Source organism: Cydia strobilella, chromosome 4 (assembly GCF_947568885.1).
Source record: "Cydia strobilella chromosome 4, ilCydStro3.1, whole genome shotgun sequence".
NCBI lineage: Eukaryota > Metazoa > Arthropoda > Insecta > Lepidoptera > Tortricidae > Cydia > Cydia strobilella.
Window position 1 is genome coordinate 2417706 of NC_086044.1, and position 140100 is coordinate 2557805.

The following is a 140100-nucleotide window of genomic DNA, read 5'->3' on the forward strand; positions in this document are numbered from 1 at the left end:
AAAAAGTGACGAAGCCCTCCAGTGGTGAAGGCCGGATTCGAACCGGCGTCTTTAGCTATCGCGGCTAACGCCATGAACCCCTAGGCCACCCCGCCACGGCGGTGCCCGTCCGAATTTCTCGACTATATGCCATCTTAGTAAGACTAGGCGTCTTTGACCAGCTCTAAGGGCAAGCAGTGCGCGCTTGCACCTCCTAAACGAACTCCTTACGGATTTACGTTGTAGCGAGAGAGACTGGTGCTGCCATCTATGAACAAGTTTGGGAACAAATCAAATTATTTTATTAAATATTTTTTTGATTTGTGTTTTTTAAGCAGTCACACTACTATATATAAATTAAAAACTGTAATAGATGTCATATATTAAAGAAAAAGTGACGAAGCCCTCCAGTGGTGAAGGCCGGATTCGAACCGGCGTCTTTAGCTATCGCGGCTAACGCCATGAACCCCTAGGCCACCCCGCCACGGCGGTGCCCGTCCGAATTTCTCGACTATATGCCATCTTAGTAAGACTAGGCGTAAAAAACACAAATCAAAAAAATATTTAATAAAATAATTTGATTTGTTCCCAAACTTGTTCATAGATGGCAGCACCAGTCTCTCTCGCTACAACGTAAATCCGTAAGGAGTTCGTTTAGGAGGTGCAAGCGCGCACTGCTTGCCCTTAGAGCTGGTCAAAGACGCCTAGTCTTACTAAGATGGCATATAGTCGAGAAATTCGGACGGGCACCGCCGTGGCGGGGTGGCCTAGGGGTTCATGGCGTTAGCCGCGATAGCTAAAGACGCCGGTTCGAATCCGGCCTTCACCACTGGAGGGCTTCGTCACTTTTTCTTTAATATATGACATCTATTACAGTTTTTAATTTATATATAGTAGTGTGACTGCTTAAAAAACACAAATCAAAAAAATATTTAATAAAATAATTTGATTTGTTCCCAAACTTGTTCATAGATGGCAGCACCAGTCTCTCTCGCTACAACGTAAATCCGTAAGGAGTTCGTTTAGGAGGTGCAAGCGCGCACTGCTTGCCCTTAGAGCTGGTCAAAGACGCCTAGTCTTACTAAGATGGCATATAGTCGAGAAATTCGGACGGGCACCGCCGTGGCGGGGTGGCCTAGGGGTTCATGGCGTTAGCCGCGATAGCTAAAGACGCCGGTTCGAATCCGGCCTTCACCACTGGAGGGCTTCGTCACTTTTTCTTTAATATATGACATCTATTACAGTTTTTAATTTATATATAGTAGTGTGACTGCTTAAAAAACACAAATCAAAAAAATATTTAATAAAATAATTTGATTTGTTCCCAAACTTGTTCATAGATGGCAGCACCAGTCTCTCTCGCTACAACGTAAATCCGTAAGGAGTTCGTTTAGGAGGTGCAAGCGCGCACTGCTTGCCCTTAGAGCTGGTCAAAGACGCCTAGTCTTACTAAGATGGCATATAGTCGAGAAATTCGGACGGGCACCGCCGTGGCGGGGTGGCCTAGGGGTTCATGGCGTTAGCCGCGATAGCTAAAGACGCCGGTTCGAATCCGGCCTTCACCACTGGAGGGCTTCGTCACTTTTTCTTTAATATATGACATCTATTACAGTTTTTAATTTATATATAGTAGTGTGACTGCTTAAAAAACACAAATCAAAAAAAATATTTAATAAAATAATTTGATTTGTTCCCAAACTTGTTCATAGATGGCAGCACCAGTCTCTCTCGCTACAACGTAAATCCGTAAGGAGTTCGTTTAGGAGGTGCAAGCGCGCACTGCTTGCCCTTAGAGCTGGTCAAAGACGCCTAGTCTTACTAAGATGGCATATAGTCGAGAAATTCGGACGGGCACCGCCGTGGCGGGGTGGCCTAGGGGTTCATGGCGTTAGCCGCGATAGCTAAAGACGCCGGTTCGAATCCGGCCTTCACCACTGGAGGGCTTCGTCACTTTTTCTTTAATATATGACATCTATTACAGTTGAAATAAAACTATGAAAACGGATTATATCGCGTATATTGAATTTATAATACATCCCGACGTTTCGAACTCTTTACAGCGTTCGTGGTCAACGGGTGACTGAGGAAAAATTACAAAATGCAAAAATACCCACATACTAAAATAATGAACAATCATAGACTACAAACTTTAAGGCTGGTTGTACATGCAAAATCGGTTCATAAGGCTAGTTATACACTATAATTATTTTTCAAGTAAAGATATATATATATGCGATAAAAATAAACTATGCCGGCTCCAACCCTACACCACGGACCCGAGAAGATTTAATTCACTCCTAAATTGTAGGAGGGTATCCCAATATGGGACCGGCAACAAACTCGGCGGGACACATCTTTTCAAAACATCAGAATGTCCAGCATCATCCAACACTACGGTCTCACAGTCTATGTCTCGCTTGCTCCTTTATCAGGTGGACTACAGGATCCCAAGCTGGTGGTAGAGAAAAGCCATCTTCCCTATTAAAGTTTGGATATTTCTTAATCTCAATGGCCTCGCGCAGCATTCTGGGTATGTAACGCTTCTCCTTGGCAAGAACCAGAGGCTTATCAAACTTGATTGAGTGATTGGCTTTATCCATGACATGCTCACAGACAGCAGACCTAGGTCGACGGTGCTTGACATCAGCTATGTGTTCCTTCACCCGAGTGGAAATGCTCCGTTTCGTCTGCCCGACATATGATAGGCCACACTCACAGTCCAGCCTGTACACTCCTGCAGTCTGTAGAGGGGTATTGCATTTTACAGGCCTCAGGAATTGTGACATCTTCTTCATTGGCTTGAAATATGTTTTTATAGAAGCACGCTTCAAGATGTGGCTGATCCTGTCCGTGACCCCCCTGACAAAAGGCAGAATGGCAGGCCTGCGCTCGACTGTGGGGATCTTAATGTGGGACCTCTGGTTGACCCGCGGTATCCTGAGCTCGTTTGCCTGGAGCGCGCGCCTGGCATGCTGGAGCTCCGCGGCCAGATGCTGGTCATCACATATCCTCTGGGCTCTCTGAAACAAAGATTTGCCTACTGTAACAAGTTGACTGGGATGGTGATGCGATTTGCCATTTAAGTACCTATCAGTATGAGTAGGTTTCCTATACACAGTGCGACCTAGGGTGTTATCTGGATTTCTTTTTACCAATACATCTAAGAAGGGGAGAGAACAGTCTTTTTCCAACTCCATGGTAAATTTTATTTTGCTATGGATGGAATTTAGGTGATCCAAGAAAGTTGAAACACTTTCTTGCCGAGTTTGTTGCCGGTCCCATATTGGGATACCCTCCTACAATTTAGGAGTGAATTAAATCTTCTCGGGTCCGTGGTGTAGGGTTGGAGCCGGCATAGTTTATTTTTATCGCATATATATATATATCTTTACTTGAAAAATAATTATAGTGTATAACTAGCCTTATGAACCGATTTTGCATGTACAACCAGCCTTAAAGTTTGTAGTCTATGATTGTTCATTATTTTAGTATGTGGGTATTTTTGCATTTTGTAATTTTTCCTCAGTCACCCGTTGACCACGAACGCTGTAAAGAGTTCGAAACGTCGGGATGTATTATAAATTCAATATACGCAATATAATCCGTTTTCATAGTTTTATTTCATGAGTAACTATCGCGGTAACCGAAGACAATATTATCTATTACAGTTTTCAAATTTTAATTGTTAAAACAGTAAATCTATACCTATAGTCATACTGCCTGCCGTCCCTCTCGCCTGCCGCTGGATGTTATTTTGGTATGGATGGAATTTAGGTGATCTAAGAAAGTTGAAACACTACTTTTTAGAAGTATAGTAAAAGTGTCATCTGCGTATCTTTTAAATATCTTCGGCTGCACAGGAGCCAATGAGAGTGCTCTCTCCTCGAAGTCCTCCATAAAGATGTCAGCGACTACTGGAGACACCGGGGACCCCATGGCCACGCCGTCAACTTGAAGGTAGAATTCACCGTTCCATAGTAAGTAGGTAGCATGTAAGGCAATATTCCAACAGCTGGAGGGGGGGCTTTATCTCCGAAACTACTAGGTCAATTTTTTTTTAATTACACAAAATCAGTCCTTTACCTATATAATGTGCATATAATGTATATAATGTGCATTAAGATTTATAACAAACTTCCAATAGATATAAAAAAAAGAATAAATTTACAACATATTTAACAAAAAACTTAACTTTAACTTTAAATAAATTTCGTTAACCAAGCAAACCTTTTTTCAACTTCCAACAATCTCAAACCCAAATTTTATAAAAAAACAATTATTTCCCGTTCAACAGTTTAAATTTAAAACAACGCGCGGCTATAAGTGAATTAGAACATCCTTACCCGACCACCGCAACCTCCCTTCTCCCTTACTTTACTTAGTGTCACACTGGCTGTTACGGACAGCGCCTGTGCCTCGCGTGAAAAAAAAAACTACAGTCTCAATCTCCCTTCAGTGCTACCCTGGCTGTAACGCGTAGTGTTTGTGCCTTGCGTGAAAAAAAAAACATTTACGGTTACGGCCAGTGCTCACCCCCCAATTCACCCCCTCAGTGCCAGAGTGCCACACAAGATTCGCTCTCGTGCCTATAAAAAAACATTAACTTCACTGCCGTATCCAAAGAGTATATAACCACTACGTTTGCGGTATCTATATTGCGCAATTTTGAATTACGAAATACGAATTGCTCGCGTTCGAAATTCAAATTAAACTTAAATATGTTGCATTTGTTTTTATTCAAATTTGAACTGTAGCGTCTTTTCAATACAGATACGTTTGTAATAATAAGATTTTTGAGTGTTTTGAAGTGTTGATAGAGAAGGACAGTCGTTTTGAGTTGGTGTTAGAGCGAGAGGCAATAGTTATTGACGGTTCAACAGGTGACCCAGACAACGACCCTGGACATGATTTTATACGACGTAAGTACACTTCATTTTTGGAAAAACATTGTGTTTATTACAGAACAGTTTATTCTTATTTATTTAGATTATTTTCAATTTCTATTGAATCTCACTTTATTATCAACCGATAATGGGCCAATTACTATTTGTTATAACTACGAAATCCCAATTTGGGAAAAAAAATGTATGTAATTGTCCGTTAAAATATAGTTGGTCAAACCAAATTGTCAGTAAATAAGAACAAAAAAAACCAAACATCCTTTTCTTTCGGGTGCTAGTACTAGTGTAAGACAAAGATAGTATGATTCTCTCTGTCTATGTTTGAAATGAGACAGTCCTTTGACTAACAAATATATGATATTTTCTAGAGATGGCACGAATATTCGGCAACTATTCGGTATTCGGCCTATTCGGCCACTTTGCCGAATATTTGATATTCGGCCAAATAATGCGCACTAGGTATTCGGCCGAATACCGAATATCTATTTTACCTACCTAAAAAGGATAATTACACAATGAAAATAATAGTGTCGTATTATGCCGTAGTGTCATTATAAACGTAATATTTTCACGGAAATTTAAGGTTAATGATGACATTTCCACACTTTGTTATTGCAAATGCCATGCATATACCTTGGTCCTACTCTACAATGTCTTTTTCGTTCAGTATTTATCAAAGAGTCCCTCTTAGATAAATACTACTAAGAGGGTAGGTATATTTTAAGCCTCCGTTTTTGTTGCCAAACTATTAATTTAGTACTCATTTCAATTTTTTTAAACTGCCCAAATTATTAATTAGACCGGTTAATAGCAGTTTATCTAGCGGGCGAAATACTGTCGCGACAATCATGTGCTAGCCCGGCTGAGTAGCAGCGTAGCTGTAGCACGGACTACGAATCTGCTACGCGTTTTCGTAGCCGCGTCGCCGCTACGAAGAGTTGTGCTGTGCTTGAAGCCAATGTCCACTTATCTTTACCATACTTTACTCGCATTTACTGTCAGCGAAGAGCTACGCGATACGCGTGTACTGTAATCTCGATCTCGCAATTTAGAGATCTAGCGAGATCTCGCGCGAATTTTCGAGATTCAATCTCATTGACAGGAATGACATGAAATCTCGATTTTTGCAATCTCGGTCGAGATCTCGATTAGTATTTTCGAGATAACGAACGAGATTGAAATATTGATCCATGTGAATTACTTCGTTTTGAGTAATCTTACTATTATGTATCGTTACATCCCTACTCCGTAGTATACAAAATACAAATAAAAATACTAAATTAAACTATAACAAGACAAAACTAAAATTAAAGTTAAACCCAGAAATAAAATTAATCGAAGCAAATTAAGAAGAAAATAGAATACTTCCCTGTAAAAAAAAACTCAATTACGAAAAGATTACTATCCAACAAGTTAGTCTGCCTGCGGCATGGAGATTAATTGAATTACTCTGTAGGCCGTTAAAAATAAAAATATTTCAAGCCTGAATAGGAATATTCCTGTGAACCCTGACCTGACCTTTTCCGTACGATAAAGTCTTGGATTTCAAACACTTCAGAGCAATGAAAACGGATATACTTTTATAGCTCCTACTCGTAATTTTACACAGACTGATAAATAATTTCTAAAAGAGTTTTGAATGATCCATGGTTAGTTTCAATAAACTTATATTGACCGGGATATAGACCGTGATTAGTTGTTTACCTTTTGTATTGTTTTTGAGCTCCCCGATATTTCGACGCAGTTACATGCATCTTGTTCACGGGTGAAACAATACAAAAGGTACTATAATCACGGTCAATATGTCTAATAATAAATTCTCGTTTCTGTAGTCAGATTAACCCTACAGGGCGTATTTTGTATTGTAAGGCCTTAACTACCACCATAACGTCCATAACATACTAATAAAATTATCTTTTTATTTTTTTCGGCAATTATTCTTGAATTATGATTTTTAGGGTTCCGTAACCAAAGGGTAAAAACGGGACCTATTACTAAGACTCCGCTGTCTGTGTCTGTCTGTTCGTCTGTCACCAGGCTGCATCTCATGAACCGTGATAGCTTGACAGTTGAAATTTTTACAGATGATGTATTTCTGTTGCCGCTATAACAACAAATACTAAAAACAGAATAAAATAAACAGTTAAGTGGGGCTCTCATACAACAAACGTGATGTTTTTGCCGTTTTTTACGCAATGGTACGGAATCCTTTGTGCGCGAGTCCGACTCGCACTTGGCCGGTTTTATTTTTAGGCCCGTTAATAGCATACATATAGGAATATTTCAAGCGCCGATAGGAATATTCCTGTAAACCCTGACCTTTTCCGTACGATGCCTTCTTCTCATTTTAGACGTAATTGATGAATGGTTCCAATACTCTCAATCACGCCAGGAACAGGAATTTTGGGAACAATGACCGTCATTGTCTCTTGCTGGCTTAGCACTATTTTTAACAAGCTTTTATTAGGTATGTAACTAACTATGTAATGGAATCTACGGTAACTAATTTAACCATCTTCCAAAGATGTAGCGTCATGAAAATTGGCAGCCGTATGTAGTTCTGATGACAATACAATAATATGGTACTGTCAAACTGATCTGATGATGGAGCCGGAAGATATGAACTGGAACTTCATGATGGAATCAACTAAGTAATGGAATCTAAAGTAACTATTTTAACCATCTTCCCGGTTTCCGATGAAGCTGAAAATTTGCATACGCATGTAAGTCGGGTGACAATGGAATATTATGGTACCATCGAGCTGATCTGATGATGAAGACAGGAGGTGGTCATAGGAATGTGATAAAACAACGCAACCTAATTGTGTTTGGGGTTTTATAATTGTCTCGATCAGTATTAGTTGCCTGTGGAAAAAAGTACAGTCAGCGATAAAAGCTTGTACCAAAAATGAAATTTTTGCCAAAAACTTATTTATAACCATTATTCCCCGCATTGCGTCACGTAACGCTATCGAATGAAATTTACATTAGGGTTGGTACATCCATACTGCCGAGTGTCGACCTCTTCACAAGCGTTTGTCTAGTACCATTATAATTTGAGCCATAGATCAGTTAGAAGTCTGTACTATCGTGGGTCAGACTTAGCTGGTCTTTAAGTGGGGGTAGTGAATGCCTGTAACGTTGTAACGTCGTTTAGTTGTAACGTTGACATTATGTTCTTAATTTTTTTTCTTATTCTGACATGTAACAAATTTAATTATTTTTACCTATTAATTGTTGACATTTTTCTGTATTATTTATAATTGATTAATTCATGTTTATATAATTTTGGAATCTTCCACTTTATTTTATTTTATTTATTTGATTAAGTATTATTAATAATTTTTATTGGTGACTATGATGTTTGTTTTTGTAATGTTTTGTGTGCATGTGCCTAGTTTTAAGATTTCAAACACAATGTAATATTGTTCTTGAATAAACAATGATGATGATGATGATGCTGATGTAGTCAGCCTTTAGGTATGGCGTGGAGCCTTACGGCACGGCCACGACATTTCGCGGCGGCGGCAGCGGCGAGCGGCGGCCATAGGTGGGATTGAAAGGTCCTATCGCTGTGTCTTGCTCCAACCTATGGCCCTATGGCCGCCGCTCGTCGCTGCCGCCGCCGCGCAATGTCGTGGCCGTGCCGTAAGTATCTGTTGCGGCAGAGGGAAAATCAGAAGCGATGAAGTTGTTGAAGCTGGAAATACTTTTTTAAGAAATAAGAGTTTAAACAATTATTTTTTGGTAAATTTGTCTAAGGTTATGTTCTTGACGGGGTCCCTTTGTTTGACATTATTATTGAAAGTCATAATGTAATGATTGTCATATTATCATTAGTCATAATTCTGAAAACGTTAACTTCTTAGGATAGGTTAGGTTAGGTTTGTTTGATGGCAATCCTGAAATGTTACGCGTTTCTGAGAAAAACCAAATTATGACTAATGATAATATGACAATCATTACATTATGACTTTCAATAATTATGTCAAACAATAGAGACCCGTTCTTGACATCTAGAATATTTTATTTAGCATTTTTGTATTTTACAAGCTTTTTATTAACTTGCAATGTACCTATGTATATAGGTATATATAAACGTCAAACTTCTATGATATTATGACATATTAATAACACTTGCACGGTCTGTGCTGTCACAATCGTTGCAGAGTTATTCTGGTCTAACTCTACCTAGTAAAATTGTAGCTACCTATACATACGCCTGAAGCTGAAGACTCGAGACACAATTAAGGATGACTCACGTTAGACCGGGCCGTGACCGGGCCGGAGCTTCCGGTGCTTCGTTTTCTATGGAAAGCATCACGTGATCACCTGTCATGTCATAGAAAAGTAAGCGCCGGAAGTTCCGGCCGGGACACGGCCCGGTCTAACGTGAGTCATCCTTTATACAGCAATAACGCATACTGTAAGTCCATTGACATTTTTAATCGCCTGCATGATGAAATTAAAGATCTGCCTATTAGTTTATTTAAGCGTAAACTTAAGAACTGGCTCATTCAAGAATGTTTTTACTCTGTTGAAGAATATTTCGATTACTTTAGACATCAAACTTGAGATTTTATGATATAATTAGTTATTGAATCTGTATTGTAGTTATGACATATTGGTAATATAATTGTAATTTTGACATTTTAGTAATACGCTAGATTTAAGAGCACTAGAATATTAGTTGTAAGTACTCTAAACGCGTACCGTTGCATGCTTTCTTTTAATATTTAGGTTCTTTATATTTTGCATGCCTGTTTCTGGTGGAATGTGTGTGACCAAGATATATTTTTTATAAAAATAATGTAATTTATGCTATTTAAATTGTTCAACTTATTTTATTTTATTTTATTATTAAGTACTACTTCTTTTGGCGCTTTAACTTTTAAATTGTATCTTGATATGGGTGTACGAATGTACTTTTTGCCTGAAATAAAACTTTATTTATTTATTTATTTATTTATTTTATAACATCTCTTGTACCACATTTTAAGCAAAATAAAAAATATTCTATTCTATTCTATTCTATTCAAGAATATGGACGTATGGTGGAGTTTCCAAACATCTCTAGAAGGGCGTTTTCTAAAATAAATATTGAAAACCTGATTCATTCAAATCTGGACATCCTTGGGCTCATTCTACTCAGAATCGACAGCATTCTCCATCCTGCCATTAAAAAAAAGATGTCCCAAAATGTCCATTACGTCACGTTTAGTGTAAAAAAAATTCACTTGTGCGTGACGTACAATTTTCATACAAATTTTTAGGACACTTTTTTATCATCAGGATTGAATATGCTAGTGATTCTGAGTTGAAAGAACCCAAAAACATCTGTGAGAATCAGGTTTTCAATATTTATTTTAGAAAACGCAAGGAAGCCAACGTTACAAAAATATATTTACACGACACTATTGTCAGTGTCTTAGAGGCGTGTATTTATATTTTTGGACCGTTGGTTTGTAAAGAAGTTTCTGAACTCGATCATAAGATTTCCTCTTCAATACATCTCATACAAAGCTACTGTCATTATCCCTATCTCCAAGATAGCCCAATTGCTTGTGACTTGTATACCCAGTTACAGCAAAGGTCACATCGTGAAGGCTCTATTGAGTCTTATGGCAACGTGGTAAGGTTTAGATTGCAGTGTGTGCTGGAGATAAAAGTGCGCGGAGAAATGCGCGCGCAGGTTTTGTGGCTGGGCTAGGGATGGGCGTTGAGGATGGCGATAACATTAAAAAAATAAGTTACTGAGAAAAAGGGTTAAAAAAAATTTCAAGTTACCTACATTAAAAAGTTAATGTTGAGTTGTTGTTGAGCTTACACATGAAAAGTCTGCAATGATTTTGATAGCCCACGCAGTGCGTTATTTGGAAACGTGAAACTTTTGAAATTATGACGTATAAATGCACTGCACTGCACTGCACTGCGTGTGCTATCAAAATCGTTGCAGACATTTCTAGGTATAACTCTAATTATTTTACTCTCAATTAATTCAATGTTAGTATAACTTACGACCACAGACCTAAAATTTATGCTCTTACGACAGTTTAAATTCGAAATTGTTAATAGGTATAGACATAGGGTAGTAAGTTGTCATCATAACATTTATAACCTAAACTTACAATATTGTAAGAAATAGGAATATTAAGAATAGTGACAGTGTCAGGCAGAGGCTTGAAACATACATGGGAAGGTACACATTTTGAGCTTGATTTGCTTGTCCTACTCAAATAGAGTCTGTGCGGAAAGAGAAAGAGCCGTGGAATGTATGGGGCCCAATATATTCAACGGCTCTTCTCTTTCCGAACAGACTACGCGTTTTATAATTAAAACTGGAATGTTGCTTAATGGATGTAAATTGTTCTAAATTACTGGAAACTTAATTTCATTGGTGACATTCTGACAATCACCAAATTTCCATATTATTTAGGTTGTTGTTGTTCTACCGAAGAAAACAGGAGTTAATGCAATAAATAGATGCACCATATACCTATATGTATAGTATCATCAAACCAATTTGCTCAATTAATTTGTGTAAATAAGCTAGTAATAATTTGTAATTGCAATTTTTTTTATTTTATTTGTATCTAATTATAATTTCTTCTTTGTAATTCTTATTTGTAATTTTACTGTGTAACATACCTATGGACTCTGATTATGTAAATGCTGTAACCTATCCTTGTTTGTTTCGTACAATTTGCTCAAAACAATTACCTATACAACCTTTCACATTAGGCTTAAAACATTTCGCAATAAATTCAAACTGACAAGCCAGAAATCGTTACAAACTAAAATGCAGATCTGAAAGCGAATCCCAACCCTATTCAGTCTTCCTCGGAACAGCCATGGGGCCGCACGCCCGCTGAACGCAAAACAAACCATAGGAAATAACAAAATAAACTAAATATCAGTGAAATGTGTCAGTGAGTGTCTCAAGATGGGAGTAGACAGCTTACCCCCGCCGACCGTATGTATCTTTTATGTTATAAATCTGCATATCTAGCATAAGATCTGCTATTCAGCATTGCAGTTTTTTGTGTCTTCACAGGAAAGCATTAATGATGTAGATGATGCTGTTACTTGTATGTTTAACGTGTAAAACGTATAGTATTTATACATACCTATATAAAGTACATACTCATCTTTTCATCTTACAAATACTGCGACAGTTAATATCTATCTATATTATAATTGCTAAGGGGCCCACTGACTATCAGTCCGCCGGACGATATCGGCCTGTCAGTTGTTCGGAACTGTCAAATTTTTGTTCTAAAGGGGCCCACAGACTATCAGTCCGCCGGACGATATCGGCCTGTCAGTTAGAACAAAAAATTGACAGTTCCGAACAACTGACAGGCCAATATCGTCCGGCGGACTGATAGTCAGTGGGCCCCTTAACTGACAGGCCGATATCGTCCGGCGGACTGATAGTCAGTGGGCCCCTTGAGGCTATTCGTCCTTGTAAAGGTTCAGTGATTTGTAGTAAGATTCCACATCAGAATCACATATATTTACGTGTATCTTAGCGTTTCGTTTCGTTTTCTGCATACGATTGTCTTAGCTGGGCTCCGAGTAATATTAAGGGGCGCACCCATTACTAGTCCGCCGGACGATATCGGCCTGTCTGTTGTTCGGAACTGTAAAATGTTTGGTCTAACTGACAGGCTGATATCGTCCGGCGGACTGGTAATGGGTGGGCCCCTTTATAAAGAGACACGTTAAATACAGTTAGTTGCAGCTGGTTGATTTCGCATAGAAGTTTGTACGCATGCCCCCATGGGGCTCAATTATTCCTAGGCGACATTCTGGTGAAATGCTCTTATTAACCGACTTCAAGATTTCAAAGGAGGTTCTCAATTCGGTTGTTTTTTTTTTTATAATGTTTGTTACTCCATAACTCCGTCATTTCTGGACCGATTTTGAAAATTATTTTTTTTGATTGTAAGTATATACATACAGATTGGTCCCGTTTTTGTCAAAAAGCAGTTCTGATGATGGGATCCATGAGGAATCGAGGGAACTCCTCAAATGTTAATGTTAAAATGTTAAAGGCATACATATAGTGATTTTAGTATTGTCATCAACAAATCAAGCACTTACATTTGAAAAAGTGACATTTGATGAAGTGGAACTGCTGATGATGATCAGAACTAACGGAACTCTTCAATGACGCATAGTTCACGTTTGGCGATTTGTCCTCTTCGTTATGTTTGTTAAGCAAGTTAGGTTTTCAAGAAACATTTTTGTCAAGCTCGAGTTCTGATGATGGGATCCATGAGGAATCGAGGGAACTCCTCAAATGTGAAAGGCATACATATAGTGATTTTTGTATTTTTATCAACAAATTCAGCATTTCCATTTTAAAAAGTGACATTTGATGAAGTGGAACTGCTGATGATGATCAGAATGGACCCGGACCGAACTCTGAGCCAAACTTGGACCCGGACAGCCGGACCGGACCCAGACTCGGACCCGGAAATGCTACTAGAAAAGTAGGTTAGGTTGGTGGGTGGGTTTTGAACTGCGATTCTCACAGAACAGAAATGCTATCAGAAAAGTAGGTTAGGTTAGGTTAGAACTGCGACCCTTACAAAAACGAAATGCTACTAGAAAAGTGGGTTGTTTTACCTCCTTTTCTACATAATTAGGCAAAATATGCTGTCTTTTTCATTTCATTATCTGGAATCTAAGAGTGCACCATCAACAATAAGTGAACTTTCAGCGGCATCCCCCATTGAAGTCGGTTTTTTTTCTTAAAAAATATATTTATAATAATGACATAAGTACAGTCAAGTGTAAAAATATGGGCGCACTCATCATACTCAAAAATATGTCCCATAGCTCTTATGTCAGCGACCTAAGAGTCCCCGGCAAGCTCGGCCGAATTGCACGTTCCCATTCAAACGTAGTTCCGATCTCATTTTAAAACTACGTGTTGAATTGTAATGAAACTTTGCACATACAATAACATGAAATATATCTAGGTCTGACATTAGTTTATAAAGATTCAGTTAATGTAAACAAATGAAATAGAGCAAAAATAAGTTTTGTATGAAACACTTAAATTCGCTGTATTTTTTTAACTATGCTATCTGAAGCTACATAAACTAATTACAGACATAGATATACTTTATCCTATTGTAAGTACAAAGTTTTAGAGCAATCTAGCTAGTCGTTTTAAAATGAGAGCGGAACTACGTTTGTATGGAGAACCGAGCTTTACGGGGACCCTTAAGAATTATGGGACATATTTTTGAGTAGGTAAGTTGTATGCACTCATATACATAGATATACTTTATCCTATTGTAAGTACAAAGTTTTAGAGCAATCTAGCTAGTCGTTTTAAAATGAGAGCGGAACTACGTTTGTATCGAGAACCGAGCTTGCCGGGGACCCTTAAGAACTATGGGACATATTTTTGAGTAGGTAAGTTGTATGCACTCATATTTTTACAATAGACTGTACCTATTTGAAGTGTTAGGATCCACACACGATTTACATTCTTTTAGAAGAGAACAAAAATAATCGACGTAAACCAAACTATGAAAAAACTAAAATGGAAGTGGACCGGCCACATGCTCCGAGACAGAAGAGAAAAATGGTCAAAAAACATCACAACATGGTACCCAAGAGACGGAAAAAGGGATGATGGAAGACAAAAAATGAGATGGGAAGACGAGTTCAGGCAGGTGGCTGGAGCCTTCTGGAGAAGACAGGCTCTGGACAGGGACTCGTGGAGGAATATGGGAGAGGCCTATGCCAAGGGCAACCAGACAAGACGTCTGCGGAGAAAGGCTAGCAGTAAGCAGTAAGTAAGACAGGACATATATGTCCTGTCTTACTTACATACCAACCAGACAAGACGTCTGCGGAGAAAGGCTAGCAGTAAGCAGTAAGTAAGACAGGACATATATGTCCTGTCTTACTTACATACCAACCAGACAAGACGTCTGCGGAGAAAGGCTAGCAGTAAGCAGTAAGTAAGACAGGACATATATGTCCTGTCTTACTTACATACCAACCAGGCAAGACGTCTGCGGAGAAAGGCTAGCAGTAAGCAGTAAGTAAGACAGGACATATATGTCCTGTCTTACTTACATACCAACCAGACAAGACGTCTGCGGAGAAAGGCTAGCAGTAAGCAGTAAGTAAGACGGGACATATATGTCCTGTCCTTCATATATGCAGCAGCATCATAAGCTTTTCAATTAATTATAGTAATGATCGAGCCCAGGGAGCCTATAACCCGGTCGTGTTTTAAAAGTATTTTTAAGTATTTTTAAGTATTTAGTTATTAAGATTCTCTTGCTATACCCTATTCAGGGTCCATGTTGTTACAATTAAAATGATTATAAGACTATATGTAACATGGATTGCAGTCAATAAATGAAAATTCGCCGCTCGTTGAGAATTTCCTATTTTTCGCACTTGTATCGTAAACAACTATTTCTGTTTTTAATTCACAAATATGGCTAAAATGGTTGATAGGTACATTTTTTCATGTAAAGCAGAGAAAAGGTACCCCACGTCCATACTAATTTACAGAACTTTGTGTGCAGGGGGGGGGTGCCTTTTCTCTGCAGCTGACTTGCTTACTGCTGCTGTACTTGCTTATGTAACGAATTACAGCTATGGAAGTGACCGCTTTCAGCTTTAAATAATAGTTCCTAATCTCTCCGGTGGCGCTAGTTAGGCTCTAGGACATGAGTATAACATGAACCATCACAGTGAATCATATAAGGCAACAATTAACCCGACCAAATTACGTAGGTTGTTTTTGGTAGTATTTCGGTGTATGGTGGCGCCGCCTAATTACTGTTTTTTGATGGACACTTTTCATACATAGAGATTTGGCTCCTTTATACAGGATCGGTCGGAGTGGCGAGCCTTGGGGGAGGCCTATGTCCAGCAGTGGACGTCTATCGGCTGACATGATGATGATGATGATGATGATATAGTCTCCATGATCACAGCGACGCCGACGTTCAAATGACATGTAACCACAGAATAAATAATAGTACTAGGTACAGAAGATTCACTCTCTAAAAAAAACGCGTCTATTACGACAGATATGACCGCTAGGTGGCGCAAGCGCGAACAGGTGTCCGTTCCGTAGCAGTGCGCGGCAACTACTATGGCTAAACACCAAATTTGGTGTGGGCCGCATGTACTTGTAGCGACGTGACGAAATCGCGGAGTGAGCCACGCCTGATGTAACGTAATATAAATTATGATTCTCATGAAACCCATCCCTCTCGATGAACGCATTAAATAGTAACTGCATTTAAAATTCAGTCCATAACTGACACTTGGATCCGGATCCGGCTGTCACATGTACTGGCAGCAACACTTTTAACTGATCTTGAGCCTTACGGCGTTGTAGTAAGGTTTGCAATAGATCAACTGTGACGATGACGGTACATGACGGGGAAAGTCGTGCGTTCCATTGGCTGTCAATTTTAATATAGTTTCAGCCAGTTTACACCTAGTGATAGACGGAGAGCTGGTAGAAATTTGGAGTAGATCCTTGAGGCAAGCTGAAATTTTCCTGATACTTCTCCTTACCCTACCTCAGCACTGCAAGTCGGTATTTTGTCTAGAAGTCTTCTAGAAATCGATTTTCGCTCATGTCATCTCAGATATGGGTACCTGTATTTGGTATCAATGCATTCGGTATGATGCTCTAAACACAGATATATGAGATGACAAGCGCGAAAATGGTGGGGGTAAGAACTGTGACGTCATAAAGTCGGCAGTACAAAGTTTTTATCTTTTAAACATACCATGTGGGGTACCAAATGAAAGGGCTTTGTGAGTAGATCACAAATATAATAAACTATAACATTTTCACTTCTTTGGTCTAACAAATTATTAGAAAACGTTAATAAATTTCACAATCCAGAGTTGACTGTGAACTGCTCTAGATTGGAAACTACTGTATAAATTTTTCCAAAATACATACCAAGTGACTGTGAATATCCTCTATGTAATGTTTAAAAATAATTAACCAGATATATCCAAAAATAAGAAAAGTACATCAAATTGAATAACCACTACACGCTGGCCCATCTTAGTGGGCCAGTATGATGGCCCATCGTACGCAATCTTTGAGATCGCTCGAAACTAGCGACGATCGAATTCCATGCAGGCGGAGCCGCGGGCACACACAGCTAGTAGATTCAATATAAACCCCCAGCCCCACGAACGCTGTAAAGGGTTCGAAACGTCGGGATGTAGATAAATTCAATATACGCGATATAATCCGTTTTCATAGTTTTATTTCATATTTATTTATTTATTTAATCACATCGACTTGCCTAATTATGTCTAACTCCGGCTTGACTTCTTATTTGTATGACGTGCCACTGGTAATAATAGAATTCCCTCTGCGCTCAGACTGCGTTCCAATTATAGTCCAGGAAAAAACCCGTTATTTAAGGCTCACCTAATTACTGTTCTCGTAGCCCGTAGATGTGCTACGGCGTAGACCAGCTACGAGAGATGTAGGGAAATAAATTATCAAGAAAATTTCAAATATTTATCAGGCCAATTCGTACATACACTGACATCTGAATGATGTCATTTAGTTATCGTGCGTTTCGCTAGCGCCAATAAATGTACGCGTACGAGCGAAATGCACGTTAACTGAATGACATCATTCAGAATATTTCATATTCAGCGAGGGGCAATTTTACTATGCCATTCCGGCCAGGCCCTTTGACGGAAGCCATTTTTAGGGTTCCGTACCCAAAGGGTAAAAACGGGACCCTATTACCATAGAGTAACTTATACTAGAGCGGTACTGTCATAGTAAATTTTGTAACCCCAGTAAATTCACTGCCATCTGTCGACACACTTTGAAACTAAAAATGAAGATTTATAAAAATACGATAGAATGTATTTAAATATAGATAAATGATTTTTTGTATTTGCATTAATTATTTTTATGATTTTGACCCATGTTCTTTCACTGATATGCGTTAAAATTGTTAAATAACAAACGAAACCGTCAACGCCATCTATACGACTGTAGGCCAAAACTAGTAGCGCCCTCTGAACGAGAATCAAATTTTCTTGATTTTCGAGGCACGTTTTTTCCTTAGACTGTATCCATCTATTACGGAGTTATATCTATCTTTGTTATTACTAAGACTCCGCTGTCCGTCTGTACGTCTGTCTGTCTGACACCAGCTGTATCTCATGAACCGTGATAGCTAGATAGTTTACATTTTCACAGATGATGTATTTCTGTTGCCGCTATAACAACAAATACTAAAGCCAGAATAAGATCAATATTTAAATGGGGCTCCCATACATAAAACGTGATTTTTTTGCTGTTTTTTTCCGTAATGGCACGGAACCCTTCGTGCGCGAGTCCGACTCGCACTTGGCCGGTTTTTTTAAAAGAACGCTATAGTTAGACCAAGCTAAGTTGGCAGCGATATTGTTTAATCCAGACAGTGCAAGATTGCAAGTGTTATTTTAAACGTCAAACTTCTATGCAATAATTACTTTTAAATAACAGTCGATGCACAGTCTGTGCTATAAAAATCGCTGCCAACTAACCTTGGTCTAACTCTGCATGTAGCCCAAAGACAAAACAAACTATCAAACAAACCTAATTCAATCTCGCAAATTGAATTTCTGCTTGGTAACTGTAGAATTGAGACGTAATTCAATAATAAAGTACTTAACTAACCAATAGAGAAATCATTTTTAGGGTTCCGTACCCAAAGGGTAAAAACACCCTAAAGGCACCCTATTATTAAGACTCCACTATCCGTCTGTCTGTCACGAGGCTATATCTCATGAACCGTGACAGCTAGACGGTTGAAATTTTCACAGATGTATTTCTGTTGCCGCTATAACAACAAATACCAAAAAAGTACGGAACCCTCGGTGGGAGAGTCCGATTAACACTTGTCCGGTTTTATAATATTTGTAATAGCACTAACATTATTTTTATTAGCTATGTAAGTTACTAACACATATGGGTGTATTAGGCCTGAAATAAATGACAATTTAATTTAATTTTAATTTATTTAATTTTATTTTATTATAAAAAAATATCAGCAACAAGGCTAAGTAAATAAAACGCATGCGTATTGTGTTCAAATAAATATCTGCTATTTCATTAATACGATATAAGGTAAACGGTAAATAAATTGAGATATAGCAAAGGGCTAAGGTCTTAATAAATGATATTCCTACCAGACCGTATTTCAAACAATGATTTAATATAACTTATGTACGAGTATAACTTATTAATTTTAAAATACCATTGATTCCAAACGCGAACTATCGACATTCTCTTAAAATATGATTTGATTATCATTATTATGTTCGTCCTTTACATAATCTCGGGACCATGGGGTCCCGGACATTTGGAAGGTGTGCGTGGGGCCGAAGCCAACACGCAGAGGCCCCTTGTAAAAAGACAATTTACTCTAAAAGGTGATGTGACACCAACCGACCATTATCCCTGTATGCACTATAGTAGTGCACCCAAAGACAAGCCCCGGTTAGTGCAGGACTAGTGCAATGATAAGAAACAAAATAAACTAGGCTATTGTGTTGAGATGTTAGTGTACTGGCTACCGGGTCTATGGAAATACTATGGCACCTGTCCCAATCTATGTTTAAAAACACGAAAAAAATGGACAGGTGGTGACTCGCCAACTCACAATATAGGTCCCCGAAAACGGCCGCTCGCACGGAGCGACAAGGGGACAACATCGCGTGAGTGGCTCAGGGTGTGGAGAGATGTGCACCGCTTTCTACCCAGTGGCTGTAAACACTCACAGCCACTGTGCCAACTCGCGTCTTATGCATATTATTATAATGTTTACTGAAAATGCGTGGAGTTTTTGATCCAAATAAGCTTCTATTTTGCGTGAGTCGATATTCTCAGTAAACGTTTCAAATACAATGATGATGAATCGAATCTCATTTGTGAGATCTGATTGACGAACGAGATCTCAGAGCTAATTAGAATAAACTTGACTTTGTTACTTTGCGCCGATGTAGGCGATTTCAGCTTAACGAAAATCGTTTGGACTGTGACAATTGTGTAAAAGTTTGAATGATTGGATTTACATTTGGACTTTTGGACGTTTTGTTCTGTGACATAAAAATGGCTGAACGAAATTTAATAAAATTGGCACACAGGTAATCTATAACCTATAAGACATGGAATTTGTCCCTATATACTTATTCTTTGGTGGTCTCATCGGAAGGTCAGCGCTGGAAACCACCAGCAACATGCTGAGATGAGGCCATTTCATGGCACTTTAATCTAATTCTATGTTTTCTTTAAATTATGTAATGTCTCGTTTGTTTGTGTAAATATTATTCTATTTTCTTCTTTATCTCAAAATGGGAATGGATAATAAGTAAGCCGTCTTATTTTCGTCTGTTGATTAAAAAAAGCAGTAACCATGATAAAGCTTAAAATATTCTACCGAAACGAGAGCCTTCATTTAATATTATTCCACTAAATACGGAACAGATATTTACTTATTAAGATTTATGAAATAGTTGTTTATGTGAATACAAAATTAAATCTATGCTACATTATTTACTTGTAAAGCTTTATGAAAAGTTAAAATTGGTTAGGTTATTTGCGCATTCTGTATACCTACTATTATTTAAAACCCAAATCAATTAAGATAACTGATAAATTGCGGTGGGTGGAAAGCGGGCGGTTTGCAAATAGTTAAACCATTCAACGTATGATTTTAGAGGCACTGTCAATACCAATAAATATGTTAATGTGTATAGTACGTAGTGCTAATAATCAGTTGTATGAATATTTAACCCACACTCGGATTTTATTGCCTAATGATGTACGTTACATACACTGTTTTATCTACACATACACACGTTAAGCTCTATTATGATGGGTTCAGGAACCGCATGTTACGACCGGCATTGCAGCATCGTCTTTCAATCAAGTAATATATACGGCTCAGTATGGCTGGCAGGTAAAACGTGCCTTGTGGCATAATTTATAATGTTAACACTAAGTAAATTGATGTTATTAATTGCCTACGTATGTACACGCAGCTGCAAATTGGCATACCCACTTTATGACTGGAATTCATTCATATAACCGATATAATGCACTCTTGTAGCTCGGAGGAGCGTTCAAATATTACGTAACGAAATTTTCGAAGATTTTTGACCCTCCCCCCGTGTAACGCGCCGTTACGTTTTCGTGTACCCCCCCCTCCATCTACCTAAAAGTTACGTAACACCCAAGTTAACATTTTTACCTGAAAGTCACAATTATGATCAGTAAAGTATATTCGAAGGATGCGAGCGGCACAGGATCGGTCGGAGTGGCGAGCCTTGGGGGAGGCCTATGTCCAGCAGTGGACGTCTATCGGCTGACATGATGATGATGATGATGATGAAAGTATAATCATAAAATTGAAGAAATGAGCGAGTGTATGAGGTTATGCGAAAAAGGTATGTCAGGATGACTCAGGATCGTAGCAAGCGGAAATCCGTGGTCTCTGCCTACCCCTCCGGGAAATAGGCGTGATTATGCATGTATTTTATTTTATTAAAAAAAAAACATTGTTACGTAACGCCTTGTTCCAACCCCTTTGCGTTACGTAATATTTGAACGCCCCCTCGCTGTACCTACGCTTGACTTTTTAATATCCTTTCAATTTCTAACGTACGTACGTCAAGATTTTATTAAAACCAGCCTGACCTTTCCACAAGAAAAGCCGTATCCAAATTAACTTTATAATGAGATGACCTTTAACCGCGTACGTTATCATATGTGATAATATAGGTATCTTTTTCTAAATGTCATTAAAGGTTACACAAATCTTCACATGCCCCACCTTCATTTGTAAAGGACAATAAGTACCTAGTTTCAATATCCGTCTGTCAAAGTCAACTCAAAATATTAGGTACGTAACCTTCCATAGGTTACGTACCTAATATTTTTAGTTATTTAATCTTATTTATTTATTATGAAACAAGAAACAAACGGTCATTTACAAAGTGCGTGGTAATTATCTAATAAAATAATTACAAAATAATTACACTAGTTTAGTTAAGTATACAGTGTCTGACAGAAAACACACATAACCGTTAAAGTTGTTATAATCTTAAAAATTAAAACATTATCTAATTATACATTGCATTTTAAAGTTAGACCTACAGTTTACTTAATTAAATATAAAGGTGCTACATTTTATAAATTTTTAAACAATGTTTTTAGGGTTCCGTACCCAAAGGGTAAAAACGGGACCCTATTACTAAGACTCCGCTGTCCGTCTGTCCGTCTGTCTATCACCAGGCTGTTGCCGCTATAACAACAAATACTAAAAACAGAATACTATAAATATTTAAATGGGGCTCCCATACAATAAACGTGATTTTATTGCTGTTTTTTTTCGTAATGGCACGGAACCCTTCGTGCGCGAGTCCGACTCGCACTTGGCCGATTTTTTTATATATTACAATGTTTTATCGCCTAACATTAGGTACATAATTTTTTGTACAGAACTGTTGTAGCCTAAATATATAAAAAGCCTTTTTAAAGAAATAAACCGACTTCAAAACGGGTAAAATAAAATGTTAGGGTGCGTTGGGATAAGATTGAACGGGTTTTTATGAGGGGTAAGACAAATCGTCCGTATGCTGAAGCATTACCGGCGACTGCATGATCCCGCATGAAAAACCCGTTCAATCTTATCCAAACGCACCCTACCCCTTTTCATCATCATCATCATAACTTAAGAGCTTTGCTCTTGTCGGCGGAGTAATTACCAATCCTTTCTTTCCTGAGCCAGTCGATGCTCCTACGATGCATTCTCTTTTACTTGGCTCAGATATGTGATTCTAAGCTTTCCACTGCCTCTCGTTTTTTCAATATACGTTATATAAGCATAAGTCGGTGCCCAAACTGAAACGGAGACCTTCGCTTCGCTCGCTATACATCAGGTCCGCTTATATTGCCCTTTCCTAACTTTAGTACCTATAACAGTATAAGTGTCATCTGTTCTCCCGCTAAGGGTCACCCGATAAGCCCTCATATTGTACCGACGTCACTGTGATACGAAGGGTTGGAGCGGCATTTTGATGATAGAAATATGTTAGAGTTAAACCAACTAAAGTCTGCAACGATTTTGATAGCATACGCAGTGCAAGTGTTATTTATACGTCATAATTTCATAGAAGTTGCAGACTTTTCTTGATCTAACTATTGATTTTACAATATATGCAACGCGCTCGCACCACCAATGTAAAAGCGTGAATGAGTACTCAGAGTAAGTATACTAAGTAGTTACCGTCAAAGGGTAGAGCGGTAACGGTAGATAGCCATATTTTACTATTTATTTTTTAAAAACTGTAATAGATGTCATATATTAAAGAAAAAGTGACGAAGCCCTCCAGTGGTGGTCCAGGTTATTTATTTTTTATTTAATTTTTATTCATAGACCAACTGAGATCATTGTTGTTAGTACACATATGCACACACAGCTTAAATATATGGTTAGTATTATACGCTATATAACGAATGTCAATAAACTTAATAATTAATTAATTAATTAATTAAAAATTGAAAAGAAGTGAAATTAAATCAAACAAAATACAATAAAAACAAAATTCAATAAAATTAATATCAATGTCACTAAAATATGTTTAAAAATTAAAATGTATAATAGGTAATATCATTAATTAGAATTAAATTAAAATTAAAATTTGATAAAATGTCACTTCATACTGTGAACTGATGTAATTAGTTCAAAATATGACCTAAGACAGGTATTTCCTTCCAGATTTAAAGATAAAGAAGACTCGTTCACAAGAGCTGTTCCGCATTCATACATATATTGGATTAGTATCTGTATGTACCCGTATCACGAGTCACTGATACATAGTGTCAATACTCATATATTCGCTAACGTCGACGTAATCTTTTTTTTCTACCATTAGCCTACTTATTATTATACGACATCAATAAATTAAAATAATAACTATTAATAATAAACTGACAAATCAATTCAATTAATCATTTACCAATATAATTATTTATGACGATATATTCTTAGATTTAGTTTTAAGATTTGCGGTCATTTATTTTATTTTAATTTAAATTGATTACAAATAAGTAAATGTAATGTAGAATAATATTACTATTGTGTGCCCTTACAGGGTGTCATGATCTGACTTTATATTATGTAACACCTATTATGTACATGACAATACAATAAATAAATGATAAATGATAATCTACTTTCTATACATCTCGCTCGCACTAATATGCCAGTACGAGTGGGATGCATAGAAAGTAAGTTACGCTAGCTTTTATGTCAGTTCCAAACTGCTGGTTGAGCTGTAAAGTTATAAAAGATGTTTAATGTTACACCATTTGACAGTGCATATTTATGTAAAGGTCAAATCTCTATTCTCGTATTGTGTGTCAAATCATTTAATAAGAATAAATCTTGGAGTCCGGGCAGTGACGAGGGTGAAGCGATGACTGGATACCATGGAGACTGTATAAAGGAGCCAAATCTCTATGTATGAAAAGTGTCCATCAAAAAACAGTAATTAGGCGGCGCCACCATACACCGAAATACTACCAAAAAAACCTACGTAATTTGGTCAGGTTATTTGTTGCCTTATATAGAAATGAAATGAAATTTATTATTCATAACACACAGTTATAGGTCAATACATTATTAGATTATTTCACATTTCACATTTGGTATATTTAAGTACTTATTTTTAATTATATTTCTCAAGCTTCATTCTTCAGATATAAAAACCAGGTAGTCCTTTAACCTACTAGGCAACTCATCGCATGTTTAAAGTAGGTAGCAAAAACTTTAACTCAAATAGGTCTATCCCTACTTTTCACCTAGTCTTTATGGGGCGCGCGGCTTGCCGCCATTGCTCATTCTTTATTCTTGCGAGGCAACGAACGCACGTAAAATCATAATTTTATTTCGAAGTCGTTTAAAATGCCTATACGTAGTGCACTTAGTGCAGTCATTATACAATTTATACGAGAATACGAGATGTAAGCTGTGGGATTATTCGTTTCGTATTCGTTGTGCAATATAAAATATATTTGTTATTAAAATTGTTCATCATCCTGGAGGTTAGTCGAGAACTAACACGAAGGAATAAATCATCCTGGGGGTTGGTCGTGAATCAACACGAAGGAATAAATCATCCTGGGGGTTGGTCGTGAATCAACACGAAGGAAAAAAAAATTCTTGGGGGTTGGTCGTGAACCAACACGATGGAAAGTTTGTTCGTACTTCGAACACCGATTGAGCCCGGGGGTTGGTCGTGAACAAACCAAAGGTTTAATTAAGATCGGACACCGCGCAACGAAACAAAGGGCCCTAAATAATCATATTGTGTTGTGTTAAAGAGACGAGGGAGGCTTTCTCTTTATGTGGTTTTAGATGGCCCAACAGAAGAAACTCAAGCAAAATTGCCGAGTGATAATAGATTCTTCAGATCCTGAAGAAAAATCAGATACTTACTTAAGTGTAACTATTTTAACTATTTTTGTAAAAAACTTACACTTTGTGATCAAATACCTTGCATTTACTTAGTACCGCGCGGGCCGTGAGTCCACGACTGGTAACTATAAACCTGGGGGGTGGCCTAGAGCCGTCACGAAGATAGAACTTGCTTGGGGTTGGCCGTGAGTCAACACGATAGCAATGCATAACACAATTTAATAAATCTATAGCGGTTCTCGATCAAAACCACGCACATTTTAAAACACCGAGTTCAAGTTTTTCTATGTGCAATAAAGAATTATCTTTTAAGTTCAAGTTCAAATATACTTTATTCATGTAGGCCTATTTATGTAATCTAGAACCTTACGGGTTTTATTTTGAAAAACATTCGAAGTCTACCCTCGAATAAAAAATATTTCTTTTAAATTTATTCACCAGCGCTCCGCGGTTCAGTTTTGATTTGTGCGTGTCAAGAGACACGTCGGTCTAGCTGCCGAAATGTTCGGCACAAGACTACATTGCCTTTTAAAATAAATCCTTACATATAAAATATATTTGGATTTTTAATATCCAATTATATGTGACAGAACCTAACCCATAGTACGGTACTTTTATCCGCCCAGAGGTTGAATTTGAATAAACACGAGACTACCTCGTAAATTTATAATTGAAACAATACAATAGTACCTATATTGGTTTTATATTACCCACATAAGTATAACTTGTCTCTAAAAGTGGGAATTGCTAAATAGGTGTACCTAAATCACGTCACGTGATGTGAATCTGAGCGAAATTCCTAAACTTAAGCTGGATAAAATCTCTTTTACCACAAATGAAATGGAATAAACTAAGTGGTAATACCCTGCACAATGCATATATTTTGGTGACCATTTTTGAATGTTTATATATGCATATAACCATACAAATTATCGGGATACGTACGCCAATATTGTTATGGGATACATAAAAATATAAATATATTTATAATACCGTGATCGCTTAAAGGCATAGGAAATGTCAGTATCTAAGTACCTGGTGTCTGTTTAAAAATATGATTTTACTTTTTTAAGTGATATTGAATAATTAAATAATTTGAATCATCCAATTGTAACAAAGACACCTAACTGAATTGAATTACAGGAAAATGGGTTTATTCATCATTATCTATCTAATAAACCCAATGAAACAATTTGTGAGTACTGAATATGAAAGAAAGAAAGAAAGAAAATAACTTTATTTTGCATGAAATATGGTACAAAAGGTGGTCAGACAATATTATACATAAGTAACACATATTTCACCAGCATCTGGCATGCAAAAAACTAAACTTACAACTGAAGCTAAGAAACAAACGAAAACACGTTTCACGCTTATTTCTTCATAAATACAAGTTCATGCCGAAGCCTGACAAAGTGACCATTAGAGTACCATCTAACTGAGTTAATGATAAAGCGGTTTCGGTACAATTTGGCTAAATACACACACGAATATATTTGTTCGCATCTCTCACAGATATTTAATATTTATTTTTATGGTCGTAAATAATGGGTAACTAGGTAAATACCTATTAACCTGTATCAAAACTACAAAACGATTACCTTCCGATTATCTTTTAAAGGATCACCCTCAGATTATGCACATAAAAATATAAATACATAATTAAGAAGCTAATAGAAACCGTAAAAAATCAATAAATGACGAATGCACCTATGGTTCAACTCTCATGTGTCGGTCGCGATACTCTTTCAGCCATCATCAATACGATGGTACCATGCAATACGTTTTTGCCAAGTTTAAAATATATGTACCTTGATATTATAAGTTTAGTAACTGTAGTTGGTGGGGACCCACCACTTGCAATACCGCTATGTCATTAATATAGCACATTCATGACATAAGTCATGGATTAAAATATTAAGATGAATCCACTTCATATAATATTTGTTTTCTGAACTCTCAATACAACCATAGTAGCAATACAGCAAAGCCATTTATAAATGTATACTAAATTAATTCCTAATGATGTTTGTTAAACGCTGATTTTACCTACTCAGGTTTAACTGGATATTATTATGCATTTTAATAGCTCGAATATATGTACATTAGGTACGTATATATAATTAAATGATAAATAAATATTCTGTTACCATTAATGGACCTTGGCCCATTCATTATATGTAATATGAGCGCAATAATAAACATTTGAGTTTGAGTAAATTACAATCTTATTTGAAAGATTACTTCGAAAGCTGAGTAGACTGCTAGTTTTATAAATTATTTTTGTTTAGAATACCTTTGGTGATGCCACACATATGACATGCTTTATGCTTAATAACTGAACAGAAAGCATAATTTATGCACGTTCATATATTTTTTAGATTTCAGGAACGTGGTGGATTTTTTAATTTAATAAAAATCAAAATATAATTCTTCTTGGGTAAATCAAAGGACTTAAAAACGACGTTAGATATGTTTCGAGCAAATACATGTTTTTTGTTAAGTTGAAGCTCTCGGAAACGCGCTAGGCCGCGTGAGTCTTTGTCCATTGCACGCCGTGTCACTATTCGTTGATCAGGAGCTGCTGTAAGCCGATTTGCGCGTGCACACGCCTAATAACTGAATTTTCTCATTGTCGTCGTCTGCTAAGAGATCATCGTAAACAGGATGAGTCGTCGTGAGACAGACATCACACGGCCTACGCGTCATAAGCGTCAAGACGCGGGGAAAGACATCACAGCCACAGCGTATCCCACCCTGTATGGAGGTAACGCTGGGTTGTATCGTTAGCCTAAATTACGTCTTATCTTCGTAGATAATTACACTTAGACGAGCCTGAATCTTGTCATCAATAGTGTACTGTTCTGAGCCTTCAAAAATTCCGTATCGCGGACAAGCACTGCTAGTGAATTTTAATACATTTCACAAAAGGACATATGTCTTATGAGTTTACTCGTATTAAACTTTTTTAGCTCGAATTAAACTTAATGCAAAGTTGACCACAAATTGTATGGAATCTTAGTCAATTAGGTTTTATGAAGAACAAATTAGATTTTGTTTAAATATCCTAATACGTAAAAGTATATATATATATATATATATATATATACAACCTGGCTATACCTAATATATGTATACCTTTTTGAACCTGCATTGCTAAACTTTCCCGTGCTTCTTAACAATGCCTTATAACTCAATTGGAACAGTAAACTTGTGTATAACTAGGTAGATAATTATTCCTACAAATATGTTTTCAGAAATAAATATGCTATGATAATATTGATAATGGGAAAGAATGCAGCAAAACTTTCAACTCTTAACATCTACCTGGTTTTTATATCTGAAGAATGAAGCTTGAGAAATATAATACATGATCAAACGAACTTCAAAGTGAAGTTCGATCAGTATTATATGAGTAAGCTTCATTCGAAGATATAACTACCCTCCCTCCCCTATACCCGGAAAGAAAGTTTTGCTTTAGAAAGTAAAGTCTCTAAAAATAATGAGCAATGGCGGCAAGCCGCGCGCCCCATCAAGACTAGGTGAAAAGTAGGGATAGACCTATTTGAGTTAAAGTTTTTGCTACCTACTTTAAACATGCGATGAGTTGCCTAGTAGGTTAAAGGACTACCTGGTTTTTATATCTTCGAATGAAGCTTACTCATATAATACTGATCGAACTTCACTTTGAAGTTCGTTTGATCATGTAGTATTAATTAATTAATTTATTAAAATACATTATCAGGTATATATTTAATTACAAAAAAATTATATTATTTATACTGCAAGAGGCAGATTGAAAAAATCTTGATAATTATAAAAATTATTCTCCTCGAGCCACGACTTCAGTCTACTTTTAAAGCTTTGGGCGGATGCTGCATTTCGTACTGTGCTTGGCAACCGATTATACACGGAAGGTCCTAGGTAGTATACTGATCTTTCCATTTTGGCGAGTTTGTGCGCGATTGTACTTAGCCTATATTCATATTTATTGCTACGCAAGCTGTATCTCGTGGTTCATGTTATACTCATCTCCCAGATCCTAACTAGCGCCACCGGAGAGATTAGGAACTATTATTTAAAGCTTAACGCGGTCACTTTTACAACAATTCTGCCATAAGAGATTGCGATCCTTTCTATACCATCCATACTGGATACGTTTCATTTTTGTGTCAAGGTCGTTCACTTATAGGGGTTCAGCGGCTAATTAGTATTAATTACTCAATGTCAAATAGGATTTATTTATCAAACTTTATCTCGATGGATTAAGGTGAATTATTACCAACAACAACAACCCAACTCTTACCCATATAGGGAAATTTTCGCAAATTTGATCTGGATTTGTTATGGATGATGTACAACAATATAAATAAGTTAATCAATATCTATCCATTACTGTTGTATAAGTGTAAGATAGAACTCACTAAATGGCTGAAACAACTAAGTTATGATGATACAGAGTCATTATTGTACCGCATAAATTATTAACTATACATAAATATATTGGCTGAACACATACGCTAATCCACACACGCGTGCACTCGCACACACACACACACACACACATACATACATACATATGTCCTTCATCACAAGCACAGTATTTAAGTAAGTAATTTAATTAGGCTAGAACATTAATTAATACCATAAATACCTAAACTATAAGTTAAAATTATAAGTAGTTTATAAATAACATCATCATCATGTATACCAACAATATTTCCTAAATAAAAAAAAACTGTTATATTTATAGAAGAGCGGGGCATTCTGATACAGGTACATTCACCTAAAAGGAAGTCCCAACCACTGATGGCAATTTGTAGACTAAGCTTACAAGGAAATAAAACAATTTTCATTTCATTTTTCATTTCATTATGGATATGATCCGACAGTAACAAAAGTGCCGTTCCTGGTTGAAGAAGTCAAATTCATAACTTGTTATTACAATCAGAATACGCATCAATGACTTGTTGTTTCCAACATTGTTGTAACAAATGGAATTTGAATTTGGCCCAATTGTATTAATTTGTACTATACGTGAGCACATGACGACCCAAAGATGGTTAGGAAAAACAACGGTAACGGCTTCTCACGGGTAGTTCAACTAATTTAAATAAAACCTTTACAAATTATACATAAAAACCTTCCTCTTGAATCACTCTATCTATTAAAAAAACCGCATCAAAATCCGTTGCATATATAGTTTTAAAGATCTTAGCATACATAGGGACAGAAATCCATCAAGACAGCAGGAAGCGACTTTGTTTTATAGTTTTTATACTATGTAGTACCTAGTGAAGCCGTTAGAAAAACGTAAACAAATCGGTAAATTTTGTCGACAGAAAAGATGCCGGTTTTACTGAGCGTTTTTGATTTTGACCCGTACATAAATGCATAACTTGTATTGAAACCATATTTTAAAATTCTGAATACGCCTCAAAGGTTATTCTCTCGAATTATAACGTGTCATGTTAATGACACTTTTTTTAGTACAAAGGACCTCGTTAGCCTTTATCACAAAGCTTTGTTTAGGCACAGAATAAGTAATAGTACTACAGTTTAGGCCTCCATTAAACTAATGGCATGTAAAAGGATGCGGGCAGTGTCATGTGCTTTTGTAGGGTTGAGTGTAAAAATATATACCTAGTATATACTATAGTACATTGTGGGGGGGGGGGGAGTGAAATATTGTACAGTCGAAGGCAAAAATATCGATCCGGAGTCGGAGTCGGACAAATGGCTCAAAAATATGTGAACACGACTTTATTGTATAAGGTGTAAGAGCGTACACATATTTTTGGAACTTTGGGAATGTATATATATTTATGCCCTTGACCGAGAGTCTATATACAATTATTATATATTATAAAGACTCGAGTAGCAATATTCTTACCTCCGGAGTTAAACACAATGTTTTTCATCACACTTGCGAAGAAAAAACTAAATTTTTAGAGAAATCATTTATTTAATTTAAAAATTCGTCAATATAGTTGTCGTCGATACAAAGATTATCTAATTGCAGAAGTATCCTTACGAGTTTTAGTATCTATATATAACAATCCTAACGTTTACTGGAAATCCGCCCCCGCATCCATTCCTAATTAAATTGAGTTTCACGGGATTGTGGACATTGTGGTAGATCTTTATAAAACCCACTCGGTCCTGACAATTCGAACATGCACCTGACATCAAAATGATATTTAAATTATGGATGGTAAAGAAAGGATCGCAATCTCTTATGGCAGAATTGTTGTAAAAGTGACCGCTTTTAGCTTTAAATAATAGTTCTAATCTCTCCGGTGGCGCTAGTTAGGCTCTGGGAGATGAGTATAACATGAACCATATAAGGCAACAAATAACCCGACCAAATTACGTAGGATGTTTTTGGTAGTATTTCGGTGTATGGTGGCGCCGCCTAATTACTGTTTTTTGATGGACACTTTTCATACATAGAGATTTGGCTCCTTTATACAGTCTCCATGATTTAAATCATATTGGAATCATATCGCGGGCTTAGCACGGTAGCATTTTTATCGCCTGTCACCATGCCTGTCACGTTCTAAGTTCTAAGCGTAAGTGCGAAAGTGACAGGCATAGTGACAGGTGATAAAAATGCAACCATGCTGACACCGCAGTTAGCTGTCATTCGCGCGTTCATTTCACTCGGACTTGTTTGTACCTAATACTTGTTTAACGGCCTGGCACCGACATTGCGCGACTGGCTTCGGCTAAGGCGACAACCATAGGTAGGAACGAAAGGTTGGAGCGAGACGCGAGACACACCGAGTCAGGCCGTTAGTGCGTGCGAGACTCCCGCGCGAATGACAGCTAACTGATATGATTCCAATATTAATCCAATATTGTTTTGAATGTCAGGTGCACGTTCGAATTGGCCTGTCGGTTCGGACAATGCTGTAGTCTATAAATAGCTTTAAAACCTTATTTAAATAGAAAATATATTTTCATTAAGCGTTTCAGTTGGGTAGGCGGAAATAAAACCACGAACGAGACCACGTTTTTAATATTTAAATAATAAATCTGTTTGCGGTTTAAGTTGGCTTGCATTTCATGAAATTAATTCAAATTTAGTTTTCAGTTTTGCTGCCTCTTATTCAAGTTTGGTTAGGCTTTACTTAGTACACAATTATTTAGAACTTATTCGAATGCAACTTTGTATGTATTATTTTAAAATCGGTCTCATAGTTTCTATATGATCAAAGGGTTTGGCCAGCTGTCTATAGTAAAAAAATAGTTTTTCCCCTCACTAGCTCGGAAAGCCGTCTTTTATCCTTTAAAACAAGCGGGGAGAAACGCATTTTATCCACTAGTGGGGAAAGTAATTTGACCGTGGATGGAGCGTGTTTAAGTAGCTTGACAGATAACAAAACGTGAAACGCTCATAATAATGATTCGTTTGATATTAATTATCATTAAACAAATGGTTTGAGAATCTAATAAAAAATACCAAATTTAGCTTTATTTAATGATTTTATGTCATAAACATTAAAGTTCCATAAGAAACGTTTGTTTTTTAATAATGATGTTAAATATAAGTTGAGTCGATGCAATTTTAAAACGCATCATTGACATTTCATACGTCAGAAATGTCAACATTGTCAACAAAATTTTTACTTAAAAACTTCTTACGTAAAAATACAGAATTTCCAGAGTTTTTTTGTTATAATATCGTAAAAAATGAGTGATTTCAGTGATGAAGATGATCTAACGCCTGTGGATGTTGCACTTTCCTCGCTATAGTGAGGTGAAAAGTTTTGTGTTACACACGTGTGCAAATGTATTTTACTTCTCGTGTGTTGAAACACTTGCTACGCTCAGGATTCTATTTTAGAACCACTCGCTTCGCTCGTGGTTCAACTATAGAATCCTTTCGCTTGCTCGTGTTTCAATTCCACACTCGCGGGTAAAATACAACTTTGCATTCTTGTATAACAAATAACTATTTCCCCTCACTAGCTCGGAAAGCCGTCTTTTATCCTTTAAAACAAGCGGGGAAAACGCATTTTATCCACTAGTGGGGAAAGTAATTTGACCGTGGATGGAGCGTGTTTAACTAGCTTTTGACAGATAACAAAACGTAAAACGCTCATAATAATGGTTCGTTCCATATTAATTATCATTAAATAAATGGTTTGAGAATTTAATAAAAATACCAAATTTAGCTTTATTTAATGATTTTAAGTCAAAATCTTAAATTCCATAAGAAACATTTGTTTTTTTAAATGATGTTGAATGTAATTCTGAACGCACAAGTTGAGTCGATGCAATTTCAAAACGCATCGTCAGAAATGTCAACATTATCAACAACAAAATTCTCACCGACTCCGACACGTAAAAATATACAACATGCAGAGTTTTCTGTTATAATATCGTATTATCGTAAAAAAATTAGTGATTCCAGTGATGAAGATGATCTAACGCTTGTCGATGTTGCACTTTCCTCGCTATAGTGAGGGGAAAAGTTTTGTGTTGCACACGGGTGCAAATGTATTTTACTTCTCGTGTGTTTAAACACTCGCGGGTAAAATACAACTTTGCACCCTTGTATAACAAATAACTATTGATACTGATTGTGATTGTACAAACGTTTAGTCATTAATGTAAACACCAGTGTAAATAAATATGTACCGCTTGACATTGACCTTCTCCGATCCCCTATTTACTGTCTGACATTCTCTTGTTTACGAGCTAATAAATTATTACATATGTGTGTTTATTCCACGCTTTATTAGGCAAATCATATACGAGATGATATTTTTCGGAAATTCAGAGCCTGAATCTCTATGGTCCCGATATAAATTTACTTATAGCCGGTCAAACAAGTTTGTCAGTAGAAAAAGGCGCGAAATTCAAATTTTCTAATAATAAAATTTCTTTATTTAGATAACCACTGAATCACCATATTGTTGTGTGTGTTTAGTAACCCTTGGCGCCTACATTTTTTAAATTTGCCGGTTTTTGCTACTGACGGAAATGGCTTGACAGACTATAGATGATCCGTGACCATAGACATTTTTCCATACAATAAGATAAGTGCCACAGGCAATTAAATTTCTAAACTTATTCCGTGTGTCATGACTTATGTGCCAATGGCAAATCATACCCAAGCATATTTTTTTTGTCAGAAATTCATAGCATTAATCGCTATAAATGTAAGGTCCTGTAATAAATCAAGATGTTTCGTGACCATAGAGATTTTTCATACAAAAAGACAGATGCCATAGACAATATCTTGAATTCATTCCTTACGCCTGAATCTCTTTGTTTTATTTTTATTAGACTAATTAGGTATCCCACTGCTGGGCAAATGCCTTCGACTCGACCTTGTTGTTAGAATTCTCCTATCAATCCGAGTAGAATGCGTCCAAGTCGTTTCGTCATCTCCTTCTCGGTCTGACTGCACTCTGGCCTGCACGATCTATTGTTATCTCAATAATAATCTCTTTGTTATCTTAATAATAATGTCTTTAATATTGTCTTCGGTTACCGCGATAGTTACTCATGAAATAAAACTATGAAAACGGATTATATCGCGTATATTGAATTTATAATACATCCCGACGTTTCGAACTCTTTACAGCGTTCGTGGTCAACGTCGGGATGTATTATAAATTCAATATACGCGATATAATCCGTTTTCATAGTTTTATTTCATGAATAATGTCTTTGTTATCTCAATATCAATAATAATGTCTGTATTATCTTAAATTTAGGTATTTTCTATGACATCTTTTTGTATGAATAAATCTGTATTGTCACGGGAAATTTGAATTTTGTGTCGTTTTTAAAAAAGCTACCACTTTGTCGCTTATTATTAGGAATCTTTATACGAATAACCTGTCAAAGCGTCCTTATGGTAAGCCACAAAGTGGTACCTTTTGCTACTAGAAAACGACACATTTATTAAGTAACCATAGAGATACATGCTCTGAGTTTCGGAAAAAATTCAGCTCGTGTGTAATGTTCCTTAAATACTCTGTTATTTTCTCTTTAATCATTTATTGTGAAGCTGTATTTGTTTACTTGTCCTGCGAGGTAATTATGACTGGTTCGTTTGTTTTCATAAATATTTCAAAGGGTGGGTTGTGTAAATACAAATTCGGTACCTATCCATTTGGTTTTTAACCAATCTTTATTTGCTGTAGTAGGTACGTTTATTTAGGGTTTTTATTTATAGAGTAATTTTACCTAACAAGTTTTAGACATCAAAAAGGAGGAAGTTCTATAGGCTTAAGAAAGGTTGAAAAATTCAGTGTTTAATAAAAATACTGCATTTGAACAAACACCAAGGATTAATAAAGAGGCTTTGCTCGGCTGTTGAGTCGTGTGGAACTGCATCCAATGACATATGATTGATGATATTAGGCGACGACGATTTTTAAACTTACTTTAAAAATAACTTTTATAATGGATAAATTTAATTTTAATTTTTATATTTTTATTTTTATTTCAAGTTCTGCCGGAAGCGTATACATTTTTTCTTTTTTTTCTTTTTAATATAATTTTTTTATATACTTAGATAAATAGGTACTTCAGATTTTCACTGTGACATGTCCTCATGTTATTGCATATGTATTCAGCCGGGCTAGCACATGATTGGCGCGAGAGTATCTCGCCGCGACATAGACTACCCGTCCCCCTTTAATTCATACAGTTAGTAAAACACGGGTAGTCTATCTCGCCTTAAGGCGGTTCCCTGAGCCAGAAGGCGAAAAATCTCCTTATATGATCCTGTTTTTCTAAGAGGCGTTGATATTCGTAGACGTGGAAAAAATATATGTAGTTCTTGACTATATTATCTTTAATATCATAGCTTATCATACACGAATTATGACACTTGGCTCGATACAATTAATTCCCAAAGTAACCTCTAACTCGGACTTTTAATCCAACTTTACTCGGTTATTTATTATGTGATACTATGAATAAAAAAAGAAGAAAAAACAATCTTAACTTAAATAATAATTTCATAGCTTTCGAATTTCGATATTGTAGGGTAACGTTTTTAAAATAAATAAAAATCGACAAAATTCGATCAAAATTGACACTTGGCGCGCATGATTTTTCCCGTTCTTTCTTGCGAAATGTGACAGAGACAGCGGCAAACCGACGGAGCGGCCTTAAGGTTCAGCCATACCAATAAAAAATCCAAAATTTGCCACTGAAATTTGAACCTACAGTGTAGGAAATAGTTGATTTTGCTTTGTTGGAAAATTGAACGAAACAAAGCAAAAGCGACTGTTCCAATTGAATAGGGTTTAAATTCCATCGAACAGAAGAGGTACTATAGGTAGGACCTTGGGCCTTAGGAGGTTAAAATAGCCCTACAACTCGAAAGCTAGGTCATGCGTGTGAAAGCCTTTTTAACTGTCATCCTTAATTGTATTTGTAACCGCACACTGTTCATTGAACTCGTCGCGCCACTAACTTTTAATCTAATAAAGCACTTTAATAACTCCCTAGTGATTGACAATGTTCCAGTGGCTACATTTTGCAACAAATTATTAATTTATCTACTAAAAGTAACGCGAGTCACGATTTTTTTTAAATTAATGGTAAAAGTTTTTGGGTCATTAATCTATGGATAGTTTAAAAGGAACGCTTATCTAGGGATCAATAAAAATTGATCATGAATGTAAATAATAAGTGTTACTACAACCCCTCTGGTGTTGCGGGTGTCCATGGGCGGCGGTAATCGCTTACCATTAGGTGATCCGTCTGCTCGTTTGCCTCCTATTTCATAAAAGAAAACTCGCATTACTGTTTTCGTTAATTGACCCATTCTTCTTATACATATAAATAGGTGTATAGAATGGGTTGTTCCCCATATCTATTGTGGTATATATAAAACACAATATCGGTAAAAAACGATGTGAGATGCCTTTGCTCAGCAGGGGGACACTTATGATATTAATTTGACGTCAAATAGGTATACGTTCGAAGTTCGAATTGGCTTCAAGTAGGAGCGAAATGCACGCGCACGAATGATAACTTATTATACCTACTAGGACGCGGTTCGTGGCTCGCACGCGAATGTAAACCGGTCTTTTTAGCGCCACTTTTTAGGGTTCCGTACCTCAAAAGGAAAAAACGGAACCCTTATAGGATCACTCGTGCGTCTGTCTGTCTGTCTGTCCGTCTGTCACAGCCTATTTTCTCCGAAACTAATGGACCAATTAAGTTGAAATTTGGTACACATATGTAAGTTTGTGACCCAAAGATGGACATGTAACGTAAACATATTAATTTTAAACACGCGGGCCACTTTTGGGGGGTAAATGAGAAAATTAAAAAATAAAGTTTGTCAAACTATATCCTGTTACATATCAAATGAAAGAGCTCGTTGTGAGAATCTCAAATATATTTTTTTTATAATTTTAAAATGAATAGTTTAGACGTGATTCAAGAAAATGACCACTCCCCCCTTATCTCCGAAACTACTAGGTCAAATTAAAAAAAAAAATACACAATAGATCTTTACCTATAGATCACCGGAAAACCTATTAGAAATGTGCAGTCAAGCGTGAGTCGGACTTAATTACTTAGTTTTTGATCCGACCCCTACGGGTTTTTTAAAGACATTTCACATAAAAGATACATTGTTTAAATTGTGTAATGTACGGAACCCTTGGAACGCGAGTCCGACTCGCACTTGGCCGGTTTTTTATTTACCCTTTGGTCACGGAACCCTAAAAACGAAACGACAGAAAAATGTATCTAACTATCGAACCTGCTCACAAAATTTCACGAGATTCTGTTGAAAAATGCGACCTGCAGATAACATCCGGCCGGACATATTTTTGCCCAAGCTCAAACGGAGACCTTCGCTAACGCTCGGTCAAAAAAAGTCTGGTAAACGATAAAATCGTGCCACGATAAAGTATAAACGCAGCCAATAGGTCAGTAAAGGGATAAAAATGCGATATTTGTAGCACTTTTACCTGTGCAAAGAGGCTTTACTGCTTTAGGGGCCGTAAAGTGTGCCCTAATCGGCCAGCGCAGGTTAATTTCTGTGAACGATACTGTGACCTATTTCCAGGGCAGTTATGTTTTGGTTAATCGTGTTACGTCACTGGAGCCTCGGGTAGTTTTAATCGTCAAAATCCTTACAACTTTGCTGAATAATAAGTAGTAGTAGTAGTAGTAAATCACTTTATTGTACAAAACAAAAATTGATAACATGAAATTCATATAAATTTAGGTACAAAGGCGAGCTTATCCCTATAAGGGATTTCTTCCAGCTAACCTTAGAGTAAATAAGTTGTTGTATATTTATAAGCAAAAAGAATAGATAATATAGATAGAGGGTTACTGTCATAGTAAATGTTGTAGTCACAGTTTTACTGCCATCTATCGACACACGATTAATCTCGTTCCAGGTTTAAAATCTGAATGCCAAATTTAATCCATACCATTCAGCCGTTTATGCGACTGGGGGGCAAATATCAAAAAGAAAGTACATATTTTACAAAGGGGGCAGGACATTTTCTGCTATTAATTTAGCTGACGCAGCACAGCGCAGCGATGCCTTTGATACCTATAGAAGTGTCCTACGTGGGCGATCTCGTTGCGAACGCGAACGCCTTGGGCCCGCCGCGCCGCGCCGCTTCGCTTCGCGTTCGCGAGTGTTCGACGTATTTAAGACGCAGCGTAAAGCTGTAGGCTTCTACCACAGATTAAATAATAGTTCTTACGAACAGATACTTATCTCTCAAAGAAAACGCAAATACCTACCGTTTTGATACCTACACAAAAATACAATGGAGTAACCTTCAACGCGCCGCTCCCCGCACCGCGCGCGCCGACACCACGCTAGGGTTGCCGACGCTTCTTTCAAACACTTAGGTGTCTTAGGTAGATATCTAACTATAAATGTGTCGTAAAAAACATTACCTACATCTTTAAAACAACTTAATAGTACCTACGTAGTTTGTAACTATCGTAAAAATAATAACTGTAGGTGTAAGTACCTATATTGAGAATGTCTACTTAGTTTTACTCATCTGTCGAAAGAGGAAAAAACGATATTTTTTATTTGTTTTGTTTTCTGCATCCATCCACACTACAAGCTGTGTTGTTTGTTAGTTACGAAGACATTACTTCGGCATAGCGCGCGATGACGTGCATGCGTGAGCGCGTGTGGCAACCAACTGGCTAGCTTGAGTCCCGCCGGCGGGAAGCGAGTCGTAGGTATAAATCCGAGCTCGCGCGGAGAGTTCCATAGGCCGCTTCTACTTCCTTACTTTTAAACAAGATACGAACAGACAGCCAATAATATTAGCAACGGTGTACGAACGTTAATTACTGTATCGCATGACTATTTCACCTTGAGATTGTGGCGTTTTGAACCTCTTTACAAGTTTCCGCATTATATTTCACATGCGATAAGTCATAATTAATTATGTATTTAAATATTTTTTTTACAAACATTTAGTAGCGCCATCGTATCGTATAAGTCGATCTATGTGCCACCAATATGCAAAAAATATACTTTTGGGTACGCCATCGCCATTATTACGGGTTAAATTCCAATTAGAACATTCACGATTGCATTGCACTCTGTCGGCGACACTGATATCGACATTTTCCACAGCAATGCAGCTGACAGAAATGCTATTAGGTTAAGGTAGGTAATACAATATCTGCGAGCTGTATTACCAAACTGCAGAGGTGATTTTTCGGGCTTAGAACGTAATCTGTTAAACAAAGCCGTTTCTTTCTTGTATGCAGTGCGGTTAGGTATCGAGGCGGATTGCATTATAAGATAAGAAAAAAGAAACTAGCCCGTTGAAAACGCAATTTTACCGGCTTGTTTTAAAGTTCAAATATACTTTTCACATCACCTATTCGAAAAAGGTCTTTATCTTCCCTGCTAGGAGGGATCAAAGTGGCACTTTTCTTCCCTGCTAAGAGGGATTAAAGTGGCATTTGTCTGTTCTAGGACACCATATTTTTTTCTTTTTTGCATACTATTTTTTTGGTTCAATAATATAATTTCCTCATAGGTGATGTGAAAAGCAGTATGTGTCATATGGTAGCAAAATTATTTTCACCTTGGGCGTTAACACTTAAATCCCTCACTACGCTCAGGATTCTATTTTAGAATCCCTCGCTACGCTTAGGATTCAATTATAGAATCCTTCGCTACGTTCAGGATCCAATGTACGCCCTCGCCGTAAATATGTCATTTTGCTCCCTTGTGACACAATCTACTATTATTCATGTAGGCCTAGCAAGAAGCACTTATGAATGGTGAATAATATGTACATATACCTATATATTATCTTAAGCTAATAATCAGAGCAATTTATTGATGTTAATATTATTCCATAATAATATTGAATTATTATACAGATCAATTTTAATACTAAGAATTTCACAAAAAGATCGTAAAGAACATAAAAAAAAATTGTATAAAAAATTCTAGTCTAGAATGTTACTAGAATAAAATCTAAATGTCAATAAAAAAACAACAAAATAAGTACATACATTGGATTATCCATTTCCTCATCATTAATCAAATTATACCTAATAAATAATTAAAATGATTACTCTGGTTTAGTTTTAACAGATTTTTCATCTCTATCGATATATTTATTCATTATATTCTAACAATATATTATCATCAGTTACAGATAGAAGCGGGCGCCGGCGAGGGCCCCGGGCCCCCTTCGAACAACAACACAGAGGCCGTTGCTTCTCCCCCTAGAGACGACAACCACAATGCTGCCCCTACGCCCCGAGCGAGGCCCCTCACACCATCAGGTCAGTAGCTACTGAGGCCCCGAGCCCCTTCCAACAACAACACATAGGCCGCTGCCTCACCCCCTAGAGAAGACAATTACAACTACCCCCACCCCCAAGTGAGGCCCCTTCACGCCATCAGGTCAGTCACTGGATGAGATTGAGTATTGAGACCTAGGTCTTTTTAAAATACGACTCAGGAGCCCTAACCCTTCGGTTTAAATTTTGTAGAGCACACCCAAAAAATTAGGTAGAAGATAAACAAGTGCGAGTCGGACTCGTTCACCGAGGGTTCTGTACTTTTTAGTATTTGTTTGATACTTATAGCGGCAACAGAAATACATCATCTGTGAAAATTTCAACTGTCTCGCTATCACGGTTCATGAGATACAGCCTGGTGACGGACAGACAGACAGACGAACAGTGGAGTTTTAGTAATAGGGTCCCGTTTTTATTTGGGTACGGAACCCTAAAAAAGAAATCGCCTCGAAATCGAAACACTTGTTATTAAACTGGGTTGCGTTGCTTTTTAGTGCGCGCTCACTCGTGCCATGTCTCTCTTTAATATTATATAGAAAATATGCCCAGATTTGCTCCAGAGAAAAACATACCAGCACTGTGCAGCCTCGTAAAGGTTTTTAATGTAAACACTGTTAACTGAATATGTTATACAATATTGGCATTTTGCCTAAAGCAATTTTCTGCCGACTCGCTACAGAAATCTGCAAGCATCATTACATCCATAATCAATTGATAGTCTGAGGCTTGGTTCTCTTGTAAGAAAATGTTGTAAAAAGACCAGACTTGTTCTTTAGTTACTGATGTGAAATGAAACTACGATTCTTTTTCTGTTTTTTATTTATAAATATTTATTATTATAAATAACCTTAGGTTATTTCAGGCTAGGAACTATTTCCAGAGCGACATTTTCAATTAATAGGTGTTTTAACTCAAGATTAAACTTTAAATTTAATATAACTACACGAAAAATATTTTATTTTTCATTACGCTAAAAGTAAATTAGAAAATGCCTTTGTAATGAAATGTTGGAATTCTCTAAGAACAAATTAAATTATTTTCTTTGAAATGATTACATTTTGGTAACTCAAATTACTGTTACTCCTTAATGCATGCATCTTGTTTTCACCTTTGTACCTGTATTTAAATTTATTTTTATGAATATATGTGCAAATTAAGTAGATAGAAAGCGATATTACAGTTTTAATTTGGTGTTTTATAAAAAGAGGGCGACAGGGTTCTCTAGGTTTTGCTTTTCCAATACTATTATGAAGTAAATCTTTCAGAATTCCTCTCACGCTTATTGTTTGTTACATAATAAAAAAAAAATATTGTCAAATAAATTTAACTGGATAAGTCTAATGTAATCCTATTTCTACATGAATAATGACATATTTATAATTGTATGTAAAGTGTGCTAAACAAAAAATGTTAAATGACGTGTAACGCTTGTTATCAATAAACGATTGATTGATTGATTGAATACTAGAGTAAGACCAAGACAAGTCTACAACGGTTTTGATACGACCAGTAAAACCTGTGTCGAATCGTAACGTCGGTAAATAAAGGTAACAAAATGAATTCGCGATAGAACCGATTGTAAATGTGATTTAATATGCGTACAATGCTTATTTCCCATTCATCCACGTTCGTCAAGATCTCCAAGAATCCCGATATTGTGTCGGATACAATTACGTTACTCAGCGGATGTCTACAAGTCGTTTCTTTCTGACAAAACGATGGCCTTCAGCTTTTTCAGAGCTTACGTTATTACACGCTTTTATATACTTTTGAAAGGGAGAAAATGGTGTATAGAAGTTCCTTACAAAATGTATAGATCCCATTATACATTGTCATCCCTCTTGATCAACGAAATTATTTAGTCAATGCTGCCAAATCCGTCTGCCGAAAATTCCGTATACCGTAAAATGGGGTGAGTAGGGTTCGCGGGGAGAGTTGGGTTATGAATGGGGAGAGAAGGTTTGAAAGGGGGGTGAGATGGGTTTTTAGGGCTACTGTTACAAAAATAATGTATTCCAATTTAAAATGGAGCTATAGTAATACACTATGACAATAAGCCTCTATACACTCTATTCTCTTTGGTTAATACTAATAGGCTAACGGACATCTGATATGTATAATAATCTATCAGATATCGGCATCGGCACCCAATTCCAGCAAAATTGTCAATACTATTCTATTCACTCGGTCTTGAAACAGGGTTGTACCGGTTGAACGTTGAACGCGCCGATAATTGGCAACGCGCCTATAATAGGAAGGGTGCCATAACAATATGTAAATTTGTGCACATGCTGCACCGGCCTTCACCTTGCCTCGTGCCTCCCGCCTCGTTGCCTCGTGCTGTCGTCGGCATATCTTCAGCTAAATCAGTTTAAATTTCTTGAAATTTTTATTACTTTACTTTCTTTAAACAGCGAACTAGTTGCATTGCATACGTTTAAGTATAATTGTTATTAAAGAGTTTTTTTGTATATGTACAGTCGAAGGCAAAAATATCGATACAGACAAATGGCTCAAAAATATGTGAACACGACTTTATTGCCTAAGGTGTAAGAGCGTACACATATTTATGAAACAGTCAAGGGCATAAATATATATAGTTCTAGTCTACATACGTAGATATACATATTATGTTATCCGTAACCGTATCTGGTATCCGTATTTTTAAAGTTACTCATAGCTTTTAGGATTCCGTACTAAAAAGGTGAAAAACCCTTATTATTGTGCGATCCATCTGTCTGTTTATAGTCTCGGGTTTTATTTTAGAAAAACGAGAGATTATAAACGATATTCACTTTCTGAATTTATTCAGAAGATAACCGTAGAGTTTCCGATTATTAAGAGTCCCCGGCGAGCTCGGCCGAATTGCACCTTCCCATACAAACGTAGTTCCGCTCTCATTTTAAAACTACGTGTTGGATTGTAATGAAACTTTGGACATATAATAACATGAGGTATATCTATGTCTGTAATTAGTTTATACAGCTCCAACTTTTAAAACAAACTAAATAGAGCAGGTTTTCTATGAAAATTGAAAAACTTAAATACGCTGTATTTATTCAACTTTGGTATCTGAAGCTACCTAAACTAATTACAGGCATAGATCCTACATACCTTATCCTATTGTAAGTACAAAGTTTCAGAGCAATCTAGCTAGTTATTTTAAAATGAGAGCGAAATTACGTTTGCATGGAGAACCGAGCTTGCTGTGGACTCTTAATCTAAAATCGTGGAATGTGTCTTAAGCGAGGTCATATCTCTATGGAAACTATCGCATGAAAATCAGACGCCACGTTTACCCACAATGATGTAATGGCTAGAAAACATTTATTTACGTCCTTTAGAATCCATACAATAAGCCGATCGATCCAACGTGCATGGCTAACGTGACTGCACTGCCGGGGTTTCTGAATTCCGGGTTCTCACGAAGACTTATTGAATAAGATATGGTCAGTATTGCTGTCCTAGTTGCTAGTATAATGTTAGAAGAAGATAAATCATATACAGCGTCATACTTGTGCAGAAATAGTAGGACTATTAATTTTTACTTACCTGTAAATATAAGAGACGAACTCTCCACCAAAAAGCCTCTCTCATACAATCGAAGATAGGGTCTCATTTTTAGGGTTCCGTACCCAAAGGGTAAAAACGGGACCCTATTACTAAGACTCCTCTGTCCGTCTGTCTGTCACCAGGCTGTATCTCATGAACCGTGATGGCTAGACAGTTGAAATTTACACAGATGATGTATTTCTGTTGCCGCTATAACAACAAATACTAAAAAGTACGGAACCCTCGGTGGGCGAGTCCGGCTCGCACTTGTCCGGTTTTTCTTTGCTCAGTTACTTGTTACCAACGCAACATTTCCCTTTCTTTGATAAAAGTCTGTCGCCCATCATCTCATTTATTCGCGTTTCAAAATCTCACGCAAAGCTAACCTAAATATTAACCATTGAAAATTTCTCCTCCTATTATAGCAGTCTTTTTCAGCAAGTTTAGTACTTAGAGTTTTGAATGATTCACGGTTAGTTTCACTAGACTTATATTGACCGGGATATAGACCGTGATTACTTTTTGTATTATTTGTGAGCTCCCGATATTTCGACGCAGTTACATGCATCATGTTCACGGGTGACTGAAGATAGCGGGTGGGTGTCAAAGTTGTGTAGACAGCGCTCTGTCTACCCTCATTCTAGCGCGTCGGCTGCGTTCACTTTCAACGTTACCAACGGTCGCATTCACACTTGTTGCATGTAACTGCGTCGAAATATCGGGAGCTCACAAATAATACAAAAGGTAATCACAGTCTATATCCCGGTCAATATAAGTCTAAGTTTAGTACTTGATTAGATTACCAAGCTTTCACAGTTGAAATGCCCTCAAGCTTGCGGCTAGGCCTTTTATTAAAACCCTAGAATTGCTAAACTGGCTAAAGTTTTCTTAGAATTGAATAAAGCGTTACCTACTTTTGAGTGTTTGCCGCTGGCAATACGAGTATTAATAATATAATCTTGGTCGGAAAAATATAATTCTGTAGAAAATGTGTCAGTAATAATCTAGCTTTTTTAATAACAAAACTTCCGTGAGACATAGACATATTAAATATATTAATAACGGGTCACTCACACACTTACGGGACTTAAAACACGTGAGTGACCCGTTATTAATATATTTAATAATCTAGCTTAATTGAAATTGGAGATTTTTGATGAAATAAAAAGGAGCCGTAACTTGTTGTTTTGGTAGATATACGCGTGATGAGAGATGAGATATGATATACCTAGATGAGATATACGCGTGCGTGCGTGAGGGACAGAACATACGCCATGCGACAATATGATTGGTCGGGTTATTTGTTGCCCACCATAAACCATGCTAAATTTACGATTTGGAACATAGACATAGTATATGTATAGGTAGTTATAGACGCGCCACCGAGCGATCGGTGGTAAGAGTAAGAATATCGCTCCCTGCCGAGGTTTTCCCGAGGGGCTACAGTATGGGGTTCTTCAAAAAAGGAGTGTTGGCAACGCGCGTGTAATATCTCCGGTGTTGCAGGCGTCCATAGGCTACGGTAACTGCTTACCATCAGGTGGGCCGTATGCTTGATTGCCACAAAATATTCATATAAAATTTGGGCAGCATAAGATTTTTTCTCGTTCACTCTTATAAATTTCGGTATTTCGCCATCGCCTCCTACCTATGGTGATAAGGACAAAGTATGGCACTATTTTCTCTTTCCTCTTATATTAGGAATCGCAATAAAACTATCTTTCTCATCAAACAGTGTCAGGCCCTTGGTTTGGAATGAAAAAATGTGAGACTGTGACAAGGACAAACAATAATAGCGCTTTTTCTACTCCTACTGAAAGATACATAAGATCGATCGACTTTATTATTGCAAATGCCATGCAGAGTCAGCTTGGTCCGACTTTATGCTAGTTAAGTAGGTAATTGCAGTATAGTCCGACAAGAAACTGTAGAAAATTATTGAGGGCGCCGCTTCCTACGTAAGTGTCACATTTTTTGACGTAAAATGCTTAAATATGGCAACAATTTAGTATGTTTTTTTTAGTTCCACTTTATTTAATTTCTACCATTTTATGTCGCACTATAGGTAATATATTGGTACTGCTTCATAAAATCAGTACCTATCTATGTTATTTTCTCTCAGGCGACGACACTTGGTATAAGATTGTCCCTCGGGTCAAAATTAGCTATCTACTTATTCCATTTTATATAATTTATACCATTTTATGTCGCACTATAGGTAATATATTGGTACTGCTTCATAAAATCAGTACCTATCTATGTTATTTTCTCTCAGGCGACGACACTTGGTATAAGATTGTCCCTCGGGTCAAAATTAGCTATCTACTTATTCCATTTTATATAATTTATACCATTTTATGTCGCACTATAGGTAATATATTGGTACTGCTTCATAAAATCAGTACCTATCTATGTTATTTTCTCTCAGGCGACGACACTTGGTATAAGATTGTCCCTCGGGTCAAAATTAGCTATCTACTTATTCCATTTTATATAATTTATACCATTTTATGTCGCACTATAGGTAATATATTGGTACTGCTTCATAAAATCACTACCTATCTATGTTATTTTCTCTCAGGCGACGACACTTGGTATAAGATTGTCCCTCGGGTCAAAATTAGCTATCTACTTATTCCATTTTATATAATTTATACCATTTTATGTCGCACTATAGGTAATATATTGGTACTGCTTCATAAAATCAGTACCTATCTGTTATTTTCTCTCAGGCGACGACACTTGGTAAGATTGTCCCTCGGGTCAAAATTAGCCCAAAAAAGGGTGAGAGAAAAGAAAACCGCCATTTAGAAATTCTATCTAATTTTCTAAAGGTCGAGAGATTGAAAAAAATCCTGATGTTTTTGATTCTAAAAAACTGGTTAATATATTTTTAAAAACGATGCAGGAAAGTATAACAAAAATTAAAATATATGTCCATAATCAAAGTGCTGTACAATTAATTTCCACCTCAGCAGCTCGAACAAGCCTACTTTCGTGAAGAAAGTGCTACTTTCCTCACTCCAGGGAGTGAAACAAAGTAGCTTTTTAATTTAGTGAAGGCCATGAACTGCCACTTCATACTTTGAGTACAAATTTTTTTGTTTGTTTCTCTGAATTATTCTGTGTAATTCGAAATACATTTTAGCTTTTAATATGTTCTCACTACTGAGGAGAAAAAATTATGTGTGCAACACGAGAGCAAAGTTATTTTACATCTCGTGTTTTTGAGTTCCTCGCTACGCTCAAGATTCTAACTTAGAATCACTCGCTTCGCTCGTGATTCAATTATAGAATCTTTCGCTATCTCGGGACTTAAAATAAACACTCGCACGAAAAACCAACTTTCCTCTCTTGTTGCACAAATAACTATTCCACCGTGGAAATGTTTAGTATAAGAATGAAAATGACGTAGTTCCTTTTTATAATATTTTTATACATATATTATAATTGTTTGTTATTCAAAAGAAAGCGTTAATGGAACAATAAAAGGATGGGATGAAATAGGGCATTTTCCAGCAGCTGTTTTTCTCCAAAGGTAGTTCAACATTCGATATCGGATTGGACAGTGTGAAAACGCTCTTATACTGGTTTCCGAGGCGAATACTCGGTAAGGGTTGAGGGTAGTAGCCAGAGCCTTGGCAGGCCACTTACCGCTCTCAAGTGATTTCTTATTCGCCGCGTCACTTCCATGGGCCGCCGTGATTCAGCTTTTCTGGAAAGTATGAAAAACACGCTGAAAAGATTGCCGAAAAGAAAAAATGGTCTGGAAATTTGCAAAGGGTACAAACGCAAAAAATAAGTGTTTTTGAAGGTATTTTATTGAGATGACGGAGCATACCTAAATATTTATTTTACCAGTCGCTTACCAACGCTAAATTTTTGATCTTTTTGAGAAGTTTCGATTTGACACTATCAAAATCAAAAATTAGCTGAAGTAAAAAGTTGCGTTCATATGCGCCATTCTTGAGGAATGTTCCCGAAATGAGTGTCTTTTATTGAAGAATCTCGCTCTCTACATCTCTCACGTAATTCTCCGGTTTCAATTCAATTATTTTTATTAAATTCTCGTTGTCGTGTTATAAACATAATTCAACGAGACGTGCCCCGGTTGCATCGCAAAATAATCACCTCAAATGGCATTGCTAATTGAAAACATCAGGCAATATTGGAGGAAACGTTACTGAATAAATAATATCCCAGACAGTGTTGGCCGAACGCTAATGCCATTAACCATTAAAAATTAACAATTAAAAAGGTTAATGGCCATTAACCATTAGCCATTTAATTCGGATTAAAGTTAATTCGGATTAAATTTCTGAGACGTTAATGGCCATTGAAGTTAATTCGGATTAACTTTAATTCGGATTAACTTCAATGGCCATTAAAGTTTCAAAAAATTAATTAGAATTACTCTCAATTGCATTAACGTCTAATAAAATTACATTCGTGATATTTTAAAATGAGACAGCAAAATGACCCTGACTGAACCCTGGCAGTAGTAGCAGTACCTACCTACTACCTAGTAGAATTCTGGTTTGGTGCAACACAGACATACGCGGTTTTGGTCATTTAAATCGTCTTGATGAGCACTTCGGAGAGCCGTACCCATGATAGAGCTGATGCTGAACCCTGGCAGTACCTAATGGATCTAAGGTTTGGTGCAACATAGGCACACGCTGTTTTAGTCATCCGACTCGTCTTGATGAGCACTTCGGAGAGCCATACCCATGATAGAGCTGATGCTGAACCCTGGCAGTACCTAATGGATCTAAGGTTTGGTGCAACATAGGCACACGCTGTTTTAGTCATCCGACTCGTCTTGATGAGCACTTAGGAGAGCAGTACCCATGATAGAGCTGATGCTGAACCCTGGCAGTACCTAGTGGATCTAAGGTTTGGTGCAACATAGGCACACGCTGTTTTAGTCACCCGACTCGTCTTGATGAGCACTTAGGAGAGCAGTACCCATAATGGAGCTGATGCTGAACCCTGGCAGTACCTAGCGGAACTAAGGTTTGGTGCAACATAGGCACACGCTGTTTTAGTCATCCGACTCGTCTTGATGAGCACTTAGGAGAGCAGTACCCATGATAGAGCTGATGCTGAACCCTGGCACTACCTAGTGGATCTAAGGTTTGGTGCAACATAGGCACACGCTGTTTTAGTCACCCGACTCGTCTTGATGAGCACTTAGGAGAGCGGTACCCATGATAGAGCTGATGCTGAACCCTGGCAGTACCTAGTGGATCTAAGGTTTGGTGCAACATAGGCACACGCTGTTTTAGTCACCCGACTCGTCTTGATGAGCACTTAGGAGAGCAGTACCCATAATGGAGCTGATGCTGAACCCTGGCAGTACCTAGTGGATCTAAGGTTTGGTGCAACATAGGCACACGCTGTTTTAGTCACCCGACTCGTCTTGATGAGCACTTAGGAGAGCAGTACCCATGATAGAGCTGATGCTGAACCCTGGCAGTACCTAGTGGATCTAAGGTTTGGTGCAACATAGGCACACGCTGTTTTAGTCACCCGACTCGTCTTGATGAGCACTTAGGAGAGCGGTACCCATGATAGAGCTGATGCTGAACCCTGGCAGTACCTAGTGGATCTAAGGTTTGGTGCAACATAGGCACACGCTGTTTTAGTCACCCGACTCGTCTTGATGAGCACTTAGGAGAGCGGTACCCATGATAGAGCTGATGCTGAACCCTGGCAGTACCTAGTGGATCTAAGGTTTGGTGCAACATAGCCACACGCTGTTTTAGTCACCCGACTCGTCTTGATGAGCACTTAGGAGAGCAGTACCCATGATAGAGCCGATGCTGAACCCTGGCAGTACCTAGTGGATCTAAGGTTTGGTGCAACATAGGCACACGCTGTTTTAGTCACCCGACTCGTCTTGATGAGCACTTAGGAGAGCGGTACCCATGATAGAGCTGATGCTGAACCCTGGCACTACCTAGTGGATCTAAGGTTTGGTGCAACATAGGCACACGCTGTTTTAGTCACCCGACTCGTCTTGATGAGCACTTAGGAGAGCAGTACCCATGATAGAGCTGATGCTGAACCCTGGCAGTACCTAGTGGATCTAAGGTTTGGTGCAACATAGGCACACGCTGTTTTAGTCACCCGACTCGTCTTGATGAGCACTTAGGAGAGCGGTACCCATGATAGAGCTGATGCTGAACCCTGGCAGTACCTAGTGGATCTAAGGTTTGGTGCAACATAGGCACACGCTGTTTTAGTCACCCGACTCGTCTTGATGAGCACTTAGGAGAGCAGTACCCATGATAGAGCCGATGCTGAACCCTGGCAGTACCTAGTGGATCTAAGGTTTGGTGCAACATAGGCACACGCTGTTTTAGTCACCCGACTCGTCTTGATGAGCACTTAGGACAGCAGTACCCATGATAGAGCTGATGCTGAACCCTGGCAGTACCTAGTGGATCTAAGGTTTGGTGCAACATAGACACACGCTGTTTAGGTCATCCGACTCGTCTTGATGAGCACTTAGGAGAGCAGTACCCATGATAGAGCTGATGCTGAACCCTGGCAGTACCTAGTGGATCTAAGGTTTGGTGCAACATAGGCACCCGCTGTTTTAGTCACCCGACTCGTCTTGATGAGCACTTAGGAGAGCGGTACCCACGATAGAGCTGATGCTGAACCCTGGCAGTACCTAGTGGATCTAAGGTTTGGTGCAACATAGGCACGCGCTGTTTTGGTCATCTGACTCGTCTTGATGAGCACTTAGGAGAGCGGTACCCATGATAGAGCTGATGCTGCACCCTGGCAGTACCTAGTGGATCTAAGGTTTGGTGCAACATAGGCACGCGCTGTTTAGGTCATCCGACTCGTCTTGATGAGCACTTAGAAGAGCAGTACCCATGATAGAGCTGATGCTGAACCCTGGCAGTACCTAGTGGGTCTAAGGTTTGGTGCAACATAGGCACACGCTGTTTTAGTCATCCGACTCGTCTTGATGAGCACTTAGGAGAGCGGTACCCATGATAGAGCTGATGCTGAACCCTGGCAGTACCTAGTGGATCTAAGGTTTGGTGCAACATAGGCACACGCTGTTTTAGTCACCCGACTCGTCTTGATGAGCACTTAGGAGAGCAGTACCCATAATGGAGCTGACGCTGAACCCTGGCAGTACCTAGTGGATCTAAGGTTTGGTGCAACATAGGCACACGCTGTTTTAGTCACCCGACTCGTCTTGATGAGCACTTAGGAGAGCAGTACCCATGATAGAGCTGATGCTGAACCCTGGCAGTACCTAGTGGATCTAAGGTTTGGTGCAACATAGGCACACGCTGTTTTAGTCACCCGACTCGTCTTGATGAGCACTTAGGAGAGCGGTACCCATGATAGAGCTGATGCTGAACCCTGGCAGTACCTAGTGGATCTAAGGTTTGGTGCAACATAGGCACACGCTGTTTTAGTCACCCGACTCGTCTTGATGAGCACTTAGTAGAGCGGTACCCATGATAGAGCTGATGCTGAACCCTGGCAGTACCTAGTGGATCTAAGGTTTGGTGCAACATAGGCACGCGCTGTTTAGGTCGTCCGACTCGTCTTGATGAGCACTTAGGAGAGCAGTACCCATGATAGAGCTGATGCTGAACCCTGGCAGTACCTAGTGGATCTAAGGTTTGGTGCAACATAGGCACCCGCTGTTTTAGTCACCCGACTCGTCTTGATGAGCACTTAGGAGAGCGGTACCCACGATAGAGCTGATGCTGAACCCTGGCAGTACCTAGTGGATCTAAGGTTTGGTGCAACATTGGCACGCACTGTTTAGGTCGTCCGACACGTCTTGATGAGCACTTAGGAGAGCGGTACCCATGATAGAGCTGATGCCCAAAACAGCGCGTGCCTATATTGCACCAAACCTTAGATCCACTAGGTACTGCCAGGGTTCAGCATCAGCTCCATTATGGGTACTGCTCTCCTAAGTGCTCATCAAGACGAGTCGGGTGACTAAAACAGCGTGTGCCTATGTTACACCAAACCTTAGATCCTCTAGGTACTGCCAGGGTTCAGCATCAGCTCTATCATGGGTACCGCTCTCCTAAGTGCTCATCAAGACGAGTCGGGTGACTAAAACAGCGTGTGCCTATGTTGCACCAAACCTTAGATCCACTAGGTAGTGCCAGGGTTCAGCATCAGCTCTATCATGGGTACTGCTCTCCTAAGTGCTCATCAAGACGAGTCGGATGACTAAAACAGCGTGTGCCTATGTTGCACCAAACCTTAGTTCCGCTAGGTACTGCCAGGGTTCAGCATCAGCTCCATTATGGGTACTGCTCTCCTAAGTGCTCATCAAGACGAGTCGGGTGACTAAAACAGCGTGTGCCTATGTTGCACCAAACCTTAGATCCACTAGGTACTGCCAGGGTTCAGCATCAGCTCTATCATGGGTACTGCTCTCCTAAGTGCTCATCAAGACGAGTCGGATGACTAAAACAGCGTGTGCCTATGTTGCACCAAACCTTAGATCCATTAGGTACTGCCAGGGTTCAGCATCAGCTCTATCATGGGTATGGCTCTCCGAAGTGCTCATCAAGACGAGTCGGATGACTAAAACAGCGTGTGCCTATGTTGCACCAAACCTTAGATCCATTAGGTACTGCCAGGGTTCAGCATCAGCTCTATCATGGGTACGGCTCTCCGAACTGCTCATCAAGACGATTTAAATGACCAAAACCGCGTATGTCTGTGTTGCACCAAACCAGAATTCTACTAGGTAGTAGGTAGGTACTGCTACTACTGCCAGGGTTCAGTCAGGGTCATTTTGCTGTCTCATTTTAAAATATCACGAATGTAATTTTATTAGACGTTAATGCAATTGAGAGTAATTCTAATTAATTTTTTGAAACTTTAATGGCCATTTAAGTTAATCCGAATTAAAGTTAATCCGAATTAACTTCAATGGCCATTAACGTCTCAAAAATTTAATCCGAATTAACTTTAATCCGAATTAACTTTAATGCAATTGGTTAATGGCGGAACTAATGGTTAATAAAATTGATCAATGGTTAATTAAAATTAACAATTACGGCCAACACTGATCCCAGATATGCAAATACGAGTAGGTCTATTTCAAGTATGAATTCGTTAACAGGCTTGACCCCTATAATAATAAATCGGTAATTCTCAAAAACATGTCCGCGGTCTAATTGCCGCGACCTATAACTAAAAAATGTCTGAAAAGAGTTGTGGCAATTAGACGCAACCGCAGACATATTCTCAGAGAATCACCTAAATATAATATAATATATCATTAACACTCTTAATTTACTTATCAGTTAGTACCAGTAGCCTCTACCGTTTGCATTATAGGTAGATAAAGGAATATCAGGACCCGAAAAGTAGTGTAAAATATTGTAGCCGCAGTTTTGACAGCTAAAGTGGATGGTACGCGGCAGTGGCGGATATCCCCTAAGGCCAAGTAGGCCCGGGCCTAGAGCGGCAGCAAGCAAGATGAGTGCTGAGAAAGGGGCGGCAAGTAGTTACTACAAAGCCTGGGGCCTAGAGTGGTCAGGACTGCAAATCCGCTCCTGGTACGCGGTGTCTCTTGTGGTAACTGGGTTGCTAAACGTTACAGCTAGATTGCATAGTTAACGAATAGGTAATGAATGTATAGTTTGTCAAAGGACTGTCTCATTTCAAACATAGACAGAGAGATCATACTATCTTTGTCTTACACTAGTACTTACTAGGACCCAAAAGAAAAGGATGAGTATAGTTTTTTTTGTTCTTATTTACTGACAATTTAGTTTGACCAACTATACCTACGGGGCCGTCAGCGCCCTTTATTCTAGCAGTCAATATACTCGCAAGGTTTTGCAGTGTACCCGTCTATAAGTATTTATATTTCTATATCTTACCTTTAATCAGCAAAAGTACAGCAAAGTTAAAAGGAAGTATTAAAAAGCGGCCCACTGACCTACTTGTTATGAGCCCAACGTGACGTAAGGTATTAGATCCCTTACATATTGTGCTATTTGTGCTGAAACAGACGGGGAATTTCAGGAGATATTGGCAAATTTTACTGAGTTTTTACTAGACATGCTACCGTAAAAACACGTTTTAGGTGAACATGCGTTTTTCGTAGTTAAAATAAAACTGGTTTACCGTATCCACAGTATATGTCTGTGACCGTATCATGTGACGAGTTTTCACTAATTAAAACTGGTTTTCCAAAACGCCATGGTGAAAACCAGTTTTAACTAAGTCACTTTCAGTCATAAATTAGTTTTCGCAAAGTGCCTTGGTGAAAACTAGTTTTGGACCTCGCTTTAAATATTTTTATTACGCCTGAGCAATAGTCCACCGGGTAGTAAAAATAGTAGGTACCTACTATCATATGAAATCTCACCATGGTTCGGATAAAAGTAATTGTCAGTGGCTATCGGTGTCAAAGTAATCCTTTGGACACTGTAAAGTTATTTTCCCCTCACTAGCTCGGAAAGCCGTCTATTATCCTTTAAAACAAGCGGGGAAAAACGCATTTTATCCACTAGTGGGGAAAGTAATTTGACCTTGGATGGAGCGTGTTTAAGTAGCTTGACAGATAATAAAACGTAAAACGCTCATGATAATGGTTCGTTCGATATTAATTATCATTAAATAAATGGTTTGAGAATCTAATAAAAAATACCAAATTTAGCTTTATTTAATAATTTTAAGTCATAAACTTTAAAATTCCATAAGAAACGTTAGATTTTTTGTAATGATGTTAAATATAATTCGGAACGCACAAGTTGAGTCGATGCAATTTCAAAACGCATCGTTGACATTTCATACGTCAGAACAGAAATGTCAACATTGTCAACAAAATTTTTACTGTTCTTCTCACCGACTCACGTAAAAATCAGAATTTCTAGTGTTTTCTGTTATAATATCGTAAAAAAAATTGTGATTCCAGTGATGAAGATGATCTAACGCCTGTGGATGTTGCACTTTCCTCGCTATAGTGAGGGGAAAAGTTTTGTGTTACACACGGGTGCAAATGTATTTTACTTCTCGTGTGTTGAAACACTCGCTACGCTCAGGATTCTATTTTAGAACCACTCGCTTCGCTCGTGGTTCAACTATAGAATCCTTTCGCTTGCTCATGTTTCAATTCCACACTCGCGGGTAAAATACAACTTTGCACCCTTGTATAACAAATAACTATTTCGCCTACATTGTCTTTAAGGCGCACTTGCACCATCCCACTAACCCGAGGTTAAGCGGTGAAACCGTTAACCCAGTGTCTAATTGTACTGGTAACCATGGTAAATCCAGGTTTAACAGGTTAACTCGTGTTAGTCGAATGGTGGAAGTGGGCCTGAGACTTCTAGAGAACATCTTATGTAAGCCGGTAAGAATCGAGTTTAAAGAACGCCCCATCAGGCCATCATCTATCAGTGATGCTGAGGCCCCATCAGGCCATCACTGATAGATATCCACCCCCTCAGACTCCTACTTTTGGGTCACGGCGCGACCCAACATGGATAATACGGCCTTTTACATTCCTATTCGATACGCATAATAAAGTCATAAAGGAGGGTTGTAAAATTGGGTAAAAAACAGCAATTTTTCCCTTTAGCCCTAAACTTATACAATTAGATACTAGTTGTGAATGTGAACTACACGATTTTGCGTCCAAAGTTTTTAAGATAGAGTTGCCATTATTTTGCGTTGTGAATTTATGATGGAGGCGATTGATTCTATGTGTTTTTATTAGTCTGAGGTAAAACGTGATAACTTTTTTAGATTTAATGTTTCAAAGAAATATATATGTACAATTGTACATTAGGAAATGTGAATGTATAAAAATAATATAACAGCAATCATTTTACCTATAGCTACAAAACGTTTAACGAAATCGACAATATAGGTACATAATATATCAGCATACATGCATGCAGCGCTCATTAACATCCCTTGAGTTGCAGGCGTCCATAGGCTACGGTGATCGCTTACCATCAGGCGGGCCGTGTGCTTGTTTGCCATTGACGTAGTATAAATATAAATAAACTGACCACTCAAAAGACGCGTAGCGAAGCACTTTAGCACTAATTAAGACAGCTTACAAATGAACCACAAAGCACTTATCGTAACTAAGTGCCAAATAACCAAATATAATAACATCGTGGCGCGTTCGCTAAAACAATATGCTCCTAACAGGTCAAGGTCGGTTCGTATCCCAGCCGGGGTCGTTCCCAACCGTTACCTGCCCTTAAAACCAATATAAAAATGAACTTGATGACAGTAACAATTGTACGTTATCATGGATCATCTTATACTAGTTTTGAAAGTTCTCGATAAAGTGGGAATACAGGGTAGGTTTCTATTATAGTTACTGAACTAGCAAAACGTTAGTCTTTTAAGGGGCCCACTGACTATCAGTCCGCCGGACGATATCGGCCTGTCAGTTGTTCGGAACTGTCAAATTTTTGTTCTAACTGACAGGTCGATATCGTCCGGCGGACTGATAGTCAGTGGGTCCCTTTACAAATGTTTTACTAGATTAACTATGCTACGGTTTTCGTATATAAAATATGTGGCAATTTTTTTAAGCATTGTCCCTATCTAAATTAAGAAACAGAAATGCTTTAGAGTCTAAAGTTTAGACTAACTTTGGCTAGTTATTAGTGCCTAGTAAAACTGTTATAAAATATTTTTTTTCTACTGCAACCTACAGGGTAAAATATAATCTCATCATCTTTAGAAGTGTATAAGTACTTTAGTTAATTTTCTAAATAATATAAAACATAAATATAAAATCGTAGCCTAAACTTCTTAAACTACTTAATTTAGGCTATAATAACTATAAAATTAAAGGGTAAAAATCACTTGTCACACAACGTCAACAGGGTAGCTAGTTGACTGACTAGTCAAATCAGTTTTTATTTTCGAATGAAGACATACACGGCGACGCCCAAGCTCGACTACTGCAGTTGGTAATACGAGCTGAAGATAGATCAGGTCGAGGATTCAGACCCTGACATCATTTCGTGTCATTACGGTGAGTGAAGGAGAAAGCTTAGAGAGACAGAGAGAGCAGTCAAAACATTCATATTTCTATGGTCGAAACGATTAGCCACTATGGAATTTATGTGAAAAATAGAACAATGACGTCACGGACAAGTTACCTACTCTTTATATTTTATTCGGATTTATTAAATAGAAATGGTGCCTGAAAAAAATGTATATCTATGTTTTTCTAATATTTTACTGGTGGTTTATTTCGTGCATGATGTGAAATAATTTATTTTAAATACAGTCAACATACCTATTTGGGAAACGCGACAAGGAAAAAATTATGCAGTAAATGTAACAGGAACCGAGGTTGAACCCTGAATCCCAAAAGGGTGCGACCCAATTACCCGGGACCATTTGACTTGGCGAGTTTTTTGCAAATGTTTAATAAAGTTTCGTAACACAGAAGGGGAAATAGGTGTTTATGTAGAAATATGATTTCTTGTATATTGTGTTAAAAATAGGCTAAAAAGGCTCCGTATTTGCTGGAAATGAAATATTACTTTTATGTCCCGATGCTAACATGTGCCTAAATAGATTTAACAAGTGTACTTAGGATCAATCAAAAGTAACAATTTTCATGAAATTTTCTATAAAGTGACTCTTTTTCATTGCTCTAGGAAGGACCAATAAACCTATAGGTACCTATACTCCTTTGTTCTTGCTGTTTTAGTTTTAGTATTTTAAACATTTCGAGTAGTGTCTCTGTAGGCATTTAGAGAATTTAGACTAATACGGCCGGCCCATCATAACCAACTAGATAGCCTTTCCTAACTGGAAAAACAGCGATCACAGTGGACGTGCCTCTAACCCTTTATTCGCAGCTTAGTTTAGCCCCTTTAGCCTCTGCTATTACTCCGACTTACTTATTCCTATTTATGAATTTGTCCACAGACGCCCTCAAAATGTACGGCGACCGGCTCTCAGAATGGGAGCGGACGGAGGTCCGCAAGTACCCCGAGGTCTGGTTCCTTGGTTTGGAAGCCAGTAAGATTCAGGCCAAGTCCAGTCTGCCTAATAACTGCGGGTTTGATGACGAGAACGGGAGCTATAATAAGGTGAGCTCACAGAATAAATGTCGTACATGTAGAACGCGTGGTCACAAGTGTCACAACCTCACAACACTTATCTAGATGTAATTTTGCTTGTAAAGTGAAAAGCCGCCAGAATTACCTACTACTGATTTGCGTTATATAAAATGTAATCTACGATTATAACATACCATGTTCATCATTATAACAAGATGCTTACTTTATATTTACACAATAATAGAAAAATCTCCGAATTAATTTGACAATTTACATTTCCAGCAAATCCACGACCACGTGGCGTACCGCTATGAAATCCTGGAGGTGATCGGCAAGGGGTCGTTCGGGCAAGTGATCCGCGCTCTCGACCACCGGACAGGGGGGCAGGTCGCCATCAAGATCATACGGAACAAGAAAAGGTTCCACCACCAGGTACAATCCTATCTACCCTCATTCTGGAGGTAATCGACAAGGGATCGTTCGGTCAGGTGATCCGGGCGCTCGACCACAGGACAGGCGGGCAGGTCGCCATCAAGATCATACGCAACAAGAAGAATCTTGACATGACAGAAGAGCTCTTGGACAAGTTAGAGCGCTTACAGAATGTCTGTATAAGATTCATTTTCGGCCTACGGAAGTACGATCATGTATCTTACTACCGTCATAAACTCAATTGGCTTCCAATCCGCCGCCGCAGAGATCTTCACACTCTTTCTCTTCTCTTCAATGTTCTTTTTACACCTTCTTCTCCTGTATACCTCTCTCAAAAATTTCAATTTTTGGCTGAAGGCAGTGGCCACCGTCTCCGTTCTAGTGCGAATTTATCACTTGCCATCCCCTCTCACAAATCTCGTGGATACAACAAGTCCTTCGCAGTGCGTTCAGTGAAGCTGTGGAATGAGCTGCCAGTTTCGCTCAGACAGGCGCAATCGCTTGCGTCGTTCAAGGAGAGGTTAAAGAAGCTATGGTTATTCTGATTGATTAATGTGCCTATATTTGTATTGTATGTTGCTTTATATTTTTCTACTTCTTTCCAATTTTTAGTGTATTTTTCCCATTCCTTTTTGTGTAATATATTATATGTTTATCCTATTAATTTTGTATGTATTTATATCCTTTATCTTTCTGGTACCTTGTTGTACATTTTGCTACATTTGTCACCCTCTTTTCACTTTCTCCTCTCATCTACTCAAAGGTTAACTGGAAGAGATCCCTCAAAGGGATAAGTTCGCCTTTGTACATCTTATTATTTGTACCATGTAATTTTTAATGTGTATATTTGTACAATAAAGAGTTTACTACTACTACTACTACTATACTCCAATATTGATAAGTCCAGTTCCGGGCTTAGCACGGTTATTGTCATATTGCGCGTGAAATGGTTATTATCATATTGCGCGTGATAGGACTGCTGTCTTCTAACGTTATCGTAAAAAACTGTCATTTTGCGAGCATGGTACCGGGCTACGATAACAATATCCCGTCGATAATGCAAGTAATCGACAATCTTTTTTTTTTCCTTTTCTTGATGGACTTGAGGGCGGTGTTGCCCGTAGCCAATGTCACGTAAAAGGGTAGGAACAAAATAAATGCTCTTAGAGCACGACGCTGTTCGGTGGTTGTTGTAGTTGTCTCGTAAAACCGATAGCTGGATTTTACGAGAAGCACGTGGACTACCGGCCGTTGACTCCAAAATGGTGGTTAAACACGCTTTGAGATTAATTCTCCATTCACTGCACACTACCACATTAGATTATTGTATAATAAAGCTATCGATATTACACTTTAAACAATATTAATGAGCAAAAAACAAAGGAATTAATCACGAGGCTACTATCAAGATGGCGTTAGAACCGGAAGTCTCTAATCGACAATCATTCGTTAGTGACCACGATTGTCTATGCCTAGAGTTTTTGAAAGATCCATTCAATAGGTGGCCTTATTCAATTGTCGGACATGTGTCAGATGAAGTTTGAACGCGAATAGCTAGATTTATTATTACACTTCGAAATTATAGGCCATAACACACCATCGTACCGCACCGTGACCTTGGAGCAATTCTAGAGGGTCCTTTACGCTCATGCGCGAATCACGGCGCGAAGCCGCGAACGCGAGTGTGGAGTCTAGTTCGCTATTCAGCGAAATCGACTCCACATTCGCGTTCGCGGCTTCGCGCCGCGATTCGCGCACGAGTGTGGAGGGCCCTTAGGAATAGGGACACAAACAGTGTCCCATATTTCCATGTTTTTCTTTTTTTTTCATGGAAATATGGGACACTTGGCAACACTGGCGCACGTGTGCGGCAGTCTGTAAGGTAGGATCGCACCGTTTTGACGGTTCGGTGCGATAGTATGGAAGCCCACGCCAGTACTACCTATTCCTAGAACTGCACCAAGGTCATTGTGCGACGCCCCCATAAGTAAGAGCGAGAAAGAGATATCGCTTTCTCGCTCTTACTTATGGATGCGTCGCACAATGACCTTGGTGCGGTGCGACGGTGTGTTACGACCTGTAAAGGCAAATACGTCAAAACGGTGCGAACCTTACAGACTGCCGCACACGTGCGCCAGTGTTGCCAAGTGTCCCATATTTCCATGAAAAACATTCATTCATTCATACATGACTACGATAACAATATCACGTCGGTAATGAAAAAAGTTATCGACAATCATTCGAAAGTGACCACGATTATCTATGCCTAGAGTGTATGTCAATGGCTGGCCTTATTTAAATTTCGGACGTGTGTCGGACAAAGATTGAACACGAATAGTTAGTTTTATTACTACACTTCCAAATTGAAAAGAGTTTAAATGAGTGACAGTTGAGTGACAGCTTTATACAAATTGACTTGCATTATATAGTTTGTCAAAAGGGCCCTCCACACTCATGCGCGAATCGCGGCGCGAAGCCGCGAACGCGAGTTTGGAGTCTAGTTCGCTAATCAGCGAAATCGAATCCACACTTGCGTTCGCGGCTTCGCGCCGCGTAGTCTGGAGCGGGCTAAACATGAATCTAGTATAACAAGGATCGGTCATGAGGGGTGGGGCGAAATGACCGAACGGGATAGTCTTATGTATCTTTAAGTAGTAGTGACAGAGAGCAATATATTACTTTTTGTCTTTGCCATAGTTTCACTTTTCCACCGCTGCCACAACCGAAATTGTGGCAAACAAATAAGTACGTGACATGTCATGCTTCGTTGCTTGTTTAATTATTGTTGTTTTCTATGAAATTGTGCTTTCTCTTATAAAACATAGTGATGGTTAGCGTTTTGAATTGATAAAATAATGGTGAATTGTTCTGTAATTGGCTGTCATAGCCGCTCTGAGCAAAAATATGAGAACATAACCTTTCACACGTAAGTACGGTATTTTACACCTTCCTCTTAACGCAATATGTGAGAATAACATCGTAAAATTACGTTACACTCAAAGCAATGTAGAATCAAACGATTTCAATAAAAATATCACAATTATTTACGCTAATTAACAAAACATTATTTGTAAAATTATCCGCCCAAATTACGTAGGTTGTTTGTGGTAATCTGTCAGCTACTCAGACGAGTCTGAAGTCAGCCGTTTTTAATCTTCTTCTTAATTTAGCTGCATAACAATCATGTTAGGGATACCAGATGAAGATATCATCATTTTATGGGTAATTTTGACTTAAGTTTTTCGTATTTCTAATTCTAAAAAATAAAATAAACAAATGTTGTGAAGATTAAATGTGGTGTACATTAATTGGTGTGAATAATGTGATTGTGATTTGTGATTTCATAAAATTTTAACTCATAATACATTTTATTTTACGTTTTATTTACTAAACATGTTTAGTTTTGTACCACCTGCGCGAATTATAGGAGGTATTTCATTGTTCATACGCCTAAATAGAACGGCCCATTGACATTTATTCAACAATTTTAATACCGTCAAACTTTGCCTCCAGGGTAATCGCCCCAACGTAATTTTTACCAATATGGTACCCCCACGTTTATGACGTCATCTATGTCTATCCCTTACGGGCGCACGCGGTAGCCCGCATCTATGTAATGCTACTCGTAGAGTCGTAGGTCTATGGGGCTAAAGGACCGTCTCATTTCAAACATAGACATTTCAAACAAGAGAGAGAATCATACTATCTTTGTCTTACACTAGTACTAGCACCCAAAAGAAAAGGATGAGTATAGTTTTTTTTGTTCTTATTTACTGATAAGATTAGCTTGACCAACTATAAGGCCCCATACGCACGAGAGCTTAAAAAGCGTTGCGTGTGGGACGCACCCATAAGTAAGAGCGAGAAAGCGATATCTCTTTCTATAAGCTCTCGTGCGAATGGGTGGGGCCTAACATGCACGGATAATTGTGTTCTCTCAACTTAAAGCACACTCGAGCGCGAATCGCGGCGCGAAGCCGCGAACGCAAGTTAATCTAAAGCGAAATCGACTCACGCTCGCGTTCGCGGCTTCGCACCGCGTAGTCTGTAGCGGGCTTAACGTTTTGACAATTGACAATATTGACATTGACAAGCACGCGTGCGCGTCTGAAGAAAATACAACTGACTAGAAAAAAATATATACTGATTTGATGATAACTAAAGAAAATGCCACCGATAATGTAAGTTTCTCTAAAGAACAATAATTTATTTATAGAAAAAGTTATAGTTCGTGTAGATTGTTTGACCAATAATCAATAACTGACTTTATCATGAATTTGTTTTTCAGTCGATGACGATGCTTAGGCGCAGAAGAAAATGCTAGCGAAATATATATATATATATATATATACTCCCTGTTTAGACACGTGGAAAGAATGAGTGGAAAAAGGCTAACAAAGAGAGTGTATAAGGGAGAGGTAGAAACGGGAGTTGGGAAGGGGCAGACCTCGGCGGACTTTTTCTGATCAGATCGGGGAAATCCTGAAGAAAGACCAGGTAGAGCACCCTAAACCGGCGAGCGTGTATGAGGAACGTTATGAAAGTGAAGGTAGCGAAAGAGGTATGTCAGGATCGTAACAAGTGGAAATCCGTGGTCTCTGCCTACCCCTCCGGGAAATAGGCGTGATTATATGTATGTATGTAAGTTTGTTAAACTATCACTAACTGAACGTGAACTTCCAATATTACTTGGAACTCCGGTGGCCATTTAAGAAGTGTAACACTCTTACGGTAGATATCGCTAGGGTCCCCTAGACCCATATAGTGGGAAGATTTGCTGACTATGGATGAGGTCTTGGTGGCTCAATTGGCAGAGCGCTGGAGTATAGATCCAGAGGCCGTGAGTTCAAGTCTCACCCAAGGCAGTAATTTTTCCACTTTTAAATTTATTCTAAGCTTAATAGCATCGATCGCAGACGTTTCTGCTTGTTAAAAACTACGTAATTATTCATACATTTACTCACACTATAGAAAAAGTGCATAAGGATTCTAACAAATATTAAAAACTTTGAAACCCGTCGACCTCACTCAAAACTTCAAAAACATTTTTTTCTTACCCTGTCTGTACCTATATTCTAGAACCTGGTTTTGTATGCAAGAATCCAAGTTTATTGACAAAAAAGACCACCACACTTTGTGCCATAAATTATGTAGGGCTCCGTGGCTCAGTTGGCAGAAGCGATTGGACCGATGTTCCAATGGTCGCAGGTTCGAGTCCTGCCGGAGGTGTAAATTATTCCATTTTTCCTTTAATTTAAAAATCTGGAGTAACGCTCGCATATGTTTCTGCTTAAAAAAAAAGTTAAGTATGGGTATTAGCACATTGTGTGTGTGTGTGTGTGTGTGTGTTAAGATCATTTCTTACAGGTAGATGTTGCTGAATACTGAGAAACAAAAAAAATCCCCCTGACTTAAAAACGAGAGCTTTCTAAAAGTGACATTATTTTCTCATAATTTGCCAATGAACCGCCATACTAGCCTGCACCACTATACCTATACAACTCATGACCTCATCTAATCTATTTTGTTTCTGTTTCAGTCATAACATATTAGAGGACACTCAAATTATCGAGGACATGGAAGACTTATTTAGAAAAGGGATAGTCATAAAATTTAGCTATCGAACGAAAGAAGAAAAGTTCTTACATTCCGCCTGGAACAAACCTCTCAGCAAGTGGCATGTCCGTGCATTTCGAATAGTCAATAGTCAGTGTTTATTTGTAAAACATATGTAGGTGAATCTATTACAGTGTAAAGGATTTTTTTTTACAAACTTAAGTTGCAACGTTGCAATGTATGTATCAAGTCCTGCAAGATAAATTAGACCACACTTCCCTGTATTCGATTGAGCTAAAACTTCACATACACTCTTTAAGTTGGGTGATAACATAATACATTATATGAGTTGGGTGATAACGCAATATTATGGTACAGTCAGCTGCAGAGAAAAGGCACCCCCTGCATACAAATTTAAATTTGCATGAACGTGGGGTACCTTTTCCCTGCAGTACCATCGAATATCTGATGATGGACGCAGGAAGTGGTCATATAGGAGGTCATAGAAGGAGATAAAATAACGCAACCGAATTTGTGTCTGGATTTGTTAGAATTGTCTTGATAAGTATTAGCATAGAGTTACTTATACTAGAGCGGTACTGTCATATTAAATTTTGTAACCCCAGTAAATTCACTGCCATCTGTCGACATACTTTAAAACTAAAAATGAAGATTTATAAAAATACGATAAAATGTATTTAGGTATATAGATAAATGATTTTTTTTTATTTGCATTAATTATTTTTATGATTTTGACCCATGTTCTTTCACTGATATGCGTTAAAATTGTTAAATAATAAACGAAACCGTCAACGCCATCTATACGACTATAGGCCAAAACTAGTAGCGCCCTCTGAACGAGAATCAAATTGTCTTGATTTTCGAGGCACGTTTTTTCCTTAGACTGTATCCATCTATTGGTATTAGTGAGGGCTAACGCGTATGAATTCGCCGCTAGGGGCGCTAGTGTAGATGGTGGTCTTTTCCATAGTTCGAAATGTCAAATGTCACTTGTCACTTTAATGACTGACAACTGTTCTTTAGTGTTTTGGACCACCATCAACAGAGGCGCCGAGACTTCCGGTTCGAGCGCCATCTTGATAGTTAGCATCGTGATTAATTACTTTGTTTTTTGCTTATTAATATTGTTTAAAGTGTAATATCGATAGTTTATTATACAGTAAACTAATGTGGTAGTGTGCAGTGAATGGAGAATTAATTTTGAAGCGCGTTTAACCACCATCTTGGAGTCAACGGCCGGTAGTCCACGTGCTTCTTGTAAAGACTAGCTATCGATTTACAAGAGCTAACAAATCACCGTACACTGTCTTGTACAACCGTACAATTTTTGTAAACCTCTCAATACCTTGATACTGGCGAAATAGTCCCACTGGGCTGAAGCCATAATTTTAAAAGAAGAAGAAGAAGAAGAAGAACAGAGGCGCCAACTGGTGAGCAAAAAAACGATAGTCCTCTTTGCCTGTTAAAAGAATCGGCAATAAAAACTTGTATCAAAAATATCAGTTTTAACAAAATCCTTATTTCATTTCATTTATTTAACATTAAAAGTCATGTGCATTACAGAAGATGTTAGTAAAATGTAGTCAGTACATTGACACCCGGGTAGGGCACATAATGTTAGTACTTGTGAGGTACCTACAGAGGGCTACAGTTTTTGTGCTCACCAGTTGGCGCCACTGTAGATGTAAATTCTTCTATGCTTATTTTTATAAAATCAATACGACCACACTTCCCTGTATTCGATTGAGCTAAAACTTCACATACATTCTTTAAGTTGGGTGATAACATAATACATTATATAAGTTGGGTGATAACGGAATATTATGGTACAGTCAGCTGCAGAGAAAAGGCACCCCCCTGCATACAAATTTAAATTTGTATGAACGTAGGGTACCTTTTCCCTGCAGTACGATCGAATATCTGATGATGGACGCAGGAAGTGGTCATATAGGAGGTCATAGAAGGAGATAAAATAACGCAACCTAATTTGTGTCTGGATTTGTTAGAATTGTCTTGATAAGTATTAGTGAGGGCTAACGCGTATGAATTCGCCGCTAGGGGCGCTAGTGTAGATGGTGGTCTTTTCCATAGTTCGAAATGTCAAATGTCACTTCAATGACTGACAGCTGTTCTTTAGTGTTTTGGACCACCATCAACAGAGGCGCCGGACTTCCGGTTCGAGCGCCATCTTGATAGTTAGCATCGTGATTAATTACTTTGTTTTTTGCTCATTAATATTGTTTAAAGTGTAATATCGATAGCTTATTATACAGTAAACTAATGTGGTAGTGTGCAGTAAATGGTTTAACCACCATCTTGGAGTCAACGGCCGGTAGTCCACGTGCTTCTTGTAAAGTCTAGCTATCGATTTACAAGAGCTAACAAATCACCGTACACTGTCTTGTACAACCGTACAATTTTTGTCGTTTTTAAACCTCTTAATACCTTGATACTGGCGAAATAGTCCCACTGGGCTGAAGCCATAATTTTAAAAGAAGAAGAAGAACAGAGGCGCCAACTGGTGAGCAAAAAAACGATAGTCCTCCTTGCCTGTTAAAAGAATCGGCAATAAAAACTTGTATCAAAAATATCAGTTTGAACAAAGTCCTTATTTCATTTCATTTATTTAACATTAAAAGTCATGTGCATTACAGAAGATGTTAGTAAAATGTAGTCAGTACATTGACACCCGGGTAGGGCACATAATGTTAGTACTTATGAGGTACCTACAGAGGGCTAAAGTTTTTGTGCTCACCAGTTGGCGCCACTGTAGATGTAAATTCTTCTATGCTTATTTTTATAAAATCAATACGTTCTAATATACACAAAGGTATTTTAACGTCTAAATGTGCCATTTTTTCAACTTGTTTAATTTTGCATATATTTTAGTTGGCAGTTTTTATAAACCACTAACATTTATTGAGCTATATCATGTTTACCATGATTAATCAAAGACGAACAAACATTTACCACAATTATGAATAAGGAAGGAGTTAAGTAAATTCCCGATAAAAAAGCTTGAAGCCCCTAAAACTTCTTTGCATTGGACATTTTGAAAGACCTCCATCTACACTCGCGCCCCTAGCGGCGGAATTAAACGCGGTAGCCCTCATTACCTACACTAGAGCGGTACTGTCATAGTAAATCTTGTAACCACAGTAAATTCACTGCCATCTATCGACACACTTTAAAACTAAAAATGAAGATTTATAAAAATACGATAAAATGTATTTAAATATGGATAAATGAGTTTTTTTATTTGCATTAATTATTATTATGATTTTGACCCATGTTCTTTCACTGATATGAGTTAAAATTGTTTTAATGACAAACGAAACCGTCAACGCCATCTATACGACAGTAGGCCAAAGCTAGTAGCGCCCTCTGAACGAGAATCAAATTTTCTTGATTTTCGAAGCACTTTTTTTCCTTAGACTGTATTCATCTATTACGGAGTTATATCTATCTTTGTTACCTACTTATACTTATATTATAATCTATTGCTTGTACCAATTATAATGCCTGCATATCTAATTTAATTTAACATTTTTATAATATGTCAAGAAGCTAATAATTATAACAATAATTTGGAACCCTTTTCAAACTCAAACATATTTATTGCTCATAGTATTACAAATTACAAGAATACAGACCCTGTAAGGGCACAGCAATTTTGTTTTGCTGCAACGCACACAGCAATCCTACGGGTTTTTTTGTTTTGTTTTTATATTTTTCTTTTGTTTCTTTTATATGTGTGTATTGTGGCAAAAGAATAAATGATTTGTCTATCTATCTACATTTACTTAATAGGTTTGTGTAAATAAACTTCGTTTATTTTCTTGGCAATGGTTGTATTATTTACTCATTTATAATATTCTCTCCAGCAGCACAGAGCCGACAATCCGACATTGTTACATATCTGTATCAGAGTTTACATTAGTAAACATAGAAGACTGACAACGCCGCGAGAATTGTCATTGTTGTAAATGGAATTTAAGTTACTTATAGCAAAGACATAATTATGTAACTCCGTATAAGCAAGATAAATAGTATAAGGAAAAAATGTGCCTCGGAAAGTAAGAAAAAGTTATACTCGAATAGATGGCGCCACACCTTTAGCCTATACTCATCTCATCAAGGGGGGGCAATATTTCTCACTTATAAGAAACTAGTTATAAGAAACATGTACCGTTTGTGCCCAAATAAACATTAAAACATTATGTCCTGTCTTTGTTTGTAACATGTATTTTTCTTTGTAGTGCACAATAAAGAATTTTATTATTATTATTCCACCTACCAGGGTCTCAGCCAGGTATAAGTAAATTTCTGTCTCATTTACAGAGGGTTCCATTTATAGAGATGAGACTTGAGGTTATTTCAGTTATAGAGGCTTGTTTTGTCTCAGCACTAACAGAGATAATTCAGTGCTAAAGTATCGGGACCGCGCTATGAGTCAGCTATAATAGAGGTACTAAGTACCTAACAGTGACAGATTTATTACGTATAAAGCTAAAATAAAAAATAGGAATAAGCGAAACCTATTCACCTATGTCGAGTCCATTAAAGTTGCGGGGAATGCTGTTTTGTATGAAGATTGTCCGTCTTGAATGTTTACTAGTCTCTACTTGTATAGAAACATAGGTAAATAGTTTAGGTAGGTATTCGTGTGATAGTAAAACATAGGCGACATAAGTATGTATTTATTAAGCTCGCTAGCAACTCGCAAGCGCACACTCTTAGTAACAGCCGGTTTTGTGCATGATGCTTAGGAAGTCCTTGAGCGCCATCCTTAATTTCTCCCTTGATCCAAGAGAAGTTTTCTGGAAGAAATAGAAGGAAATAAGTAAAAGTAGGTTCATGTGGCAGCAACGGAGGAAATATTTTCACATGAGAACAGTATATTTGCACCCAAGATATACTAACTAATCGCCGGGAACAATCATTTGTCTTTATGTCTGTAAACAAGGCGCAGATTAGATTAGAACTGGGTGCCTTATTTAAACCTAATATTGCATTCCCAGATTATGTATCTCAGAGGTACCTAACTATCAAATAATAGGTACCTATCTCATTGCACAATACAGCCACACTCATAATTATTCAAAAGAGTAAAAGTTACCTACTAAGACAGACCTAGTGGAGCGATACAGTTTTTTTTATGTCTAGTACTTAATTCGGTACTCAAAAGAACCTACCTTCTATTTACAGCTATTACAAATTGCTTCAATAGCTACTGGCTCACAGTAGTCTGACCAATGGACTAGTTGCCATCAGCTAGCAGGTGTTATTACACCTGTTAGAACCTAAAACAAAAAAGTATCTACCTAGATGTAAGTTTTTCAAGTAGATTTTCTAGACCTGTACCGCTGGCTATATTTTGACCCCTAGGTTATAAAAATATTAAAGTCAATTCTGTTTTCGCTTATGAATACTTTGTTAAGATGTAAATCTTACATTTTGTTTTGTGTCATATATATAATTTGCTTTTCTAGTAATTTGTTATTTTGTGGTAATTATTTTTTATTTTGAATTATTTTGGAGAAAAAAATATTCGAGAGAAAACATGTAACTGTGTTGCACTTAGGATAGTGTTTTTAGTGTGAAAACATAGTTTGTGTCAATTACGTCCACTGCAATCTGATACTATGTCATAATATTCTAAATGACACAAAAAAAAAATTAGAGTTAAAAAAAATTACTTAGGTCGAATTTAATCGTTTAAATAGGTCCATTAAATGATTTTGTGTCTTATTAAGGCATAGCTTCATAAGATATTTGATGATTTTGTTGTAACAGGCTGTCACCGTTACAAAAGAATATTAAAGATATTAGAGTTTACATCTTATTAATTTGAAATGCGGGATAAATAAGATGTATGAATTTGTGTCACTTGCATCCACTGCATAAACAAATATTACAAAAATATTATTTGCGTTCAAACGAAGCTAGCGGGCGGTCTGAATGGGCAACGGAGGCCGTGCAGGGTGGGGCCGCGGCGTGACCTTGCCGTACGTAACGCATGTTTACTTCGCCTGTGCGCCAAATTAACGCAACTTATTCAAAGAAGTTACGCAAACAACACAACAACAAGCAACAAGCAAGCAAAGAATGCGTCGAATTATCTTTTACCTATTTAAAACTTATAGATATTGTACAATGTCACCATTATGCAAAAGAACTGTAAGTACATGTTTGATTTGCGAGCGAGCTGGCAACATTGCGCAGGGAAATCTTAAAAATATCGCGTTTACGTGAACGCCACATACATTTGTGAGAGTGATAGGGAAAAGGTACCACTAAAGTAAAATTTGGTTATTAATACCGTGACTTTCTTTCATTCTTTGATAAAAAAAATTGCTATTTATGCAACAAGTGCGGAAATCATCTTTACGCACGTGTATCATACAATGTTTTACTATGCATTGTGCGCGTAAATAAAAAAACATCATGGCAAATAAGTTTAATTATTAAAAGGAGTGTTTTAAATCGACACGAGTTGCGAATTACCTATTCGCACGTGTATCGTACGTTTTACAGTACATATGGCCCTTTAAACTTTCGACATATGCACCGTAAGTGCTCTTTTCCGCACTAGTGCGAGAAAGTAGCACCATATGTACTGTAAAAAAAAATTGAAAACAAAAAGCACTAGTGCGGAAAAGCAGTACTTTCCGCACGATATGGCTCCGTAGGAAACGCACTTTTCGAGCACATGCATTGTAAAAAAAAATATAGGACTGTATCTCCTAAACCATGCGTCGTAGCGCAAAAATAATAAAATTTACGTTCCCCTTTATGTAACCCAAAAGTAATACATGAAAAATACAATGAAAAAAAGAAACAAAATCTTTATAGGGCTGTATTAGCTGTATCTCCTAAATCGTGCATCGTAGCGCAAAAATAATCAAATTTTCGCTCCCCTTTAAGAAGCCCCTAATTAAGATTTAAAAACGCAAAAAAGAAAAAAAAGAGGAAAAAATCTTTATAGGGCTGTATCTCCTAAACCGTGCGTCGTAGCGCAAAAATAAACGTTTCGGTCTCGTTTATGTAACCATTAATTTATATTTAAAAAAAACGCAATAAAAAAAAAAAACAAAAAAAAACTTTTTAGGGCTGTATCTCCTAAACCGTCGTAGCGCAAAAATAATCAAATTTTCGTTCCCCTTTATGGAACCCCTAACTAATATACAAAAAACACAATGAAAAAAAAAACAAAAAAAAATCTTTATAGGGCTGCATCTCCTAAATCGTGCATCGTAGCGCAAAAATAATGAATTTTTCGTTCCCCTTTAAGAAACCCTTAATTAATACTTAAAAAAAAAAAACAAAAAAAACAGGAAAAAATCTTTATAGAGCTATATCTCCTAAACCGTGCGTGTTAGCGCAAAAATAACAAAATTTTCGTTCCCCTATACGGAACCCCAAAGTAATATACAAAAAACACAATGAAAAAAAAACAACAAAAAAATCTTTATAGGGCTGCATCTCCTAAACCGTGCATCGTAGCACATAAATAATCATATTTTCGTTCCCCTTTAAGAAACCCTTAATTAAAACTTTAAAAAAAACCAGGAAAAAAACTTTATAGAGCTATTATAGCTATATATATATATAGATATAATATCTCCTAAACCGTGCGTGGTGGCGCAAAAATAATAAAAGTTTCGTTCCCCTTTATGCAACTCATAATTTATATTTTAAAAAAACGCAAAAAAAATAAAAAAATCATTATAGGGCTGTATCTCTTAAAGCATGCGTCGTAGCGCAAAAATAATAAAAATTTCGTTTCCCTTTATGAAGCCCCAAAGTAATATACTAAAAACACAATGAAAAAAAAAGAAAAAAAATAACAAAAAAACTTTATAGGGCTGTATCTCCTACACCGTGCATCGTAGCGCAAAAATAATTTAAAAAAAAAAAACCCTTTAAGAAACCCCTAATTAAGATTGAAAAACGCAAAAAAGAAAAAGAGGAAATAAATCATTTTAGGGCTGTATCTCCTAAACCGTGCGTCGTAGCGCAAAAATAAACGTTTCGGTCCCGTTTATGTAACCATTAATTTATATTTAAAAAAAACGCAATAAAAAAAAACAAAAAAAAACTTTTTAGGGCTGTATCTCCTAAACCGTCGTAGCGCAAAAATAATCAAATTTTCGTTCCCCTTTATGGAACCCCTAACTAATATACAAAAAACACAATGAAAAAAAAAACAAAAAAAAAATCTTTATAGGGCTGCATCTCCTAAATCGTGCATCGTAGCGCAAAAATAATCAATTTTGCGTTCCCCTTTAAGAAACCCTTAATTAATACTTAAAAAAAAAAACAAAAAAAACAGGAAAAAATCTTTATAGAGCTATATCTCCTAAACCGTGCGTGGTAGCGCAAAAATAACAAAATTTTCGTTCCCCTATACGGAACCCCAAAGTAATATACAAAAAACACAATGAAAAAAAAACAACAAAAAAATCTTTATAGGGCTGCATCTCCTAAACCGTGCATCGTAGCACATAAATAATCAAATTTTCGTTCCCCTTAAGAAACCCTTAATTAAAACTTTAAAAAAAACCAGGAAAAAAACTTTATAGAGCTATTATAGCTATATATATATATATATATAGATATAATATCTCCTAAATCGTGCGTGGTGGCGCAAAAATAATAAAAGTTTCGTTCCCCTTTATGCAACTCATAATTTATATTTTAAAAAAACGCAAAAAAAAATAAAAAAATCATTATAGGGCTGTATCTCTTAAAGCATGCGTCGTAGCGCAAAAATAATAAAAATTTCGTTTCCCTTTATGAAGCCCCAAAGTAATATACTAAAAACACAATGAAAAAAAAAGAAAAAAAATAACAAAAAAACTTTATAGGGCTGTATCTCCTACACCGTGCATCGTAGCGCAAAAATAATTTAAAAAAAAAAACCCCTTTAAGAAACCCCTAATTAAGATTGAAAAACGCAAAAAAGAAAAAGAGGAAAAAAATCATTTTAGGGCTGTATCTCCTAAACCGTGCATCGTAGCACAAAAATAATCAAATTTTCGTTCCCCTTAAGAAACCCTTAATTAAAACTTTAAAAAAACCAGGAAAAAACTTTATAGAGCTATTATAGCTATATATATATATATATATAGATATAATATCTCCTAAACCGTGCGTGGTGGCGCAAAAATAATAAATTTTTCGTTCCCCTTTAAGAAACCCTTAATTAATACTTAAAAAAAACAAATAAAAACAGGAAAAAATCTTTATAGAGCTATATCTCCTAAACCGTGCGTGGTAGCGCAAAAATAACAAAATTTTCGTTTCCCTATACGGAACCCCAAAGTAATATACAAAAAACACAATGAAAAAAAAAAACAACAAAAAAATCTTTATAGGGCTGCATCTCCTAAACCGTGCATCGTAGCACAAAAATAATCAAATTTTCGTTCCCCTTAAGAAACCCTTAATTAAAACTTTTAAAAAACCAGGAAAAAACTTTATAGAGCTATTATAGCTATATATATATATATATAGATATAATATCTCCTAAACCGTGCGTGGTGGCGCAAAAATAATAAAATTTTCGTTCCCCTTTATGCAACCCATAATTTATATTAAAAAAAAAAACGCAAAATTAAAAAAAAAAATCATTATAGGGCTGTATCTCTTAAACCATGCGTCGTAGCGCAAAAATAATTAAAAAAAAACCCTTTAAGAAACCCGTAATTAATACTTAAAAAAAAAACAAAAAAAACCAGGAAAAAAACTTTGTAGAGCTGTATCTCCTAAACCGTGCGTGGTACCGCAAAAATAATAAAATTTTCGTTCCCCTTTATGCAACCCATAATTTATATTTAAAAAAACGCAAAATTTAAAAAAAAATCTTTATAGGGCTGTATCTCCTAAACCGTGCATCGTAGCGCAAAATAATCAATATCCGTTCCCCTTTAAGAAGCCCCTAATTAAGATTTAAAAACGCAAAAAAGAAAAAGAGAAAAAAAATCATTTTAGGACTGTATCTCCTAAACCGTGTGTCGTAGCGCAAAAATAATAATATTTTCGTTCCCTTTTATGAAACCCCAAAGTAATAACAAAAAACGCAATGACAAAAAAAAGAAAAAAAAACAACAAAAAAAACTTAAGGGATGTATCTCCTAAACCGTGCATGGTAGCGAAAAATATTCAAATTTTCATTCCCCTTAAGAAGCCCTTAATTAAGATTTAAAAACGTAAAAAAGAAAAAGAAAAAAATCTATATAGGGCTGTATCTCCTAAACCGTGCGTCGTAGCGCAAAAATAATCAACTTTTCGGTCCCCTTTATGTTACCATTAATTTATACAAAAAAAACGCAAAAAAAAAGATTTTTTTTTTATAGGGCTTGATCTCCTAAACCATGCGTCGTAGCGCAAAAATAATTAAATTTTCGTTCCCCTTTATGAAACCCCAAAGTAATATACAAAAAACACAATGTAAAAAAGAAAAAAAGAAAAAAAACAATAAAAAAAACTTTATAGACTTTATCTCCTAAACCGTGCGTCGTAGCGCAAAAATAATCAAATTTTCTTTTCTCTTTATTCAACCCTTAATTTATATTTAAAAAAAAAACGCTTTCACTAAACTGCTGTAACTCGGAAACTTAGAATCCACAAAGGGGACTTTACTAAATTATGACACATATTAAAGCCTGACCAGTAATATATGATCATTGTCAAGAGGGCGCTGTTCATTCTCATGTATAGGGTGACAGTTCAGTATAGTATGAAAAAATATTGTATTTAATGAACATCATCATCATTGTAATTAATGTTGCTTGCCACGCTTAAACATAACAAAAATCACAATAAATTGCGTCTTAAAATAAACTTAAAAAGTCTACTAAAAATCGAAACAAAAGTAATTTTTAAGTCGCTGATGTGACATTCTCAATCAAAAGGTAGGTAGCACTGTCGTTTACCATAAAGACGAAATTTGATTATATCTTTATACAAATAACCTGTCAGAGAAAGTGGTACCTTTTGATTAGGAACGTCACAAATGTTGGTCAGTATGAGGAGTGCAGCCTACAGTTTATTTTTAATTATATTTATATACCTACTACGGTAAGATTGATAAGACAATGTAATTATGCCTCCGAATGAAATAAATACACTGTATCGCAAAACTAAGTGGCGAGACAGCTCATAATGCCATCTCTTTCACTCTTGGTTGGTCTTAACAAGGGTAAAGGAGATAGTATTAAGATCTCAGTCGCAAGCTGATATTGCGGCAAGTATAATAAGCACCCCACCCGCGTAGGTACCCTTCCCCGCGCACGCCCTTCTTGCTCAATTGAGTTTTATTTTGCCAGATAGTAAAAAAACCGTGGATCAAAATGACCCAAATTATGAATGATGTCTCAATGTGGTATTATAATACTGTAGACGTAAACTTAATAACATGAATTTTTTTTTGTGGCAGATACAGGGTGTTAATTAGAAAAAAATTTTTTTTAAATAAAAACGGTGGATGAATTTGACACAGATTTGTTTGAATAACATATAACAATGTTCTATAAAGTACAACACTTCACTTACCGACTCTAATATTTTTTTAGGCGTTTTAGGATCAATATTAGGTATTTATTAAATGCCATTATACCCGTGGATGAAAATGACACAAAATGCGTGTGTAGGTCGGAAGCCACTTTGCCTTTACAGGGAAACAAAGAATTTCGTCTCTAATATTTTTTTTACAGAATGCTGATTGAAAAAAGAAATACCTAAATTTCTACCTAAGCAAATACCTAGGATGACACAAAATATTATTTTTAGGTTTAGTATATGGTCTGGAAACTATATATAAAAAATAAGCAACATTAATATTCTTATAACCTCAGAAGTTATTGGTACAGGTCTATTCCCCCTTAGGTTAGGATTTGAATGTTGAGGTAAAAAGTAGCTTAGTAATGTAACCTAACCTAGGTTAATAGCATAAGTAAGAGATTGTGCAACAGATATCTTATCATACTAACTTTTACATTTATAATGTGAGGTAGTATTTAAGAGTTTAGGAGCATTGTTATCGAGAGGTTTGTTTGACAGACATGTAAACTTTACGAGAAACACTGCAATTTTATAGCTTTACCTTTAGGTGTTTTAGTAATCCATCACCGTTTTGACTTTTGAGGCTCGGCGTTAAGTTCGGCACATAACTGTAAATATGCGAAATGCCCGAAATTCTTCGTCTGGCATATCAGACGGGTTGTAAGAGTGTCTTGATAAAGCTATGCACGAGATTTTTAGACGCTCTTTTTCTTTAACAGCATCCGCGAGTAGGAATAATAAAATTTGACTTTCCTGCAAAGAAAAAATTGACAATATATATATACAGCGGAACATTGTAACTAATAACTCAATATCATAGAAAAACTGATATTTACCCGTAATTTATACCTTAAAAGTGGTTTATTCAATAATTTTGCTTTCACGACAAGGCTTATCGTCACCTAAGAAGCACGTAGATAGAATTAACGAAGTTGAACTGTCAAAATGGGACAATGTGTCAAATTATCAACGACGGCAACGACTATGTTATGCAAATTGTCGTCTGTCAAGCTCCTGTCATCTACCGCTGTCATTCTGTCATCTACCGCTGTCATTCTGTCATCTACCGCTGTCATTCTGTCGTCTACCGCTGTCATTCTGTCGTCTAACGCTGTCATTCTGTCATCTACCGCTGTCATTCTGTCATCTACCGCTGTCAGATGTGGATAACTATCACGATTTCGCCCTATCACGGCCTTGTCACGCTACCATGCTAAGCCCGGACGGTTATTACGACGACAACGACTTTAGTTCCTGTTCGCGCATCTCTTATGCCGCTACTTATGTTTATCCCTCAGTAAGATGAAACCCATGATGTTGAAACCAGAAGGTTGCAAACTCTTGATTTATTTACTGCAGTTATACCTAACTATCTATAAAGTAAATGGTAATGCCTATAAATAGACAGTGACATTATTTTACCTTCAGACATATCATGCTATAATATACGTAAGGTACAAGACTCCACCAAAACTGATTTATTATTGGTCTCCCTTCTACCGCTGACTTACAAAATCATCTCTATGTTGTTTCAGGCCCTAGTGGAAGTGAGGGTGCTGGACCACTTGAGGTTGAAAGACAAGGACCAGGCGCACAACGTCATACACATGCTGGACTACTTCTACTTTAGGAACCACTTGTGCATCAGTTTTGAGCTGATGAGGTAAGTGTTGCAGATTTTTAGGAGAAGAATGGTTGACAAAATGGATCACCGGACACTTTCAACTATCTTGCTGCTAAGAGCGACAGGGAAATAACTAATTAACCTATACCTTTCCCTCTCAGCAGTAAGTTTCCGTCGACCGTCTTATAAGTAATCAAGCTATCTAATAACCCATTAAGAATGTGCGATGCCTTTCTTTTCTTTCTTAACGCTAAATGTCGCCATGCCTACGCTACGTAAAATATTTATGTAAAGCAAAATGGGCACTTAGTAAACAAAATCTCGCATTAATATCCTATATAGAAGTTAGTTTACCGTCCAGGTCAAATAAGGACATTTTCAATTTCAATTCTAATTTATTTATTTGTGACACCATAATACAACACAGAAGAAAGACAAACAGATGATAGGTAACTGTAAAACCACCAAATGAACCTTAATAGAGCATGGTACCTACTGCCCTCTTGTCCAGCGCTGATTTTCCGTTAGGTGACGTTTCAGTTTCACGGTATTTAATGATTTTTTCTGGTTGCAGCATCAACCTGTACGAGCTGATAAAGAAGAACAACTACCAAGGCTTCAGCTTGAGCCTGATCCGACGGTTCGCGAGTTCGTTGCTGAGGTGTTTAAGGCTGCTGGAAGCGGAGAACATCATACATTGCGATCTGAAACCGGTAAAAATTCTGCACAACAGTAATTGCTTAAAAACGAAATAAATAACTATTAAAATTAAAAATATTAAAAATCCCCTACCATCCGATCAATCCACTTGGATGCCAAAAATGCCTTACTTCATTTTAGAGAAGAGCTGACACTTCAAACTGCTGGATCGATTTCTATCAAACAAGAACCATCGCATGGAAACTTGCTTACACGTAAAAAATGCTTCGAAATCGGTCCATCTGTTGGAAAGCTACGTTACAGCTGTCTCTCTGCAGAGGCGTCAACACACCCCTCTTTTTAGTTTTTTCGTCGGGGGTATTAACCGGTATTTATGTGAACTAAGAAGTGAAAGAGAACTATTTGATGCCCAAGATCTTAGCTGTAAGAAAACTTAAGGTTACATTCGGATGGTGACTGCAGCAGTGTTGCTATTGCAGTGCAACGTCTGCAGCGGTGATGCGGACGATATCTCTGTCTAAGTATATCCTTGATAAATAGCTTTACTGTCGTGTGGTTACCGTATTTCTGTCGCGATTAGAACGTTCAATTAGTCACTTACAAATCCCTAATGTTACGCAAATTTACTCGTAACCAATAAAAATTAGCGACTTTATATGGAGAATTCTACACATTTAACATGAATGCATGTGTAAAATAAACTGTAGGTAGGGGCAGAATTTCAGGTTTAAGTTTTCGATTTAGGCCACTAAGTAGGTAACAGACTTTAGCGCATGCGGTTCCTTTAATAAGACCTTTAAATACCATATGTTTGTATACTATTTGTGAAAGAATGTCCTTATAATAATTATTTATTTATTTATAAATGCCAAACTTTGTATTTTCCAGGAAAACATCCTTCTAAAAGCGCGAGGCAGCTCGTCCATCAAAGTGATAGACTTCGGCAGCTCGTGTTATACGCATGCGCGCGTGTACACGTACATACAGTCGCGGTTCTATCGCAGCCCCGAAGTGATACTAGGGTTACAGTACGGCGCGGCTATTGATATGTGGAGCATGGGTAAGTTTCAAGTATTTACCGATTTTTAAGTTGTTATTGGCTATGTGCAAAGTTGGTGGTGGGAAGCTTCACCAACGCACTTTACAGTGAAAAATAAATAAATATATATATAGGTATACAAACAACAAAAAAATATGAACTTACATACAACGTAATCGTCATAGGTACTATTTGGCCCTATCTATTTAAAATTGTATATGTTTAGTTGCAAGCTATTAATGCAACCGGCATTCTTTTTACGTCGTAGTAATTACGGTAAAAGAAGCTCATGTGTGATGGAATGTCATCCATTGACTTCGTATAAAATGACGAACCAATACGTGATGCTGTCCGTAATGTCAACCAGTCGCTTACGCAACCGAATTCGTAGAAAGCTGAGAGAAAGGCGGCGGGATCCTTTGCTTCCTATAATATGATACGAGACATCTTATCTGTTATCTGTGTTACTAAATATTTATTGATAGAAGAGATAAGTAGGTATAAAGTATAAAAAATCGTACCCCTGAGCCCTGAGTTTAACAGTCAAACTGTACCTACAGTGAGCTGCGAAATTACATGGAGAAATTATGAATAGGTTCATTGATAAAGTCGCCACGCACTTTTACGGCTGATGGTACCTATGGCGCAACCAAAAATCAAAAATAGACAAACGAAAAAACCAATGGTTTACGGTTCCAGAACGAATTATTAGTGTTAATACTTATTTCAATTATTTAAGTTTATTTTATTAATTTTAATTTTATTTAACCTCGTAAGGCCTTGCGCATTTGGCCTAATGTATATTAAAATTCACTTCGTTTCAATTAAATTAGAACCTTTCAATAACCAAATGCTACTTCATTTCATTGTCTACTCAAACAAACGAAATCCAGCCCAATTTACTATATAACAAGGTTCAAATTAAAGATAAATATATTTTATTATTCAAGTAGGCATAATTATTACAATGCGCCTATGAACGTCAAATAAAGTCACGCCGGCTCTAACCCTCGAGAAGATTTATTTATGGTGGGCCTTATTATTATGTTACGGTTTATTTTTATTAAATTGTCAAGTCATTTGTAATTATTACCTAATTATTAAATCGAATTCCAACACGAATTTGTCTTAGACTCATCTTATACAATTAATTAATCTTTAGCGAAGTTTAGACTAGCAAGAACTTGCATGCAATTTACGTTACATTGCGGTATCTGATCAAACTTTTGAACGCAGTTTACCTTAGTAGTCGGCAATGTAACGTAAATTGCATGCAAGTTCTTGCTAGTCTAAACCTCGCTTTTGATTAAAATCAACTCGCACAGCCGTAGTACGATATTTACGTAAGTTAATGACAAAATAGCTATTTAGAGTGTGCTAACTCGTTTCACAGCAGAGACATAGGCACTACATCTGGTGTCTAGATTCTAGATAAACAACTGGTGCTTACATAAATGGACATCTGTTGAGCAATTACTGCCGAACAGACATTCTAATAGGTATGGATGTTTTATCGCTCCTCTATTATCTCTAGAGTCAATAAATTCAATATAGATCGTGAGATGGGCGGATACAAATAGGGTATTATTTTCAATAATTCTAAATAATGAGTAATGAAAAAATAATCACTGCAGTTTATTTAATCATTTCTGATTATCTAATAAATAGGTTATGTACATATCTTTGAAATAAATGAAGTAAAAAAAACACTACGTGTCGAGCGATTTTAACTGACGCATCTGACAGGCCAATTCGAGCTTTAGTTACTTATTCGAACTGTTTCCAGATCGAATTGGCCTGTGAGACATCGGGCCACCGCTAGACCAACTGAGCTATCGAAGCTTACCCAATTGAGGCGGATTTTAATGCCACAAGGACTTAAAACCATTAATATCATTCCAGGCTGCATCTTAGCGGAGCTGCATACTGGCTATCCCCTATTCCCTGGAGAGAATGAGGCGGAGCAGCTTGCCTGCATCATGGAACTCCTGGGCCCTCCACCTCCAGACCTACTCATTCACGCCACCAGGAAACGACTGTTCTTTGGTGAGTACTATACAGGCTATCTGTTCCCAGTAAGGAATAGGGACACAACTGGCCTGCATCATGAAACTCCTGGGCCACCAGGAAACGACTGTTCTTGGGTGAGTACTACATAGGCTACCTGTTCCCAGAAGGGAGGAGGGACACAGCTGGCCTGCATCATGGAACTCCTGGACCCCACACCTCCAGGCCAGTAGGTCTGTACTATTATTTGGTGAGTCTACCCCCTGTTGGGGGGTGCAGCTGGCTTGCATCATGGAACTTCTGAACCCATCACCACCAGACCTACTCAGCCTACTCTTACATAATACTAGGAGACGACTGTTCCTGACTTAGTTGCCGCATATCATGTTATTATAAGAACGAATATTAGTTACTAAACAAAACCTGAGGCGACATCCAAAGCAATTAGCTTTTACTCGTAAGCCCATTTTATTTGAAAAAAAGTTTCCATTGCCAACTTTACCGGCTTGAGATACCTCAACGAGAACCAAAAATATAGGGATAGGATATGGACTTAGTGTATGCATTGAATTTTTATTGTTTTTTTAATAGGTACCAATTTTCTCAATTTCAATTTTAATTTTATATTTATTTTTTATTATTTCTTATGACATGTGTAAAAACTGATTATGAGCCTTGCAGCTTGAAATAAATGAATTTTATTTTTGTTTTAATTTTATTTTGTTTTTATTTTAAAAAGAAATATGACATACGCATATAAGCCCTTTCTAACCCAGTCACCGTGTATATTGTTACAGACTCTAAAGGCGCGCCGCGCTCGGTGACGAACTCTAAGGGGCGTAAGCGGCGGCCCGGCTCGCGCACGCTGGCGGCCGCGGTGAGGACGGACGACCCGGCCTTCTTACACTTTCTGCATCGGTGCCTTGAGTGAGTACTTACACTTTTCTACTCGTCGACTTTAAATTGAATTAAGACTTCGTATACAAAACTAATCTCATACTTTTTTGTCGTAAATATAACCAGAAGCTATTGTCATTGTTTGCAAATTATACCGAAGTAGGTTAATTAGATAAAACTATCGGTTGCCAATAGTCGCAAAATTACCCATTATGTAACGGCATTAACATAAGATGACATTATTTAAGTGGTTTTGACTTTGAATCTTATAGAAATTGAAATAAAGACGATATTTCTATTAAGTCTGCAGCTAACATTAATGAGTTTAATGAGCCACAATACGATTACGATAATCTTAATTTTAACTAGTTTTGTTTATTTATTACTTCCGCGTTAATATAATGAGGTATAATTGCTTTTCTAGCAAATTTACACAAGAACTAGTTAGTCTCTAGTAGTTCTAATCTAGCTTTCATGATTTGACATACACACAAAATAACACAATACTATATTTATTCTTGTAAAATTAATGTAAGATAAGTTGGTTTAATCTATGCTCGGGGTTTCTCTGCGTGATAGAATCAGAAATGATGATATCCGCAGTAGAACTAGGGTCACCGACATATCTCGCAGAAATGCAAGCCTTAAGTGGCAGTGGGCGGGGCACATTGCTCGCAGAACTGATGGCCGGTGGGGCCGGAAGGTTCTGGAGTGGCGTCCGCGTACCGGAAGACGAACTGCCGGTAGGCCTCCAACGAGGTGGAGCTACGACCTGGTGAAGGTCGCGGGAATTCGGTGGATGCGAGCGGCACAGGATCAGTCGGAGTGGCGAGCCTTGGGGGAGGCCTATGTCCAGCAGTGGACGTCTATCGGCTGACATGATGATGATGATGATGAAGTTGGTTTAAGACTATCACTTGACTTATATTGACCGGGATATGGACCGTGATTACCTTTTGTATTGTTTTCGAGCTCCCGATATTTCGACGCAGGTATAAGTCTAGTGAAACTAACCGGGAATAATTCAAAACATGTTTGGCAGTAAACTTAAACCATTTCGCGCACGCGTCATATCGGTAATATCTGGAGCATGTAATGTCATATTGCGTTCGCCAGATGTCGCATCGTTCTGTTATTGCTGTTATGTAACGACTTAGTTCCCATTTAAAGGAGTATTTGTATTTTTTAAATGTTAACCCTTTGACTAACATCATCTATAAACCAGGTTTATCTGAGGAGCTAAATAAATATTAGGTCATAATTAGTGTTGGGTCTATAGTGAATTTATTTTGTTTACCTTTATTCCGAATTTCCGACTTGTTCGTGGATATGCATACTTACTAAGTACCTTGAATTTCATTTTTATAATTCTTATATCTCATAATTCGATAATAAATAAAAAATCAAGACACTCTCAAAAACAGGTAAGATTCCATTTAGATTTTATACAGGGCAAGTTCAGGATTTCTGATCTTTTTAGTTTTACATTATGTTGACTATGAATTTTATTGAGAGAAATAATTCCTTAGCAAATTGTTACAAAACCTAACCCATTGACCACTTTTAGCCTGCGATCGACTAATCACTAACGTACGTAGCCGTAGGCTGGCGGTCAAAGGGTTACATTATGTAACGGTTACGTAATGTGAACTTTGCTGGCTTGCTTTAAATGGACGCCACACAGGTGGCCGCAAAGTACGCTAAGATTGAAACGGCTGCTTTTTATACGCATTACTGTAAAGATGCGTAGATGCTGTAAGATATGTAAAGTCTTACTCCCTTATTCATAAAATTTTACGGGCCTGATTTAGTTAAATTATGTTTTATCTTTTTCTTACAAATACAAGTCAAAATGACAGATAAAGACAAACGATTCATAGCTAATTTAGGCCAGTAACGCGTTTATGAGTAACGCCATAAGGCGTCTAAGTGGCGTATTCTGATTTCCATAAAAGGTTATAACAGGTAATTTTAAAGTTGTGAATGGAAAATTACAATTCTTACTGGGTAAACTGTCAGTCGTAAAAATGTCAAGCAAATATACCGCTTGTCATAAAATATTATATTAATGGTTCACTTGTACGTCTTTACCCATCACGGAACAATGGTGTTCCGGACATTTAGGAGTCGTGCGCGGAGCCGAAGTAGAGGCCCTTTTGACACTTTAATGAAATGTAAAGGGTACACCGAGCGGATGCTGCCCTTGCCAGTGTCATGGAACGCACGCAGAGGCAGCACCCGCCAGGATGTAAGGACAATTGAGGGTTGATGAAATCTAAAATGAACAGGGTATTGGGTGAAAGCGATGGCGATGAGTGATGGATGATGGAGTATTTGATGGATGGGCTATGGGATATTGGGATATAAAACGAGACGCCTGCCTAATAAAATGGCAATGGCCTGCCCAATTACTTGTTATTATTACACCTATTAATTGGTTAGACCCAATAAACTCCAGGCCCCGAATAGCCTTAACGAACGTGTTTAGAGTACTTTCTAAGTTGTGTGTAAATGCTCGTTATATAAAATAGAAATCAAACTTATTAAAGAAGAGACAGGAAATTGTATTGGCTGGATCTGCGTTTATTTTGTACTGGTTAATGCAGAGACGGATTTGCAGCGCGGAATATAATATGACATATTTTAATATGGCATAATATAATATGACAAAAATTTCATTTCGTCTATACAGACGAGACGAAATGATTTCGTCTATACATTGTATAGACGAAATGAAATTTGTGATAATATTTAAGATTTAGGCTTATTATATTATGATCTTTACATCTTACTAAGTTTTTAATAATTATAATTTTAGTTTTAAGGCATTTTTCAAACACAATACCTGTATTGTTTTTTTTTTTGAATAAATGTATGACTAAGACGAAACTTTTAATAGGCACATTTTTGACTTCGAAAAACGAGCCATATAACTGACACATATCACTGAAAGTTTACCTTTATCAATAAATATACGCCGCCCGCAGCTTTGAATATTAAGATACCTAATAAAAGAAAAAATATATATAGTTGGCCAAACCAAATTGTCAGTAAATAAGAACAAAAAGAACTATAGGTACCTACTCATCCTTTTCTTTTGGGTGCTAACACTAGTGTAAGACAAAGGTTGTTTTCAATGTTTTTAAGAATAATAATAACTGCATCAATAAATTGCTCTGATATTTAGATTAAGGTAATATTTAAAACTTGACAATTTAAAAGTGCTTGTTGCTAGGCCTATTTGAATAAAGATTATATTGACTTTGACTTTGACTTTGTTGTATGATTCTCTTTGTCTATGTTTGAAATGAGACAGTCCTTTGAAAAACATCCATCTAGACAACAGGAAGCGACTTTGTTTTATACTATCATAGAGTAACTTATACTAGAGCGGTACTGTCATAGTAAATTTTGTAACCCCAGTAAATTCACTGCCATCTGTCGACACAGTTTAAAACTAAAATTGAAGATTTGAAAAAATACGATAAAATGTATTTAAATATAGATAAATGATTTTTTTTTATTTGCATTAATTATTTTGATGATTTTGACCCATGTTCTTTCAATGATATGCGTTAAAATTGTTAAATAACAAACGAAACCGTCAACGCCATCTATACGACTGTAGGCCAAAACTAGTAGCGCCCTCTGAACGAGAATCAAATTTTCTTGATTTTCGAGGCACGTTTTTTCCTTAGACTGTATCCATCTATTACGGAGTTATATCTATCTTTGATACTATGTAGTGATGTTCCTTTTAAATCCGGCTCTGTATGATACGTAACTTGCAATTGGTAGTATACTTTGTAATAGTATAATTAAGTTAACGTACAGAAGTAGAATAGAAATTGGTTATTGGCTTATTGGACAACTTCGGCAAATTTCAGTAATTAATTTATCTACTTAATTAGAGAGACATTCAAAATCTTCCTTCTCGTTTAACATAAATTTATAAATTATCAGCGAATATCTGGTAATATAAGTAAATACCTCAGGTGGGTCAATTTTCTATGCAACTGACTGTACAAAAGGCGAACTAAAATGCCATGAGGCATTTTCTTTATCAATCGATTTTAAAAAGGAGCAGATTCTGTGTGCAAAGAAAAAAAATTGGTTCGTTAGGTAACATTTTTTTAAACTTTATTTAGCTTAAGTAAATAGCACTAGCACTAAATTGTGTTGAAGTTTGTCCTTATAAATATTATAAAGGAAACAATAGGTTTTATTTTAGTTAGGTCATTAGAATACGCATATATCGCTATAAAATGTAGACCAAAAACTAATTCTCATAACTCACTAGAATGATGTTGACATACGCACATTTTATGCGTGACAATTACCATCAACTACTTACCATTCTGAAAAACGAACCTATGTCTTAATTCAAAGGGATAAAAACTAAAATAGATTGAAAAAAAGAAAAGCAACCGTCATCTTAATATTGTTTATAAAATTAACCTAACAAAATATAGTCTGCGTTTTTGAAAATGTAACACGCGCTAATTGTTACTCTATTCCAAGGTGTTAAAGTGTTGTTTGGCGTGGCTCTTGTTTGACAGTAAGTAGCATGAAAGGTCGTGATAGTAAATTTGCCGTGAACGTGGCAATAAAAACAAAACTTTCGCTGGCAGTTCACACCTTTTTGTCGGCTTCGTCACGGTGTACGGCCAAAAACGGTCGGTGCACGTCAGCGTCAGCTGACGGTAGGTTACAAAGCTTAAATAAATGTCATATACGAAGGAAAAATGACCGCGGCCTTCAGTGTCCAGAGCCGGAATCGAACCAGCGTCCTTTGACTCCTTTGTTTACCGGACAGATGCCTGAACCGCTCGGCCATCCTATCACGGTGGCATGGACCGAAATTTCCAAGTATATGACAATTTCCTGAAGGCTTGTGACGCCCCCTGGCCATTCCTAAGGTAGAACAGTATGGTTCTGGGAGCGGATGTATGTAAACATACATCAACATCGGTCCAAACTTTTTATAGGATTCTTGGTATGGATAATCAGTTATTGTCTGTGAACGCAAGTAGGAACCGGACATGTCAAGCGCGGCACATCGGGGTTTGCATCGATACAATGATGATCGCTCGGAAACGGATCATTAAGTAAGTAGGTAATATAAACTTTGCACGCGATTATGTTTTGAATAAGGTTACAGTTAAGACATCTAAAATAAAGTCCTACGACACACTTTTATATCTGAAAGGTTCTGAAATCTTTTTTTTAAACCACGTCGGTGGCAAACAAACACGCATTGCCTGATGGTAAGCAGTCACCGTAGCCTATGGACGCCTGCAACACCAGAGATATTACATGCGCGTTGCCGACTCTTTAAAAACCTGTACACTTCTGAAAATCCCCCTTTTCTAAGTTTTAATTCTGCCCTCGACTACTCGGACTACTTTCGTAGAGAAGTCATTAAGGTGACAAAAAAATACCGGACAAGTGCGAGTCACTCGCCAACCGAGGTTTCCGTACTTTTTAGTATTTGTTGTTATAGCGGCAACAGAAATACATTATCTGTGAAAATTTCAACTGCCTAGCTATCACGGTTCATGAGATACAGCTTGATGACAGACAGACAGTGGAGTCTTAGTAATAGGGTACCGTTTTTACCCTTTGGGTACGGAACCCTAAAAAATCATACCATTTAACGGCCTTCTAGCCCAATCGATAGTGACCCTGCCTATTAAGCTGGAAGTTTTGGATTTAAATTTTGGTAAAGGCATTTATTTGTCTGAATTTCATTAGTTACTGAGTTATTGATGATTTTTGCACCAAATTAGTAAAATGGAATCTATTCTAATCAAACTTAAGGGGCCGGTGTCGATTTTAGTCGCAAAAATGTAAAATTGGTAGATTTAGTCCGTGAAATTTTACACCTTTTGTTACCTAACTGAAATAACAAGTACTGGTTTCTATTAGCACGTCTTCTTATCTTACCTTTTATCAGATCAGTTTTTTGAAAACAGACTCACTAAATTAGTATTGTTTGCTTTTCTGATGGACGTTTAGGTAAACGCGCGTAAAGCACTGATTTTGTCGCTCTTATTTGTAAATTTCGTAAAGTTTGGACTGCTAAACATGGTAATTTTGTATTACACATATCCTGTACTTGACGTTTATCAGACTACATTTTTATTATTATGACTTTGAAGTAGTGTAAATGAAAGTTAGACGAAATCAATTTTCTCCAGAAATTACTTCAAAACAAGTGACAATTTCTCTGAAAAACGACTTAATTTCAACGTAATTTTGATACTTAAACAATCTACAACATTTGCTGAAACTATACTTATACATCAATTTGTATAATTTGCCACCATGATTTTTTGATGAATTTTTAAAAACTGCCCCTTCTCTTCATGCATTACCGGTGACGCACGCTCGCGACCTCATTATTAAAAGGCAAGATGAGAAGACGTGCTAATAGAAATCAATACTTGTTATTTAGATATTACGTAACAAAACGTGTATAATTTCAACGACTAAATCTATCAATTTTACATTTTTGCTTCAAAATCGACTACGGCCTCTTATGGACTGTCACTGTTAATCATTGTCAAAACCATTATCTACTTGCCGTCACCGTTTGACAGTGACAAGTTTGTTTCCACGGCACCGCACTACAAGCAAATAAACATAGCTACATTGTTTCTATAATAAAGACCTTACCGCATTGCAATAAGGCTCATAAATATTAAATTAACTGTGTACGGGAGTCGGCAAGACGAAGTCGTTCGGAATGTGAAAACCCGTAATCGGTCACATCTCCTCGGCACGCACTCCCGCGCATCTACGTTACATAAAACGATCTGCCGGCGCGACAGGCAAAAGTATAATGTGCAGACGCGATAGACTACATACAGTCCGTTCGAAAACGGTCCGGAAAACGGTCGTCTTTCCTATAGACATTACAAAAGTTAAAATTACATTTTGATGATAATGATTTTCCTGACCGATTTCGACCACAGAGACTGTTGTTTTTTTTTATACCACGTCGGTGGCAATCAAGCATACGGCCCGCCTGATGGTAAGCAGTTACCGTAGCCTATGGACGCCTGCAACACCAGAGATATTACACGCGCGTTGCCGACCCTTTAAAAACCTGTACACTCCTTTTTTGAAGAACCCCATACTGTAGCCCCTCGGGAAAACCTCGGGAATTCCACAGCCGAAGCGTACGCGGGAGGAAATTCCTCTTAAACCGCACAGTACGCGACCATTTAGATGCTAGGGTGTGCGGATGAACACCCTGCCGATGGCGAGCGGTGCGGTGATAGAAAGCGGCCGTTGGCATCATGTCGAACAACATGTGTGCTCTGGAGTAGGCCTTTTTAGCGTTATTAGAGGGTAGCTTTTTCACTCTGATGCGCCTTTAGGCTTTAGATGACTCGCGTACTCTATCTTCCTGCTAAATATAAGAGCGGATTTATAAAAAAGGCGCACACTACCTACATAATTGTAGCAAATTGAGATTGGCGGCCGGAGCCAAGCTTATCTCGCTTTCTGCTGTCGGGTTCACTGCGACGTTTCGTTCAGTCTCGAAATCGATCATGAACGACGCGCTGCCATTCATTATCTTTATTCTCCATTTATTCTTACTCCACTAAAATTCAATTTAAGATAAAAAGGAAAGTCCAAGTTCAATTGCAGTTGGTACCAGTATAAACTGTGGGTTTTCTTCTCAATAGGCAGGTCTTTCGTTGCCCTCATTAAATTAATTTTTATAATGTCAGGCGCCGACGAAATACGTGCATATTTGGAAACAATATTTCCCGAAAGAGCTTGCACAGTCCTTGAACTCAAACCGAAGGGGTCTTACAGGTCATACAAAATCGGCATCCCGTGCGAGCTATATGACAAATGTTTATCCGCAGATATTTGGCCCAAGAATGCTCGGGTGAAGCCATGGTTTTTTCGAGGACAGCAGAGAAACGACACATACCAGGAAAAGCCCAAGTCCCAAGACGGAAATAGTATCGATGTTAGACATAGTATACCAAAATGTCAGGGGCCTGAACACGAGACTTCACTACTTCAGGCAAAACCTGCTAGCTCTTGATTGTGACGTCATCGCGGTAACGGAGTCTTGGCTTACCGATGCCGTAAACGATGCTGAGTTGGTGTGCGGCGAGTGGAGCGTGCTGCGTCGGGACCGCGCTACAGGCGCGCGCGGCGGCGGCGTGCTCCTCGCGGCGCGCCCTGGCATCGAGCTCCGGCGTCGTGCGGATCTAGAGACGCCGAACGGCGAGGACTTATGGGTCACATTTGTGGTGGGTGAAGTAGTGTTTTACGTATGCGTCGTGTACATTCCTCCAAGTGCCTCAGAGGAAACCTATATGCGGTGGTTTGAAAAAGTGGAGTTGGTGATTGACACTCTTGCAGGTGTAGTGCTTGTGCTTGGCGACTTGAATTTGAACCCGGTGTATACTTCCCAGAGTGTCCTTGGTTATTATGGTTATCTCTTATCTGTTTGCGGTCTGAATGAGATGAATAAAGTGACGAATGTACATGGAAGTAAGCTAGATGTCGTGTTGGTGTCGGAGCGCATCACTAGTGCTACGGTCTCAAAGATGGCGGGCGAGGGGTTGGTCCCGAGATCTGATACGTACCATCCTCCATTGGAAATTTCGGTGCCCGGTAGCTGTGCGCATCGACCGACTGCAGAGCGTCTAGATCCTAGCAATGTGGATATGTGTCGGGACTGGAACTTTACTAAGAGTAATTTTGAGCTAATGTATAAATTAGTGTCCGAAACGAGTTGGCAGAAAGTTCTCAGTGCTGGCAATGTCGACATCGCTGTGGACACATTTTACAATATGATATATGATGTATTTGACCTCTGCGTACCAAAACGGAAACGGCCGCCAGGTTCGAGTAGACGATATCCTGTGTGGTTCACGGCTGACCTGATTAGTGAAATCAAACAAAAAAGTAAACTGCACCGGGAATGGAAGGCTACACGGGATAAAGACGTCTACAAAAAGTTTGCAACATTAAGGTCAAAGGTAAAAGAGCTGCTAGCGACTGCTTATGACAGCCACATTGGGCGTATCCAAAGTACTCTTAAAGTCAATCCTCGCGCTTTCTGGCAGCACGTAGGCAGTCTCAAGACAAATGGTGGTTTTGTTTCCCGAGTCAAGTGTAAAGATAAAGAATTTGTTGGTAAGGAGGTGGCGAGCGCGTTTGCTAACTATTTCTCAGACGTCTTTCTACCTGACATTCCGCTTCTCGATCCAAACTTGTTAGACAATGCCGATCGGAAACCTAACGCCAACTGCATTGATATCAAATCAATAACGTTGCAAGAGGTTGAAGCTGGGATAAAACGCCTAAAGGCCAATAGCTCCGTTGGACCTGATAACTTACCGGCGTATATTGTAAAAGGTTGTGTGGAGTTTCTAAAGATCCCGATACAATATATTTTTAACCTGGCGCTCTCTTCTGGGTCATATCCTCGAAGTTGGAAGGTGTCTAGAGTTAGGCCGATCCCGAAGGCGAGTGACACTTCCGTCGTTGAGAATTACAGACCCATAGCCGTTCTTCCCACCCTTGGCAAGCTGTTTGAGTCCATACTTCACCGGATTCTATCTTCACAGGTTCGGCCCTTCTTGTGTGACGCACAGCATGGCTTTCGGCCTAGTCGTTCGGTCAACACGAATCTGTTGATACTAACTGACAACCTTGCTCAGCATCTTGATAGAGGTATTCAAGTCGATGTCATCTATTTCGATTTCTCGAAGGCTTTCGATCGTGTGGATAATGATGTGCTGCTTAGGAAACTTGATGAAATTGGTTTCTCTCCCAAGTTACTAATCTTTTTTGCCAACTATCTGCGCGATCGACAGCAATTCATCCGACATGGTTGTTTTGTCTCGACTCCTTACCATACCCGGTCTGGCGTCAGTCAAGGCTCCATTTTGGGGCCCTTGTTTTTCGGCATCATGATTAACGATCTCAAATCGGTTCTTCGGGCGGCTCAATGTCTCTTGTATGCTGATGATCTGAAGCTGGTATATAGGATAGAGCAAAGAACTGATTGTGAGACGTTACAAGAGGACATCGACTTGGTGTTTCGGTGGAGTATGCACAATAAACTTCATTTTAACCCAGTCAAGTGTTGTGTGTGTACATTTAGCCGCTCTCATTCCGCTATATATGGGCATTATATACTGGGGTCAGAGCCGATAAATCGTGTCTTTTCCGTCAAGGATCTGGGCGTAGTGTTCGATGCACGGCTAACTTTTCACGAACATATTATTTCTCTTGCCAAGAGTTCCTTTCAAAGGCTAGGTTTCGTAATCCGAAACCTCCGCGATTTTCATGACCCGGGGGCTATAAAAATGGTTTACAATGGTCTAGTAAGGAGTAAGCTGGAGACTTCGTCGATCGTATGGAACCCCTACGAATCGACGTATGCTTTACTGCTTGAGAAGGTTCAGAAAGCGTTTTTAAGGTTCCTTTATAAAAAAATATTTGGATACTATCCGTACCTGTACCCGACAAAGTATCTTCTCGGCTCCCTCGGGTACAATTCCTTGGAGGTCAGGCGGAATTACCAACTCCTAGTCACGGCATGCCGAGCCTTGCGTGGTGAGTCGGACTGTCCCGAAATTGTCTCTGGTCTCGTGCGTCTGTTTATCCCGGACGTCCCGAGAATGGCCCTTAGACCACGACAACGCGATCTATTGGCCGTGCCGCCGGGGCGCACCGTATCGCGCAGGAACTCGCCGCTGCCCCGCGCCCTTTCACTGCTCAATGCGCTCCTGGCATCGACGCCTGAGTGCGACCTATTTGCGTGGCGATGGACGGCAGTGTATAATGAATGCCTGAGATTCTGTGAGGCGATGGATGCTAGGTGCTCAACTGTTCCAACATAATTTGTCTGTCTGTCTATTCTAATGTTATGTGATATTATTGTTGTTATAATTGTTGCTGTTTTATGTATTATTATTGCTATTAGTTTTAAGTTTCGTGACGCATTGGTTCAACTGTAATGTCATGTAAACATTCTTATCAATAAAATAAATAAATAATAAAATAAATAATTATGTTTCATAATACCCGTTCGTCTGGTTAAGGACTGACAACGCCTTATCCCAGTCGTGTACATGTACAATATCTAAGTCTTGGCATTCTGCGACGTTACTCTACGGGCACTCTATGCCGGACTGTTACGTCATCGTGAGTTTAACCTTTCACTGCGTTCTTCAATCATCACTCGCGGTTCACTGCGATCTCTTTCCTTATCCGACTCGACATTCTTCTAATCTTTAATGTTATATTCGGATTGCGACAGCAGCATTGCAGCAAGGGGATTCGAGCCTTGATAAAATGATTGACATAGTTGAACGCTCCGATCGCGACAGCAATCCGGTATCGTCAGCAACACATTTTGTCAAGAAAATTAACAGTAACAACGCCCAGTTTCCGCTGCTGCAATGCTGGTCTAGCAACGCTTCTGCAGTGACAATCCGAATATACCCTTTAGGTTCACGATCCGGTGAAAAAGTGACACGTTTGTGTAATAATAGGCTCTGTAAATGTTGGTTGTTGTCGTGTTGTCACGACTGTTACCTGCTTGAATTCATTATCATCACATCACATCACCAAACGAGCAAAATAGTCGAATATCGAATGCAATAGTCGATACAATGTTGACTAGGTTTGCAGAAGTGCAAGGTGCTGTGGGAACGAAGTCCTAGGTTAAATGCCTGTAGTAGTAGTAGTAGTTAGTAATATAGTTGAGCTAGTAAAATTTAAATGTATCAACTTTACCAGGCACTTTAAAATAAATGAACTGCACACTAAATTCGACAAATTCAACACAGAAACGCAAAAATAATCTCTTCTGTACCCAACAGTTAAGGATACTGGAATATAATTTCTGGCTATCCAAACTGGTCTCGAAGTAGTTTTCAGAAATATCAAAACTGTAAGCATCTGTGGCACCAAAGTCTTAACTTTTGGTTAAGTACGGATAAGACAAATATGAACAGTAAATCTGTGTCGAAACCCTAAAATCAAAATTAAATAACCTAACTACATCTAGGTAATTCTCTAAATACCTATACGTAGTAATATTATCAAATAGGAATCATAAAAATCCGTTTTTGTACCTAAAGTTTGGAAAAACCCTTTAAGGCATATTGTCAACTTTCAACTTTTCAAGGCACGCATTAACACGGTCTATAATGTTTTCCGTCTATAGTTACATATTTAATGCTTCGTAATTAACCTTATTTAATTATGTTTATGTGCATTAAAACTCACAGCTACAGAAACGTGATCTAGGGTCGAAAAGTAGGAAACGTTTGCACTACCTATTTATTGTGTAATGGTTCAAGTAGGTATGCGCTTACCAGATGACGGTACACTTTCACCCTTACCCTTACCGTGGAACTGTATTCCTGATGCCACACAAGTGTTTGCCTCTAGGAAACCAATATTGTCCCTCCAAGCGAAAATAACTCAGAAAATATTGTTATAATAACTCGGAAATTTGATTTACCCATAACCACCGCTATTCTGATTTTTGTTTTTGTATGCAAAATTTTTGCGCGCTCCGAATATTTAGAATTTTTCTCCATGAAAATAGCTAAAATATATATGTACATATATAGATCGGCAAAATCTAATGAGTAATATTCAAGCTTTTGAAAATGCAATCCATAGGGGTTCATGAAAATCCTTACAGAATAATCATGCTCCACGAAAAAAAAATTGCAAAATTGCATTTGTGTGATTCAACATTGCAGTGTTTAAATTTGTAAGTATACCTACTGGTAAACTGAAACAGATGGATACGGAAGAAAACATGCAGAAAACGTTGGTTCCATCTGAGCCCCAGCCCAGGGCTGACAGCAGTGGAGCACTGCACTGGAGGCCTTTTTTTTCCTATCTGGCTTTTACTCCCTGCAATTTTGCACAGGGTGAATTTGCCAATGTCGGTTTTTGACTTTCACACGTGAGTAGAATGTTCGGTATTCTTGGGAGGATGTGGTGGAGGCCTTGGCCATTTTCTTTCGTATTTGACATCTATTTCAGTACAGATATGATCATGGAGACTGTATAAAGGAGCCAAATCTCTATGTATGAAAAGTGTCCATCAAAAAACAGTAATTAGGCGGCGCCACCATACACCGAAATACTACCAAAAACAACCCACGTAATTTGGTCGGGTTATTTATTGCCTTATGTCCCAGAGCCTAACTAGCGCCACCGGAGAGATTAGGAACTATTATTTAAAGCTAAAAGCGATCACTTTTGCAACAATTCTGCCTTGTGAGATTGGCATCCTTTCTATACCATCCATAAGATATGATGGTCGTTCTTGTCTACGTGACAGCGTGATAAAACGGTGTCCGTCACTTTCTATCCCGCGGTGTTAAAAAGTGACAGTTATTTTATCACGTGGATAAAGCCATCCATAATTAATAATAAGATGTGTTCCCCAATCCCCGTACCCGTGTAGTGTCAGCGATGGGAGTATAACTTCACGATCCGGTTTTACTCTCCGTATCGCATGTACTATGTACTTGTACGGTCATTGCAGCTATTACGGCTATTACGAGTGACCATCTACGGCGGTGACAGGTTCGATACCAGCTCGATAACGGCGCCATTGTAAATCAATGTAGGTGAATGGATCCGGCTGTCTAAAATTCGAGTACCTAACTTAAAGCTTGTTACATACTAGAAGATCCATAGCTATAATCATAGATAATATATAAAACATAGGTAATATCAAAGATAGATATAACTCCGTAATAGATGGATACAGTCTAAGGAAAAAACGTGCCTCGAAAATCAAGAAAATTTGATTCTCGTTCAGAGGGCGCTACTAGTTTTGGCCTACAGTCGTATAGATGGCGTTGACGGTTTCGTTTTGTTATTTAACAATTTTAACGCATATCAGTGAAAGAACATGGGTCAAAATCATAAAAATAATTAATGCAAATAAAAAAAATCATTTATCTATATTTAAATACATTCTATCGTATTTTTATAAATCTTCATTTTTAGTTTTAAAGTGTGTCGACAGATGGCAGTGAATTTACTGGGGTTACAAAATTTACTATGACAGTACCGCTCTAGTATAAGTTACTCTATGGTAATATACCTATAGATACAATAATTTTACATTATCTAGCTGATCTGATGATGGAACGAGAATAATATAGATAATGGAACTCTTATAACTTCTAGTAGACCCTTCGAGATAGGACGCATATTATTCGTTTTACTAATTTAAACTACCTACATTCGACAAAAAATAAATGTATTTAAAAAAAAGTTTTTTTTTTTTTTTTTTTTATCGATTTGTGGGCTGAGTTTCTGCTTCCACTTTTGTGAAACAGAGTAGAGAGGTACCTATAATATTATGTGGGTCAAACAATACCTACAGATTTTATGATAAGTTCATGTACCTTAACAGATCTTACTATAGTAACAAGTCGTGTCGAGTTTTCGTGATTGTTTTCTATTTTACATAACGCTAGATGGGATATATAGGTATGTATAATATTTACTCACGTGTCATCAAATAAGTACGTGCACGCATTTCCCGTTGGCCACAGTATATCTATATATTCAGTATCAGCATCAGGCTGTATTTTTTTGGGATTTTGGCCAGGATACTTAAATTACGAGTAATCGATTTATTTCTGCCAATCGCTATTAGCAATTACACACTTCGCGGGACTGAAACTCTTTATAATAATTCGATATTATTTATATTAACCCTTTTTTACATACTTCTTGGAGTATGATCATAACATTGTTACCAACTCGTCAAATACTCTTAAGGGTTTGCAGTGTGATAGAGAGTATAACGGGTCTTAAATCCACATTTACCTATACTTAATAGAGCTAAAAATAACTGATCTCTACCAATTGTAAGACTAAAATACACCAAATACAATGAAAACGGGTCACTTATTATGTAGAATTATACGGAAAGTGACCTGTTTTCTTTTCTCTTAAGTGCACCGGATGTACTCAAAAATTTGATCATACACCTGCTCAAAAATGTGTTCGAATAGGCATGCGATTTTAGATAATTGCCAACTAAGTAGGAGCAACGAATTCGATCGATCAAAAGCCGCATTGTATCGCAAATCGCGTGAGATAAATCGGTGACGTTTGTAGAAACCATAAGGGCCGATACAGACGGACTGCAACCCGACTGCAATTTGTATGGGTACTGCCCGCCGGCTGCTAACTGCAATGTCGGCGTACACTTCCTATACAAGTTGCAGTCTGGTTGCAGTTCGCCTGCACCTGCCCTAAGGGCGTTTGCGAGTGGGTTATCGACCAATCGCCCGTCAATTACTTTTTTACGTAGTACGGAGCGAATCTTTTTGAAAGGGAACGTTTTATAGGAGACAGATAACCGGTCATGCTAGCCTACTGTTCTCAGCAGCGACTGTACAACTTTCTCTCACGCTCGAAAGGTCAAGCCGGGACAATATGACATAAGTACGCGTTACTGAGAAACGTATGTGCAGATCATTGCTATAAAAAGGTCATATTTACACATGAGCTTCATTTGTCACATACGACTTTATGAATTTCAGTGAGCTGTAGCGGAATTCGCATATGATGTTGGCATGAATAAACATAATTTGCGAATTACAATTTAAGTGTTTTGTATGTGTAAATCGAACTTTCTTTACAATTAAACCTACTTATATTATATAATGAATTAATGCATGATAAGAGGTCGCCGCGCCGTCTGTCTATTACTATGTATATTAATAACTTTTTAAATATGACTATGAATAATTTATAGTTTTTATATTTTTTATTATTACACTGCTCTTCTATTTTGATATTTAATTGCCATCACCGATTTTGCACAAGACATTGTGCTAGTCTTAAAAATGGTCTTGTTTTTGAAATGTCAAGATAGTAATAGCATTTAATAGATATGGTATCTAGCATGACTTTTATATTGTTACAAAACCTTAGTTGTTAGAAAGAACAAATGTATCTACAGAAAAAAATTCAAAACTAAAAATTAAACTAAAAGAGTCACTGTAAGGAGTGTGTATTTCTCCCAAGCTAAAATTTAACAAATACCTTTATAGGTGTGAAGAAAATAAGACGATAAATATTTAAATTCTAATTAAAACCGATGACTTACTGGCATAATATCGAGTCAAATTTTCTTTTAAATATACATTTAAGTTTGTAGGTTTTTTCTGTGTTTAACAGAAAAAGTTAAAGTTAAGTTATACCTAAAGTACTTCCACATTTAGCACCTATGTATGTGGGTAATGGAAATACGTACACTACATACATTTAAGTTGCGATATCTTAGTGTAGACACGCACTTAAACGATCTTTGCGTTTCATTTAAATTTTATATCACCATAAAGCTGCCTTAACAATTGTGTGAATCAGGGCGTCTCAACCTTTCCAATGAACTCAAGTGTTGAGTCAACATCAAGTACTGAGACTGATTCTGGTACAACAATTTGATAAGGTTTTGATATAATTTTGATATGACCTTGAGTCGTGTAACCGGGCATCTCACGCGCACCAATAAGCGAGATGCCTAATGAGAATGTGACGACCCCCGATAGTCCCTATTGCAGTATGTCAACACCAATCAGCGTACGCCGCTAATGGCCTCTCCAAACGTCAACGCTAATCGCATGTGATTTGCAAATTTTGCAATAAATTGCGGCATTTGGTCGTACGATTAAATTCATTGCTCCGACTTAGCCGGCAATTATATAAAATCGCATACCGTTTGTCGCATCGTTTGTAGAAGCCTTAACCAGTGGCTCACTCCGCGATTTCGTCGCGTCGCTACAAGTACACGCGGCCCACACCAATTTTGGTGTCTAGCCATAGTAGTTGCCGCACACCCCTAAGGAACGGACGCCCCCTCGCGCTTGCGTCACCTAGCGGTCATATCTGTCGTAATAGACGCGTTTTGTTGGAGAGTGAAACTTCTGTACTTAGTACTATCAAAGATAGATATAACTCCGTAATAGATGGATACAGTCTAAGGAAAAAACGTGCCTCGAAAATCAAGAAAATTTGATTCTCGTTCAGAGGGCGCTACTAGTTTTGGCCAACTGTCGTATAGATGGCGTTGACGGTTTCGTTTGTTATTTAACAATTTTAACGCATATCAGTGACAGAACATGGGTCAAAATCATCAAAATAATTAATGCAAATAAAAAAATCATTTATCTATATTTAAATACATTTTATCGTATTTTTATAAATCTTCATTTTTAGTTTTAAAGTGTGTCGACAGATGGCAGTGAATATACTGGGGTTACAAAATTTACTATGACAGTACCGCTCTAGTATAAGTTACTCTATGGTACTATTATTTATTCTGTGCCTTAACGCTGATTGCTGCTCACGGCCAAGGCCGTATCAAATTAAAATGGAAATCATAATTACAGTCGACATGCTTTTTCTCTTATTTTGATATAATTGTTCAAATAGAATCGGTTCCACTCAAGATTGACGTAACTTTGGACTGAGATCCGAGTGATTTTATTACACACATTTACCTATTTGTTTATTTCACGTAATGATTTCACTGCGATGAGATTGGTTAAAAGGGCTTGACCTTAATTGGGTAACCAATCACGGGAATCAAACTTATGCTAGTTCAACTGCTTATATAGTTAATTACATATTATCATGCATGTAGAATGTAAAGCGTCTATGTGCGTAAATAAAGAAGATTTTCTTTCAAAATCATTGTTTGTTTTGTACAGTTAGCATTAAAACTACCGGTTCAGACTACGCGTCAAAAGTACACAGTCAACCAATTCGATTCCTAGGCCACTATAGAACCATGTCATAATAAAACAATTTGTTTATCTTCTACGACAGTGCTTATTGAGTGACATCCACACAGGGGAGAGGTACAGTACAGTAGCGCTACTCTAGCGTGTTACAGTTACAGCTGCTCCCGCAAACGCCCCGCCGCGACGTCACGCTGTCAATACGTGCCATGCGCGACATACACACAGGGGAGAGGTACAGTACAGTATCGTCTCTATATAGCGTGTTACAGCTGCCGCCTCCGTGACATCCCACACAGGGGAGACATATGGAGGACGTCACTGACGTATATTATGTCATGTATCTAGTAGTTAAAGCGGCAAGGTTTTATAGTGGCCTAGGAATCAAATTGGTTGACTATACTTACCATTGTCTAAAGACAACATAAATAAAGAGGTATGTCTCTATATGTAGAACAATTACACTGTACTTTTGAATGCAAACTGTAGAGCTTATACCTCTGTTTGGGAAAGTGTTCCAAGGTGGCAGATACTTATGGCGCGTTGCGTTGTTCCATCCGCCATTCATGATGATGACTGTACTTTATAATCTTTACAGTACATCTGGTGCCCCATTACGACTCCCTGTGCTATAATAATCACATTACGTAACTACGTCGAAAATTTAAAGGGCCATATGTACCTACTGTAAACGATACACGTGCAAATGGGTAATTCGCAACTGACAAAAAATCACGTGTTGATTTAAAACACTCTTCGGTCGTATTTTAAAATTCGGCACTCGTTGCGAATTTCGCACTTGTATCGTAAATAACTGTTACAATCATCATCGTTTTTTTTTGCCTTAGATGTATTTTCTTGTTTAAATTGAAAATATCTGGGAGACCGAACTTTGCTCGGAAAACATAAAAAAAACTCAAGAATGCGCGTTTTCCCAGAGATAAGACCAAGATCGATTTTTCGCCCCCGAAAACCCCCATATAGCAAATTTCATCGAAATTGTTAGAGCCGTTACCGAGATCCCCGAAATATGTTGTTCGATTCGATTGTCGTTCGATTTTTTGTAAAACATTATAATTCCGGTTTTCCTTCTTCTGTGACAAATAATCTTATAAAAGCTGTAAAAATTTATACTTGATCGTGCATAGAATTGTTCTCGCTCGAGAATATTTCCCATAGTAAATTGAGAACCTTTTCGAGAACGGCACAAATATAATCGTGCATAAAATAAATAAAACCTCCCTACTCAGGGCTCGAAACCGGTATTTTTTAAAAACCCCGAAATAGCCCAATATTTTGATTTTTTTAATGCTCATTACGTAGGACTGAATCATGTATTTAGAAAACAATTTTGCATTATTAAAACGTCCCATTAAAAATGAAATTATAATCAAAAGAATGAAAAAGATCGTAATAATACCGGTATTTTTGTATGGAGCAAATACCGGTTTCCGACCCCTGTCCCTACTATTGTGCAAAGCTCCTGACTATTTTTTCGTTCAGGTGTGTCTTACTGTATTTTTGTTGTTCTAAGGCAAGGTGTGTTTATAAATGGAAGACAAAACTCGGAGTAAACCAACAGGAACATTGGTATTGATACTTTATTTCCTTTTGAACGTGTGGACTATAGTTGCAGTGTTGGTTATAGGTTTTACGGTACCTATTAAAACGTTTTCATCGTCAGGTAAAAGTACCTAAGGTAATTTACCCAGGTAACAGGCAAGCTAAGGTAAAAGTTAGCGGAAACGAAATATAAAGTTACTAGCTTTTGCCCGCCACTTCGTCTGCGTGGAATTAGTATTTTGGATGATGATGATTTTGGGTAGATTCTTTTTTTTATCCAATCTACTTTTTATTGATTTATCTATACCAACTTCCTTATATCCTTATTTGAGAGTTAAATCTAACTTCTAATGCCTTGATAAAATATGAAGGTAAAGATTCAATAGTTACATCATTGTCAGGCGATGCATCACTTATCTCACTTTCGGGGTGGAAGTGAGATAATTTTGACCCTCTTAAGGGATGATTTCCGGAGAAAAAACTATCCTATGTCCTTCCCCGGGACTCAAACTATCTCTACCTATGTCAAATTTCAACTGAATCGGTTCAGCGGTTTAAGCGTGAAAGGTAACACACAGACAGACAGACTGACTTTCGCATTTATAATATTATAATACTAGCTTTTGCCCGCGACTTCGTCTGCGTGGACTTAGTAACCCCAGCTAGAGTAAGAATAGCGCCTGGAGAAAATCTTATAGCAATTATTCAATTTGAGCATATTATGCACACAAATTAGCAGACACTTCATCAATTATCTCAATTCCACCCCGCTTTTTACTTTCTTAAGGGATGATTTTCGGGATAAAAACTATCCTATGTCCTTCTCAGGGACTCAACCTATCTCTGTGCCAAATTTCATCTAAATCGATTCAGCGGTTTAAGCGTGAAGAGGGAACACACAGACAGACAGACAGACAGACAGACAGACTTTCGCATTTATAATATTAGTATGGATTAGTATGGAAATATGGATATTAGATACACGACTTGCTAATGTCCGCAGACAGTTTAAACGAGGCGCTAAGTGGTGATAATACTTGAAAGTTTTAGACTTTCCTAGTCTTCACAACACGTTAGATATTAGAAATATCTGACAGACGACGTAGGTAACGTCAACAGCATCTTCTTATCTTAAGGACACGTGCTATTTGACCGAGCGTTAGCGAAGGTCTCCGTTGAAGCTTGGGCAAAAATTTCATTTTCTCCTCTACAGGTCGCAATTTTCAACCGATTCTAGTGAAATTTTGTGAGCAGGTTCGATGATATTTTTTTTTGTAGATTATGGTTTTGGACTTTTTTCATAATGGCGGAGCCATATAAATGCATATACTTAATCAGTTGTATGTTATGCTCGCTAGGTCTACAGCTCAGGTCTACTGGTTGTACTATTTTTTTTACATTCCTTTATTAAAATTGTACTTAATCGAGTGTTTTTTTGTTACTGTAAAAAATGTAAACACAAGTTAGTGAGCCATTGGTGCTTATTTTAAACTATTTGAGGCGGTTCCCTGAGCCAGAAGGCGAAAAATCTAAGAGTCCCGTTTATCCCGTTTTTCTAAGAGGCGTTGATATTCGTAGACGTGGAAAAAATATATGTAGTTCTTGACTATATTATCTTTAATATCATAGGTTCCGATACACGAATTATGACCCTTCACTCGATACAATTAATTCCCAAAGTAACCTTTAACTCGGACTTTTAATCCAACTTTACTCGGTTATTTATTATGTCATACTATAAACAAAAAAAGAAGAAAAAACAATCTTAACTTAAATAGTAATTTCATAGCTTTCGAATTTCGATATTGTAGGGTAACGTTTTTAAAATAAATAAAAATCGACAAAATTCGATCAAAATTGACACTTGGCGCACATGATCTTTCCCGTTCCTTCTTGCAAAATGTGACAGAGACAGCGGCAAACCGATGGAACGGCCTTAATATTCTTATTGCGTACACTAATAGGTTCCAATGAAAAACAGCATAGTTAGCTTACATTTGTACTATTCACAAATTAAACTAGGTACTTAGTGGGTAATATCATTTCCAGAATAAAAAAAAATATATATTTTGCTTGGGGCATGTTAATATAAATATATGTATATAAAATTATCTTTAATTCATAAAAAGAGTGAGATTGATACCATAACGTGGTAGATTAAATTAGATTAGATATTTATTCTCATAATATGTATGAGAATAAATAATAAATAAATATAGGTAATAATTATCATTACAAATCATCAAACATACACCCATAAACATTCGAAGAAATACTGGGGCACGAGAAACATTTGTAGGGCATCCTCATACTGTACTGTTTCTTTTACCCCACATGACCTTATCTAACTCAATAAACGAACAGGTATCTGCCCATATACAAGTAGGCAGTGTTATAACGTTACTCAACGAGCATTAGACCTGTACCGCTGGCTATATTTTGACCCCTAGGTTATAAAAATATTAAAGTCAATTCTGTTTTCGCTTATGAATACTTTGTTAAGATGTAAATCTTACATTTTGTTTTGTGTCATATATATAATTTGCTTTTCTAGTAATTTGTTATTTTGTGGTAATTATTTTTTATTTTGAATTATCTTGGAGAAAAAAATATTCGAGAGAAAACATGTAACTGTGTTGCATTTAGGATAGTGTTTTTAGTGTGAAAACATAGTTTGTGTCAATTACGTCCACTGCAATCTGATACTATGTCATAATATTCTAAATGATACAAAAAAAAATTAGAGTTAAAAAAAATTACTTAGGTCGAATTTAATCGTTTAAATAGGTCCATTAAATGATTTTGTGTCTTATTAAGGCATAGCTTCATAAGATATTTGATGATTTTGTTGTAACAGGCTGTCACCGTTACAAAAGAATATTAAAGATATTAGAGTTTACATCTTATTAATTTGAAATGCAAGATAAATAAGATGTATGAATTTGTGTCACTTGCATCCACTGCATAAACAAATATTACAAAAATATTATTTGCGTTCAAACGAAGCTAGCGGGCGGTCTGAATGGGCAACGGAGGCCGTGCAGGGTGGGGCCGCGGCGTGACCTTGCCGTACGCAACGCATGTTTACTTCGCCTGTGCGCCAAATTAACGCAACTTATTCAAAGAAGTTACGCAAACAACACAACAACAAGCAACAAGCAAGCAAAGAATGCGTCGAATTATCTTTTACCTTTTTAAAACTTATAGATATTGTACAATGTCACCATTATGCAAAAGAACTGTAAGTACATGTTTGATTTGCGAGCGAGCTGGCAACATTGCGCAGGGAAATCTTAAAAATATCGCGTTTACGTGAACGCCACATACATTTGTGACAGTGATAGGGAAAAGGTACCACTAAAGTAAAATTTGGTTATTAATACCGTGACTTTCTTTCATTCTTTGATAAAAAAAATTGCTATTTATGCAACAAGTGCGGAAGTCATCTTTACGCACGTGTATCATACAACGTTTTACTATGCATTGTGCGAGTAAATAAAAAAAACATGTCATGGCAAATAAGTTTAATTATTAAAAGGAGTGTTTTAAATCGACACGAGTTGCGAATTACTTATTCGCACGTGTATCGTACGTTTTACAGTACATATGGCCCTTTAAACTTTCGACATATGCACGGTAAGTGCTCTTTTCCGCACTAGTGCGAGAAAGTAGCACCATATGTACTGTAAAAAAAATTGAAAACAAAAAGCACTAGTGCGGAAAAGCAGTACTTTCCGCACGATATGGCTCCGTAGGAAACGCACTTTTCGAGCACATGCATTGTAAAAAAATATATAGGACTGTATCTCCTTAACCATGCGTCGTAGCGCAAAAATAATAAAATTTTCGTTCCCCTTTATGTAACCCAAAAGTAATACATGAAAAATACAATGAAAAAAAAAGAAACAAAATCTTTATAGGGCTGTATTAGCTGTATCTCCTATATCGTGCATCGTAGCGCAAAAATAATCAAATTTTCGCTCCCCTTAAGAAACCCTTAATTAAAACTTTAAAAAAAAACAGGAAAAAACTTTATAGAGCTATTATAGCTATATATATAGATATAATATCTCCTAAACCGTGCGTGGTGGCGCAAAAATAATAAAAATTTCGTTCCCCTTTATGAAGCCCCAAAGCAATATACTAAAAACACAATGAAAAAAAAGAAAAAAAATAACAAAAAAACTTTATAGGGCTGTATCTCCTACACCGTGCATCGTAGCGCAAAAATAATTAAAAAAATCCCTTTAAGAAACCCCTAATTAAGATTGAAAAACGCAAAAAAGAAAAAGAGGAAAAAAAATCATTTTAGGGCTGTATCTCCTAAACCGTGCGTCGTAGCGCAAAAATAATAAAATTTTCGTTCCCCTTTACGGAACCCCAAAGTAATATACAAAAAACACAATGAAAAAAAAAACAAAAAAAACTTTATAGGGCTGTATCTCCTAAACCGTCGTAGCGCAAAAATAATCAAATTTTCGTTCCCCTTTGTGGAACCCCAAACTAAAATACAAAAAGCACAATGAAAAAAAAAACAAAAAAAAATCTTTATAGGGCTGCATCTCCTAATCGTGCATCGTAGCGCAAAAATAATCAATTTTTCGTTCCCCTTTAAGGATCCCTTAATTAATACTTAAAAAAAAAACAAAAAAAAAAACAGGAAAAAATCTTTATAGAGCTATATCTCCTAAACCGTGCGTGGTAGCGCAAAAAGAACAAAATTTTCGTTCCCCTTTACGGAACCCCAAAATAATATACAAAAAACACAATGAAAAAAAAAACAACAAAAAAAATCTTTATAGGGCTGCATCTCCTAAACCGTGCATCGTAGCACAAAAATAATCAAATTTTCGTTCCCCTTTAAGAAACCCTTAATTAAAACTTTAAAAAAAACCAGGAAAAAAAACTTTATAGAGCTATTATAGCTATATATATAGATATAATATCTCCTAAACCGTGCGTGGTGGCGCAAAAATAATAAAATTTTCGTTCCCCTTTATGCAACCCATAATTTATATTTAAAAAAAAACGCAAAATTAAAAAAAACATATCATTATCTCTTAAACCATGCGTCGTAGTGCAAAAATAATTTAAAAAAACCCCTTTAAGAAACCCGTAATTAATACTTAAAAAAAAACAAAAAAAACCAGGAAAAAAACTTTATAGAGCTGTATCTCCTAAACCGTGCGTGGTACCGCAAAAACAATAAAATTTTCGTTCCCCTTTATGCAACCCATAATTTATATTAAAAAAAAAACGCAAAATTTAAAAAAATAATCTTTATAGGGCTGTATCTCCTAAACCATGCGTCGTAGCGCAAAAATAATAAAATTTTCGTTCCCCTTTATGCAACCCATAATTTATATTTAAAAAAAAAACGCAAAATTTAAAAAAAAAAACATTATAGGGCTGTATCTCTTAAACCATGCGTCGTAGCGCAAAAATAATTTAAAAAACCCCTTTAAGAAACCCGTAATTAATACTTAAAAAACCAGGAAAAAAAAACTTTATAGAGCTGTATCTCCTAAACCGTGCGTGGTACCGCAAAAACAATAACATTTTCGTTCCCCTTTATGCAACCCATAATTTATATTTAAAAAAACGCAAAATTTAAAAAAAAAACTTTATAGGGCTGTATCTCCTAAACCATGTGTCGTAGCGCAAAAATAATAAAATTTTCGTTCCCCTTTATGAAACCCCAAAGTAATATACAAAAAACACAATGTAAAAAAGAAAAAAAGAAAAAAAACAATTAAAAAATCTTTATAGGGCTGTATCTCCTAAACCATGCGTCGTAGCGCAAAAATAATAAAATTTTCGTTCCCCTTTATGCAACCCATAATTTATATTAAAAAAAAAAAACGCAAAATTTAAAAAAATAATCATTATAGGGCTGTATCTCTTAAACCATGCGTCGTAGCGCAAAAATAATTTAAAAAACCCCTTTAAGAAACCTGTAATTAATACTTAAAAAAAAAAACAAAAAAAAACCAGGAAAAAAAACTTTATAGAGCTGTATCTCCTAAACCGTGCGTGGTACCGCAAAAACAATAAAATTTTCGTTCCCCTTTATGCAACTCATAATTTATATTTAAAAAAACGCAAAATTTAAAAAAAAAATCTTTATAGGGCTGTATCTCCTAAACCATGCGTCGTAGCGCAAAAATAATAAAATTTTCGTTCCCCTTTATGAAGCCCCAAAATAATATACAAAAACACAAGAAAAAGAAAGAAAAAATATTAACAAAAAAACTTTATAGGGCTGTATCTCCTAAACCGTGCATCGTAGCGCAAAAATAATCAATATCCGTTCCCCTTTAAGAAGCCCCTAATTATGATTTAAAAACGCAAAAAAGAAAAAGAGAAAAAATCATTTTAGGGCTGTATCTCCTAAACCGTGCGTCGTAGCGCAAAAATAATAAAATTTTCGTTCCCTTTTATGAAACCCCAAAGTAATAACAAAAAACGCAATGACAAAAAAAAGAAAAAAAAACTTTAGGGATGTATCTCCTAAACCGTGCATGGTAGCGAAAAATAATCAAATTTTCGTTCCCCTTAAGAAGCCCTTAATTAAGATTTAAAAACGTAAAAAAGAAAAAGAAAAAAATCTATATAGGGCTGTATCTCCTAAACCGTGCGTCGTAGCGCAAAATAATCAACTTTTCGGTCCCCTTTATGTAACCATTAATTTATACAAAAAAAAAACGCAAAAAAAAAAAAGTTTTTTTTTATAGGGCTTGATCTCCTAAACCATGCGTCGTAGCGCAAAAATAATTAAATTTTCGTTCCCCTTTATGAAACCCCAAAGTAATATACAAAAAACACAATGTAAAAAAAAAAAACAATAAAAAAAACTTTATAGGGCTGTATCTCCTAAACCGTGCGTCGTAGCGCAAAAATAATCAAATTTTCTTTCCTCTTTATTCAACCCTTAATTTATATTTTAAAAAAAACGCTTTCACTAAACTGCTGTAACTCGGAAACTTAGAATCCACAAAGGGAACTTTACTAAATTATGACACATATTAAAGCCTGACCAGTAATATATGATCATTGTCAAGAGGGCGCTGTTCAATCTCATGTATAGGGTGACAGTTCAGTATAGTATGAAAAAATATTGTATTTAATGAACATCATCATCAATGTAATTAATGTTGCTTGCCACGCTTAAACATAACAAAAATCACAATAAATTGCGTCTTAAAATAAACTTAAAAAATCTACTAAAAATCGAAACAAAAGTAATTTTTAAGTCGCTGATGTGACATTCTCAATCAAAAGGTAGGTACCACTTTGTCGTTTACCATAAAGACGAAATTTGATTATATCTTTATACAAATAACCTGTCAGAGAAAGTGGTACCTTTTGATTAGGAACGTCACAAATGTTGGTCAGTATGAGGAGTGCAGCCTACAGTTTATTTTTAATTATATTTATATACCTACTACGGTAAGATTGATAAGACAATGTAATTATGCCTCCGAATGAAATAAATACACTGTATCGCAAAACTAAGTGGCGAGACAGCTCATAATGCCATCTCTTGGTTGGTCTTAACTTAACAAGGGTAAAGGAGATAGTATTAAGATCTCAGTCGCCGGCTGATATTGCGGCAAGTATAATAAGCACCCCACCCGCGTAGGTACCCTTCCCCGCGCACGCCCTTCTTGCTCAATTGAGTTTTATTAAAATAGTAAAAAAACCGTGGATCAAAATGACCCAAATTATGAATGATGTCTCAATGTGGTATTATAATATTATAGACGTAAACTTAATAATATGATTTTTTTTTTGTGGCAGATACAGGGTGTTAATTAGAAAAAAATTTTTTTTAAATAAAAGCGGTGGATGAATTTGACACAGATTTGTTTGAATAACATATAACAATGTTCTGTAAAGTACAACACTTCACTTACCGACTCTAATATTTTTTTAGGCGTTTTAGGATCAATATTAGGTATTTATTAAATGCCATTATACCCGTGGATGAAAATGACACAAAATGCGTGTGTACGTCGGAAGCCACTTTGCCTTTACAGGGAAACAAAGAATTTCGTCTCGAATATTTTTTTTACAGAATGCTGATTGAAAAAAGAAATACCTAAATTTCTACCTAAGCAAATACCTAGGATGACACAAAATATTATTTTTAGGTTTAGTATATGGTCTGGAAACTATATATAAAAAATAAGCAACATTAATATTCTTATAACCTCAGAAGTTATTGGTACAGGTCTACATCATTCAAACTGCCAAACGTACAATCAGCCGCGTGTATCATTACCCGCCATTCATAACTAATTCGGCCATTAGATCACGACCGCGCGCTAACACCCTCTTATTAATGCACATATTATTTACATTTAATTGCACACGTGTGTTTAGCCGTGTTGACGTGAACCGAGGCATTTTAATAAGTAGTTATTGTTTAAAATAGAACAGAATGTCATATGGGTACAGAAATGGTTCTTAATCTTGTTTGTTTGTATTTGTAAAATGTAGATTTCATACTCGTTAAGTTAGGAACCTAATTGCATTGGATATGACCACGGTAATAATCGGGTTGAGGCCTCCGCTTGGCAGCTGTCGACTACATTGGTTATTTGACATAGTTTTAGTCAAATCTCAAATACTGCCCGGAACTTATGTAAATAATAATTATAAACCTGCGAAAGGTTCACAATTTTGCACCGAATTGGTTGTAGGTATTATATATTAATCCGTAATCATAATCTCCAGACCATTGAACCCAATAGGCGAATACACGCGTGTTTCTTCAAACCTGAAACGACATCTGAGCAGGTTATAAATCATATGAAGGACATTTGCCATGTTGCCAATTTCAAAGCTGATAAACTAAAGCTACGCCATGAAAACTATGCGTCGTTTATTATTTTACTACCGGAAAGTCTCTTTGAGCGGTTTATGTCTGCTGATGCTTGGCCGGCAGGGACCCAAGTCAGTGAATGGTTTCAACGGTCCACCGGGCGCGTACAACGAGGTCGTCGCCACCCCGCCCCCGGCTGGAAAACTGACAAGGGTGACGAAGCCACTGTCGCGATCTCTCAACGGGATTAACAGCGTATCTTCACTGCAAATAGTCTACCAGAATGTTCGCGGCCTAAAGACTAAGTTGAAGTTTTGGCGTCATAATGTGTCGCTTCTGCATGTTGATATTGTCGCTGTTACGGAGACGAACTTGGACTCGTCGATAGGCGACCCCGAAGTGGTTCCGCACGGCTGGTCGATGCTGAGGCGTGACCGGGGATCAAGAGGAGGTGGCGTACTTTTGGCTGCGAGACCTAGCATAGTTATTCGTCGACGGGCTGATCTTGAAACTGGGACTGGGGAGGACCTGTGGGTCTCTGCCTCACTCAATGGCTGTGAGTTTTTAATATGTGTGGTGTATGTTAAACCCAGTGCTGTAGATTCTGACTACATGACGTGGTTCTGTAAAGTTGAAGACTGTACGACTTTAATTAAAAATAACAATATTGTAATACTAGGGGATCTCAATTTAAATAGTGCTACTTTGAATGTAAATAATTATTTTAACTATTTTTTGACATTTTGTAACTTATCTGAGTATAATGACATAGTTAATGGTAAGGGAAGTAAGTTGGACGTAGTACTAGTTTCGGAATGTGTAGGAGCTGTGAGTGTTTGCGCAGCATCTGAAGGCTTAGTAGAGCATGCTGATGTTTACCATCCCCCACTTGAAATCGTTGTCACCCCGGCGCAACCCGGAAGGGCTACCGTGGTCAAGCCAAGTAACATCAACCCTATCACAGACTGGAATTTTGCAAAGGCCGACTTTCCCATGTTGTACGACCGAGTCACCAAGGTTGATTGGAGTGCCGTGCTGGCTGAAAAATGCGTAGACGGGGCGGTTGAGCGTTTGTATGCTTTATTGTACAACTGTTTCGATGCATGCGTTCCCAAAAAGAGTCGTAGTAGGAAAACTACCAGAGTATATCCAACCTGGTTCTCCGCAGACATAATCAAGGACTTAAAGAGGAAAGGTGATTTGCACAAGCAGTGGAAAGTCACCGGTGACTCGTACGTATATAGTCTGTATAGTGAGCTTAGGGCTGATATAAAAAGAAGAGTTTCCGCAGCGTATGATGCCTATATTCATGATATTCAGCGACGCCTAAAAACGAACCCTAAATCCTTTTGGCAACATGTGTCGAACCTACGTAACAAAGGCGGATTTGAGTCCAGTATTATTTGCGGGGACCGGATGTTTAGTGGGCCAGCAGCGGCGGGGGCCTTTGCGGACTACTTCAGTAGTGTATTCCTCTCATGCGAGCCAAAGCTAAGCGCCGTATTAGCAGGAGCCACTGGCAGCGATCGTCTCATAAGCATTTCTGGGTTTTCTGAGTGTGAGGTGGGACTCGGAGTTGATAAACTAAAACCGAAGTGTGCGCTTGGACCGGACAATGTGCCCGCGTTCATAATTAAGGCCTTTAAATCTCAACTTTCGGGTCCTCTAGCCCATGTATTCAATCTGGCGCTCAAGTCTGGTACCTATCCTCATAGTTGGAAAACTTCGAGAGTGACACCAATCCTAAAGTCGGGTGAAAAGTCGCGAGCCGAAAATTACCGTCCTATCGCCATCCTGAGCTCATTTGCTAAGGTATTCGAAAGTGTTTTGCACTCTAAACTGTACACTTTAGTGGATCCTTATTTAAGTGATGCGCAGCATGGGTTCAGGAAAGGCCGCTCTGTTAACACTAACCTTCTCTCACTCGTAAACCACGTCTCGAATAAACTGGACAAAGGATGCCAAGTTGATGTTGCATACCTTGATTTCAGGAAAGCGTTTGACCAGGTTGACAACGATATCCTTTTAGAGAAGCTGTCCGCGATAGGTTTTGACCCAACACTCCTTGAATTGTTTGCCAGCTACTTGAAGGATCGTAAACAATTCGTTCGGCTTGGTTGCTTTGACTCCGATCCGTACCCAACGAGATCTGGTGTTAGTCAGGGATCCTTGCTAGGGCCCTTTCTCTTTTCTATTATGGTGAATGATCTCTCGAGCTGTCTGGTTGCTGGTAAACTTCTAATATATGCTGACGACATAAAAGTCGTGGTGGATATCAAAACCCCATCAGATTGCCAAAACATGCAGCGTAACCTGGATGCGATATATCGATGGAGTGTTAAAAACCGCCTTTCCCTTAATGTGGCCAAGTGCCATGTCATGAGTTTCACCCGGGCTAGGCAAGGAATTTTCTCGAACTACCTCATTGATTGCGAGTCTCTATCCCGCACTCATTCTATGAAGGACCTGGGGGTGCTCTTTGATCCAGGTCTTACATTTCATGACCATGTACGGTCGCTGGTTAAAGAAGGGTTTAAACGCTTGGGGTTTGTTACACGTATCTGCAAAGACTTTACGCATGTAGGTGTCTTTAAAGTTCTATACTCTGCTCTGGTGCGATCCAAACTGGAAGCAAGCTCGTGCGTGTGGAGTCCATACGAGACAACCTACATGTTAATGCTAGAGAAGGTTCAGAAATGTTTTCTGCGTACTCTCTTCAAGAAACTGTACGGGTACTATCCTTTCATGTATCCGACAGCTTACTTGCAGGGCACGCTAGGATACAACGCACTAGCAACGCGCAGACTGTTCGACCAGCTGATAACCGTGCTTCGTATCCTGCGTGGTCGCCTGGATTGCCCGGAGTTAGTTGGCGAGGCATGTCGACTATTTGTCCCGGACAAGCGTTCGCGGTTTCGTGCTAACCGGGTGCGTCTCTTCGCGGTCCCTCCCGCCCGCACGGTCTCGCGGCGCAACTCGCCCGTTTGCCGAGCGATGAACACGCTCAATAAGCTCGGTGCTGTGCAACACTCCTGCGATCTGTTTGCGGACGGCTGGAAGGTTATTGAGAGGGATTGTTTAAAAATATGCGAGTCACTGACCTAATTATTGAATGATTTAATGTATCTTTGACATGATCTTTATGTACTCAGTCCATAAATTTATTATTATTGTTTATCTTATTTTATTATTATTATTATTTATAATCGAACCTAGATATAGAAATGTAATGACTTAGGCTAGTACTGTAAAATTGCATTTTGTTTTAAATAAATAAATTGAATATTTATTACAATTATGCAAATGGCGCATTCGACCATTACAGTAACTGTAATATAAACGGATCCTAAATTTAAACAAGCACTTCAACAGTCAGCACTAAATTGAATTGAATTAACGCCCGAAGTAACTGAGCATTTATGTAAAGCCACACATTGGCAAGTAATTGGTGGATTAAGGAATAGATAGCGAAGGGTTTCAAGTGACAGTGGTCGCCTTGGGCCACATTTAGTGAATGCCCCGTGGTGGTTTCGGATTTGGGCAGACATAGAAACGTTTAGACATGGATGAGTTCTCTTAGCGGGAACTTGTTATTTTTGATTTCCGTTAATTTTAAGGGGAGATTCATCAGGTTAAATAAAGTTAATTTCTCTAAGAAACTAGTATTTTAACTCTTACAGTTTTTGAGATATTCAATAAATAAATTTAATTGCTGAGCCTGTGTAAAAGATTCTTCATTGCCTTCAAATTTTATTTATTTTTTAAGTTTCGTCAGTAAAGAGTTTTCCATTGATAGCTATTCACTACAAGAAGGTTACTGAGGTGAGTTAGTTTGACAATTCCGACATTACCTACTTTTCTTTCATTATGTGTCACACTAACTTTTACGTAACTCTAAAGGACCTTTTACAATGCAATATTCATTTATTTTGTATGAAAAAGGAAAAAAAATTTTTTTCGAATTTTACAAAAAGCGATATACCAGGTAGCTTCTATTAATGTACCAAGCAACGTGTCGAATTTAACGGAAATAAAAAAATAACACGGTGTATATCCCACTCAAACCTTTTTGTACAGAGGATTCAGAGAAAGCCGTCTGAATTGATACGTATATGTTAAGGCTGGTGATAATGATGAGATAATTATGTTGGATAAGAATATCGAATGTACAGTCAGCTGCAGAGAGAGGTGAACCCCCTGCATAGACTGATTGTTACCTTGGTGACTATTTTGAACTGATTAAAAAAAAACGAAGGTTATCGATTTGACTGTATTTTTTTGCACCAGGGTTGGCATTCGGTTCGACGCTTTTAAGATTAGACTAGGCACCGACTTTAAACAGTGCTGTGTAGCACATATAAAAGGAATAATATTATATTTTATCCTTTTTAAATTCGATTTATCTTTTTTTTTTCGATAAGACATACAGCTGCAGTGGCTGCATCGCAAATGGTGCCTACGGCCTAATGGTGGTGGTGTTTATTTAATTTCTTCTCGAGGAAGTGATATACCTACTGTCCCGGAACGCATAACAACCGTAAGTTGCATTCGAAAACTTACTCGTTTATTGTATTCTTGTACAAATGACTCTTACGTTGTTATTTATAATGGGGCTGTTTACTCTTCTTCAATCAATAGGGTAAAAAAAACTTAATTTGTCAAGCTGCTAGATAAGCATTAAATGTGGATATCGACGGTGGAAATTTCAAATGTCGTAAGGGACATACGGCCATATGTCCCTTACGACATAAGTCTATGACATAAAAACCACCTGTCACTAAGTACACATAATCCTTCGAGGCATTCAACACACGCTCTATCATACACCACATACATGACATACATAAACGTACCGTGACAGGATGTAGAGCAAAAACTGACTAGGTAGTTTTAGATAAAATGCACCTGCCCAGCAGATTAAGAAACGTATGTGACCATATTGATAAATTACATTGCTATTTGGTGATTGTCAGTTTTTTTTATTATAGATTTGATCTAATGTTGCTTCTGAAAGATTTGGATATTTTTTTAAGGCTTTCTATACTACACTTATGTGCATCCCGGCCCTTGAGATAGCAATTTCAACTACAGTAGGTACAATAACGCAAAAAAAAAACAGTGTTACTTTCTCGAATCGATAATAGTAAATGAAGAAGAAAATAATGTATGCATTTTATACACAAAATCAAGTTATTTATTTATTAATCTCCCTCATTAAGGTGTTTCCTAATATTAACTACGCTCATTAGTTATATGGTCATTATTTAAACTATTATTTTAGTCGCTTTTGTGAAAGAATCCGAAACATGTCGCCAAAAGCGACTAAAATAATAGTGAGTAAAAACCGCACTGATAAATATTTTGCAAGGTGTGTTTATAAATGGAAGACAAAACTCGGAGTAAACCAACAGGAACATTGGTATTGATACTTTATTTCCTTTTGAACGTGTGGACTATAGTTGCAGTGGTGGTTATAGGTTTTACGGTACCTATTAAAACGTTTTCATCCTCGGGTAAAAGTACCTAAGGTAAATTACCCAGGTAACAGGCAAGCTAAGGTAAAAGTTAGCGGAGACGAGATATAAAGTTACTAGCTTTTGCCCGCCACTTCGTCTGCGTGGAATTAGTATTTTGGATCATCATTTGGAAATCAAGTTATTTATTTATTAAACTCCCTCATTAAGGTGTTTCCTAATATTAACTACGCTCATTAGTTATATGGTCATTATTTAAAAGATTGCAGGCCCCGGCAGATGAAATCAATGAGGTAATTATCTATTTAAGGTATCATTTGTGCTTCGCTCGCTTTGATGGTTCGCTCGCTGTCGCATGGAAGTAAGTAATACTCTTTTGAATAATGAATATTGGCAAAATAATGACCATGTTGTTTTCTATAAATTGTATATACAGATGTCAATCACAATGAAAAAATCAACGATGATCAACTCTGGTCAACGTGGGACTCGAACCCACATCCTTGGATTGCCGGTCCAATTTATAGATTGTAATAATGTGGTACGTCCCACAATAAAAAAGGAAAAATATATTAACATTCACGTTGTTTTCGCTCAAGCCATACAACATATCAAATAACATATAAATAGATTAATATATGCTCCTGTAAATAAAATAATAAAAAAATACTTTAGCATTGGTTTCAGAAATATATATATGACCTACCTATGACTTGCTGATAAACAAGTTTTTTGACGGAAAATTGGCACGTGTGTGTGTACTTTGGTCTATTAATTTACAAATAAATAATACACCAAAATAAAAATCCATTCACACACAAGTATTCTACTTTTAGATTTAAGACATATGAATGACTAAAGCTGACCTGTAAAATTTGGACTTTTTTCCGCCCTTCAACCATTGTGCGTCCCGTCGCCCAACGCCGTCCTCGAAAAGTCGGAGGTTTAAGTCCCGTCGCTGTGAATAATAATGAGTAAAACTTGTGAAAGTTTAAATCAGTGTTTTACCTAAGCATCTTACTATTCTATAAAATTAAAGTTCTACGAACGACGAGCCTGCATTTAAAAGTTACGACATCGCGATAACCCTTCTCCGAATTGCTGCGAAGCCCGTATTATTGAGTGAATTCCTTTATATTTGCTTCTGCTGCATGTTGCAATCATTGCAAGGTAAATAGTGCAATTTGGACTGCATCGACGCAGACAATCAATTAAAAAGAATGTGCACTATATATTTACTTTTTAGGATTCCTTACCCAAAGGGTAAAAACGGGACCCTATTACTAAGACTCCGCTGTCCGTCTGTCCGTCCGTCTGTCCGTCTGTCTGTCACCAGGCTGTATCTCATGAACCGTGATAGCTAGACAGTTAAAATTTTCACAGATGATGTATTTCTGTTGCCGCTATAACAACAAATACTAAAAACAGAATAATATAAATATTTAAATGGGGCTCCCATACAACAAACGTGATTTTTTTGCTGTTTTTTTTTTCGTAATGGTACGGAACCCTGCGTGCGCGAGTCCGACTCGCACTTGGCCGGTTTTTGTTTCAAAATAAATCTACGACTATTTGACAACCCGTTTTTAAGTGATATAATGGATTAGTAAATAAATAATAGGTAACTCTTGCATGAACTCTTGTGTAATTATATATATTATATCGTTTTATCATTCATGGTATCATGTTATTTTACAACATTGCTTGTATGACCGAATTTATTTTTATTGCTTATATTTAAACAAAATTATACGGAATTCATCGAAACTAAATATTAGGTAATTTCGCTGAACATACATCGTTAGCTCATTAGGTCTTCTGTCCTTGGCCTAAGTTTGATCACTACTGAGAGCCACGCGGTGTAATATAGGTATGTAATTACGTAAGTATTAGGTTAGGTTGGTATACCTACATATATGGAACATCAGCAGGTTCGCAGGTCTTATTCTTGAATTCAAAACCTTTCTCTGCAAATAAATTATAGTTTTATTATTATTATACAACGACGGGACTTAATCGCGTAAAATAAGTTTTAAATTTACCTCCGACGTTTCGAGGACGGTGTTGTCCCCGTGGTCTCGGAGAAGACTGGCTAAAGTTGACATCAACATCTTCTAGGCGCGCGAGTTTTTCGAACTACCCGCACTTGGTCTTGTTTATTAACTTGAACGTTTTGCGCACTAGGGATGTCACCGGGTCGACACACAACACTCACAATATTCGATTTTTCAACCTTCGATATTTGTTTTCGCTTACACTTACTAATGACTGGGTTCCATGTGGATGAGATCTTAAAACCTTCGTCTCGAATGAAATTTCTATGTTTTTTTATTTAAAATTAAAAAACATTCATTCATTTTAAAATTAAATTCGTCGTTGTTGAATAATAATGCGTAAAAATCGTGAAAGTTTAAATTATAGTTTGTTTTGTTTTTTGTTAAAAAAATTAAAGATGACGATGAAGGGAGAAACAAAAATCGTAAACTACGTAAAGTCAATCAATCATATAACAATTCACTAGCGAGAGAACGCGCTGTTTTTGCATTAATCGAGCGATGGACTGAAAAGATGGCTTTTTGTACCAAACACATTCTTGAGTCTTGAGGTATGTGTCAATAGGTACTAAGCTCAAGCATTAACCGTTTTGGTTCTCAAACTTGCGATATCAGGCCAAGGTTAGCCTCACAAGGGGAGGAGAGTTGCAAAATGAGGCCTTCAGTGTGACAGTTGTTTACTTTAAACAGTTTAACTGTTTATCAATACTTTAATAGTGTCTTGTGGAGTGCCTCTATGCTTTATTGTTTGAAATAGTGATTTGTGGAGTATGCTTTAGTACCACCCACGATTGTTTCAAACAAGGAACGGGTTGATCAATGTTTGGTTTACTGCTTTTTGTAAAGATTATAAACTACATAAACATACTTCTGATTGAAGTATCTTCACCTATAGTGCTTGGCACTATATCAATCTGTTATAAACAGAACAGAATAATATTACGACAGAGAGGGGTGTAGGCTTTAATGCTAACGTTTGCATATAATCTCATTCCCATGATATGATTACCTATTATACCTATTTCATCAGAACTAACTTATTTCATCAGAAATTTCGTACTAATAAATATTATTTTCATTCTTACCATTACCGTGACCTAAAATTACATAAATATCACACTTAAATTAAGCTAATCCGCAACGGCAAGTTGCAAGTCGTATCAAAACCACACTAAAACTATTTAATTAGAATATGTAAAAGTTAAATACCGTTGGAAGGCTTTCTTAAAAGAGCGCCACCAAAATACCTACCTACATAGATTTATAAGGCATAGATTCCTAGTCCGTACATCGCTAGTGAAGCCATTTCAAGTGCGACGTCACGTCGTACTCGTGTCATCGTATTCGAACGGCCCTCGCAGTACTCAAGGTCAAATCGGTTTGTGTACACCTCCCGTTTAAAAATCAAAAACACAGGAAAGATTATTCTTTGTGCAGTGAATGGGTGTCACAACGCATCAAATCATAAAAACAAACCGCCTAATATTACATTTCACGCGTTAGTATCGAGTTTAATGTGATATTTTTACATTTTTTACGTAATCGTAAATACAAAAATCCAAATTTTTTAAATTATTAATAACCAAGTGTAAGGATGATGTTAAAATTTCCCTACTTTGAAACAAATACATACTGGCAACATATTTTTGTATATATGTGTGTGTTGCTGAGCGTAAAATACGAGCGTTCCACGCTTCACTTTTGGCCGATTAGCCGTATGGGGACTTGGGGACTATCTGTCTATGTGTAATTAGTCTAAGCCTACCTATAAATTTGAATACCGCTCCAGGAACAGTTCTTTAAACAAAGTCAATGTGCATCGGTATTCCTGTGGATTCCTGACTAACCTATTTTATCATCGTTTCAGATGGGACCCAAAGCGCCGCATCACCCCAAACGAAGCGTCCCGGCACGAGTTCGTTACCGGCTGCCCCCTCGGCTCCACCCCCACGGGCGTGCTCGCGCTCCCGCGCCTCGCGCCGCCGCGGCCTGCGCGCGCGCTGCTCCACAGCCAGTCGGCGGGCGACGTGGCCGCCATGCTGGGGCGCGCGTGACCGGACGCCGAGCTCGTCGTCAGCCAGAGCCATACGCAGCTCGATCAAGGCGTCACTCAGGTGGTAAATCTATAGTTAGTCTTGAGAATTGGATGGGATTGTTTCTAAACGTTAGGAAGAGATTGATTTGATATATGCGAAGCTTGAGGTGGACTCTCGAGCGGTGGCGACCAGCGCAGCGACCATTTTAAAGTGTAATCCGTACAGTGTCAGTATCCGTTACAGGACCCTTTCTGCGGAGAGGGACAGAGAACGGTGTATCGTTTATCATTTATTTATTGTATTGTGTATATTATTTTCCTGTCCCTCTTAGTAGAAAGATCCATCCAGCATACCAGATGTAACATAGGTATGCCCTTTAAAAATAGGTATGCGAAGAGGCCAGTGGGCCAGCCTCAGTGAACGCTGCTCATATCCCTTGGACGCTCGCCGCTGAGCCCGTACACTAAGTGCTTCCGCTGCCTTGCGCGGGTGCACGGAGCGGGTACACATGCACATCCGCGGCGACCGCGGGTACCATCGCGGGTAAAATCCGTCGTACGCGTCCGCGCCAGTTAGCGTTGCTCATACTGTTTTTTATTAGGCGTTCACCCGCTCAAAGGACCTATAATTCTAGTCGATTTCTCGACATACTGCGTGATGTAATGAACCTTTATTAAATAAAACTATATCGTAGAATACGTAATTTTGGCCTCTACCAAAATTGTGAATGAAAAATGATTTCTAAAACTAAATTTTTAGGAACAACATACTCATTGACCTAATCAATGTATGAATGTTATTAGTACACTCAATACTTTAAGTATAATACTTGAGTGTAGGTACTGAGTTGATCTGATTATCAAAATTAGCGTAGATGCTGTAAGGTCAATGAAGCCAAATCCGTCTGCGGAAAATTCCGTACAAGAGCTTTTTTTAATGTTTAACGTAACGTTATAGCCTCAAAGATCCAAAGTATAAAAAATAAATGTTCCAATCAATGCAACATCATTTCTATTGAGAGATACGAATTACCTATTTGTAAGTGAAAACGAATCTACTAGTAATGTGGCAAAAGCAAATATATTTTAAAATATTGCAACAGCTAATTGAGATTGAATTGCACTCAGATGCAAATATAGAAACATTGCGACACTTTCCACAACCAGAGACCAATATATAATAACGAATGATACTAAGGTCATTTTAAATTTAATTACTGGGAAGACCATTATAAGGCAAGAACTCTCGTAACGTAGCTTCTCTCCTTCTGCTCTATAGTTTGAATCTTCTCAAATGATTTTTACGCCAAAGACCCTAATCTGTTAAATAAAAGCCATTGTTTCTTTTCAGCAAGCGCGTGGCCATTGTGTCTGAGCGCGTGACCATTGTGTCTCAGCGCGTAAACACAATGGCCACGCGCTCGCAAAAAATAAACAATGGCCTTTGTTTAACAGATTACGGTCTGGCGTAAAAATCATTTGAGAAGATTCAAACTATACCGACCTTTATGTGTACAAATGCAAGAGTTTAAAGCGTCGAAAGACATTTTCTTCACATTGACCATAATCAATATTGCGTTCTATTATTTAATTTAATTTAATCGTATGGCATTATATTATACAGATACCTACAGAGAAATCATAAATCTAACTCCAGAGAATTAATCCACTTGATAGCTTCGTCGTTAAGTTTTATCAGTTCTTCCTGCGTTTTTTCAAATTTAAGAGTAAGTAAGTAATAGTGGAACTTTTGACGTGCCCACAGATGTTCAAAATTGCGTAAAAACTTGGTCTGCGCTCCGCGCTGATTCTTGGGATTAGACTGCCAGGTTTACTTGGTCTCCTTTAGGATGCGACCGGGAAGTCGCTAAGATGATGGGGATCTTTATTATTCACTCGTCTGTGCAGACCTTATGTGTTGAAACTGCATTTGACCTGAAATATGATCCAGTTTTAATACTTTGATAACGGAGTTTAATCGCAATTTTGCAAACGGGTTTCATGATATGAAGTAGGATGGCAGTTATTGGTATGTCGGTTATTAGTCAGCTTATATTCCTACCAAGTATTATTTGTGTGTGTCTAGTCACTGGCTATCTAGTCAAGAACTTGTAATGTCAAGCATGATCTCATTTTTTTATAACACTAATTTTAAGGGTGAAGAAAAATGCGAATTCGCTTTAAATAACGCTTTGAATATCCGCGTATTAAGTAGGCTTGTAGGTAAGTTTGTTTTTCATTGAAGTTGTTGGATTAAATCTTTTTTCGTTGTCTCATTTCTGACAACTCAGTTACGCGTTTATCAATATCTTCTACCAAAAACTTTGGTACCATTTGGTGCCATTGTTTGTCTTTTTAGCGATTGAAAATGCCTATATTAAATGGGAAAACTTATAAGCAAAATTTCACCCCATACAAAAAGCTCCAATAACATGACAACAAAGAATTTTGACCCAGTTACTCTTATTCTGTTGGATATAGCCAGCGAGAATATATTGTTTTCCATATTTGGCGGAACATCATCTCTCTAATCAACCTAGTAATTATCTTGAATTCATCTCTCAAGTCACGTAACCTCTGACATGCAAATACACGCGCATGCGTAACAAGCGCTACCATTCACAGAAAACATGGATCATCCTAATTACGTAACCAATGCCGTAATTGAAGTACACACCATAAAAGTTAATTTATAAACCGAATTATGACCTTATTTGCAAAACTTAAGGTGTATAATTGAATAAAACCTGCTTTAATTGTATATTTTCATATGTTACTTTGACCTAATGATGTTGGAAATGAAGCGAATTATTATGCGAGCTAAGATTTGCTTCATACTTGTACTTATCTTATACAAATTTGTGATGTTACTATATTGAGCATATTCATGACAAGTTGAAAGAACACAAAATTATTAAATTACAAAAATTGTAGAGTAACACTGCTGCCAAATGAAGAACTGATGAATTAAGGTTTTTGCAACTAGTTGAAGCTGATCGAAAAGGGTCTTAGCTTAGAACATTTAGAACAAAAATCATAAGTAGATAAATTAGCTATCTGGTTTATACGAATAGAAACCTGTCGGTCCGTCTTTTATCTATGAGATGGAATCTAATTGACACAGTTCAATTTGATACATTGATTCGTTTTAGTGATCGGGCAATTAAACTAATGGATTTAATTTATATTTTAATATTTGTGCCAAATTGACCAAATAATACTCATTCATTTAGATTTAGCTTGGCAATATTACGCGCGATAGATAATCGAATGAAAATTAAATTATATTCGCAGTTTAGTAATAAATTAAGATGATTATTTAATATTTTTCTCTAATCTAATGAGTCAAACCGGGGACCCGGCAGACCTCGTCGGCGATGGCGGGATAACTTGGACTCCTCTTTGAGCGACTGGCCAGATGTAGCTCAAAACCGGGAGGAGTGGAAGAAGTGGGGGGAGGCCTTTGCCCAGCAGTGGGACACAATAGGCTCATAATCAATCAATCAATCTATTGCAATAATACAAAGATAACAGTGTCCGCTTGTGTGTGTGTGTGTGTTAATAAAGTACTTTTTTGCCACCATTTTTCTTTAAAAAGTAGTATTGTTTTGTACCTATATACTTACCAAAAATACTATAACGGTAGCCTCTCTAGTTAGCCTAAACAAATAATTGTGCCATTTTCAACCAAAAGGGTACTTATCGTCGCTTGTCAGTAAGGCGCTATTTACATATAGCTTCAATTAGAAATCAACCTTATCAACAAGCGACAATGTGGTACCTTTTGGTTAAAAACGTCACAATTTATAAAATTGCTTACGTTTTTATGTAACTTTAAAGTTGTTCGAAGATGTTATGTTGCAACGAATTTTAGGTATAAAATCTCGACTGAAATATAGTACAAGCCTGTATACGTCCTAATGTCCATATCAAGATCGGGTCCTTACGACGATAGATCATTTAAGAGGAAAGGGGACGGCCGTTTCTCCAAACAAATGTAGTCCCCGTTTTCCTCTCTGGATATTGACATTATGGAAAATATTTTAACATAGTTAGATGTAGGTATATTAAACATAGCTATACCTACGTTTGACTTTTTTTGTTTTTTTTTTATTATGGTAAAAATTAGGAGCGAAAAACAGATTTCATACAAATTTTTAAATTCGATAAAAATCTAGGGGCATAGCCGTGGTTGATATACAACGAATTGTGTCTAAATATTTTCAATAATGTTAGTATCTAGAGAGGAAAATGAGGACTACGTTTGTATGAAAAGGCGATTCCGCGCGGGTCCTCCACTTTCGTCTTAATCGCCATCTGGTACAAATAGTTTCATCTTAGCTGCTTTTGCAGTACAATAGAGTTGATCACAATTTGACAAGTCAACTGGCAACATTGTATTACAAAATGGCGAACATTTGTGCAGTGTTGCCAGGTATTAAACATTTTTTGACTACAATTCGGAGGACCTACCGCGAAAAACAAAAATCGAAATTTTGTTAATATGCCGTAGAGAGACAGATAAAGTAATTTAGATTTTCGCAGTAGGCCCTCTAAAGTCACATTAGGATACTTAGTAAAACAATGTCCAATATGCATTTTTGCTAAAAAAACTATTCGGTTGTTATCGTTTTTATGGTTCCGTACCTAAAGGGTAAAAACGGGACCCTATTACCAAGACTCCGCTTTCCGTCTGTCCGTCTGTCTGTCTGTTCGTCTGTCTGTCACCAGGCTGTATCTCATGAACCGTGATAGCTAGACAGTTGAAATTTTCACAGATGATGTATTTCTGTTGCCGCTATAACAACAAATACTAAAAAGTACGGAACCCTCGGTGGGCGAGTCCGACTCGCACTTGGCCGGTTTTTTATGTTAATATATTCTGATTTGGATATATGTATTATTAGGCCAAATAAACATTTAACTAGTTACTGTGAGTTTAATTAACTAAGGCCTCTTAACTACGGACAAAATACGTGTCATGTATATTACATATTATTAATATGAATAAATGCGTTAGATGTTCCGTAATTCAGTCTAGTTAGACTCTTAAACTATCCGGTTAATACTCTTAGTTAAGGGTAGAGCACACCGGCTGCGTGTGCGTAGACGAGCACGAAAACGTTGGGGCTGTGCACGCAAACGTGACGCAAGCGGTGTGCCGTCTCTCATAAGGATCTGTATATTAGAACGCGGGCGTGCACGTGTACACACACGCACCCGGTGTGCAGAGGCCTTAGCGACGAGTATATGAAACCTAGTTTAAGAGGAAAGGCAGTTAATGTTTACTGTTTTTACCACTAAGTGACGCTAGGGTAGTCCTTTAGTTTTCTTGCCAAGTTGATGCTTCCTGTAGTTTTTACTTTCTCACGCCTTTTCTTATATCAGTAAATAAACCTGTAGTTATACTACTTATACATTAAGATTATAATTTATGTTAAATGTTATTATAATCTGACTAAATATTATTTCAATTAAGTTGATTAAAGCTAGTCAATATAGTTTTACTTTGTAAGATAGGTAATTTATGGGAATAATTTTAATTTAACTACTTCCATACTTTTAGTTAGTAATGAATAAGTAGATATAATAAACAAAATAGGGTAATTATGACCTTATTATATAGTAAATGTGATGTGTAGGATTTTGTAAAATCGAGTTGTTAGAGAACTAGTAGACGATGTGATACATGTTGATATGTTATAGATATAATAGTGATTATAAATTCATTGAGCTTCTATATTTATTTTTAAATCCGCTTAACTTGTGAAGAAGAAAAAAATGGCCTCGTTTTGTATTAGAATGTATTTGAAATAAATATCATATACGAAGGAAAAAATGACCAAAGCCTCCAGTGTCCAGAGCTGGAATCGAACCAGCGTACCCCGTTTACCGGACAGGTGCCTGAACCGCTCGGCTATCCGGCCACGGTGGCATGGGTCGAAATTTCCAAGTATATGACAATTCCCGAAGTATTGTGGCGCCCCCTGGCCATCTCTAATCAACTCAGGTGATTACGGGCTAGCGAAGAGAGATGGCGCTGCCATTATCTTATCTTATAGTTTCGGGGGCCCTTTCGGATACACTTCGACCCATAGGGATCTTTTGTGCAGTTACCCCCTAGAAAAGATCCGTCCGCTACTCAAGAGCCTTCCCCACCATCTCCATATGCCGGATGATGGACCTTATGGGTAGCTTTTTGAATTCCTTTGGTACCAGGTAGCCTGTTCCAAAGTCCTTCATTCTTTGTCTGGCGAGGGCGTGACATTCACACATAAGGTGTTCTATTGTCTCTTCCTCTTCGCCACACATACGACAATCGGTGTTGTCAGCGTGCCCCATCTTGGCCAGGATTCCCTTGACCCCGTAATGGCCAGTAAACACCCCCGTTATTATTTGGAGTTGCCGTTTGCTAAGTTTCCAAAGCTTTTTGCTCCAACCAGAGTCTACCCCTTGTATAAAGAGCTTTGAGTGCTTTAGACCCGTCAGACTGTCCCATTCTTCCTGGTGTTTGGTCTTAGTAAGGTCTTTGATAGCCGTTGTGATGGTTCCCTGTGAGAGCCCCACGAATGGTTCCGGACCTATAAGGTTGTTTGCAGATCCGGCTCTGGCAAGTTCATCTGCATTTTCATTGCCCATGAATCCCTCGTGCCCTGGGATCCACACCAGTTGCACTTTGTTTTGCCTTCCAAGCTTGTTCAGAGCTTGGATGCCATTGTATACCAGTCTAGAGTCCACTCTAGGCGCCTTAAGCGCTTTGAGTGCAGCTTGGCTGTCGCTGAGAATATAGATATTCTTCCCTTGGGTTTGCCTAACTATATTCTCATGTGCACAGGCAATTATAGCGTATGTCTCGGCTTGGAAGACAGTGGCGTAATTGCCCATGCTTATCCTACTACTAAAGTCATTTGCATAAATGCCTGCCCCAGTACCAGAATCTGTCTTGGACCCGTCTGTGTACCATATGATGTCATTTTCATCAGACATTGGTGCTTCAAGACCTTCGGTCCATTCAGCCCTTGTTGGAACTTTAACATTAAAATTCTTACGGAACACAAACTTGGGTTGCATCTTATCGCAGCCCATATTCGTAATCCTTTTCATGAAATTGTCACATTCCATGTTTGTGTGTTTAGTCTTTGGCTTGTTATCGCTCCAGAGGCCTGTCAAAGCCAGCCTGTGTAACGATTTCCGCGCCTCAGATTGTATCACTAGGTGCAGCGGCGGGAGGTCTAGTAGTACCTCCATCGCCGCTGTTGGCGTCGTTCTAAACGCGCCAGTAATAGCCATGCACGCCGTTCTTTGTATTTTCGTAAGGGCATCCCTGCATGTGCTCTTTAGTGTCCTTGGCCACCATGCCAGGCATCCGTACAGAATGATAGGTCTTACCATCATGGTATAGATCCATCTCAGTACCTTTGGGTTTAAACCCCACGTTTTGCCATATGCCGTTCTACACATTCCAAACACCCTCAGTGCCTTGGTTATGGTAGTTTCGACATGCTTTTTCCAGTTCAGTTCTTTATCTAGTGTTAAACCTAGATATTTCACTTCATCGGACATTTCCAGAACCCTTCCATAAAGCTTCAGCTGTTTCATGCCGTTAAGGGTCTTTTTCCTGGTAAACGGTACTACTACTGTTTTGCCAGGATTGATGGAGAGCTGATGATGGTTGCACCACCTCTCCACTTGCTTCAGTGCTGTATTCATGATTTCCGATACCGTTCCCGGGAATTTCCCGTTTACAAGAATCACTAAATCATCTGCATACCCTACCGTGTATATTGGGCCTTTGTTTAGTTCTTAATACTCTAGAATGTATTTATTGTATTGTTATATTGTACGCGGCGGTTTAGGTAGTGTCTACCTCAATAAGAACCATTTTGTGACTCTGGTAACAAAAAAAATAGATACTGTATTGAGCCGCATCAATCTTTATCATTTTGCCAAATGTAAAATGCCTTTCTAAATATTTAATAATATTATTACATCTATCAATTTAAAATATTTTATCATATTAAACAAAATGTGTAGATTAAAAGCCTCTCATAAAACATTGTGTATTTTATTAATAACTAATGCTTAATCTATATTGTTTGACTCATGTACGTAGCTATATATATATATTATTATTATTTACAACGACGGGACTTAATCGCGTAAAATAGTTTTAAATTTACCTCCGACGTTTCGAGGACGGCGTTGTCCCCGTGGCGTGGCGTGGCGTGGCGTTGTCGGTGAGTCTTCTCCGAGACCACGGGGACAACGCCGTCCTCGAAACGTCGGAGGTAAATTTAAAACTATTTTACGCGATTAAGTCCCGTCGTTGTAAATAATAATTAGTAAAAATCGTGAAAGTTTAAATATATATATATATATAGCTACGTACATGATACATGATATATATATACATACTGAATTCAGTATCTAGTGTCAACTTCTCAAAGAGAGAAAGCAACTTTTTTGTAACTTCTCTTCATTAATAGGATGTTACTTTAAATACAGATAAAATATTAATTTGCGTAAGTTATTATAATTTATCAAGAATTTTACTTTCAAAGGTTTGATTGTAATTTGTTGTGAATATAATTTAGTTATTTTGTAACCGTATTATGCTAGAGTTTAAATATTAAGACTTATTACGGACCTAAGCTGGACCAAATCTTGGGCCGTTATTTATAAATGCGTACAGATTCCCAAAATGTGTTCGCGAGTCGCTCGCGTGCTGCACGCGCGCTCCTAATGCGCCACACATTCGCGGCGAACATGCGCGTGAACAACTCGCGAGAAGCGCACTGTGTCGCGCGTAGCGTGCAGCGCGCGAGCGACACATTCGTGGCGCATTCGGGCAATCTGGACATACCTTTTCGTAGTTTGTACGCGACGCCTCATATTTTACACTTATTATATCAAATCATACTTTTCACTACAGTGCTAACTTTATTCCTAAGTTTCATAGCTTCAATTGTTATTAGAATTTGATTATACAGAATATTATTTCGTTTCGTAAGAATTTTGTATTAGGTACTTAGGTATTGAAATTAAAAATGAAATGAAAATTATCTCCCGGAAAATTAAAAACACCTAACGGATGATCAGCTATACAATTATCATTATTTCCTTATTGGCAAAGAAAAGTTCCAGTTCCTTTTTTTATTACACACGCACTAAAGTGAAAGGTAATGATTTGTTTATTTAATCAGTAGATATACTTCACATAAAATTTTTAAATTTTTACACTTTTCAAGACCAAGAATTTAATGTAAAAGCTAGCTAGGTCTTTTAAATCTACCCCCGGCTTTCTATCTATTTCTAGATGTTATTCATATTTCTTAGATATAGTTTTGGCAGAATAATTATCACTTGCACCATATTTAAAGTTAATAAACTACTTAAAATATACTAATTTATATTATAAATTAGTTTAGTTTTTTTAAAACTAAGTTCAATACCAACATTAAATATATTTTATAACTAATTGGTTACCATTTTCGCGCTTGTTTTAGTATAATATCAAATATGTAATAACAATTAAATTCCGCGAAAGCGAGCATTAAACGAAAGAATAAGTGATTAATTCTTTGTTAAACATTATTTATGTGGTAAGACAAATACCCTACTTATAATGTAAGAAACTTCGATATCAGTAGAACTCTATAGAAGTCTAGGTTAGAATTTGTTACTCTATAAAAAGGTCTAGAATGTACATATTCATACCAGTAGATTAGGCCAAGCCAAAACTGTGAATTGACTTAAAGATAGTTCTAGTATTTGATCGGGGGCAGGTAGATTAGTCTGTGGTTGTTAATATTACGTGCGTTACAATCTTATGTGTTTACGTGTGTTTGATTTTCGAGTCATAATACGATGTATTGATTAAAGTTCTTCCAAAGTGATTATTGATTTTTACTATCCTAGAACATTACTACCTACATCCTACACATAGATGGGGTATTTACTATGCCAAAGGGCATTTACGTAAATCGAAATTGACCACCGGGTGTAATGACGACGCCAGTTTTTTTTGTGATGCTGGCCAATATGGAGTGACTTCTTCTTCGGGTGGTTCTCCATCATCTGCTGTGTTGGCAGTTATTTTCTTAAAATTTTTCTTATGGCACGCCAAGTGCCAGACGCGGCGGGCGACTTGTATATGTTTTATAAGGTGTAGTGATGTACTCCAGGGTGGTTTTGAACTCTCATACCTTTCCCAACAGTACCCAGCAAAAACCCGGCACGTAACTTCCTGCAAGCTGGAACAATGCCGATGGTATCAACTGTTATCCAACCCATTGTAGGCTTTTTCACAAGCACCATCTACGCCAGCAGCGCTAAGATGGTGCTATAGGTATTTGTTGTACGGAATAGGTACAGTATAGGATGGGTTAGGTTAGTTTAGTACTAGAACACTACTAACGTAGAATCTGTGCGGAAAGAGAGGGGCGTAGAATGTATCCCTAACAGCATTTATACGTCATTATGGCATCAGCGACGTCATTATGACGCCCTAATTACGTCATTATGACGTCGCTGACGTCACCACTGCTACCTGGGTTGGGTTCTCTTACATTCCACGACTCTTCTCTTTCCGCACAGCCTCTATTAAAAAGAGATATATACTTAAAACTGTATCCAAAACTACAAAGCTTTTCATGCCTTTCTTTAGCTTAGGTAAATTCTGTTTGTTGTTTGGCTACTTACCAAGTCAATCTGTGTTATTGGTAGAAAGCCATTTTTTTATATTTTTGGAAAAGCTGCAACATAACAACGAACACTGATAAATAAATGTATATTTTATGACTAAGGTGGGGTAAGAGGGATATAGTTTATTTTGCTCGGGGCAAGAAACATTATGAGGATTATCTATAAGTGTTTATCTTGCCCCAAAGTTTCTCTTACCCCATCTAACCTCATGTAACATCATGGAGTTAGACCGAGATAAGTCTGCAACGATTTAGCACACGCAATGCAAGTGTTATTTAAAACGTCAAACTTCTATGGAGTTATGACACTAGCACTGCGTGTGCTATCAAAGTCGTTGCAGACTTGACTTGGTCTAAATCTACCAGAAAAATATCATTTCACTCACTCATTTCTTTAGCTTAGGTAAATATCATTTCTTCTTAAGTTACCTACGAGTATCAAGTTAGTCTTCTTTTTTTCTGAATAATTGCAATATAAAATATAACGATCGATATTTTATGGGCTGCCATTCAAGTCTATATTTTGTCAATTATGTCAAAATATTTAAGTATTTTATATTATATTTAGGTATGTAACTTAAAACCCAAATTACAATTTTATTTGTTTTACCGCTAAAATTATCAGGCGGCATTTTACCACCCAACATCAATTATGGTGGCGCGCTCATTTTGAACAATTAACGCTAATTGTCACATAACATAATAATAAAGTGAACAGGGTACGCGACAGTGAACAGTGAGCCGTGTGATTTTGACAGTCAAGTGTAAAACATGGCAAGTAGGTGGGAAGTGTTTGTCTAAGCTAGTCTTATTTTCACTTTTTTTTCTTACTCATTACCATTACGAGTACCATGTGCCATTTTTTGGGGCTAGCTCTCCGTCTATTATAGGGCATGAATGCCGAAATTTCGGAATCCCGAAGTAGCGGCATATCGGATTAATATTTACCAATCTGAAGATCGGAATTCTGCTATTAGACTTTCCAAGTTCAATTTTATAAAATTTTAACAAACTGCGATATTAGCGAATATTTAGTTTAATATACCTATTCTAAATTCTAATATTCCATATTTAATCCGTACGCATGAGGCACAAAATATTAAAAACAGGCCATTTTTAATGATTATTTAACTGATTTTAACTTTAAAAAGATTTTGAAATAGCAGCGTTTTACCTGAAATAAAACGCATATTAAAATACTTACCTCACTGGAAGCTTTATAATTGAGAGAGCATATCTGTTTCCGTCGAATTATCACCAGTCTAGTGCTTTATTTGACTCTTGTTTCTGGCAACAGTGGCGACACCTGGCGGACCGCGCCATTTTTACACCAGGTAAAAGATGTCCGGTGAACTGTTTGTCATTGGCTCAATTTCACCAGGCAGAAATTAAATGAAAGCTTCCAGTGAGGTAAGTATTTTAATATGCGTTTTATTTCAGGTAAAACGCTGCTATTAAATTACTCTACCGTCACTGGAAGCTTTATAATTGAGACCTGTTTGTTATCGCCTGGTGTCGCCCCTTATTAGATTAATTCTAATGTATTATAGCGCCAATGTGATTGATTAGTATCTGAATTTATGATGACTGAAATATATGATACTGAAATATCGATTTCAATTATTTTATTCTTCAAACAGATAATTTTACACTTAGTAGTTCAAATGTAATGATTTATAGTTATTCCTTATTATAATTTATTTATGTACTTATTTTAATTGTATACGCTTGCCTGAACGATCAGGTACAATGATTGCAACCAGGCACAGTGCCTGAGAAATGAAATTTACTTTACTATTACTATATTATATAAATCAATGATCGTAATACCTATACAGAATTAAACAATTGTGTGACATTTGTAGAAGAAATACTTGTTCTTGCTACCTGTCTCCTGTAAAATCGCTGGAAATGTGTTAGCTGATTGCCAGTTTCCACGAGCCATAATGTCATCAAGGGAATGATTTTCCCACCAACTTTTTGAAGCTGCAGCTGATCTAATACTACCTTGGGCAGCTGCTATGTTCGGTTTAAAGAAATTCGCTTCTTTAAACAAAGTTTTTATCTAATTAGCAATGATCGTCCGTGAGGCTGGCTGCGGCCGATTCTTGACACTTGTCATGAACAAATTAAATGATTTATTTAGCAGCATTACGTCTGTCATTTACAAGTGATATGGTTCTTTCTATCCAAAAAAGGGAGATTTAGCATACTATTACTCGTATTTGCTAATAGTTTCCAACCTGACTGCCTGTAATTACTAGTCTATTTTTGAGCCAAACTGTGGCCAAAAAATGATACATTTATCTGATCTTATACAGTTGTCATAGTCAATCGTAAGCAAGGTTAAATTATGTATGCGCCTACCAGAGCAAAGAAGTAGTAAAGTGGCAGTATGACACATTATTTGGAAAGCATTGTTAAAGAATTATCAGTTAATCAACATCCCAAAATGGGGGTTTAGTCGTTTTAGGACACGTTAAGGAAATCGACTTAAGAATATGTTTTATCAGAACATGTGAACTCAAACAACTTGATGTTTCAGTGTTACACAATGTAGAAACGACTGACTTGTGTAAAAGTATGGTATTATACTGATAATTTATTTATTTGATGTAAATCCGATAAAAATTGTGCTAGTTTATATATATATTTGTACATGCCAAAGAAATCCAACGTTGCCAAGCTCAAGCTTTTTTGTAAGTTCTTAAAGTCATTTTTCTGCAAGAATTGTTAAGCAATGATAATTGATCTGAGCTCCATGACTAGAGAGTATACTTATACAGAGTATACTTCCAAACCTCGAGAATCATTTCCTCGACTTAGGGAGGTGGTAACCCTGTCGACGTGCCGATGAGATTGAGTTTCTTCCGCAGGTGTCTCAGAGTAAGCGGCCTTGCTAGCGCTCGGGCTTTGAGATCTGCCCGCCAGAACATTTTTTCCCTAGCAAGGCATCATTACCAGAAATATCCCGGTCGATTGGTTCAAGTGAGCGAGGACTATGGGCATCAGAAAAGGTGGTGGGAATACCCACGCGAGTGGATAGTTCCACGGAATACTGAATGCGTGGTACATCGCTTGAGGGTCTTTCAGGTCTCGGGATACATAATATTGTGTACCATGTGGGCTGTTGCCTAGGCGAATAGATCCACCACCGGTATTTCCCACTTCGCAAAAACTGTATCCACGCAAGCCGGTAGTAAGTGCCATTCCGGCGGTAGGTGACGACGCGATAATTGATCGGCTTGACAATTGTACTTCTCCGGTAGATAATGTATGCTAAAGTGTATTTGATTTTGATCTAGAAGATCTAAAGTCCGATGGGTTATGTTTACCAGGGCTAACGATTTCGATCCCCCTTCTTTCATTAGACGGATTACGGCCGTCCTGTTGTCGCATTGTATAGGCATCAAACTGTGATGCAACAGGTGAGCGTAACCTTGAAGAACATGAAGGATCGCTAACATTTCTTTCTGATTGCAATGAAGGTTCCGAAGCTCCCGAAAGAGCTAGGTCGTTCAACTGCGACCCGGACATCGGTTTTAGAAAATTGGTGGGGAGGGTGATGTAGAGTTGTTGACGCCTGTCAACTTTATACCCACCAATTTAATCGCTCGACACACTTTGCGGTATTAGGAACGATGTGTTCGATGGGTCTGGCAGGGTGAAATTTACTTACCATCGATACTTATGAGGGTTCGAATAAAGATTTTGACATGATCTAGTAGTATGGCATTTTGATGGACAATCAGAAAATCGTCTAGGTAAACTACAATTCTGACATTCCATTGTTGCCGCAAGGTCTGAGCTACCCAATTTGTCAGTATTGACAACGTTTTTGTCAATTTTGTCAGTATAGAAAATACACTTGGCGTACGTGCGTGAAACGTGAGACTTGTACGTGGAAGTATATTATGATTATTATGGCATATACCTGCACACCCCGTCATTTGGTTGAGGAAGTCGGGTATCCGATGCATGTTTATGTGGTGAAACGGTTCGACCAGTATATAAACCGTTTAGCGCTTTCAAGTTGAAAATTGGTCGAGCTGATCCGTCCGATAAAAGGAAAAGAGGAGAAATGAAGCTTGGTGACGGTTAGTGCTACACTTAGAATGCCTTGAGCCTTCATTTTGAGCACGGAGCATCATTGACATCATTAACTATATATTGACGATCGGTCTGCAGTGGGTAGTGACCCTGCCTATGAAGCCGATGGTCCCGGGTTCGAATCCCGGCAAGGGTATTTACTTGTATGATGAACACAGATATTTGTTCCTGAGAATCCTGAATCATGGGTGTTTTCTATGTATATAAGTATGTATATTTCTATATATGTATATAGGTATATATCGTCGCCTAGTACTTATAGTACAAGCTTTGCTTAGTTTGGTGCTAGGTCAATCTGTGTAAGATTGTCCCCAAATATTTATTTATTTATATAATTCACCACTAACCTCTGACAGGATTGACTCGTTATCAGGGAAAGCAATTTTTGAGGCAACGTTTGTTTTTAAAACAATTATTATCTTGGCAAAGAGTGTTGACATTGCCAACTGCAATATGCTTGCGAAGCTCACCCATTCTCTGATCACTATCCATTTCTTAAAATAGCAATGCAAATAAATAAATATTAATTCTAGTGCACAATTGAAGAAATTTTCTTTTGACACAGGAGTGTGATGAAAGGGGCCTGATTTTAAATTGGGATACACCAGAAGTGGTTATGCAAGGAATGGTATGCGATACCCTCGTATTAACTTTAATGCAATAGCAAATGAGACAATGGGAGCACCAGAAATACTGGTGCTCCCATTTTCTTCCACTGTATGAGGAAGTGCGCTACCGGCCTACTTGAAACGGTTCCGAGTCATGGTTTCTGCCGTTTCTGGTTGCCTTTGTAACCTCTACTGGAATTTCCTTATCCTCTAGTACTTACCTCCACGACCGGGCCGCGAGCCTCAATTTTGAAACTACGCTCTTCCACTTGTGTGGTAAGCAAGGTGGTTTTTTTGAAGGTTGACCCAAGGGTAATTTGGTTGTTGACAATTTTGCCAATGACATACACCCCGCGAGGGTGCGTCGGTACAGGTTTGCATATGCGTATTTTGCAAGGAAAAGTACCCTGAGCTCGCATTGCACTGAATTCCACGCGATGGAATTGTAGGTTTTTGTATGCCTTGCCCCCGCGAGGGGCGGCTGTTAGGCTGATTTGCCTTGGTAATATCATTATGTTTAAGAGGCCAAACATGTTTCAAACTCCTCCTGCCTTTTCAAGAGGTGATGTAAAAGAATCAGCATCAAAAATGTTATTAGTTGTGCAAGGGGGGATTTTGTTTACTAATGCCTTGACAAGTGGCTCTTTAATTTGGCTTGTAATGGCCTCTCTGCGTATTTCAATAGCTTCGGCGCGGTAACCACAAACTAATTGCAGAAGATCAGAGGAAATCTTTTGTAAATCGAGCTCATCAACTAGTATTTAATTCATAAGAAAAATTTCATACTTTTAGCCCACGATAAAAGACTACGAAATCTATCTTGAATCGCCTGTTTTTGTTTCAAAATGGAGTAGGTAATAGCTGCATATGATTCTATCAGAATAAGCTAGATGGCGTAAAGTATCATACATGATTACCTCTTCGTTTGTTTTCAGGTCTATGAAACCTGGAGTATGATTGTAAATTTTTTGTATATCAGAGTATCTACCCTCAGACCATGCTGCGCTTCCCAAGCGTTGAACGTCAAGAAGCATTTTAAATAAAATACTGGAGTCTTAGGGACCGAAGGTTCCTTTAATTTCGTTTCAATATCAAAGTGAACGGCAAATTTAAATTTGCGTCTTGACTCTCAGCGTTCGTCAAAAATGCAAGCGATTGTATAATTTCTCACAAAAAGTATAATCGGATAGAAAGATCTGCAAATAAAGCACTATAGTAAATTGGTTAATTATTTGGCACAATAATTTAAAATGTAGGTAGTGGTCCGAACAGAAAAACTGTTAAAATTGTAATGGCGCGCCTAGCCGCGCATTACAACATCATGCAACGGCCACGTGACAGACAGCGGAGCTACCTATCGAGCCGCGGCCACCGATCGAGTGCCAGCCCACTCGCCCCACCCGCCGCGCGCCGTGCCGAGAGTATAAAAGCGGCGCGCGCCCATACAACAGCGTCAGTTGGGCTCACCGCCTTCCGCAGTGAGGACAGCTGATCTCCCGGTCGAGCCGGCGTGTTTTCAGACGCGTAGGCACCCGGTTCCCCTCCGACCCTTCCTGATTCCCGTAGCCCAGTCAGAGCCGGCGTGTTTTCAGACGCGTAGGCGCCTGGATTACGTAACCCGTCCTACCCTGTATCTTGGTCCGAGCCGGCGTGTTTTAGACGCGTAGGCACCCTTGATACTCCCTATCGCCCTGGTCAGAGCCGGCGTGTTTTAGACGCGTAGGCACCCTAGGCGCTCCCCCCCGATTCGCATATCCTTCCCGTCTCACCATCCCCTTCACCCTTAGGGGATACCGTTCCCGAATCCGCGAGTAGCTTAGGGTCCGCGCCGTACCGTTGCGATAATTAGAAGCCACCCCGCGTCGTACCTAGCTTAGGATACCTAGACCTAAGTAATCTTGATTTATAATAAACCGGCATAAAAGCCCGCCGATTTATACTACAGCATTAAACCTGTGTTTCCTTGTCTCCCTCTGCACCCTCTCTCTCCTCTGAGCTAACTAGGAAACCCTTGCTCCCGTCTGGAACAAGGGAGGTGTATGAGGCCGCGACCGCCCCGGCGAACGTGACCCCATCACATCTGGCGCCCAACGAAAAAACTCACGTAGGAGTCCATAAGGTATCCTGGAAGGAACCATTGCTCGAGAGAGGACAGAATAAATAAATAAATAAATATTTAACATATACCGCCCCGTGTACTCATATATTCCATACAGCCGCTACACGTAGCATCACCGCACCGAGGCAACTGGGACTGTCGCATCCCGCCCACCCGTAGAGTACACCTAGCCCGCACAGAGGTACTCCAGGACCCCCGACACGCTCCATCCAAGTAATAAGGTTAAAAAAAAAAAAAAAAAAAAAAAAAAACACCGTATACCGCTGCTTACCGGTAGGTATTAGAAATGCCTACAAGTTGGATATACCGACTCAAAAAACCCGAATTAATACAAGAAGCCACGGCACGTGGCGTACCGACTGAAGACTTAACCGTAGAGGAGATACGCAAGGGCTTGGTGGAGATCCTGAAAGAGGAAGAAGCCGATAAAATGGCGGAAAACAATGCAAAGGTGATCACAAAATTAATAAAAGAATGGAACCTCTCGTTTAAAACTACAGACAACGCCGTCGAGTTCATCGAAAGATTGGAAGAGCTCATCGACGCCAGCAAGGTCGGAAAAGAGGACATACTGCCCGCACTACCACGCATCCTGCAGGGCAGAGCGCTCCTGTGGTACAGAAATTACGTAGACTCATGGACCGATTGGAATCAATTCCTGCAAACATTTAAGCTGTACTACTACCCGGCCAATTATGAAGAGGATCTCATAGCCAAAATTGTCACTAGAAAACAAGGAGACCAGGAGAGGTTTACCGACTACGTCACAGACATTCTGACGCTGATGCGCAGGTACGGAAGTCTCGACGAAGCAGCGAAGTTACACCGCATCCACGAGAATATGTTACATAGCTACAAGCTATACATCAAAAGGCAAGACTATAAGACCTTACCAGAACTGTTAAAGTTAGGAACCGAGTATGAAAATATAAGAACACCCACGTACGGTGCAACGACGTCGTCAGGAGCGTGGCGAGACGCCAGCGACAATAACAAATGGAGGGAGGACAAACAAGCAAGTAGCGAACAAACGACCCAAGGTAGGGACGACCGATGCAGCGACAACCAGAAACCGAAACCCGAACCGAGAGAGAGTACGAGCCACACAGTGCATCCGAAGTACGACCCCAAGACCAGCTGCTGGTCCTGTGGGAAACCGGGACATAACGCGGACGCCTGCAGGGGCAGACGCCAAGTGTTTTGCAGCCAGTGTGGAAAACTGGGAGTGCTGAGTAAGGCCTGCTGCAGGAAAGCAACCTGGATAGGGCAGGAAAAGCTAGGAGCAGCCGATAGCCCACAGGCGAGCGACAACCGCATATACACCGATTTGCACATAATGGGAAGAAAATACCGAGGCGTAATAGACACAGGATCCACCAACTCGTACATCAACCAGCAAGTATATAATGAATGTAAGAACATCGCGTACCAAAATAAGCTAAAAACAAGAGAAGTAATACTAGCGAATGGGACCAGGACACAAACCCACAACAACTTGTTGGTCGACATAGAAGTCAAAGAGGTAAAAATCAGACACTGGCTGAGGGTGCTGCCGTCAGCGACGGACATTATAATAGGAATGGACGTCCTGAAACGACTTGGAATGTCAATAAAATGGCCAGGAGAGAGCCAAGACGAAGAAGACCCCGATGACAAAGATACCCAGAGAAAAAATCCGAAAAACGGAGAGGACAAGCAAAAAGTAGACACTCCAGAAGAAAACCAGAATAGCATAACCTCCGAATCCAGTCAACAGCAGCCAACCACACCGTTCACAAAGGTACATCACAGAATAGAACTAAAACACACAGGACCCGTAAAACAGAGATACAATCCGCGAAATCCGAAAGAGCAAGAAATAACCGACAAACACGTGAGTGACATGCTTCAACAGGGCGTGATCGAGAGGTCCCACAGCTCACGTAGTTTCCCCGTGGTACCAGTGGAAAAACCGTCAGGTCAGTACCGAATCCGTGTAGATTACCGTGAGAATAACCAGATATCCGAAGAAGATGCGTACCCGCTATCACAGGTACATTTCGGTGAGATTGACCAGACATCCGAAAAAACAGCCGCAAACCGAGTCACGCGCCGCCGAGCAAAAGCGAACCTTACGCAGCACACACAGAGACTAGCGACAAAATATAACCGGAAGAAGAAAATTCGAAAAACACAAACCACGCAGCGCGGACACGAACCGACTTCAGA

General features: G+C 37.8%; 1 protein-coding gene and 2 non-coding genes across 4 annotated transcripts; all 3 read left to right on the top strand.

Annotated features, from left to right (window-relative positions):
• The first annotated feature begins 4627 nt into the window (after nt 1-4627).
• LOC134740489 (dual specificity tyrosine-phosphorylation-regulated kinase 2) lies at nt 4628-121337 on the top strand. 2 transcript variants are annotated; one of them, XM_063672982.1, is made up of 10 exons: nt 4628-4898; nt 41038-41173; nt 58676-58839; nt 59092-59241; nt 77922-78049; nt 78585-78723; nt 79559-79730; nt 81612-81755; nt 82514-82643; nt 120185-121332. In XM_063672982.1, exons 1-10 carry the CDS (start codon nt 4884-4886, stop codon nt 120369-120371), a joined length of 1365 nt encoding a protein of 454 aa, XP_063529052.1. In that variant the 5' UTR covers nt 4628-4883; the 3' UTR covers nt 120372-121332. The 2 variants fall into 2 exon arrangements, with proteins under 2 accessions (XP_063529052.1, XP_063529051.1); XM_063672981.1 differs by lacking the exon at nt 4628-4898 and adding an exon at nt 11664-11853 and having other exon boundaries at nt 120185-121337.
• Nucleotides 64034-64106, top strand: Trnay-aua (transfer RNA tyrosine (anticodon AUA)). Its single transcript has one exon. It is a non-coding gene; the product is annotated as a tRNA-Tyr (tRNA).
• Nucleotides 64396-64470, top strand: Trnai-gau (transfer RNA isoleucine (anticodon GAU)). The gene has a single exon. It is a non-coding gene; the product is annotated as a tRNA-Ile (tRNA).
• Nucleotides 121338-140100: the final 18763 nt, after the last annotated feature.

What these genes read in the sequence shown, in the direction of transcription:
- LOC134740489 (XM_063672981.1), top strand. Translation starts at nt 11,824, where the DNA reads ATGGGAGTAGACAGCTTACCCCCGCCGACC. An exon ending in AGAAAAGGTTCCACCACCAG is followed by an intron (nt 59,242 to 77,921) that starts GTACAATCCTAT and finishes ATGTTGTTTCAG; the next exon opens with GCCCTAGTGGAAGTGAGGGT. An exon ending in CAGGAAACGACTGTTCTTTG is followed by an intron (nt 81,756 to 82,513) that starts GTGAGTACTATA and finishes ATATTGTTACAG; the next exon opens with ACTCTAAAGGCGCGCCGCGC.